The sequence below is a fragment of the Chelonoidis abingdonii genome, chromosome 5 (assembly GCF_003597395.2).
Source record: "Chelonoidis abingdonii isolate Lonesome George chromosome 5, CheloAbing_2.0, whole genome shotgun sequence".
NCBI lineage: Eukaryota > Metazoa > Chordata > Testudines > Testudinidae > Chelonoidis > Chelonoidis abingdonii.
In genome coordinates, this window is record NC_133773.1 from 29132367 (window position 1) to 29238988 (window position 106622).

At 42.2% G+C, this 106622-nt stretch overlaps 2 protein-coding genes across 9 annotated transcripts; one reads left to right on the plus strand and one right to left on the minus strand.

The window, feature by feature from the left end:
* Window positions 1-4105: 4105 nt before the first annotated feature.
* Window positions 4106-84652, minus strand: ALPK1 (alpha kinase 1). 7 transcript variants are annotated; one of them, XM_032769718.2, is made up of 15 exons: window positions 84570-84652; window positions 47916-48095; window positions 42360-42514; window positions 28699-28897; window positions 25777-25836; window positions 23594-23680; window positions 22729-22805; window positions 20272-20367; window positions 19284-19388; window positions 16736-18929; window positions 14935-15088; window positions 13196-13358; window positions 10034-10220; window positions 9007-9230; window positions 4106-4734 (listed from the first exon to the last, which is right to left on the minus strand). In XM_032769718.2, the coding sequence occupies exons 2-14, from the start codon at window positions 48034-48036 to the stop codon at window positions 9031-9033; spliced, it is 3798 nt and encodes a 1265-aa protein (XP_032625609.1). In that variant the 5' UTR covers window positions 48037-48095; window positions 84570-84652; the 3' UTR covers window positions 4106-4734; window positions 9007-9030. The 7 variants fall into 7 exon arrangements, with proteins under 7 accessions (XP_032625609.1, XP_032625610.1, XP_032625608.1 ...); XM_032769719.2 differs by lacking the exon at window positions 4106-4734 and adding an exon at window positions 55367-55521 and having other exon boundaries at window positions 8449-9230; XM_032769717.2 differs by lacking the exon at window positions 4106-4734 and having other exon boundaries at window positions 8449-9230.
* Window positions 84653-84719: 67 nt separating this feature from the next.
* TIFA (TRAF interacting protein with forkhead associated domain) lies at window positions 84720-91329 on the plus strand. Of its 2 annotated transcripts, none has more exons than XR_012655930.1 (2): window positions 84720-84834; window positions 86763-88146. XR_012655930.1 is itself a non-coding variant. In XM_075066197.1 (2 exons), exon 2 carries the CDS (start codon window positions 89257-89259, stop codon window positions 89815-89817), a length of 561 nt encoding a protein of 186 aa, XP_074922298.1. In that variant the 5' UTR covers window positions 84720-84834; window positions 89237-89256; the 3' UTR covers window positions 89818-91329. The 2 variants fall into 2 exon arrangements, 1 of the variants encoding a protein (XP_074922298.1); XM_075066197.1 differs by lacking the exon at window positions 86763-88146 and adding an exon at window positions 89237-91329.
* The last annotated feature ends 15293 nt before the right edge of the window (window positions 91330-106622 follow it).

Below are 106622 nucleotides of genomic sequence, written 5' to 3' on the forward strand. Positions count from 1 at the left end.
AGGCAATTTATCATTCCATTAATAGGTAAGAAAATAATTGAGACTCAGGTTAAGTGATTTTCCCAAGGTGTCGTAAGTCAATAGCAGAACTGGGATTTTTGGTCACTAGGTCCAAACTAAATCTGTAACCTAGAAATGAAATGCTCTATAGCCAGCACCCACCCATGAGTCATCCAATCCCTGTCAACTCTATAAATAAATAAAATGGATAGTTGCAGTTTCCTGTAATTCAAGTTGCTGCCTGCTGCCGTTCTGAGCCTAATTCTGATGACACCCTGATTTTACACTGTTATATCTCAATTGCTTTACCTGGAGTTACTTCTGATTTACACTGGTGTGAGATCAGAATCAAGCCCTAGGCCATAGTGGCTTTGAACAGTGAAGCCTTGCAAGGAGAGCTCCCAATAAAGGAAAATCCACCTGGAGGTGGTTTCAGTAGCACAAGGCACCCATAACCCCCACACTGGTGGGGCAGGAGGAGGGGCCCTGCAGATGGCCAATGCAGCCTCAGAAATGGACAGCATTATGCTATTCAGTAGGCCTGGCCAGGGCTCCTAGGATTCAGCACATAACCAGGGAGCCTCCACCAGGAGGGCCCCTTTGGAGCCCTGGTCACAGGTTATAATGTCCCCGCCCAGGGGTGAATCCTCCTGGGTTTAGGTGGTGTAGTTTGTACCCCCTTGTGCTAACAGCAGTGACTTGATTTCCGATGGGATATTTGTTATTTGTAACTAGTCACTGGACTACATTACAAGGGAAGCAGCAAAACTGACCAGGCACAAAGTGCTGTGCAATGCCCAAAGGAACCCAACTAACACAACTGAGCAGCACTTGGCAATCCAGGTGATTTGCCATTGTTTAGGCTGCCAGTAACCCTTGTAGCTTGTCTGGCAGGTGGTCATTGCCACTAGCTACAGAGTGACACACTAGCTGCTTCTCATTAAAGGGCTGTAGTAACTGTAGTAATTGATGCTTATCCGTGACTCCTGTAATCCTGAGTTCCCTGACTCAGAAGTCTTGCACCAAAATAAACAACAGACAGACCATTACAATGTGTCCTTATTGCAAACAACCACTGTCAGGAAGATGTGCTGAAAGAGCAGGCTGCTGAGGCTACCTTTCTTAAAGCCAGCTCACTGACAGCTGAGTCAGGCTGCTTTGTTACTGCTAACTCAAAGGCAACCATCAGCTAGAAACCCACTCAGGGTTAACCAGGGCAAAGAGAAAGCCCATTTTCGAACACTCAGGGAACCACAGGAAGAAAACTACAAACTTTGGTTTTGACCTCACCCACCGGATACTTGTTGAAAATGGATATAAAATGTTGGATCATCTCCTTGTGGGCCAGGTTCTGATTTCTTCCTCAGCACGTAGCATCTCAGTATTCTACTCCTCAAAGCGATAACACTGAAGTAATTGGGGCTACGCATGGAGCGATGGACTATTCAGAGTTAATAATGGGATCAGACTCCGGCTTTGTGTGGTTTAGGTTACACAGCATCTCAGACAAAACTGGGACCCAGTTAAAGGGCCTGATCCAAAGCCTTCTGGAGCCAACAGAGAGAGACACATGAAAATACAACCTTCTATAATGATGTGATGGGCATTCCATCTTTTATAGTGCACTGGGAAAACTCAGTAAAATGGTGTCATGCACATTTGTTTTCCTAATGATTTATGACAAACACTGGCATATGTGGGCCTTTTTATGGTGAAAAGATACAGGTATAATAAGGGTTTGTAATGTTAGAATAAAGAGATACTGCTAACTTGCTTAAGATTTACAATTTAGATTTTTGTTAAGAAAAAAGCTTTTTATAAATCTCATAAATAGCAAAAAATCATTTTGTAAAAATGTAAATGAAAAGATTTATTTGTTTTTGGTTTCTCTGTAACAGCCCCTCGGAGCAGAAATGTGAGTAAATGGTTATGGTGAAATTCCTTCCTCCATCACAGGCTTCCTTTGGAAGTCCTTGTGAGAATCACTGCAGACAATTATCCGCAGGGATAATTATACTTGCCCCCATCACAGGGGTATTTTGAGGATAAACACATTAACGACTGTCAGGTGCCCAGATACTAATCTAATGGGGGCCATATAATTACATGAGATGGATAGACTGTGAAAGAAAACAATTCCATTGTTTTAATACATGACAAGCAAAAGTGAAACTGACTAAACATAGTGAAAATGATCAGTTTAATTTTACTGTCTACCAGAGTGAAATCAAAAAGTAAAACAAATAATATAACAAGTAAATTAGCTATTTAAAATGCTGTCAGGTTTAATTATTAAAAATGTTATTAGTGCTGATAGTTACTAGGCATGACAGTGTTAGTTGCTTATAATTTATTAGGACCCTTCAACCAATCTGAGAAAATTAAAAAAACACCCTATAGAGTTATGCAAAAAGGCTTTAATGTAACATTTTTGCAGCCTATTAATTCCTGAAACCTTACTAGCTTTTTTTCCTTCAAATTCTATAGCTGTATTTTCCAGAAGCACTAACTCGTGTGCACACAACTTTTGTCACTAGGTTAAATCCAGCATTTTACTGTTGCAGACAATCCTCTTCTTTATTGGCTGTGGTACAAGCTAACTGACTTAATCTTCCCAGTAACACGTGAGTTTTCATGTATAATTTTAATCTGTGAAACACTGGAGCTGAGTGTACTGTCACATGCCGATTTTACTTTTCTATGAGAAAGTGACTCCCGGGCTCAATGATGGATTGTTTGCTCTTTTTTAACAACAGGCAAGACGGTGAATGCCCTGGGGTGATAGACAGTGTGCAGTGGGAATGAGAGCAAATCTGATGGCCCAGTTCAAGTTCACCTGACAAAGCTGGAGCAGTCTGCAAGCAGCATTCTAGAAAGGATTATTCACACTAGCATTATATTTTTGAATGCATTTTTTCCCTGCGCAGCTGCACAGCTCCCCAACACTGAAGGTTTATGCACCATAATAAAGAGATTTAATTTTTTTCTCTTGCTTCCACTCCCTACAACTACTTTTCCTTGCTCTGTGCAATTATAGGGCATCTGTATATCCAAACAACTCAGTACAAACATCATCTTGAAAACAATAGAACTAAACAACAGTAACAAAAAGCCTGAACTCTCTACTGGCTGGAGAAACAAAAGCTGATGGTTTTGTTAAGCCTAGCTGTGTACTGGGTGTCTGATATTTTTATGGACCTTTAGTACCCAGTTTCCTTCCCCCTCAAGATGGGAGGGGGGGAACCCTAAACAATATGAACCAGATGCCTTTCTGGGACAGGATATTGGAACTTTAAGACATATTTTGGCTTGTAAAATATTGTATTTTAGCTAAAGAAAGTCTTGAACTATAGATTTAGCAGGAAAATCAAACACCTTTTATTCATGTTTTCACATTTTGCAAAGTCAGAGGTGTTTGATTTTAGCTGGTGGGGCAACTCCCTGAGAAGCAACAAATGTTGCCCCCCATCCAAGAGGTTGTTCCACATGGGTGAACCCCCCAAACCTGCACAGAGCCCCACTGAATTTGATGAGGTGCCACATGGAGACAGGGCCGAACTGCATGGAACTATACGCAGGATCAAGGCCTTTAGCTGGTTCATAGATACGACTATTTAGCACTTACTAGACATCTCATTGGCATCTTCAAAGCACTATATGAACAGTAATAAATTAATCCTCACCAAGCCTGCGTAGCAGGTATTCTCCTCATTATGCAGATGTGGAAACAGAGCCATGAAGAGGTTAATTGACTTGAGTAAGGCCATACAGCAAGTCAGTGGAAGAACCAGGAATAAAACTCAAGAGTGTCTGAATCCTGCATTGCAGCCACGAGTAAGTGAAGGACCCACAGAAGAGCTCACAGAAGAGTTTGGCCAATGATCTGAATGCAGGGCCGGCGCTTCCATTTAGGCGACCTAGGCGGTTGCCTAGGGCACCAGGATTTGGGAGGGCGGCAATTCGGCGGCGGGGGGTCCTTCCACGCTCTGGGTCATCATCGGCAATTCTGCGGCGGGTCCTTCACTTGCTCTGGGACCCGCCCCCAAAGTGACCCGAAGACCAGGAGCGCGGAAGGACCCCCCCGCCACAGAATTGCCGTCAACGACCGGGAGCGCAGAAGGACCCCCGCCTAGGGCGCCAAAAAGCCTGGCGCCGCTTCTGCCTGAATGCATTGAACACAGTTTGTCTGGCTACTTCACAGACAGAAGAGGCTTTAAGCGCTTTCTACGAGGTCAATCACATCACCAGCAAAGGAGCACTAAGGGTGAGTCTTCACAGCACCATTAGCTCAAGCTATGATCTGAGTGTTAATACTCAATCAATTCCTGCCCCCACACAAATATCTTTAGCTCAATTGAGACATACCCTCAAGGAGGGTGTGTTGAAGCTGGAGGGATAATGCCGCTATATACACAGTGGGGAATGTAACAGCTCGAGTTACAACTCATCAGTCTGTGCTGCTAATCCAACCACTCTGTGCAGCTCCAGTGTTGTTCTGAAGGCTAGCTTGAGTGTAGTAACTTGAGTGTACTAACTCGAGCTATCTGTTGCAGTGAAGACAAGCCCTACAAGAAAACTAATGCAGATAAAGCCTGACATTTTCTGCCCCTTGAATACATCCCCGACGAGTTTCTGAGAAGGGAATGACATAACTGCATTTGCTACTTTCCAATTCTCCAGGTGGTAGCTCACAAAAGTCCAAGAAGGTCACATCCATGAATTACAAGTATTGGTCTAAAAAAAAAAACCCAACAAAAGATTGTTTCATAAAAAGTAAAAAGCGGCAGCTGCCTCCACCCAGGGTAAGCACTATTGAAGCCTGCGGACAGCACGCATACCACAGGACATTCAAAGACTGCGGAGTGTTAAAAATCAGGGGTTCTTGGAGTATATTATAGAACCATGAACAATTACAAAAGTGAAGATAAAAATGAATGAAATAAAGAGGAAATGTTCAAAGCAGCAGCTGCATGTACATGCAATACTAAAACATGTCCCCAGCACAGCCAGCAAACATGTGAAAGCTCCAAAAAACGTCTTTGGGGTGTGGGTTGAATTAAATTGAGTATTCTTGGGGGCAGAACAGTAGGGTAAGTGACACTGGCTGTTGAGGGGGTTACTGTGAAATTACATTTCCTGAACCCCAGAATATCACCAGACATTTCTGCTTCAGTCGCATAATTTATGTTGACAGAAGAAACCCCAAAATGCTAAGGCATCAAACCCACTCTGTGGGAAAATACAGTTTTATATTACTGTCTGTGAGCCAGGGTCACAAAATCAGGGACATGAAACTATCGTCAGTCGACAACAGAGCTCCCACTGATGATAATGATCGTACAAAGGGTGAACTAGGAATATGTCCACATCATAATTAAACTTCCAGAGACCAAGACAACTCTTTAGAATCAATGCAAATTTTTCCATTCACATTAATGGGAGATAGCTCAAACACGTAGCTAGTAAAATTGCTAGTGCATTCAGCATCAGTCAGTAGGAAAATTCTGCAGGATACTTTTAGGACTGTCTCTATGTCTGCCATTTATTTATTTAATTGTTTGTACGTGCAATTACCTAATTTGCATGCATGACTGCAGAAGATATATGTGCAAATTATGTGTGCAATTGCAAGCCTAAATTATCCACCGATGTGTTTCTTCCTGCCTCATTACGCTTCAGAGTTATCATTATACTGCTCTGAATTAGGGCAGTTCATAACTTTCTTAGAGTTGGTGTTTCAGGTTTATCTAGGCTAGTGCACAGGGTCACTGTACATTGGAAAGTCTATTTTCACAACCAGGAGAAGCAGAATCTTAATTTTTATACGATATTCTTATATTCTGCAGAAATCCTAATACATCATGGTGTGGATAGATATATTAAGCATGTAGGGAGTTTGACATCTTCATTCTTTATAGAGTTAAATCAAGAGTCATGTTAGAAATGAAAGCAGAGGAAAAAGGGAAGTTAGAGCTGTAGACAAGGGAGAGAAGATATTCTTTCAGGGTGGATCTGAAAACAGCTAGGAGTTAAGTAGAGATTTCAGGAAGGCACTTCCAGATGACATGAGCTACAGATGACAGATTCTTACACCATCAGTGACAAGAGAGTGCAAAGTATCACAGAAGTTAGTGTTAGATGAGCACATGGGTATAGAATGTGACTTTAGGCCAGGGGCGGCTCTAGCTTTTAGCTGCCCCAAGAACAGCAGAACGGATTCAGCGGCTTGCCTGTGGGAGGTCTGCTGGTCCCACAGCTTCGGCGTACCCACTGCCGAATTGCCACTGAATCTGCAGGACCAGTGGACCTCATGCAGGTATGCCACCAAAGGCTGCCTGACTGCCGCCCTTGCAGGGACCGGCAGGGTGCCCCCTGTGGCTTGCCGCCCCAGGCACGCGCTTGGAGCGCTGGTGCCTGGAGCCGCCGCTGCTTTAGGCACTGCCCTGAAAATTGCGTAAGCTGCAGTCCCCAGGAGACATTGTGACTCTGTGGCTACGTCCACACTATGAGCTAGGTCGGTGATGCCCAGCTCACATATGCATATGAGTGCTAGCTCTCATCTGAGCTAGGACACTAAAAACAGTAGTGTAGCCGCAACACTTTCAACAAAAATAAATTCAACATTTCAACAAAATTCAACAAAGACAAATGTAAGGTGCTAGGGAAGAGAAAACAAATGCACAAACACAGAATGGGGGATAACTAGCTTGACAGCAGCACTGCTGAGAAGGATCTGAGAGTTGAGGTGGATCACAACCTCAACATGGGTCAACAATGAAATGCTGTTGCGAAAAAAGCAAATGCAATTTTGGGCTGCATTAACAGAGGCATAGCATGCAAGTCACAGTACCACTCTACTCAGTGTTAGTTACACCTAAGCTGGAGTGCTGTGTCCAGTTTTGGTCACCGCTGTATAGAAAGGATGTAGAGAAACTGGGAAGGATCCAGAGGCAAGCGACAAAGATGATTAAAGGAATGGGCTGCCAACCATATGAGCAAAGGCTGAAGGAACTGGGTAAGTTTAATTTGGAAAAGAGGAGATTAAAGTGGGGGGGGCTGATAGCAGTCTTCAAATACTTGAAAGGCTGCCATAAAAAGATGGAGAAAAATTGTTGTCTCTTGCCAGAAAGGGCAGGGCAAGAGGCAATGGGCTCAAACTATAGCATGGCAGATTTAGAATAAATCTCAGGAAAAACTTCCTAACTGTAAGAACAGTAGACAAAGGAACAGACTGCCTAGGGAGGCTGTGGAAGCTCCTTCACTGGAGGTTTTCAAGAAGAGGCTGGAGAGCCACTGAGTCTTGGATGGTTTAGACACAAGTCCTGCATCTTGGCAGGGGGGTTAGACTAGATGACCCTTGCAGTCCTGTCTATCCCTATGGCTCTGTGATTCTATGAAGAGCATAGGCAGTAGCAGTGCTGCACTAGCTGCCCTGAGTACAAACCCAGCTGAAACCTGTGGGTATGTATATGGGGCTGTGAACACGTGCTGCTGCTGCCTGTGCTATGGCAGCAAACTACTATGTTTAGAATGGCAGCTCAGATGAAAGCTAGTGTGAGTACATCCCCATGGGCTTGGAATCACATCCCTAGCTCACAGCGTAGACCCAGCCAGAGACACCCCTCCGAGAAACAATTTCTCCCGTGTCCTCCTTGGTACCAGCAGCAAATTTAATCCACCTCTGCCAGCTCAGCCACCTTCCACCACCAGCTCCAAGGAGCAGTCGCACCATGTAAAGCTAGTGTAAGTTGGATCAAAATGAGCCCCCACATGTTTAGGACAGCAGGGAATGCCCTAAACCCACCCACATCTACTTGGCAGACAAAAATAGCAAAAACAATTTTCTTACAGAGCAACTCGCCATCACTTATGGCTTGTCTCTCTGAAGAGTTAATGTGCAGCAACCTAGGTAGTAAATCTACAGCACAACTAGCCTGCAATGCACTGACTGACTGCGTGGATCCTACTACAACATGCTATGATTTCAGTACAAGTTTCACAGCAACGATTGCAGGATCCATGCAGTCAGTCGGCTGGTGCATCACAGATGTACATTCCAGCTTGCTACATGCTAATTCTCTGCATAGACAATCCTTTACTATATAACTATACTTGAGTTTACTTGATAAAGGCAAATAGCTCCCTTCACACTTCAGCGAGACTACTTGTGTGAATAAAGGTTACAAGACTGGCCTTTAGATTTGTGGCAGCCACAGTTCCATGAGAGGCTGTTTTGTTTTTAAGACAGAACTATCAGGCCGGTAGGAAAGTCTCCTGTGAGCACATTAACACAGATGTGAGCTCAGTCCAGCCATCCTTCCTCGGGCAAGGCTTCCTTTGGCTTCAGCAGCAGTTCTGCCTGTATAAGGGCTGCAAGGTTTGCTCTGTGGCTAGCACAGTTGAAACTGCCATTTTACAATGTAAGCAAGAAAATACACAGCTCAGGTCTGAGAGAAAGAAGCTATGTTTTTATCACTTTTTGTTTCAGTAACACAGCATGTCAACACTGAAAAAAGTTTCTGAAAATCATAAATACAAGTAAACCCAAATACCTGAAATAACTATACCAGATCCTGACTACACCCTCTTCCTTAGAATACTATCTCCTAATAGCAGCTAGGATTACAAATCCCACTGTCCTTTCTCAGTCAAAACCCCACATTGAAGTAAAGCTCTGAGTAAAGGCTGTACTATCTTGTCTCCTTCCGGTGCTGCGATTTCTAGATGAGACTGATCATTGTAAGGACAAAGTTCTAGTGTTAGCTCATAATTTTCCTGGCCCTTGTGGGTTTGTTATACCCTTTATGTTCCTTGAATATATTTTTATGTGGTTTTGTTAATTTCCACAACAAGCTGTATTCAGAAACACGTGTTACCAACCTGGAACATGACCCAGATCCTTCCAACACTTAGGAATAGAAGTAATTTTACTTCTATGGCTCTGCTCTTGCAAGCAGAGTTATTTATGTGTATAAACGTGTGAGGGATCAGGTCCCATGTCAGCACCTGTCAGGCTGTCTTTGCATGAGGCTAGTTAGGTTCTGCTACCGAAGGCCTCGTTAAAGAAAGATGATGGCAGATTTCATTGCATTCCACATGTTGATTATTGAAGAAATAATAAATTCCTTTCTCCCCAAAGTTGGTGGAGTGTGAGACATCTTTCCCATTAAGAGAATGAATTTGGGGGTCTGTGAGGTAGATGAGGCCTTTTCCATTACCAGTCACCCAACCTGTAGAATAAAAAATACATCTGATATAAAATGACATACAATAGTCCCTTCACTTCATTGTGTTCTGTAATTAAGCCCCACACACCCAAAGTCTGATCAGTTTTACAGAGGTGGAATTCTGCTGACATCAGTGGAGTTACTCCTGATTTAGCCCAGGGTAAGCAAGAGCGGAATCAGGCTCTTAACATCGGTACTGATATGCAGGTAAGAAAACAATCACAAGATGACATCAGGTCCCAATAGCATCTTGGTTTTGGCTTTACTCTGTTAAGGAAGGAGGGTACTTGACTCAACAATTTTCAAGGTCAGGTCCTCAGCTCTAACCAAGGAGAGCCTGTGAAGCTAAAGAGGGGGTCTATGCACAAAGGTAGCTTTCAGCCATTTGGGGGCTTGCCACTCACAGGGAAGGAGAAGGGTGGCATGGGAACTGCTACACTGTCTCGGTGTCATCTGAGGAGCCCCCTTTGCAGAGAAGCCCCTCAGGGGCCCATTTCTCTTCACTTTAGTTTAACTTTCACATGGGTGAAGTAACATAAGGTTGCATCACATTAGGATCTGGCCCAGGAACATGATCACAGTTTCTCTCACATCAAGAAGAGAGAGGGGTTCTCCTTGAGCCGCCAGGTGTCATTTATTTCACATGCCAAAAATTATGGCCTGTTTTCTTACGCAACGTGAGTCTGAGTCCTCTCTATGCCTCCCCTTGCCTTAGTGACATTGTAAATGGTTTTGTTTTCTGTAGAGCATGCACTGCTGGAAAATGGGAAGGACACACAACAAACAGAACCAGTCGTCATACACACCTTGCAAATCGACAACCACATCTGTGCCATGGGAAAACTCATAGGAGAAATGGCCAAAGGCCAAGCCATACTCTGTGGCTTTGTACTCTGTCTTTACTACTTTTGTATTATTAGATAGTTTCACAAATTCTCCCAGAATATAGGGCTCCACGCTCACACATCCTTTTATAGATTTGCCTTCTAATATCTGAAAGAAAACAAAATGTTAAAGGGTTAAAATAATCCCAGTTGAGATGAGAAGTCCCATAGCTCAGCTATCTGAATTCTTATTTGCATTATTACTTTTCCCCACTGCACTAAACGGAAACTAGATGTAAAGAGTTCCCACACCGTGCCACCCATTTGTTTGTTCCCATCACAACACATCTGGAAGCAGAGCTCTCATCTAGCTAGAGAGAAGGAAGTGTCAGCACTGGAAATGTCAATTCAGCTTGGTGAGACCAGACACGGTGATCAACAAGTTCTATAGGTATCTTGCTTGTAAAGCAAATGAAAAATATATTGCAAGGAAGTCAGTATAAAAAGTGGGCTAAGGAGCTGAGAAGATGGTAGACCAGCAGCTGTTCATCTTTTGCATTGGCTGTGGTTGGTTTATGTAGTTATATCTATATATTCAAGAGCTTGAATGTCTTAGTGCTAAAACTGCATTAGGACTTGCTAACCAGTGCTCCAGTGCAAAGCAGCACCAACGACAGCATGATTAGCAAAAGCAGCAAAGCAAAGCTCTTTCATCCAAGGTCATTTGCATATTGCATTATAGTGTATACGTGAACAACAGAGCAGTAATTTATATTCCACACATGCAAGGACAAACAAATAGGACATTGATACTGTATATAATGGTCTACTTGGCTATTTGTATTTGAAATGCAAAAGCCTAATAGAATGTAGTTAAATATATAAACTAGATTTATAAAAGAGAGAGGGAAAGATGGTGGCTAATGCTCTGGCCTGGTGCGCCACTCAGGTGATGCAAGAGGGCCAGAAAGCCACTGTCTCAGAGTAGCTGCAGATTTCCCTGGAACAGAGGACTCTCCACATGGCATGTAGCCAGCTATGTTGGCTCTACGTCATTCCCTCCCATCCCATTTGGTATGAACGGTGTGTTGGGGGCAAGTCTGGATGTGCTGCAATCTGATGATCCCCATCCGCTCCTTGGGTGCCATTAAAAATCAGTGCAAATTAGTGTAACTCTCAGGCTGCACTGAATGGGGACTAGCTGGACACAAGGATCTGGTCCATATTATTTTAACCATTATTTCCTGCACCATCGTTATTATTAATAACTATTATTATTGTTTTAAACGTTTTTTAATGATCAAATGAAAAAACAAGTTCCGGCCCCAAGGAATTGACAATCTAAGGGCCACACACTGCTTGCCTGGCTCATCTGAGTAGCAAGGGCACTGGAACCTTTGTAGAAGTGGGTGGGCCAAGGACAAAGTGGCAGAGGAATTAAAATACAACTTAAATATCCAGCAGAGTACAACCGTAACATAAATAACCAGAATACAAAATGTATCCACATTATAATATTTAAGGTTTAATGTTAGTACAAACAAGCAGACAACTTTAGTTCTAAACATGGGGACTGCATTTTTTCCCCACAGCGCATGTTTCTTTTGTTAAAAAGCGCAGGGCATGGCCCTTTTATAAGTGGGAGGGCCATGGCTCCGTCTCTCCCCCCACCCCATTCTGGCACCAGTGCTGAGCAGTCCCACTTAAATCAATGGGCTAATTTAAGTGAATAAATTGAGCAGAATTGTACCCTAATTCTAGTATTTCTGAGAGCACCATTATAACTATAGGCTAAATTTTAAAGAAGCATGCTAACGGTGCAGCTACTAAAACAGCATGTGCACCTGCAGGCAAATAGGAGCCCTCATATTTCTGTGCACAAACTGGTTAGGTGCTAACACAAGTTGGGCAACTCTACCTGCCAGCTGGCTAACTGAGCCCTTTCCTGCCCAAGGTACACATGTAAAGGTATGGGTTTGGTAAGCCTGGTAGGATGTAGATACTTTTACAGGTGCACCTATTGTACCCTCTGGTGGCAATCTCTGCTTGTATGTTAGATGTTTTTTCATCTTTAAATAATCAACTTTGTTTACCAGGTAATGGCATTTACCTCTTAGGGGATCTCTATCCACCATTTCGGAGTGAGAATGAGCGAACCTCCCTTTGTCGACAGACTTGGTCTAGCAAGACCAAGCTGGATATGAGTCAGCAGTGTGCCCTTGTTGCCAAGAAGGCCAATGGGATATTGGGCTGTATTAGTAGGAGCATTGCCAGCTGATCGAGGGAAGTGATTGTTTCCCTCTATTTAGCACTAGTGAGGCCACACCTGGAGTATTGCGTCCAGTTTTGGTCCCCCCACTACAGAAGGGATGTGGACAAATTGGAGAGAGTCCAGCAGAGGGCAAAGAAAATGACGAGGGGGCTGGGGCACATGACTTATGAGGAGAGGCTGAGGGAACTGGGGTTATTTAGTCTGCAGAAGAGAAGAGTGAGGGGAGATTTGATAGCAGACTTCAACTACCTGAAAGGGGGTTCCAAAGAGGCTGGATCTAGGTTGTTCTCAGTGGTAGCAGATGAAAGAACAAGAAGCAATGGTCTCAAGTTGCAGTGGGGAGGTCAAAGATAGAAATAAGGAAAAACTATTTCACTAGGAGGGTGGTGAAGCACTGGAATGGGTTACCTAGGGAGGTGGTGGAATCTCCTTCCTTAGAGGTTTTTCAGGCCTGGCTTGACAAAGTTCTTGCTGGGATGATTTACTTGGTGTTGGTCCTGCTTTGACTATATGACTTCTGAGGTCTTTTCCAAACCTAATATTCTGTGATTCTAAGGCTCAGACTGGTGTTCTAAAAACAGCTGTGTAGACAGTGCTTTGACGTTACGGCTTGAGCTCAGACTCTGAAACCTATGGAGAGGCTATTTATCCTTAGCCACGAGGCTCACTCCCGCTTGCTCCAAAATGCTGTGTTTACATATCCACTGTGTATGGGACACAAGTGGTTTAATACAAACATTATTGTTCTCCAGAGATCTTGTAACTTTCCTCATTTTATCCCCATTATTCTACAGGAGAAACATTCTCTGATCATTTCCTGCTGGCTTCTGTAAATTCCCTGCTTCAGTTGATTTCAGTTCAGGACTTCTTACCAGGAGTATTGCAGAGGGGATGTAAAAGATTTGTGTAGGGATCTTTTGCTCATACAGCCTTTTGTTGAATTCTGTCACGTAGTACTGGGCAGTCATTTGTCGCTCCACATCAATGAAATGGTTAAGAAGCCCCTTTTCTTCTTTATACTCTTTCCCAACATACCTATATGGTAAAAAACAAACACACAGACTAGCCAATTCCTCAGGCAGATAGCAGTAAGGGAAATCCTCATTGGGATGCAAATCATCATCACAAATCCACTTTGTTCTTCAAGGGCAAAGCTATTTATTGGTAACTTATTTACAATGACAACAAGTGAAATCTGGTCTTGTACCTCTTGATGGAATAAGAGAAGTTAGCTCTGAAAGATCTTAGTCTTAGGGTGAGAATTTCAAAAGCGTGTAAATGAATTAGACATCTGGGGAATAGGCATCTAATAACCCATACATCACATTTATTCATGGTCCAAAATCCACATTTCCCTCTCCCAAGCAGCAAGCACTGCCTCTAGGTGCTGAGGCCTAGGTGAATTGAGCTGGTGGACTTATTCCAGTTCTTAGGGGCAGAGGTGTCCATTTCTCAAAGCCACTACACAGAATAAAATGTTATCCATCTCTCAGACATGCTACGTTCTGCACGCCTACCTCTCTCCTTATTCTCTTGAGAACAAGACAGCTAGGCCCAGATTTTTAAAGCCATTTAGATGTTGCTGCGCTCAGCATTGCAATGCCTAACTGATTTAGGAGCATAATCTTACTTTCAAAAGTGATTTAGACATTTAGGAGCCAAAATCTCTGACTGCAAATGGGATTTAGGCTCCCACGTGTCTAAATCATTTTTGAAAAAAATCAGACTTAGGCATTGCAACACTGAGCAGAGCAAGGCCTAAATACTTTAAAAAATCTGGACTGTAGTGCACAAGGAGTTTCAGATCTCTACTTCAGGCAGAAGTCAATACTGGTAGTTAATATTGTGCCCATGAGCAACCTCTACTCACATTTGTATTAAAACACAACAATATTGCATGCTCTACTGTGTGCCTGGTTTACATACAAGCTTGCACTGAAATCACTAAATTGGTTTTAATTTGACTATTTTCCTCTTTTATGCAAATCTGTGTGTGGATACTCTCATTTCAGATTAAGATTGTTGTATCTGGAATATATTTAAATCAGAAATAGGAAAGCCTTAATCCACAAGGAGAGAATCTGAAACAACAAAAGGTATGAAATAAAATCCATTTACTGACTCCTGTGCAGGTTTGCGCATAGCCAAGTCCAAGGGCATAATAGGAAAATGGACAGTAAATGAAATACAGTGTCAGATAACACAGAAAACAGTAATGAAACAATTGGTTCTTTTTAAATACCTGTCCCTATGGAAAGGCCGTAACTTCAGAATCAAACTGGGTAACAAGAATATCCAGAGTTATAATAGTAAGGATCAAATAGCCAGGAGCTTTGGAAGGGCTATAAAACCCTTTTGCTTCAGGATATTTGCCAGCTCTTAACTAATGGAGATTAGGAAGAAACTTTCCCTGGGAGCAGGTTATCTCATAACGTCCCTATAACAGTGGGGTTTCTTGCACCTTTTTCTGAAGCACCTGGCACTGTTAGAGACAGGACACTGGACTAGCTGGATCTTGGGTCTGATCCAGTATGGCAATTGCTATGTTCCTATGTGTGCAGAATTAGCCCTGATTAAAATTTCACTTCAGCAATTTGTGCTTGATCAATACCTTCCCAAAGTTTCTTCTTGATGCAAAAAGTGTATCCAAAATGCATTCCTTTGTTTGCCTTCCTTCGCCACGCTCAGGTAGTCTCCAATATACACAGCTGTTTCCTGGCCTGTCCACAGCCCAGATTTCTTAGAGTATTTCAGAAGAAGAGCAGCTACCAAAAGAAAACCCCCACAAATGAAACCGACAGCTTCTTTAGCAAGGTTGTTCCATACCAGTAACCAAAGATGAAACCTAAGAGCTACCAGTTTTTTCTGTTGGGATTGATGTCCATGCCCAGACAAAGTTTCAAAGCTCTGCTATCTTGTCACACTCAACTATTACAGTGCAGTATTGAAACAGCATCTTTTGAAGAAGCTCATCTGTAAGTGGAAATGTATCAGATAGCTAGGTAAAATGCATTGCTTTGGCAGGAAACACTGTAGGGCTACTTTGGGGTAGCAGAGCTTTCCTGCACCTGTCTTGTACACTAATAAAAGTTTAAATGATAAGGGCATCCTGCAGAAAAACTAACAGCGAGTAGAGAACACAAAATATCTATAGGAAGAATCAAATGCATTTTACTCCTGCTCTGTAATGCCCCTGCTATGAGCCAGTCACAAGCCTCTAGCACATATATAAACTTGAATACCACTAAATTGTGTGGCACTGGACATTTATACTGATAAGACTATCTAGACTTAGACGAGTTAATGCTAACACAAATTTGGAAGGGATATAAAACCTTCAGGGTTAAAACCGATCTACTGCTAGGCTTAGGAGGAGACCTTCATGTGGAGGCAGATTATCCCACATTTGCCCACTGCAGGGTTCTTACACCTTCCTCTGAAGCAGCTGGGGCCGGCACTGTCAGAGAGTGAATACTGTACTAGATAGACCATGGCACTTAGGGCTGGGCAGGAAATGATTCTTTAAGAATTTTCAAGATTTCAAATAATTTTCCCGTCACAAATTGAAATAAACAACTTTCACAAACTGAACTTCTGAATTTTTTTTTTTTTCAGATCAGGTCAATCAAAATGTTTCATCAAAACCTACCCTCTTCAGATTAGAGCCACATCCGCGTCAGTTGTGCTTGTTTATTAACTTTGTGAGGTAGCAGACAGAGCGTCTAGACTCACAGATTGAGAACAGAGTTTTATTGAAATTAACAAAATATAAAACTCACAAGGACCTTAAGACAATTTAAAAATAATTGAGAGATTTTGGCAGCAGGTGCAGTCTGACTTCGTTTGGTTAACGGATGAAAGGAAAAAACTGGATGTGATATTAAGCAAAATAGCAAACTAAGCCACAATGTTGTTCCGCCCTGGCTTGGTTCTTTTTTCATTTAAATCTAAATATTTTGAAAAATGAAGAGGGCCTAAAAATATCCAGACCCTTGAGATCTGTATGGTCCTAGTAAGTAGTACAGACCTGATTCTGCAGCCTTTACTCATACATAGTTTCATAGATGTTTAAGATCAGAAAGGACCAGTCCCTACTCTCCTCTAAATTATTGGCATAAGACAAAATGAGAATCAAACATGTGACCCTCAGTTTACAAGGGCAATGCTCTAACCTCTGAATTATATGGCCAATGCACAAACACATATGAATAAGAATTGCAAGATCAGACCCTAGATTTCTATCTGCTGCTTCTATCTATCTTTGAGGGGTTTATACCTTGTTCATCATCATAGTAAGAGTGCTGGCCTGCATGTAGTACAAAATCCTTCAAAGGTTAGCTCTTACCTCCGTATAGCTATGTTTGGGACCACGATGGCACAGAACATACACACACAGAGGAGATGTTACTTACAGTACGCTTTGTGGAGTTGTCTAGCCTTAAATATTCCAGTAGTCTCCAGTCTCTGCACTAGCCAGCTATGCTTAACACCTGACAAGAGCTTCTCATAATCAGCATCCTCTAGAAAGCGAGCTTTTAGGATTTGTTCTTTGGTTCTCCCAGGCACAAAGACAAGAGAGCTCCCACTGGAGTTCAGAAAAGATGGACTCTTTAGTTCAGAGAAACTGCTGGACAACTGAGCTGATTTGTACCATGATTTCAGAGAGGAGCTTGAGTTGTGGGTGCTGTTCGGAATGTTCCTGTACTTTTCCGCTTCATCTTCCTCTGTGGTAGCACAGTCATTGAAGTCGTCAGCTTCTGGCTTCTTCCTCCCTGATGGTGAAACTCTGATCTCAACCCTGTGGCTAAGTTGAGGCCTTGGAGCATTCATGGCAGGAGAGTTGTTTACTGAGCTCCTGCTATTGCTGAAAGCAAACTCCCATTCATCTTCTGTATCTGCCTGGGTGTCGACTTCAGGCATTTCAAAAGACTCATTTCCAGCCATTTCAGCAGAAGATTTACTAATCCAGTTAAATACAAAGGAATCACTTGCTATTTTTGGCTTGTTGCTTACAGATGTAGTAGTTGCTACCTTACCTATAGGTACATGAGGCTCAACTGACAGATCCTCTGTATTGTCTACAGTATCTCCTTCTGGGTCAATCCACACATAATTATTTCTAGATAATGGCTCTGTGACTTTTTTATACCTTTCAGCATCTATTATTTCAGCATTTCCTTCCACTATACTGTGCTGAGGAGGACTGTGAATAACATTGAAGTCTCTATTGCTGTCCTTAGTTCTGGACTCAATCATTTCAAAGGATTCTAATTCTGCCAGGGAAGAGGAAATCTTCTCTCTCCTGGGTCTGTTGGGACCAGAACAATGGGCATCCTTTAACTCCATGAAGGAAATAGCATTGTTCCTGAAGTCTATACTATTGGCATCCCCTGCATTCTGTTCTGAGGCATCCCTTTCAGGTTCTGTCCCCTGCAAGAGCCCTTCCCTGGAAGCTGAGGATGCATCTACTAATCTATTAGCAAAGAGCATATTATTCTTTAATGAATGCCGAGAAGGACCTGAACAGCCACTCTGTGACTCCTGAAGAGAGAGATGATGAGTTTGGAAGGACAATGAGTGCAGGCTGCCAGCTTGAACATTTTCCTCAGTAGATTCGGTTGAGGCTGTGCAACACTGCTCATCCACTGAGCCCTCTTCCCTTGGTTGCCAATCTCTGGGCATCTTATTGCTAGCATTACAGTCTAGCTCCTCCCAGCTAGCAGAGGAACTTGATTTTGACAACTTGCTCCAAGACTTCAAAGAACTAGTGGTTTGACTCCTGCTTTGCAAACTGCTGAAAATGCCATCTTCATCATTGGTAACTTTGTCTGATGTCTTTCTCTCCATTTCTTCTTCAAGGGAGACGTTCATTACATTAGAACTAATCCATCTCCTTTGGCCACTGAGTCTCTCACGGCTTCTTCTTGAGTTTTGTGAATCAGAGATTTTGGCACTGTACTTGCCACAGTGTAATTTTTCTTCGGTGGTACACATGGTGTCTACATTTTTAGTTTCAGTTTTTAAGGCAGTGATGCAAGCTCCCATTTTGGCTTCTCTGTGCCTGGTTTCCTGGCTCCTGCAAGTACTTTCAAACACTTCACTTACTGACCTATGGTGCTGCGAATGCATTTCAAGGATTTTCTCAAAATTCACCTCACCACACAAGATAGGCTTTTCCACTCCACCTTTGTAACTATCAGGAACATAAGACCTGGCATCTGAATTAGGGAAGCTTTGTACTTCTAAATGCCCCTTGACAGACATGATCAAAGACATGATCTCTTTGGCAAGTGTTTCTTTGTCTTGATCCTCTGTAAAAGGTGAAGTGCTGTAAGAGTACAGTTTCTCCATGGCTTCACTACATAGCTGTCTCACCTCACAGAGTTTCTTGCTCTCCCCGTAGAGTTGCCGATGAACTGTTGTAAGGCAGAAAGCTGCTTTAATAAAACTATGAAGCTCCTGCCTGCTAGTGACAGGGTCATTTTCTTTCTTGGTGAGAAGACCAATTTCAAAGGATTCCTTAGCTTCAGACAAATAGAACTCTCTTTTCTCTGGAGGACATTCTGTGGAGTAACTATAGGACAATAAGCATGTGCCACGGATATTCTGAAAAGGAAAAAGGATGAGAAGTCAATGAATTAGAAATCTGGAATTCTGTTCCAAATAAAAAGAAAAAAGTGCTATTTCTTCATGCATTTCAAGGCACAGATACCAGCTCTTACAGCTTGTTTCTGCATTTCTAGGAAATGAGGTAAGGATTGTCTCATCTCTTTGATTATGCTGCTTTATTCTAAATTTGCTTAGAGTTGCAGGAGGGTGAGGTATTAACTAGCAAAGCATCATCACTCTGGGGGATCTATCTCACCACCTGTCTTTCTCTCTCCGTAGTTTTAGATAGGAGTTCTGGGAGGGGTGCACCATCCTACCCAAGTCCCAGATGTGAACTGAAATCATACTCACCACCGCTGTGAGCACAAAAAGCGGGGTGTACTGGCTGAAGGCTGCTGCCAGCTTGCAGGCTTCAGCAGCTGACAGTAAGCGATGGTCAAACTCTTGGAGAAGGCTCTGTTAAAATAGCAAGATAAAAATTCCTTTATACACTACGTCATCTTTGTAATGTCACATTCTTGGTGGTGGAAAAAGGCAAGTAACAGTTATAGGGTATGTCAACACTGCAATGTAAGTCCAAGGTTAGTAGATCTTGAGTTAGCAGAGCCTGGATTTGTTAACACAGAGCTTGAGTCTCTACACTCATTTATAACCCTAGGTCAGGAATTGTAGAACCCTGGGTCCCAACCTGAGGCCGGAGCATCTACACTGCATTGTGCTAGCCTGAGTCCAACCACCCATATCCCAGATTTCCTAGCACCCTCCCAAAATGTGGCCGCTCCAGCCTTTTATTCCTGTTGCAGTGTGGAAAAACTTGACTGTCCAGACGACAAAGAAAGTCAGCTCATGGGATACTTTTGCCACTGATTTCAATGAAGATCAGGACTCAGTCAGGACAGAGCATGGACCTTAGAATTTGATTAGCTGAATCCACTGGATTTTGCAGATGCTCTACACCTCTCAGGTTTTGAGTCCATAAAAGGCTTTTACTATAATGAGTCTTGGGCTACTGCCGGAGCAAGATACTAGATCATCTACACCAATGGTGTGATCTGTACCAATTCCGGTGTCCCAGAGACTCTCCCCATTCACCCTTCCCATCACATTGGAAGTTTTAACATGCATCTAATTTTGGTCTTAACAATGTTCACAGTGTTAATTCAATTTGTCCTGGAGGGAAATGACACCCACTTTGTGTTTAGGTGAGATAACAAACTCTTTGGCTGACGTTGTGGAGCTTCCCCAAGCACTCAGTGCAAGGACAAGAGTAGGAAGTTTGGTTGCACTTGGTGCAACTAAATAAGGATCAGCAAGAGACTGTTAATACACGAATATTTACCAGGTCAACTTGAGAGTTGTTTTTAAAACTATTATAATCTTTCTCACTCATGGAAACAAAGATGTCAGCCAAAATACCCAGTGATGTAGCAATTCCCTGGAAAAAAAAAAAAAGTGTTTTTTCCATTTTATTTTCTATTTTTGCTGGTGCTGTGCAAGACACAAAGATAAAGACAGTGCCTTGCCATCTACAAGACACACAGAGAAGAGAGGACACGTGGAAATCTAGAGCAGGAAACAAGTTAGCTGGATTTTGTTTCTTGGATTATTATAAATGTGTAGGCATTGAGGAAAGAATTAGGGCTGGTGTAAGTCTGTATGGCTCCACTAAACTGAATCCATTTACACCAACTACAGATTTAGCTCTGTATTTTAGGAGGGATGAATGAGGATTGGAATTTTGTTACATTCTTCCTTCCTATTTCCTCCAACCTGCAGCTTTTAAGGTGTGACAAATACAGCACAGCATCATGTGATATAAGAATATCTTCAGATTAAATGCTACATTAAATCCTGACTAAACAGATTTTGGAAAACAGGTTCTTAATCTATTTAGGCTCAGTTTTAACACTCTACTACCTTTTTCTGCACACCAATAATTTAGAACTGATCAGTATCTCTCAAACTCTTTGTGAGGCACGAGGTAAAATTGTCTAGACAAGCACCACATCAAATGCAATCAACATACAGTTCTTCTGATAGAGCACCAAGGCACTGATGAGGTAATGTTGCCCTGAACTATTTTATGAAGCACTTAAAAAGGCAGATGCTCCAGTTAATGACGATTTTAAATCTGGGGGTTGGAATGTACAATTTTAAATAGGGATCAGTGAATCACAAGAATTTGTAATGTCATGAAGATAGATGCATTTGCCTTTTGTGTCCTTCCAAAACAGGACAATTGTTCACTATTCCCAAACAGTATGCCAAACAACAGATTACCTTAAAATGCAGTTAGTACAGCTAAATCATTCTATTACATGATGCCCCTTTGCCTTCTTAAATATCTGCACAATTCCCTGCACACCTCTGCTTTCATATAAATATTTCTGAGTAAGGTTCAAGCTGCAAAACTTTGGTCCAGAGTTTTAACCAAGTTTAGGGAGTTTGGGATCTGGAATTTTGGTGAGGTCCATTATAAAGATAGGACTGGTCTACACAATTCAGATCCAGATTCCAAACATCCTGAAGCATGGAGGTGTTATAAAGATCTGGGCTATTTGCAGAGTTAATAACAAAGTATATGAAGGATGGTCATAGGACCTATGATGGTTAGGACACTAACATAAGACTGAGTAGACCAAGCTTCAATTCTCTGGTCTGCCACAGACTTCCTGTACGACTCTGTGCAAGTCACTTACCCCCTCTGTGCCTTAGTTCCCCATCTGTAAAATGGGAATAATAGCATTTCTCTACCTCATGGAGGTGTTATGAGAATGAATATATTAAACACTGTAAGCCGCTCAGATACTCTGATGATGGGGACTATGTAACTACCAAGATAGATAGATATTCAGATCCTGGTTTGAACACACCTGATGCTCAGGAATGTTTGGTTCCAATGAAATGGTTAAGGCCCCTCCCTAAAAATATAATAATGGCTGCATCTTGGTATTAGCCTGTCACTCAGTCAGAGAACTACATTGCATCATCTCATTTGATCATTTACTTCTGATGACGGTAATGAATGAAAATGATCACTTTATTTCTTTGCAGAAAACAAAACAAAGCTCAGGACATGCTGGTTTAGAAATAAGTGCGAACACATGCATGCAGGGCCGGTGCAAGGAAGTTTTGCGCCCTAGGTGAAACTTCCACCTTGCACCCCCCACCCAGCTAACCCCGCCCCTCCCCATGGCAGCTAACTCAGCATCCGACCCAGGGAGCACCCCCCAGGGAGACTCCCCACCCGCCATGGCAGCTAACCCTGCCTGGGGATCCCACCCCAGCTCACCTCAGCTCCGCCTCCTCCACTGAACACGCTGGCGCTGCTCTAATTCTCCTCCTGGCCCAGGCTTGCGGCGCTGATTGGAGGAGATTTAAGAACTGGGCTGTGTGCTCAGCGGAGAAGGCAGAGTGGAGGTGAGCTGGGGAGGGGAGCTGTTGCCCTGTGCGCGCCCTCCCCCGTTACTGCGGACAGCCCTCCCTGCACACCCCCCCATCCAGCTCACCTCCACTCCACCTACTCGCCTGAGGGGACTTTTAGGCGCCCCCAACCCTGGGCGCCCTAGGCGGCCGCCTAGTTTGCCTAAATGGTTGCACCGGCCCTGTATGCATGTAAAAATAAATCAAGTATAGTGTAACGTTCAGCTAGAACATTTGCCCCACGTATTAACCTTGACTGAAATTGATTACATCCAGAAAGAATAAAACCAGAACATATGACTGAGGGAAACACAATGGATTCTGGACTCAATGTGGAATTAGTAAGAGTATTCAGGGTGAAAAAAACACTAACCTTTTTATCCGGCTGAGGCAGTTTGAAATAGCCTACAATTGAAGCCCAAATCAGCTCCGCTGCCTCATACCACATTCCTGAAATAAAGCAGAGAAATGATCAATAAGCAGACTGCTTCTTTAAGTTACAACATTGCTCTATATTGTTTTAAAGCAGATGAATTTATTTCACCTATCCTGAGCTGGGAGATTTCAAGATTGTATGAAACCATTCTATGACACTTTTCCAACTTAGTTACAGCATTACATTTATTAATCTCATATTGGTTTGGTTTATTCATAAATGTAAATGTTATGCTTGTGAAAGATCCTAGATTAGCACTCATGAAAATGGAAATCCACTCAGAAGGCACAGCATGGCATTAGGCTGGCTATGCTATCATCCAACTAAGAGCAGAGCTTCCATATAGCAGCTCTTTGCACCACCAACCTGGGGACTTCTTGCCTCTGCCCAGGGAATTTTTCAGGACAGCTCTGTGGGGGTAAGCTACTGGCTGGTTTCATTCAGGAAAGAATGTTGAAAAAGGAGGAATAGTTTGAATATTAAAACTAACAAAAGAAACTGCACTGGTGAGTGCTTATCTTCTGGTTGTCTCAGCAACAGACTGACGATTTGTAAATTACATTTGTTTGATAAACCGGCTCTTGCTAGCTGTAAGTGTTTTCTGTCTCAGCCAGTGGTGAGTAGAGCTAATTTTCTGTGGCTTTCTCTGTCAGAGAAACCAGGGGAACATTTTAGATAAGCCAAGTCTTTACTTAAGACAGGAATTTCTTTTTAGTAATTTGTGAACATGGGAAATGACTTAAACGCTTAAATGGTGAAATCACTGCATGGAAAAGTGTCTGGCTCTAGAGTGTGATCTTACCAAGCTTTTGCAGAATCTGTCCTCTGATCTGTATACAGACTGACTGAACAAGAATCCTATCACTTTCCTTGTCATACAGCCACACACCTGAAACGAGAGTTTAAAAATTCACTGGAATGTGACACAGCTGTTGGTGGTTCCTGAGTCCTTAAAATCTGATCGAAATCTCAATGAAATCAACTGGAGTCTTTCTAATAACTTCAATGGGCTTTGAATTAGGGCTTTAGATACCTTGTAGGCACGCAGATACAAAGGTGATGGAACAGTAAAAGAACTCAGAGAGATAAACATCAGTATAAAGCTTTTATACCAATTGTTTTTAGATACACCCTAGAACAGCAGCAATAAATTGTTATTAATAATAATCATAATAATAATAATAATAATAATAATAATAATAATAATAATATTTGGCACTTTATGGAATACCCTTCTAAAGATTTCAGAGGTTTGCAAGGGTGGCTAAATATTAATACATAATATTTAAATATCACAAATATTAACTGAAGTGATTACTTAAATTAATTAATATATTTGTGGTAATGTATAAATGGCAGCATAACACACTCTTTTAGCCTGTGCCAAAAAATGCTTTCTCATCACACATCAATATATTATGCATCTTAAAACAAGAGTGCTCATAATTTCATCAAATAATGATTAGGCATCTAAATTCTTATTTTTGTCTGATATTTATATGGCATCATTCATACATACTGAACGTTCACACCCAAAACTTTATTAACTTATAAGTACGTTTGCTAAGCATAATTAAAGATAAGACATACATTTACACACATCACTAAAAATAATTGAAGAATGAATATCACAAACTATGGTTAGATAAAACCATTAGTCTCACTGAACAGCATGCAAATAACCTTATCTGAGAGGTTTGCATTGTTTTAAAACTGGCAATGTTGTTCATATTCAGCACTGTCAACTCACACTAAGCCTTGTGATATTTGGTATATCTCTTCAACCCCTCCTGGACTTGTGTGGATGTTTAAGAGACTTATTTTTCATTTAAAAAAAGGAAGTTTCTAGCCCTCGTTGTGGAGAAAAGCTTGAAAACATGACCCAAGTGAATCATAAAGGCTCAGAAACCAAAAGGCAAAGAAAAAGCACCTAAAATGTATAATTAAAAATTCTCTCATGATTTTTGGGGCCTGACTATGATTATTGAGCACCTGGTGTTGGCAATACTGCACATTCTTCCACCTGTAAAGCAAGCTCTGACTCCAACTGTACAGTCCTCTGAGAGTAATGATAACAAATAAGTATTTATAAAAATTCTAACAGTGTTTAAAATAGCACAAGAATATTATGACCTTTAAGTCCAATATTTCCAACCTTTCCAAGGCTAGAAACAAGTGCTGTGAAAGCTGGAACTCTCTTTTCCCCATTGGTACAAATCCTGCATTTTTAGCTCTGATGGTCACTATACAGTGAAATTATTGTTGGCACAGGACACAATATTCCTCATTTTGTACATAAAACTCAAGTGATTTTGGGAGGAAAGAGAAACATTTCTCTGACAATCTGATTAAAAAAATATAAAATCAGTCAATTGTCTGAAACTGGTCAGAGGTTTAGAATGTTAGAAAACTCCCATGGGAGAGAAATTAGCAGGGAGGGTGTCAGTGATGCAGGCAAAGGTGCAGGATACTTCTTGACCTAACTAAAGATTCGCAGAATCTGGGCTCCCTGAATGAACTAGGGAACTGTGAAAAAAGAGAAAGCTTCATTGTTCACATATCTCTTTCTCATGGTAAAAAGCAGAGAGAAAGGAAATATGTAATTTGCGTACCACATTTTTGGGCATTAAAATAAAAATTAAAAAGGAAATAAATACGAACAACAAAGGGGCTTTTGTGGGAGTTTTTGGTGCACAAGGAATGCATGATCAAGCCGTGAGAGAACATCGCAATTTAAGATCCGATCCTGCAGGCACATATTAGTTATCAGTATTATTTCTTATCAGGCTATTACTGTTAGCAGCACCACTGAATTCTGGCTAATATTGGTAGGAAGCATTATGCCTCGTGTAAGTCATTGCAAAATCAGAAGTTTATTGAGGTTTGTGCAGTGAATGACAATATTTAAACTTTGTGTGAGTGTGGCAAGTTATACAATTAGCTAAAAAATGTATAAACTTGCAAAAAATGATGACTTAGACATACCTGTTGCTCCATTGTCATTTATAAGGCTGCTTAGGATATACTCAGCTTTTAAAAGTTTTCCTGAAAAAAGAACCCAAAAAGATAGATGAATATAAAAATGCATTATGTAATACAGATGGGATTGAATTATTCATGAATAAAAGTCTGTCTATTCTAGTTAGTCTCCATCTTTCTAATGCATTCACTGTTCACGTTTAAGTGTTTTTAATTCTACATTACTGAAATTAGGACTGCTGTTAAACACTCACAACTAGACTTAAATAGTGGTCAAGAAATCAAGGACACCTGTATGTATACTGAACGCCACATGCACTTTTGCATGCACAGAAACACAGAAGAAATGGTAAAGTAGGATACTTTATAGCTAGGATACTTACACTATTTTGTACTTAGAAAATCCTGTATGCCAAGTTAACATGTATTACTTTACAGCAGCGGTTGTCAAACTTCATTGCACCGTGACCTTCTTCTGATAACAAAAATTACTACACAGGTTGGACCAAAGCCTGAGCCCACTCGAACCCCACTGCCCTAGTTCGGGGAGTGCTGAAGCCCAAGAGCTTCAGCACTGGGCAGGGGGCCCAGTAACCTCAGTCCTGCTGCCCAGGGCTGAAGCCAAAGCCTGAGCCCCACCACTCAGGGGTGAAACCCTTGGGCTTCGGCCCTGGGCCCCAGCAAGTCTAACGCCAGCCGTGGCAACCCCATTAAAACAGGATTGTGACCTACTTTGGGGTCTTGACCCACAGTCTGAGAATTCCTGTTCTACAACTCCTTCTTGCCAACACTTGACTGCAGAACTACTGCTGCGAATAGTCCCATTGTATTCATGTGATATGCTCAGTAAAATGTGTTTGTAGAATTGGGCTAATAAAAAAATATTTGTTAACAGAAACAACAACCCCTAGCAGAGTTATGGGCCTTGCCTCATTCCTTCCAGTACCCTAGATATTACAATCATGTAGGTCTGGCCCCTACACAGCCACCCAGCTGTGGGGAGGGAGAAATGCACCTTATACAGAGCTGCTTCTGAGACACTCCCTACAGGGGGCCGGGACCTAAAGGAGGGCCAGGAGTAGGCAGGTGCCATGGCTGTACCCTTCTCATGGGCCACTCGGCTGGGCTGGCTGGTCATAATGAGGGTACTATGCTGAACTTGTTAAAAAGCCTCAGCTTGCCTGTGGTGCTCCATCCTTCCCATAAAGTAGGGCTGTGCTGAACAGACTGAGCTCTCCACTGTGCCATCCACGCTGCCTCTGCCCCCACCCTGAGGTGGCATCCTCTGAGAACAGGAATCAGTGGCAGATAGTGGAGGAAAGGAGAAGACTGTCCTCCAGCAGCTATGGTTCCCTGAGCCCCTCTACCCCTCGTCAAGGAATAGGGAGATGCTCCCGGGGATTGATCACAAGCACAGAGAAGTGGTTTCGGACCGAGGAGGGGTGAGGAGGTTAGGCTGCTACATCATTCACAGAAGAGGAGAGAGGAACAGTGAGGGAACAGGCCCTGAGCTGCTGGTCTCTTCGCAGGCTAAGTGGCTCCATGCCCTTCTACACTTTCTCTTGCAAAAAATGTAGATATCCCACCTGCTCTCTGGGCTCCTCCTCTGTTCCTTAGAGGGGAGGCCTAGAGAGGAGCAGGGGCTGCAGCTATGGTGTGCTGCAGAGAGGTAGGGCAATAGGACAGATTTAATTTTAGGGGTGGTGGGAGGAGGTGAGGAAAACTAAACTGGGGAAATGCATGGTCTGGCCTGAATTGTACTGGGGGCAGCCTGGCCAGGGACCATCCCTTCTCCCTAAATCCCTCTCCCCTTGATGCCCCCAACAAACCCAGGCAGGCGCCCTCTTCCCAAACCCACCAGTCCCCTGAGCAACCTTGGATAACTATCCCACCTCAGTAACAGATTTAAGAACTGGGTAGGTGGGTATCTTCATGCAGCAAGGACACATCCTAAACACAGGCTTTACAGGGGGAAAAAAAACAGTAAAAGCTGCCAATGACAGCACAGCGTTCAACAAAACACAAGTTTTCCACATCTCAGGACCCATTTCAATGGCCTGGCTCACACAATGGCAGGTTTGAATGCTGAGAGAGATGCTGTGAGGCCTTGTTTTGCCTTATCACGTTGAGGCAGCTTTGGCTCCACAAACAGTCCAACCGAAGTCAAGAGAACTGCTCATGTGACTAGAGTTATGTGTCTGCAGCACCAGCCCGAAGTATGAATATTCTGGTGCTTAGACACCACAGCAAGGGGAGCATTAGAAACACATAGAGAGAGATAAGGTGAATTATAATTTCTTTTGTCATTATTTTACAAAAAAAAAAAATCACGTAATTTAAATAGAGTTGTTAAAATCAGGCTAGATTCAGTCAGCTTCTCCTTTTACCTTGGGTCCTGAAATAATGGGAAGGTACTTTAAAAGCCATTCAGGTACCATCCACGCTCCAAGAATGATGGGAAAAGAAGTACCAATTTACATTAGTCAGCTGCATTGTTTGTATAGTCAAGTGGCCCTACTGAAAAAGAGGCTGGGACTGTGCAGAGAAAATGCCAGTATTCTAATCTACTTTTTAAAGGCTCTTGGTCAAAAGTATAGCAATTCAGATACCCCTGTTTGAAACCAGCAGGCCAGATTTGTTAAGGAACAAAAGCTCCAATTAGTATTTTCCACACCCTTTCACAATTTTCTCTACTGCTTTTGGCTCTGAAACCCTTTATGCCAGGCCCTTTGTGCTGGCAAGAGGAGGTGGGAGGGGGGGCAGGGGAGGTGGGATCTAGCTTTGAAAAGGTGGCACTGGGATCATAGGAATGTCATCCCCAGAATAGGACAAAGTATCCTCTTGAAAGTCAAGTAGCTCCTAATTGGAACTGAGCTGAGAAAATGGAGAGAGAGAGAGAGAGAGCGAGCTTAACAAGAGTTTTGTTACCTGAATTTACAGAGATGCGAGCCAGGCGAATAACCACCTGAGGGGCTATTGGTGTGGCTGGCTGCAACTTGTGCAGGCCTTTGGCAATTCGAAGAAGTTTGCTGGAGGCATCCACCCAATATAGGAATCGGTCAATCAGGAACACAATAGCAGCTGCTGTTGCACAGTCCTTGACCATGATGGAGGCTTTCAAATAAACCTGAAAAGAACACCAAAAACAGGAGACAGCTAGGCAGAAACAGGAGAGGTAAAAGAAGTTCAGTTAAGTGTTTATAGAAAATACTCAGGCTTAATAACTCTTTGTGGAATAGTGCTGCTTACATAACACTATGCACTAGACCACATTTTCAGTCAAATTGTCTTCCTTATTTGCTATCAGACAGTCACACTGTTTTACAGAGATTGAAGAAATAGACATTAGGAAAAACAAATATCTGCTGGTTGATAAAATACTGTATGCATTTCTCAACCTGCTTGCAATTATTTTGTTCCTGGGCTTTTGGTAAGGGTGATAGTGATTAAATAAAGTTTATTAGTATTATAAATATTATTTCTGTTTATTTTGTGAGTTATTTATTTTTTTAGCATGGAAACTTCTGGTTGGGTAGTTTGTTTTGTGGGTTTGTAATGTGGATTTTGTCCCTATTTTGTCTTTTTTATTGTTATACTGCTCCTAGAATGGCAGTTAAGTGCTTTGTAAATAAATTTAAATGAACAACAAATCAATTAATAGTCATAATGGTAGTGTCTAGCTTTTACACTGCTTGACCTGGAGAAGTACCGAGCACCCTCCCAATTTTGATCTGATGTCACTGAGAGCTGCAAGAGCTCCACATCTAGTTTGTGCAGCAGTTGTTATCCATAAATCTTCAAGGAATTTACATAGGTGGGTAATTACCATTAGTCCTATTTTGCAATTGGGAAACTGAGGCACAGAGAGGTGAAGATGAAAACCAAGTGCCTTGAGTGCCTCAGGCTACTTATTTACATATGTGTAAATATTTAAATATTATCCAAATGAGTGGCCTGATTTTCAGTGTTGCTGAGCTGCTGGAGTTCCCATTAGCTTAAATGGGAGCTGTGAATGTTACCTCCAGAGTTTTCTTTTCCTTTTTTTCCTAAAAGTCCCGCAGAAAATTATGGCCTCTCAGGAGGCAATCAGCTCTCTGCGGGATCAGCCTTAAATATAAATAACTGGCATTAATGCAAATTAAGATTGCAAGATCAAACACTCCTTTATACATCACAAAGAAGCAAACAGGGCAGAAGTCCAATGTTTTTTCCTTTGCAGGTCACCTTTAATGATTTTTAAAGCAGTATTAAAGCAGTCCCCTCTGCGGCTGATCCTTCTCACTGGCATGAGGAATCAGCCAGGGTTCCTGAAGGAGCCTGCTGTTAGGGAGAAGGGAGGCCAGCAGAGTAGCAGTGTGGATGCACAGAGCCTCTGTGGGTGTCTAGAGAGCCATGCAGATCTTGGGACATCTGCCAGTCTAGGCCCAAACACTTTGCCCTTTCCAGGAGAGTTGGAGGATCAGTCCTCGCCCCCCTCTCCCTTTCCCTCCAGTGGGGCAATGAGGAAAAGAGCTCCACAAGCTCAAATTAGGAATTTCATACCTCCTTTGAGGGTTTCTCTTATGATGGGGAGAGTAGCAGCCAATGCTCATTTCACTGAAACATGTACATTATGTGATTATTGTTATCTGAGAAGCAGGGCAGAGTGAAGGACTAGTAAACCATGGTAGAAGCCTCTTTTCCTATTTCAAAAAATCACTTTGGGAGCACAGGTTGCAGGAGGAATGTAAAGGAGTGTGAAGTTGTTGTCCTTTCCTGTCTCTTGGTCTTAAGCAAAAGAAAAGTGAAAAGAGTTGTCTTCACAGAGGGAGGAAGAGGGAGCGCAGGTCGCTTCAGGAAGTGAGAAGAGACTCTTGCAATATGGTATAGTCAGGGAACCCATCCCTCCTGTGCTTCCACAGACACAGAATATGCTTTCCAGACAAGTCTTTGGCCCACAACCTCCCTGTAACCGTCAATTACCCTGCTTTGTAAAAATGAGGCAAGTAATGCTCCTTACCCAACTTTGTCAGGTACTTTGAGATGCCTGGATGTAACGGGCTCTCAATACAGTGAAAAGTGCAGAGCCAGGAGTGTTTGAAAAATCTAGTATGTCAAGCTCTTTCCCCAAAAGGGCCTGACTCTCCTCTCCCTCACACCAGTGTAAATCAGGAGTAACTCCACTGAAATCAATGGCATTAAAACTGGTGAGTGAGAGCAGAATCAGTCCTCAAAGCCCTATCAGATACTGCACGACTGAAGAGAGAACTTTATCTGAGTCACCAGCAAAATTTCAAATAAAAAGGTGAGGCAGCTAGCTCAATGTTTGTACTCGGCTTATAACATTTCCCTCTCTCATTAGCTCTCCTTGCAGGCACACAGGCCCAAATCTTCAAAGGTATTTAGGCACCCAACTCAGTGGCTATGTCTACACTTATAACAATGCGTAAAGGAGAAGACCATACCTGTAGCTATCTGCCACAGTGAAAGGCTGACTGCATTGACACTTGTCACTCTGGTGCATAGCTGTACCCCACAATGAGAGGCTCTAGAGCAGGGAAAAGTCCAGCAGCTCCCCAGCAAGAACAGGCTGTTGCAGGGAGTCAGCCGGGCAGGGGTGGGGGGGAGAGGGGAGAAGGCTCTGGTAGAGAAAAGCTCCAGCAGGGAAAGGCCCCCCTGCCAGAGCCTTTCCTCACTGCTGGAGCCTTTCACCGTGGCTCTGGCAGTATGGAGGCAGTGGGACACTACACTACTAAAAATACACTGTAGACATGAGAGGCACTGCTTGGGTGTGCAGAGAGCTGTGTAGGGAATACACTCTAAGGTTCCTGCATGTAGGGCATGCTACTCTACTCGCCAAAGCTCTCTCTCCGCATTTACATTGCTATTTATATCTGCGCTAGCTGGCTGGGCAGTGCCTGTCTGCTACATGCTACCATAAGTGTACATGTACCTAATGAGAGTTAGGCACCTAACTACCTTTGAGAATCTGGGCCACTGAGCCTGATTTTCCTTTCATATGGGTTTTTATACCATGACATCAATAGAGTTACTTTTGATTTATACTGATGCAACTGAGATCAGGCTCAGGCTCAGAGAGGGAATCTTACTATTCTGTCCAGTTTTTAAATGCACAGCTTGCTATGTAACTCTCAGGTGATGAAGAAAGCAAGGCAGGGATGGTTTGGATAGGATTTGATAGGATAATGGTACCAATCAATAGCAGCATATTTGCTATCTCCCAGCTTTTCCACGCTTCAAGAAAGTGTTCTGGTTTTTTTTGTTTAACTTTTTCCTGATTCAGAGAGTGGTGTTTGCTGAAAGGATGGCACTTGAAAGGGATTCCCCACTCCCTGTGTGCACATGCTCTACTTCTGCCTGTCCACAACGGAGGAATCCCTCTCCGTAAGCACCTGTAAACTGACCCTGCAAACTACCCATTCTAAATGCTCATGAACACACCATACATTTAAGCACGGAGCATTGCCTAATCTATTTTTTCTCCCCTTCTTCCCTTAATAGATTGGAGTACAAAAGCCTGAGAGAGGGTGACCTACCAAACAAAAGGGCCTTTGAGTTCCTAGGAAAAGTAGACTTGGAGGAGGATGGAAGGAATCCAAGTGGCCCTATTATTTCCACTTGCACTAATTAGACATTTTTCTGTCAGCTATTGAGCACTGCTGAGAGGCCAAACTCACTGAATTCATTTCTAAAGTGTTTACAGAAGTTTGCATCTGTTTGTGTCTCTTCAGGAGGAAAATAAGCACTTCAATAGCATTGTGGAAAATCTAAACGAAGCATCCTATTCTGGAGGGCCTGGCAGCCTTGCAGCTGCATAATTTAGCTCTCTGCTCAAAGCTGAAGGCTCTTGTGTCTCTCTCCAAAACCAAGTGGACTCAAAATGTAGAAAAGTCAAGCCTGGGGGAGAATCTCCGCAATTTTTTTTTAAAAAGGAACGGTTGCATGCTGTGTGGCACATAGTAATGTAGTTTGCTGTCAGTCCTTATAATTAAGTTCCTGTGTTTCTACCAGTACACTGAGAAATTAATACTCACTTCTTTCATTTGTTGCCAAATAGCATGGCTTTAAAATTCCTTAGCATCCAAAGATAGTGCTGGATAATTGACATGCTGGGTATGTACACAAAAACATGCATAAAGAAACTCTCAAAACAACTTTTAAACAAACTGAGACAGAGGACTCAATTCTGCTCTCCATAGCACCATTATAAACCCAGAGTAACTCCACTGACTTCAAAGTGTAACTGCCTAACTGAGAGCAATCAGAAATTCAGATCTGCTGCTCATACATGGACAATTAAGCCCCTTTGTCCTTCATTGGGAGCTCTCTCATTTACTATATTTCCTATTGTTATCATTTTAGAGAGTGTCTGTATGTGTCTAGATCTAGGGGGAGAAAGGGAGAGAGAAATAAATACACACTTTGTTTCAACATCTGTTTCCATGCGGTGAAATGCATATGTCTAATTGAGTTTATGATACAAAGAGGAACCTCATGGCTGGGAAGCGGAGTCAGGTGGTGACAGAATTAAGTTTGCATGAGATTTCTATACATGGTTGATTGGGGAAAATGTAAAAGAGCCTTTACTGAAAGTGAAGGGCTTTTGCTTAACAGCAGTGAGTGGACGTGTGTGCTGTTTTCATGGTTTCTTGCATTAATGCTACAGCTCTGCCCCACATAGAGCTTCAAGTTTGGGTCCCAGCTTTGGGTTCAAAGCCATGACACCTTCTTTGCACTGACACTGGCAGCTGTTCCCAAGACAGGACACAAACTCAGACCCAGAGCCATCTGGCACTAGACCTGGCAGGAACTGTGTCAAATGGATATTACTGATGTAGTAATGAATGAGGAGGAGGTGGTGAAGAAGACTGGGAAACCCTTAATGTGACTACTGATTTAACAGGAATTAAAAGCACAAATAAATGAAATACTTCACGCCTATCTGTCTATTTATAAAGTGATGAACACATAGGTAAGCATTCCATGAAATGAGTGTCTGTCTGCAGACTCAGAAAAGTTCACATTGGGTAAGATGCCTTTGCAACTAAAAGGGGTAGAAACGTAGGCAGCTAATAAACAGCTTAATTTTCAAAGATACTGAGCACCATTAACTCATCCTGCATTCATCTAGGTGCCTAATTAGGGTACTATGTGCCTAATTGTAGGCACTCATGTTTGAACACTTCAGCTTTCATTTATTTTGCCAGTGAAAATTTAAATTCTTCAAACAGATCCCAAATACACGCATCAGGAAGGAATTTTCATGGTGTATATTTCCAATGGCTTCACTTATATCTCCTAGATCTTTTCCTAAATTGACACACAATTTACATCTCATCTATGTATACAAATCCTAAGAAATTGCCTATTACTTGTTTGTATTTCTTCCATCCATCTATATCAGCTGTGGGCCAATCAATCAACGAAGGGCCAAAGCATTGAAGGATATGGCATTGAAGGACTTGATTAATGCACTGTTAGCAAAGCCCATCTTCTCCAGTGGAGACTGGATCTGCTGGGAATTGTTAACCCAGTGGGACTGCACTGGGCTTCTCTGTCAAGCTCTGTTAACAATCTAACTGTAGAATAATATAGTTTGCATTTCTGTATAGTTCCTTTATCTGCCAATCTTATAGCCCTCTACAAACGCTAATGAATTAAACCTCACAGCATCTCTGTGAGGTTGCTATGTTCTCTAACACCCATTTTACACATGGGTAAACTGAAGCAAAGAATGCTTAAATGACTTGCCCTAGTCATATAGCAAATCAGTGGCAGAGTCTGGAATAGAGCACACGATTGTGGACATCTAGTTCCCGGATCAAACCGGTAGACACCACTACCTCACTTCTTATGTAACTTCTGGGTCTGCTGATACAAGCCCTAACCAACTCCCTTCTGAGGTCATTGAGAGTTTTTCCATTAATTGATTGGGCCTCTTATTAGTAGCTCCAGATACAAAGAAATTTAAAAGCCCTGAAACAGCTTTATTTTTTGAGTAAATGTCTTCCTTCACCATATGAGAACTAAGTTCTGGAACAGTTATAGCTTTCAATAATCAAAAACTCACTCTCTCTTTTCAGCTTAATTCCCTGGCAATTATATTTACTATATATTTTTCATTTCCTGCTCTACGCTTTAAAAGCACATAGACTTCATACACATGACAACCCAGGGATAAATATTCACTCGTGAATCTCTGAGGCTATGTTGCCATTGAGGAATTCTGAGGATGTCAGAATCAGGAAAACAAAGCTTGAGTCCCTTTGGGCATTCACCATAACCCTGGGAAGATTGGTTACTAAGTACAGGGAACACTTGGAAAATGTAAACTGCTATGCAAGTGCTACGTTTCTGCCTGCTAGGAGAGGTAAGATAGTCCAGTGGTTAGGGCACTAGCCTGGGACAAAGGAGAGCCAAGTTTGATTTCCTACTCTGCCACAGACTGCTGGCGTGACCTTGGGCAGGTCACTTAGGTCTAGATCCTCAAAGATATTTGGTCACCTAACTCCAATTTAAATCAATGGGAAATAGGCACCTCAATATCTTTGAGGATCTGGGCCATAGTCTCTCTGTCCCACAATTCCCCACCTGTAAAATGGGGACAATACTACTTCCCTATCTCAGAGGGCAGTTGTGAGAATAAATCCAGTAAAGGAGCATTTAAATATATAAGATAAATGCCCACTGAAATCACTGGCAAAGCAACTATTTACTTCAATGGTGCTTTATGATCAGAATTTATAATTCCTTCCTCCTCCTCGTCTACCTGATCTAACAATTCTCAAGATATGAGCCACTAAAATCCAGTCTGATTTGAAGGTGGGGCAAAATGCATTCTGGTACTCAGAATAATGTGATTTTAAGATGTAATGTTTTGTGATACACCAGTGCTTGAAGACATTTCCATGCTATCGTTTGAAAACTGGCAATTAACAGGGTTAATATATATCTCTCTAGGTAAACAAGATATCATACCCTTAAAATGTTTCCTACAGTGTGGTTGTAGCCATGTTGGCTCCAGGATATTATTAGATAGAAGGTGTGTGAAGTAATAGCTTTTATTAGACCAACTTCAGTTGGTGAAAGAGACTAGTTTTTGAGCTCCACAGAGCTTTTTTTCAGATCTGTGTAGCTGAAAAGCTTGTCTCTTTCACCTGAAGTTGGTCCAATAAAAGATATTACTTCACCCACCTTGTCTCTCTTTAAATACTTTAAAATGGTCATTGGTCACTCAGACTAATAGATAGATATACTGTAGCAATTTACCAGACAGGGCTAGATGTTTTCAGCATTATCACAAGTACCCTTGGCTAATTTACTAATACGTAAACTGTTCTTTGATCCAGCAGGTCAGATGGGAAGTTTTGGTTTTGTACACATTTCAGTTTCCTGAGCACTGCGAATCCTGGATTAGAATTAGAGAGCTGGCATTCTCTGATGTTCGAAAAGCTGTTCTGTGATATTTCGCAATTAAAAAAAAAGACCTGGGATGCTAGGGATGTAGGCATCCCTAGAAATGAAAGGGAGCCTGTGATGGCATGAATTCCTTCTTGTGCTCTGCTCAGCACCAGACAGAAGCAAAACTACAGTTCTCAGTTACCTGACTTTCCCTTTCACTTGGCTCAGCTGAGGGAGCTCTTATAACATAAGTCAGGTAGCAAAAGGTCAGCGTGGACAGCTAAAGGCCCAGGGCCAAGAGTTAGGGCTTTAGATTATGCTCTTAGTTACCTCACCAATAGGTACAAAAAGGAGAAAGCTAAATACTCAGCTCCCCCTCTTTCCTGCTGTTTCAAAGGTTCCCATCTCTAAAGTGTCAAGCACACCTGTGACATCTTAATCAGGACTGTTTTTCTAATGTTAGCCTCTAAACATTTCATTAGGTCAAGTCATTAGGAAAGCTTATTCAGTCCTCATTAAGGAACAATTCCCAATGACTTGAATATTCCCATTAACTTCATGGAATTTTGCCCACGAAAGGGCTGAATAAGCTTTCCTGAAGTTAAGGTTCAACTAGTTCCCATTTCAATAGCTTATCTTAGACTCCCTCCCCCCAGTCTCTCAATAACTTTGCCTTGGAAAATTGTTTTGGTCTGAAAATTGCTGCATTTACTGTGAGGACATAGAAATAAATTAACATTTTCTTCAAACCTGGTAGAATATTCTTCTATTAAATATTCTTTCACATGGTTCACTCTGCTTGTGGGTTATACCACTTGCCCTCACCCTGTGTTTCTCCTGGCTAGTTAACCTGCAAGCTCTTTGAGGCAGGGACTGTCTACTTGTGTGTACAGGACCTAGCACCTTGTGTGGACCCAATCTTGGCTGATCCCTTGATTCTATGAGTCTATAATAGGAAAGAATGATCATTACTTGAAACTGACTTCTGTTTAACGCTGGTCTCCCTCTAGTCAAAACTGGCTTGCTCTTACCCCTTCCAGCTTTCCATGTAGTTAAATCTCCTTGAAACCTCATACGCTGGCTACATTTGAAAAAGAAAACAGATTTTCAATAAGCAAAGTTATTAATGATTCTTGTGGATGGTTTAGAGAAACTCTTCTTTGCCCTGATGCCTACAAAAAACTTGTCAATGGCTAGGCTGCTGCTGAGACCACTGCCCATTATGCTGACTGGTATTGTCTCATTATTTCCTTGTCTATCTGTACCCATTTGCCCTCTTGCTCTTTGGGGGCAGTGACTATCTTTTTGTTCTGTCTTTGGACAGCATCCAGAACAATAGGATCCTGGTCCATGATAATTACAAATATTTAATATAATAAATACAACAATTAATGTAACAGGGTGCAATCCTGCTCCCATTAATCTCATGGCATATTTTTGTCATTTACTTCAGTAAACGCAGAGTATGGCCCTAATCCAGGAAATCATTAAATCACATGAGTAGTCTCACAAGATGACTGCTCATGAGCATAAAGTTGTCCCACATGAGCATAAAGTTGTCCCACAATGAAACTACTCACATGAGCGCCTGTGTGTGGGCATGTTGCCCTCTATAGGCTGGAAGCAGAACATAGGGACATTTTGATAGCTTACAGCTAACAGAGATGGTGCAGGGTGCTAATATAAGCAGCAGAAGCCTCAGGTTTTGGAATTGAAGGGCCAGCAGTCCTGTCTTAGTCCCGCAGGTATATGTGGCTTTCTTATGGAGAGGGCATAATCCTTCCAGATTTAAGGTTGCTACCATGGTCTGACAAGGGAAAACAAAAGCAGTCTTATGAGTAAAACAAAAATCCTGATGCTTCCAAATGTTTGGGGTTTGGAAGCATTAGGATCTCACTGACAACTGGAACATTTTTTTGGCTTTAGATATAGAGAGCTCCATCCTGAAGTCTCTACTCAGCTCAAATATCCCCTTCATGGGAATTTTGGCTAAAGAAGCCTACAGAATGAGGTCCATTGTAGCTAGCTGGGTGATATGCACACTATTAGCTGACCACGCCTTTAAAAACCTGTTTGTCTGTTTAAAAAATATGATAAATATTTTGTTGAGCCAATTAAATTGGGATGGTCATTTGGATATGCCTGGGAATTTTCATCACAAGACATTTCTAAGAGATGCAGGGGAGATTCCCATTGAATTTGGCCTAAATAGGATGTTAAAAAAAAAAAAACACGGGGGAGGAAAATAATCTTTTAGTCATATTAGAAAAGCAAAAATTCTGAAACAAATATGAAGCGGAGCAGTTTAAAAGGATGATATAAGCCTCCTGCAGATGTAGCAGCCAGGAACTGATACACCAGTTTTAAAAATGTGAGAACAAGCCAAATGCTGAGGACCAAATTCCAATACACTTACCCCCTTTGGGTAGAACCAAGAAATCAACAAACTATTCACCAAGTCAGTCATTACACAACATGAGTAAAGGTAGCAAAATCTGGCACTTCATAATAGCAACAAAGCTCTATGGTAATAATGCACTTTTCATTCAAGATCTCAAAGTACTTTACAAACCTTAGTTCGTTAAATTTAAGAATTTCTTCTAAACGTAATAATTTAGAATAAATGCAGATGAAAATTGTGAAAAGGTTTTCCTCAATATCTACAAAGGCTTATTTTTCTTTCAGAGAATTTAATTATCTTTTTGTCCTCCACATTAAAAAAAAAAAAAGTTGTTCAGACTTTTATCTTTCCTCATCAAACTGTAAACATTCCTTTTCAGCCTCATTTTCCCCCCAGCCTTTGATTCAAAGAACTGAAGGAGCTCTTGCTCTGCCTTGAAATTTTATTTAAAATTAAAAAAAAGGGGAGGGAGGAGAAGGAGAAAAAAAAATCCCTTTTCCTGACTAATACTAATAATACAGGTCAAAATGTCAGTCAATCTACAATTAAATGGAAAACAAAAAAGGTTTTCCCTTTTTTCCCCACAGTACAATAGCACTGGAATATAAATTACCGATGAAGATGAAATAATACTTCAAAGCACACGGGGAAGGGCAGCACAGTGTTTACAAAGTATTTTCAATGGCATGATGAAACATTGAAGAAGACGGTAACCCATGGATTTCAGGGGGTATTGGTGAATGGTTTAAAACTAGCATGCGGTAGGATTTTAGGTCCCTATAGTCTATGACCCCATGATATGCTTTGTTTAACAAGGGCAGCTGCAGTTATCAACAGATGTTTCGGCAATAAATAATTGGTATCATCTCGGAAAAGACCCATCTACCTGGGGAGTGGGCATAATGCTGAAAACACTGCTCCGCTATTACAGCCACATTAATCTCCTATCTATCCAGGTTTCTCGGGGAGTTTACTGCAGGTGTTTATCCTGGGAGAGAGCAGACAAATGCTCCAAAGTTAGAAAGCTTTGTCAGGATTGTAAAGGAGGTCGACCTCTGCCATAAATTTCTGTCTAGGGCCACACACACCAAGAGAAAAAAGAAAATACCAAAATAAATTGAGAATTACAATAAAATCCTCCTTATCAGTGGAGCATACGAAAGGAAACACTCCCCACTTACTAGTAACAAGTATGGGGTTCAAGTCAAGCTTCCAATTTTCTTTTTTTAAAGCTACTTGTGCTGATGTGTAAAAAATATGATTGAAGCTCCTGGATCCAAAACTTGTTGGCTCAGGCCTGACTCCCAGTGAAGTATACAAGATCAAGAATGGAATCCTGGCCTAAGTGAAGTCAAGAAGAGTTTTGCCATTCATGTCAGTGGGGTCAGGATTTCTGCCCAGGTCTCTGGGGCCTGACTCCCCTTTCACTTGCATCAGTGTAACTCTGCTCACTACTCCTCATATACACCTCACTATAAGTGAGAGAAAACTGGAGTTCCCTCATCTTTAGTTTAACTCTGTTTTTAAATAGGCACCGTGAACCTAAATATCACACTTGACTTTAAAATAAACAAATAAGCAACACTTAATATTTCTATAACTGGAAAAGGCTGGAGAAAAAGTGGGTTTTTTTAATCCAGTTTGTTTAGCTTGAACTCATTACCTTCCAGGCTTGAGTCTTTAGGCACCAGATATTGATTGTTTAGGACTCAATCCCACAAACTCTTTCTTGGGTGAGTAATCCTTACTCTTGTGAAAAGCCCCATTAAAATCAAAGGGGTTTCCTGCATGATGCAGAAACACATTTTTGCACGTTTCTGTTGTGGAGTTTCGTCCCAAAACTGAGGGCCCAATCTCACATGACCTCACTCATGTGAGGAGTCCTTACTCTGCGCTATCAGCCCCATTGAACTACATTTTAAAATCAGGTTTTACAAAATATTATATAAATATATATTTCAGGATTTTACTTTAAATGTCAGTGTAAAGTTTTCTGGGAGGATTTAAACATTCTCCTCTGTTGCTGGAAACATGAATGCAACAGCATGACAGTAGTGCAAGATCACTGGAATGTTAAAGGAGCTAATAAAGTGAAAGTGACTAATCTATTATTATTAATTCATTGTTTGTATTACTAGAGCAACTAGGAGCCCCAGTCATGGATCAGGACCCCATTGCGCAAGGTGAAAACAGAACAAAGGCCGTCCCTGCCCCAAATGCATCAAGTGCAAAGATTAGTAAACAGCATAAATGAAGTAAAGTTATTTTTATATTTTTCTTTGTATTAATGAACAAATCATTCCATGTAGGCACATTCCTGCCGATTTATATAATTAGTTCTGCCAGAGGGAATACTATCAAAGTCCTTTTAGATAATTTCTTTCCTGTACCATTATACAGTAGCAAAATATTTGTACACATGGAGATGTCACTGCTTTCACCCACTGGAGCCTTTCTGGGTATGTCTACACTGCAATTAGACACTCATGGCTGGCCCATGCCAGCTGACTTTGGCTGGAGGGGCTTGAGTGAAGGGGATGTTTAACTGCAGTATAGATGATCAGGCTTGGGCTGCACCCAAGCTTTGGATCCCTTCCATGTCGCAGGGTCCTAGAGCCCAGGCTCCGAACTTCTACACTGCAATTAATCAGTTCCTTAGCCAGAGCCCGTCACCATCCCGAGTCAGCTGGCATGGGCCAGCCATGGGTTTTTAATTACAGCATATACGTACCCTCTGATGCCAACCTCCTCCATTGTCCACTGGGACTCATTTCCCCACTATGTGCTGTGCTCTGAAGCCTGGTCTACACTGGTGGTGGTGGTGGTGGGATGTCAATCTAAGTTACACAACTTCAGCTACATGAATAACGTAGCTGAAGACAACGTACTTAGACCTACTCATCACAGCGTCTTCACTACGGTGAATCGATTGCTGCTGCTCCCCCGTCGACTCTGCCTGCACCTCTTGCAGCGATGGAGTACAGGAGTCGATGGGAGAGTGCTCGGGGATCAATTTATCGCATCTAGACTAGACTCGACAATTATATAAATGGGCATCTAGACTAGACGCGACAAAATGACCCCCGCTGGATCAATCGCTGCCTGCCGATCCGGCGGACAGTGCAGACATACCCTGAGTTAGGCTATTTTGCCCCACTATCAGGCACAGCAAGAGAGTCTCTTAACAATCAACTTACAGGCTGTCATTGGGTTGCCAGCTGGGAATGGGGGTGAACATCATCTTAGATTTCAAGTTCAAGTCTGAGTGTCAGCTAGCCCACAGCCCAGAAATCTAACAGAAAGGCCTGATTTTGCTCACACTGACATCAATGGAAGAACTCCTATTAATTTCAATGGGAGCAGGACTGGGCTCCCAGTTTCTGAACAGCAATACTATCTTTAGCCTTCCACCTTTCATTATGTCTAGCCTATCCAGAGATTAGGTACTCCATGAAGAGTGATGTCACAAAGTCACTGTCTCCAGGATATGGATTCATTAAAATCACAACAGGAATGATTCTAAGCTGTTCATATTAGTCAGAACCCCATCTCATCTGGGGAATTTAACGAGGGAAGCAATGGAAGTCCCATATCTAGTCTGCGTGTGATTGGCCCTTTTCTGATAGCTGCTTCGTCTGATCAGTTCATTAACAAAAAGTCATTGTCTGCTAAATTACAGTGAGGAATGGAATCATCTGTGTAGCAGTAAATATAGAGGACTAGGGCACTATACACTCAAGAATTGCATTTGTAGATTTTAAAGGAACAGGTGTGTTGAACTTCATACCAGTAATTCATGCAGCCTTGCACTGATCATATCTTGCAGGTTTGTTTTGTCTTCTGGGCCTATGGCTTGTTTGTATTGCCACTTCTCTGGCACGAAGGGCCACTTCATTTCCTTTGCCTCTTCAATAAGGGTCCTTAGATCATCAGGGAGCGAAGCTGAAAAGGTCAAAGTGCAGCTAAGGAAATTGCAGATGATTCAGCCTCTGGTGTTATGATGTAGCATCTAACCTGCAAAAAGCATTCCCTTGCCTGCACCTTTTCTCAGCCACGACAAGCTGTTGGTTTTTGTCACAAGAGTAATAATGAGAGGGGTGCGTCTCATCAGTTGCTCTGCTGTGCCCTGCAGGTAAATTGGGGCTGCCAGCCATTAAAAAGGTTTTTAGCAGGAAGTAAAACACTTTGGTGGCCGTCTATGCGTGAAGAACTAGAGAAAGAAATGTAGGAAACATTTTCCCCAAAGAAAAGGGTTTTTGGCTGAATGAATTAATCTAACAGCATGGTAAACCTATCCCCTTTGCTAAAGACTATTAGAAATCTGCTAATGACTAAAAAGGACTAAGATAATTAGAAGGCTTGGAAAGTTTGTTAATTCTTCAATATCCACATTTGCCACAAAGGTCATTGGCAATGAATTATTCAAGCTGCAGTAGTAGAAATAATTGTGGATCACTCCCCCCCCCCACATACTCCCAGTACCACAGTGAAAAGAGTAATAAAACTCAGTTATGTAGGAAAACGAAGAAGAAATTATTCAGTCCATTTGAATGGCTGATGTATGGCACAGGGAATTAATTCTCTACAAATGCCCTGTATTTACCAGCTGAAACTGCATCACCCATACAGAAAATCTATGGACCAAATCTTCATCTGCTATACAGTAGGGTAGTTCCTTTGAAATCCATGGAGCGACATGGATTTACACTAGCTGAGGATCTGGCAAAATGTTCCTGTACCGTTATGCTTCATTTTCAGTTTATGTTAGAAGCAATAATACTCCATAACGTATAGGGTAGAATTTTCAGAAGTGTTCTGCATAGATTAACTCTGCTCCTGCTGGATCAATGGACCACTGACTTCAGTGGAAGCAGAATTAGGCCAATTTTACATTTTTGAATTCCCCATTGGCAGTGCCTTACATCTGAGGATCTCTAAGTCCTATTTAAAATGGGTATTGTACAGATGGGGAAACTGAGGCACAGTGAGGTTAAAGACCTGATTTTCAGAGGTGAAGAGCACCCAGCACTACCATTGACTTCAAGTGGTATGTCGCATGCTCAGCCCCTCAGTGATTTGCCAAAGATCACACAGTGAGTGAGTGGCAGAGTTAGGAATAGAATAGACGAGGCATGAATGCACGTCTCATGACTCTCAGACCCCTGTGCTAACTACCACAACTTTATGACTCCCACTGCTAATAAAAGTGGATTAGCCAGGGATTATTGACCAGCTGGGGTTAATGGCAGTCATCAGCTGTGTATCTAGCCCCAGCTGGTCATTAATCTCCAGGAAAAACCCTGTTCTGAGATCATCATTACTTAATGAGATAATGAGCTAAATGTACTTCTACATTTCAACAAAATCATGATATCTTAGAGATAATAAATTAAAACGTACATTTCTTATCCTTACTAAAGCCCACTTACTGACAGTGAGATCTATTGGGCTGTAGAATAGTTTTCCTTGGAAAATGATGGAAGCCCTGACATTCAGGGCCAAATTTTCAAAAGTTGCTTTTAAAATTATGCCCACATTCTCGCACATATTCTCTCACTCAAGTGACATTGCACTGCAGTTATATGTTGCTAATGCCTCTCAAGCAGCTAGGATTCCCCAGTGTTCTGAAGCACTGTCCGGGCATTGACTGTATCATTCCCACGGCTCCACAGCCTGGCGGAGAGTGAAGGCACGGAAAGGTGGAGCAATGGAATGGACAGAGGGGATGACAGCTATGCAGCTTACTCACCTCTTCCCAGTGTCAACAGCAACTCTCTGATAACAATTGTGGTAACACATAAATAGGATTGAGGGAAACTTGGCTGACGACAAAGAGAACAGAACTAAGATCCTGCCTTTTTATGTACAGTAGCCTTAATAAATGAAGAGGAAGTTTCCCCTGGCCGAGGAGCATGCTGGAGCCTGCTTGGAGACAGAGTCCCAGAAGGTGCCACTCTAGTGTGCTCCTGGGCTGTCCCATGTGGCTGACAACTCCAGCAGAGGAGCTTCTCCCAGCTTCCCCTTCAGCCCAGAGCAGCAACAGCAGCAGAAGAAGAAAGAGGTCAGGCAGGCAACCAAGCAATACCTGCAGAGATGCCAGAGTCAACTTTTCCGCCAGAGTGACTTCTTTGACTGTCTACACTTGGGGGAGGGGGCAATCTAAGATACACAACTGCAGCTATGAGAATAGCATAGCTGAAGTCGACGTATCTTAGATTTACTTAGAATCTCTTACTTTGCATCCTCGTGGCACGGGATCGACGGCCGCCACTCCCCTGTCGACTCCGCTTCCGCCTCTCACCCTGGTGGATTTCCGGAGTCAACGGGGAGCGCATTCGGGGATCGATGTATCGCGTCTAGATGAGATGCGATACATCAATCCCTGATAGATCAATCGCTACCCGCCGATCCGGCGGGTAGTGTAGACATACCCTCAGACATTTGCCGTTAATGGATTTAACAGTTGCTGATATTGACTTGTTGCACGCCACCGCTTGCAACTTCCCAACATTGCCATTCTCTCCCTTTCTTCTTTCTCATCTCTCCCCTCCCCAATTAAAAAAAAGCACACTGAATTAAATAATACCGACATTTAGTGGACAGTAACAGCATCAAGCATTACAAAAGTAACAAGTAATGTGGTTTGGGACACTCACAGGCAGGCTCCCTAAGACCATAACTGTATTACTGTTACCCTCAACTCCAATGAAATTTAAATTTGCATTCAACATTTTATTTCAATTAGGCCCCGATCCCGCAGGTGGACTCTGTTCCCATTTGGATGCAACAAAAAGCAAAGGATAGAATATGGCCTAATTCTTTCCTATTATTCTTAACCAAATGTCCTTAATGCTGCATTAGTTAAAAAAGAATTTAGGATAAAATTTCCAAAAGCACTTAAGTCACTTTAATGTCATGAGCACTTAGGCCAAGATCTTTAAAGGTACGTAGGTGCCTTACTCCCATTGAAATCAATGGGAATTTTCAATGGGAGTAAGGGGCCTAAGTACCTTGAGAATCTGGGCCTTATGAACCTGTCTCATTGAAAGTCAATGAGTCTTTTAGGTTGTCTTTGGGAGCAGGTCTTCTTAAGCATTTGTAATGTGCCTAGTACAATGGGGCCTCCCATCCTTACTGGAGCCTCTGAATGTGACAGCAATAAATACAATTATTTTATTGTGTTGCATTGTATCATCATCTATGGAATCACAAAATATTGCAGTGGCAACTATAAATAATTCTGCACTCTTCAGCCAAAATCCAAGCACCAGAGATTTTATGGCATGGCTGTGTTATCATTGTAAGCAATGTAAATTCATGGCTAATTAGGGGGGCTGAAGAAAGAGATGAAACTACACTGAAGCTGATTTGTAGGATTTATAAACAAAACAAAAAACCTTAAGTAAGGTATGGTGAGGATTCTTTTTCTCCCCGATTTGTGTATGTTTGGTTTTCAGTTGTTCCTGTGTTTGGTTTGAAAAACCAGTTTGACAAAGGCAACGTCTGGGGGAGGGGAGAGAATAAAAACCCTCAGCGTTTGTGTTCAGAGAATCCCCTTGGCTCAAACTGCTGCCATAAGTGACCCTGTACTAATGCCATTCTGTTGGAAGCACATGTGGGCTGGATGAATCAGTTATATCACAATCTGATTGTTACTGCTGTTTAAAAGCCACCTGCCATAAGAAAGGGGATCTGTAGCCTGAGATCATCCAGCCAACCTGCAGTCCGTGCCCTCCAGTAGAATACACACACAGACAGCAACTATGATTAGGTATTAATATTATTATCACTGCCCCATTGCAAGTGGATTTTCTTCTTTTAGCCAGCCCATGGAAGCCGTTCCTAAGAAAAGCCTGAGCCTCACTTCAGTCTCTGATCACTCACTTCCTGAAGCAGTTTACCTGAAGGGCCATGTCTAATTTAGTAACTATAAGGGCACTGATTTACCTTATCTGGAACTAAGCTGATTATTTCTCATGCTTTGTGGCATTTAATAGGAGAAAAGAAGAAGAGAAGGATGAAGAAGAAAGCGCTACCTGATTAGGAGTTCAAGAGCCCATTCTAAAGAGTGATAAAGCTTAAAGGAATTTGTGATGAGAAAACAAAGTACCCTTTGTAGAAACAGAAAAATCTTTCCGTATCTATAACAGAAACCTATCCACCACCCTCAAACACAATCATGCTCAGAAACTAACTAAGGTGCTTGATAGCCAGCTGACCTCCCAGTAAGATCATGGGTTTGCAAATCTGTTCCAAGCAGACTAGAATACCAAATGGGTCAAGAATGGACTAAATATTATGATGACTGAATCACTCGTGCAAAGTGGGGAGAATGCACTGACAGCATATAGTACCAACTACAGACAAGTGAATTAGTTGGCAAGAAGCACATGCACTCTTCTATTTAAAAAAAATGTTTTTGATGTTTTTTAAAAATCTCAGATTCAACTGTCAATATTTTCCTTTATATTCACGGCATAAGTGATTTTTCTGTGTGGCAAAACAGAATAGGCATACTATCCAGCTGGTGATAGAAAGAAAGACACAGAAAACAAATTCAGTAATGAAAACTCAAAAGATTTCTTTATGTGCAAAATAAAAGGTTGGGTAGCCCCTTAGAAAGCTTATTACAGAGTGAACAGAACTAACAGTAACGTTTGGCAGGTTCTCGTGTCTAATGCAAATTTAAATTTCACTGGAATTGAAATAATTCAGAACATCAACCATCACACAATGCTGAAATAAATGCTAGCTTCCCCATAGCACAGGCAATGTAAAACTCTTCCATCTTAGCGCTCATTTTGTATGTATTTATTCCAAATATTAAATGACAGAGGTTATTCTTGCAATATGGATATTGCAAGTGTTTTTCTTGGAACACCACTTGTAGAGGGGTTGCATGTTTTACAAGAAAGAGATTCAAATGGTGAGATTTTTTATGAGGAGAAACTGTTAAATACATAAGCAACAGACAAATTCCTAGTGAAAGGAAAGTAAATAAGTGCCAGCATTCAGAAGTTGCATCTTTTTTTTTTAATAATTGAAATTTATGTGCATCAGCAAACTTTTGGGCATTGTTCTTCCCAAAATAAACTGTTCCTTATAGGCTCATGTTTACTGAAGCCTAAAATTGGAACTGACAGCAATTCACTGCAACAAAGTGGGCTTCTTTCCGTGCCTGCCTGTAGCCCACATCCCATTCATGCCCTAGAAATCCAGTCATCTCCTGACACTCATCTGCTGGGAGAAGAAAAATAGGACAGAAATGGGGATGTGTCACTGTGGCAAGGAAGTTCATAGCAATCTGCTGGCTTGTTCCTGGGGCCTCTCGTTGAGACCTCACCTTTGCACTGCTGGTACTCTCTCTTGTCTTCCTCCGATGCATCAGAAATCTTGGGTGAGAGCACATCCAGAGCTTGCTTGCACTCCTGAAGCAGCGCAGCCACGACTTTTTGATTATTCATGATGCCTGCTCCCACTCTGCTGGGAATCGGGCGTCCCTGGGTGAGCAGTGATCAATTACCTAGGAAAAGACACAAATTCTAAATGAAAAGGCTCCCTTCAAGGCTGAGGTACCTGGTGAACAAAAGAGAGGGAAGATGATTAACTAAAGCATCATCAATTATCTGTGAGACTCAAGCAGGGAGAGATAATAGGGGAAATACATGACAGCCACGGAAGACTTTATTAGAAGAGTATGTGAAATAACTGCAGGGTCTCTGTGACAAACTGTGCAAGGCAAACATCTCTGAGGTACCAGAGAGCAGAGAGAAAGGGCTTGCTTTTCAATGGAGCCATAAAATCACAAGCAGTGAAGTGACTAGCTGGGGTGCACTGAATCCCTTTTCACTTAGGAGACTCACGCAGTCAAGTGCTTTTAGTTTGAACTGAGTTGCAGACCTTTTAATACAGAATTACAGTGAAGCGCCACATTTTCAAACACTTGCTGGGTGACATGGCATATGCTTACTGGAGCCTGCAGGGAATAGTTAGGTTGCATAATTTTTACTCATGGGCATCCTAGCATGCAGCTCTTTCTTATGCATCCTCCCTGCAACTTGTCTAATCAACACAACACACTGCTAATCCCCCAATACAATATTTTCTCTAAATAATATCTTGAGAGGAATCTTTCCCGGTATTCAAGATTTCAGAATCTATATCTAGAGATACTAGTGTTTGCTTCAATGGCTGTCACCACAGTGTGACACAGACAAACTATACACAAAATATCTAGTTTGAAATTACAGAAAACTATGGAATTAGTTCAGCTACAACAGCCACCTTAGAACATAAAGGGGGAAGAGGTTTTTTATATTATAGGAGGGGCTGGTAGCACTGCCTATTATTAGGATTGCCTGACATTTCCCATTATAAGATCCCATTTTCAGTTGCTTATAACTTTGCCAAATGTAAACCATTTTGGCTGAAATTTTCCATGCCGGCAGTCTGCCTCAGACTGAACTTTTTTAGAAAAATTTCAGCTGAAATGGTTTGGCCATTTCCAAGAATCAGATCAGAGAAAGATACATTGTTTTGCCCCTGTTAAATTTTGGTGACCTTCCCTTTGAGAACTTCTAGTGCCCCCCATTTTGGAGCAGGGACTTGAAGTTTGGCATGGGGTGGCCTTTGTGTCAGGGATGAGCCTTTTGATGACCCTATGAAAATATTCCAAACTTTGGCCAAGTTATAAGCCTTTGAGAAATTGAAGTTGACTCCTGCTCAGAAGAGATTTTGATTTTGGCAGTGAAATTCCCCAAAGATTCCAATTGCACCAGGCCTGCTCCAATTCGAGACTGAGCAGGGCTTTCCCTGAATTGCATCTCAGGGCTGCTACAGGCCGGGCCTGTCAATGACGCCCCCGTTAGGCCCAGGCAGTTTGGAAGACAAAGCTGTTTGATTCGAATACAGAGGGGACAAGAGCTGGACCTGCAAGGGGAGTGAGGGATAGATTGGCATAAGGAACCTGGGCAGAAACTGGGACAAAGAGCTGAGGGGCAAACACTGAGATTGGACAAGGAGCCTGAAAAGGAAAATTGAGACTGGAAAACATGGGGAAGGGGCAACTGGAGGACAGATTGGGGGAGGGAGACAGATTGGATGAGCTAGAAGGAAAGGTACTGGGACTTGCTGGTCAATGGGACTGGTCAAAAAGATGGGGTGACTGGAAATGGCTGGATAAAGAGAAGCGTGGAGACAGGGATGGGAAGTCCAAAGCGATGTTGTCTGATCTATTAATTGCATGTTGATTATATTACTAATTTATTTCCTTAATTAGCACTCTGAAGTTTGGTAGGTTCTTGTATCAAGATCAGGCCCAGTATTATCAGAACTACTGTTGCAACCATGCACACTGAGGGGTCCTAATGTAACATGCACACTCTGGTTTATAACAGTTTTATTAATACAGTTAGCAAATTCTCAAACACTCCAACCCAGCAAAGCAGGCAGAAAGAAGATAAAATGAGTGGAGCATCCACATACAGGGCTGGCTCTAGCCATTTCGCCGCCCCAAGCACGGTGGCACGCAGCGGGAGGAGCTCTGCCGCTCGCCGGTCCCGCGGCTCCAGTGGACCTCCTGCAGGTGTGCCTGCGGGAGCTCCACTGGAGCTGCGGGACCAGCAGACCCTCCATAGGGATGCCTGCGGGAGGTCCACTGGAGCTGCCTGCCATCCTTCCGGCAACAGGCAGAGCGCTCCCCGCGGCATACTGCCCCAAGCACGCACTTGGCGTGCTGGGGCCTGGAGCCGGCGCTATCCATATACTTATCCCCATCCCTTGCAAAACAATCTGAAGTGTTAGTTGCCTTCTTCCTCACCATCTCCAGTGGTCATCATCCTGGTATCTCCCAAGAGCTACGTCTCTCCCTCTCAAAGCACACAGGCTGTGATACAACTTTCATAATGCGTTATGCTGATACCACTATGCCTAATGCATATTCAGTAGGGGTTTCAGCCTCTTTTCCTTATTTATAGCTCCTCATGGTGCTATGTTGGGGTACCGGTCTCCCAAAGGTTACTAATCCTTATCCCACATGCTTATTAGCATGTGTGTCAATTAGTTTACCATGGCATTCTTGTGATCAGAGATCAGCTGATGTCCCTAACTAAAATATCCTAAAAAAAAATTCCATCTTGTGATTATTTATCAGCAGTTTAGTTATTACAGCGTTCTATCTTGTGATTCTTATCCTCTAGCTTACTCTTGGTTGGCTACTTACGCCAAGGATTTTTGGGCCTTATGCCTTAATTAGTTTGGCTAATTAACTACTGTTGTGTAGGCTCGTTGCATTACTCCTTTCACTTATACCCAGGCTTCCCCTAGCATATACCTACACCTATAGGCTACAGTGACAGACCTAGGACTTTCTGGGAAAGTAGACTGGGACTGGTATGAAAACCCTGAGGAGTGGAGGCTGGGACTGGCTAGGTGAGGAGAATGGGATTGGGACAAGGAGAAAGGAGTGAGGAAGAGACAGGATTAGGGCAGGGCCACATTGGAAAGGATGGGGCAGAAATGATCACATTTTGGGGGGCAGAGCAGAAAAGTCTGTGCCTACTGGAGCACACTCCCCTACAGAGCCTGGAATGGAACCCAAGATCTCCGAGTCTCCCCACTTCTCAGCAGTCAGCAAATATTCGTGAAACTCTGGCAACCTCTCTCATTCTGCGCCAACGCTGGTCCACATACAGGATGACAACCTGCTACCGCTATCCTTTATTCCCTTAGCTCCATTGGCAAAGGTCAGTATAGTGGCTCTAAAAGTTCCAGTTCTGCTGATGACCCATGTGGATGCCAGTATCATGCCATCTGATGAAATTTCTGTTTTTTTTTTCAGTTTGGAATTTACACACAATAAATTATGTGAATTAAACATTATTAAGGTTGCAAAGTCGAGAACTCAAAAATCAGGAAATACCAGAATAAAGTTGCCTGTGCAATCTTTTATCTGCATTTGTTGCAGAAGCTGGAAGATGAGTAGTGAATGAGGCAAAGGATTACAGGTAGAGAAAGGATGGTCTTGTGGTGAAGGCACTTAAATGCTGCAAAATACAAGCACAAGCCTTTAAATCACTTCCACATTACTCAGGGTTTCATTGATTTATGAAGCATGTTCTTTTTGCAGTTACAGTTCAGGACAGAAACAGGTGGCAGATTCTCAGTTTTAAGTCCTATACCTCTAGAACAGTCTCCTGTCACCAGTCTTCTTTATGTTAACAGGAGTTTTGTTCACTTCACATGCACCCACTGGAAGGAATTACGACTTCAGTAAATTCATTGTAACAGATAATGCTTGAAAGTGAGTCAGTGGAGGATGAGATGCTCACAAATTTGGTGGCTGTCCATGAACAGGGATGGGTTTTTCACAGCAAGTCTATAGAAGATTGCCTCACTCCACCAGTGCTGTCTTCTCCATAGTGTTCATCAGTGATGGTAGCAATAGAAATGGCCTGATCCAGTGCTCCGCATTCTCCCAAGCATGCAGAAGAGTCGGCAGAGCTCCACTGCCAGCAGAGGATGGGGGAATGGCAAGGAACTACTTTCTGGTCATGTGATCTCCTTAGCTCCCCAGGCAGAGGGACTGCCGGCTGCTCTTTGGAGACAATGGAAGAGGGAGCGCTAATGCTCCCTGAGACTGTGGTCCGTCTAGGGTCTGCATCACCCCACAACACAGGGCTACACTAAATGACGCAGTCTAGCTTGAAGGCCTGATCTTCACTACAAAATATTATCGTGAAGACTCCAATTAACTTATAGAATACTGACCACAACTGTGCATCCAGCATAGATACGGCACAAAGCCTGGTCAGCATCATGTCAGCTAGTCATGTTTAAACCCTAATTTAGCTATTTATGACTTAAAAACAAACAACAACAATCATCCTGAGGTTAAAACCTACCCCCTCTTCTCCGCCCCCTCCAAAAAAAAATAAAAATTCAATTCTAAATGACAAGTGAAATTGTAGGCCAAACTGTTTGTCAAGATCATTGGAAAAGGCTCATCACAACTTTGCTTCACAGAGATCTCTTTTCCTAAGCATCCTTTGTACAGAGGTAAGTAGTGAGAACTTCAGTTTGCTAAACCTGGTAGCATTGCTGGAAAAGTACATCCTTATAATATCAAAGCACTCTCCTCCTTATCCCATTAGGGCTAAAGAAATTGATCCAGTTACAGGCTACCTTTCAATCAAGGTAAAAACAAACCAGCTCTCAACTCAAGCTACTCTAAAACACCAGAGCTACATTTACCATTAGGCACACTGACATCCAATTGATTTATCTGACTGAACAATCCTGTTAGAGAAGGGGTGCATGTGACAGTGTCATGAGTACGTCTCAGGTTAAGATGAATCATTCCTGCCATGTGGCCCTAGCTCTATTCCTGCATGTAAATAGATTTTCTTAAAAAAAACTTGCTTTTCTGGGGAGCACTTTATTACCATACATATATGTATTAGTTTACATACACACTCTCTCTCTCTCACTACAGAATATGTGTATATGGAAAAGAGAGAGAAGGAGACCCCACCAACTCTGGAAATAGCATGCATTAGCAGCTGGTTGGAGAAGAAATGTTTTGAGCCACATCATCCCAACTTCAGAAAAAAAAAATCTCTGCTAAAAATGCACTAGAGCAAGAAAGAACACAGAGCTGGTCTTAAACACAGTGCTCAAGGAACAGGGGAGTCAAAGGGAGCTTTGCAAACATGGTCTGACTTGTGCTGCATACATTGCAGTTGGACCCCGGAATCTAGCCCATTATTCCTTAAGTGAGACTTTAGAAACGTGTATATGGTTTTCCCCAGCTAACACTGTGATTTTTCAGCAGTTTTGAGATATTTTTGTCTACTGACCACAAATATACATGAAAACACTTTTTCCCCTTGGAATTCAATCACCTCTTCCAGGGTGTCCACTTCCAAGTTGCCCCCAAGGTGAATGATGGGTTAAAAAAAATTCAAATTCCCTACTTCGCCACTTCAGAAATAGTTTCTCGTAAAAGATCTACACCTCTCGAGTAACTGGAGAGTGTAGTCAGAAAGAATAAGTTCTCTTCAAGTTATTGAGCACCACAGTGTAGATTTTGATCCACAAGTCCTAAAACTTTTATTGGGAAACAATTTGGCTAATCAGTTCCCAGGAAAACGACAACCAATCTATTTTTCTTCACATTTCCCACTTGCTGCTGTGCAGGACTGCTAACTATAGCATCAGGATATTTTTTATCTGGTAAACTATCGGCCTGCAAACCCACTTCTCTCCCAGTAAGTATGTTTAATGTTCCTGCAGGCCATTGGGAACAAGGATGGAAACATTGACATTTTAGATCCTATCCAGTTTGGGCTGAGCATCCTACAACAAACCGTTCTCCCACTCCATATTGGACTATTGCTGAGACGTTGATACAGTGACCTGGTACAGTCTTTGCTGACTTGGCCTTTGTAGATTTTTTGCCCCTTTATTCCTCCCCTGTCCCATGCAAAATACAGTCAGTGTAGATTGGTGGCCAATAATCTGGGCCTGTCGTACCATGCCATCAAGAAGGAGCGGCACAGTAGCTAGAAAGAAAGGCAAGAAAGAAAAAACCCACCACCATTTTTTTTGGTGGATGTCACGACAAAGTTACTCTACATGCTGTACAATAATGAAATATTTGTAAGATTTGTTGGTATATCATGAGCTTCCATGTGTGTTGATGAATGACAGAAGGGCCCCTGGGTTGAAAGCAGCCATGTGTTCATTCTGGTGCTCTCTTTTGCCATTTCTTACATAGCTTAATAAAAAATAAAATAAGTGCTAATAGTATTAGAGTGCTAAATACTTCTTCACCTCCAATAAAAAAGGACTCCTAGCTTGCACGTTATGTATACAACACTCTAAACTCCAGTACATGACCAAACATTATCGTGAGCAGATGGAAGGGGGCTTAGGGCACCAGAGCGGAACAACTGAGAGACTCCAATAGGATTATGAATGCACATTTCACTGGTATACAACTTTTCAATTGCATTTATTAAATTTTATAAACATAGGCCTCTTTCCTGGCTTGGTCCTGCACCACCTTGAAGTCAGTTGCAAAGTTTCCATTGGCTTCAATATTTCAGGATTGGTCCCTATATCAGGGTCCAAGAGTTAGACCAGCAGCTCTATAACTATGGTTCCAAGACTGCCTGCAGATTGCAGAGAAACCTGGCAGATCAAAAGGTGCTGGCTTCTCCTCCAAGATCCTGGAAGCAGCTGAACACAAAAAGGAGGAGCCAGCACTATGGCCTACCTAGGAGGCCTACCTAGGAGGAGGAGGAGAAACAGAAGCCAATCCCAGAGGCTGGACCCATCAGGTGGACGGGAGCTGTCAGCTACAAGCAGGAGCAACATCTGGGAACAGAATTAAGAACCTCCAACAAGAATGCCCATGGGAGAAGTTACCAAGGGGCTCAGCAGCATTTTCAGGGGAGCAAGCTACAGGGAGGAAAGGGCATCAGAATGCTGGGTTAGCATTGGCAAGAAAACAGAGACGAAAGTGATTAGGCAGAAAAGCAATGTAGCCAAGGAGCAAAGGAGAAGAGAATCAGGGGGTTGCACAATATGTGCTGAAGAAAGGAAGATCTGACAGCAGGGAAACATGCAAGAGGAAAAGACGATCAGGTCCCAGGGAAAGCTGGGGGTAGGCGAATAAAGAATATGGAGAAGGAGATGAACTGAACAGCAAAAGAAGACAGTATAATTAATTTTTTCCCAAGGAGGAAAAAACCTTTATTGTATTAAAAACACCAGAAAATACCTAGTACTTACAAATGCTGTAGTTGCCACACAATGGGAGTGAGAGTAGGAGGCTGGAGTGCAGGGAGGGGCGGGAGGGCAGCAGCACCATTAGATGATCTCTTTAGCAAGGTGTGGACCATACTGTGACAAAGTTTCAGAACCCCTGAGCTAGAACATCACAAAATCTGCCAAAAGAAAGGAATTTTAAGTTATATTGTGGGTAGGAGGAAATTTGGGGCTTCGCCTAACTGGACTGCAATCAGTTTTGAAAAGCAATCAACAGACACTCCAAAAATGGAGCAAACATAATAATCATTTGAGAAGCTGCAAACAATATTTAGGAAATGTTCACACTGTTACGGTCCTGAAATCCCAATTAGAGTTTCGCAGCCTTTTGTCTCTGAAAATATATTATCCTAATTTTAATCTTATTGAGGCCATGCTACAATTCCAGGGAGACCAATGAAGGGGAAGCAAAGACCTGATGATTTCCATGTGGAGGCTGCATTTATGGATTAATCCCAACAGGGAGCAACTAAACCTCATCCCAGGGGCATTTCAGTTGGGATGCCGCACAGTCAATTGAGAAATGGGGTAGTTATTTATGACTGGGACTGTTTTGACTTTCAAATAAACATTTTAATTATTTTAAGTGCTACACTGAAACTCAAAAATCAAACACTGTTTTAATTTTTATGTCAGCTGTGCCTCCTTCTCCTCCCACCCTGCACCCCGCCTTACTGATGGAAAATTCAAGCTGGGTTTAAATGCCACAGTGTACATGATACTGATCTTCATGTCAATCACATCAGAAAGTGTGTCCCCAGAGCAAAATCCACTGCTGAGACACATTGCTGAGAGCCCTTTCTACACCAAGCAGATTTAGAGTCTGATTCTAGAGTAACTCCAATGAAGTCAGTGGGGCTGCATTTGTCTAACCTGATATACATGAAAGGCGCACCCTCAACTTTCATTGATTTAACTAGAGCAAGATGTACTCAACTTCTCTAAAAATCAGGCTCTCAGTGACTGGCTCAGACACCCTGACACATCTCACTGTAGCAAAACATTCTCACCTTTTTTTCCCTGTATATTCATGATCTAGGTGATATTTTTTTCTCAACTGCTCGAACAACTTTAAAAAAAAACTGATCCTTTATTTTTATATGAAAACAGTTATTTTTAATATATTTCCATTAAAATTAAATGTAAATTCCATTTAGTAGAATGCAACCTTTTAACTTTTCTCTCCCTTCTAATTGAAAGATTCTTTCCTTCCTTTGCATGTTGCCTTGTGCAGCTTGGCAATTCTGATGTATGTTGAGCTATGGAATACTTCATAGAATATCAGGGTTGGAACCTCCTGCTCAAAGCAGGACCAATTCTCCAGACCCCTAAATAGCCCCCTCAAGGATTGAGCTCACAACCCTAGGTTTAGCGGGCCAATGCTCAAACCACTGAGCTATCCCTCCCTCCTTCTATTTTCTGCTATGCCAGTAGAAATCATTCCTCTTGTTCTAATCAAATTAACTGAATATATAAAACTGCCCATTGTGAAGATTACATATGACAACAGATGATAGGCCCGATCCTCAGCTGATATAACTTGGCATAGCTGCATGTAGCTTCATTGTGATCAATGGAGCTGCACTGATTTACACCAGCTGAGGATCTGGATCCAAGTCCCTTGACTAAATGGGAGCAGTAGTGAAATCATGACCCTCTGGAGCTACTATAAAGCTACTCTAGCTGCATACCTGCATCCATTAAATCTAAGGAGCCTCATCCAGTCCCCTTTAGAAGGAACTAGCAGAACTCCTATTGACTTCCATCAAGAGCAGGACTGGGCCCCACACCTGTGAAATTTAGAAGTCTAGATGTTGTGTTTTTACTTCCACAGCAGTCTGTTTTTCTTTCCAGATCCAAATGGTCAGGGCCACATTTTTATGCAATGTCTGTCTCCCAGTTCCTATTTAAAAACCAATTTAATAAAATGAGATTATTAAAAAAAAAAGTAGAAAAGGCATACTACTAGTTCTGCGCATTTATGTACTTGTCACACAACACTTTGGGGCCAAATCCCTAGTTCATGCAAATAGTGTTGCTCCATTAATTTCAATGGAGCTATGCTGATTTACAGCAGCTGAGGATTTGGTCTCATGTCCCAGAATTTTTCTACATGTGGAAAAAGCAACACGCTAGCAACCAAAGACTAAACAAAAATATCACCAGTGAGCATTTCAGCTCATCATTATTACTATCATCCCCAGCAGCAGGCAAGTTCAGTTTCTGAATATTCTGACAATCACTTGCGTTTCACTAGAGTATTATTTTTTTTTCTGGTGCATAGAAGCTTTGCTTTGTCAGAGATAATGAAAGAGACATGGCAAAGCTATTTGCTAGGGGCTTTTTATTTTTTTACTTCTCTGGTTTAAAGATTAAATGTTTTCTTTTTGTAAAGCTGGGTATACCAACTGGCATTGGCTGTATTAAAATAAGGAAGAACCTCAATCAAAAAAACCTCTCCAAAGGCAAGCTTTCTTGTTAATATGCACAAACATGAAAGGCTTTCTTTTCATCCTATACAACTACAGTGTGTGTAAATTGCAGGGGGCTCATTGGCATAAATCTCGGCTGTGACCTCTGAGGTAAACTGGATTTACATTACTTTCTGACAAGAATTAAATGAAGGCCTTGTGGATATACGAACAGCCTTCTAGACTGCAACAGATGGGCATGAATGTGCTCCCTAGGCAAACTATCAGTGACATCTGTGTCCTCCAAATTCTGGTGGTCTCAGCCAATTAACAGGCAAAAGGAGAGAAGGGGGAAAAAAAAAAAGCCGCCCTCTGCACAGCCACCCCCAGTCAAAACTGAAGCAGAAGTGCTTGTGTTTAGAAATGGGATCAGGAACAGCCCACAGCAGTGAGGGGATTGTTATTAGGCTCTACAGAGATAAGCATTACAGAAAAAGCTAATGTGGATAGATTAGACATTATTAAAACTGAACAAATTCTGCCCCTCAGTTAAACCAGTGTAAACCTAGAGTAATATCCTTATTGAGATAGATTTGCTCTGGTGTAATGGAAAGCAGAATTTGGTCTAATGCTTGCTTATAAGCAGAGATGGGCCCAAAACAAAGCACTTCATCTAACCTCACTAACCCATGCTTTGGGAAAGCTTAGATCCAGGTCTGGAGCCAAACTTGATATCTGCTTCCTATCTCTGTAGTGGGGTGAATCAGAAACTGGATCCAAACATCCCTAATTCAGATCTGGCCTTTTCACCTTTTTTGGTGAGGCATATAGACCCCTGAGAAAAAGTGCTCAAGTGACTAATGTAATAAAGATTGGAGACAGAATCTCTGTTATCCACCTTGGCCATTATTGAACAACAGAGCTTTGGGGATGGATTGTAAATATAGCCACTGGACATTTAGGGATCCTTCATATGGTTCTTCAGAGAACTTCAGATATTTTTCAGTGTGGCATAGATACTGAGTAAAACATCAAGAATGTTCTGTATTAGTAAAACAAAAAAAGTCTCAAGTGATTTATTTCAAAACTGTTTTAGCTTTTAAGGGAATAAAGTCTTTAAGGGAAATGATCTATTCAGAATGAAACATTTGAGATTATGCTTTTGAATTTTAGGGAACATCCATGAAATTTAAAAACAATAGACATTTACATAAAACTTTGATCCTGATTATGAGTGCAAGGGACTAGAGTAGATGACCTCTCAAGGTCCCTTTCAGTTCTATGATTCTATATGAGAAAACCAGACATCACCACTCTAATAGGCCCCTAAGAAAGAAAACTTCCAACAGGTGAAGTTTCACACAGCACTTTGATTTAGGTCTTAAAAAGAAAAGTGGTCAGTAAAAATTTTGGATTTCATTGCTCTCCAGAATGTATCCTCATTAAACATTTCCCTTGAGAGTTAGCCTTTTTAAGATAGGTGGGGATTTAAAATAATCACCCTCGATTCTCCATGTCTATGTAAGACTTGTCCTTCTTGCAGTTGCATGTAAATATTCCCTTTTCCATTAGTTCACCCATAGCTATATCCACAAAACAAGACACATGAGGGAAGAAGTGACTGACTCAGAAATACTGAGCGCCACAACTTTCACTGAATTTAATGAGAGATGCTTAACTTTAAGCATGTGCTTAAGTATTTTCCTCAATAGCAGTTCTTTCCTGAATTTGGCCATATATGCACAATTTCTCTATGGTAAAGACACTTCACAACTTGCACTAATTTATTTCACTCTTTGACATAGTCACTTGCATTGTCCATAGGAACCAAAAAAGGCTGCCTGCAAGAATATTTGCATGAGCAGCATTATTCTGGAGAACATAAAATTATCACCTCGATCTATAAACCAATAATGCAGAGCAACTGGCCACTTTATGTACTAGGGGATGTAAGGGAAGGAAATTCTGGGCAGAAACATCCCTAAACTGTTCAAACTTCGTTTACTTTATTAACCAGAAATGTTAAAACAAAGAAGCAAGCAAACCCAACCTGAGTCTACTGCCCCTTTTGGACTATCCTCTGTGTCTCAGGTGTCTATTTTCAACAGACTGTGCGGTACACTGCTCTATATTCACACCACATTCATAGACCATTTGTTCTTGCTGCTCGATAAAAGCGGCTGATTGGTGGATATGAAATGTGTACTGTAAGCTTTTCCTCATGAAACATAAGTTTAAAAATATTTCCATTACTTCCCTTAAGAACAGTGCAAAAGTCCCAACTTTTTACCTCCTCCACCCCTAATTGATACCTCTAGTATAACACAGGGTGATAACAGCAGAAGGGATATTGGGCTAAATGCAGAATTGTGATAGTGTCCGTACTTGGTGTACAAAAGCACCTGTTGTTTTGCTCTTGTAGTGACTTTAAAAGGGCCAATTCTAGCTCTCCTCCCTCTCCCAAAACTACCATTTCACACACCATTATTGGATGCAAAAGAGGGAATAACTGAGAGACAGATCAATAAATTTAAAAGATCTTTAAAAAAAAGAAAATGAATTTGGTACAGCACATATTTTTAGATCAAAGATGCCTTTGAAGTGACAAACCCCTAATCCATAAACTACTGAAGCACTTCCTTTCTGTTCCAAACTACTTGTTGTCAAATAAAATGGAAGTTAAGGAAATTATCTTTATCTGAAAATGGCCAAAAGAAGCCATCACCTAATGACAGCCTTGTCACAAATGACAATTGGGGAAATTGTTAGGAAGGCGAGGCCTAACGACTTGAGAAATAAGCTTGCTGTTTGCACTAATCTGGTCATGCAGCCCCCCACACACAATTCCAGTCAGCTTGTTGTGTGAAACAGCTAAGTCTTTGTCACTGTTAACAGCGGCTGGAAAGACTTCTCTTTCATGAATATGTATCACCAGCCCTCCGTGTCTACAGAGACAAACCCTTCAAAACTGCAATATAAAAAATAAAAACACCCTCCCCCACCAAAACAACCAACCAACAAAAAACAAAATCTAAACTACTGAGCTGAGCAGAGAGAAATACTAGTAACTAATGAAAGCTCACGCTTTGGTAATCAAGCCAGAGGAACCCTCTGCTCAAAGCCTTTCCTAGGACTTTTATTTCCCAGCAAATTGAGATGAAGCCTATAGAGCACTTCACATCTTCATGTGTAAATGTGCAAAACCTAAATGACCCCATAGGGGTCTATTATGCATCTTTCTCTATATTTATACTAAATATTTGACCAAATGTGTTGCACGGGTATGAAAAAAAACCCTGGCTGTATATACAAAACTGTGGACCTGATCAACTCAAACTCACGTGAGCCCATGCTTACTCATGTGAGTAGTCAAGTTGATTTCGAGGGGATTACTCATGTAAATACAGACTACCTGCAACTGTAACTGTTCCAAGGCTTCACATCTCTTCGGGTGTGAAACTTACAAATACATTAAAAATAATATGCATTAAATCAGATTAAAATGTTTAACATTTTTAAAATATGTATCTTAATATACTATTTTCTACTATAGGAATGGGTTCCATTTAAAAAAAAAAAACAATTTGGCCAAGAATTTCAAAAGCAACTAGTGATTTTTGGGTGCCCAACAACACAAAAGGGCCCGATTTTCAGAAGGCAGGTGCTCAGCACTTTCTAAGAATCAGATCTCTTTAAACATCTCCAGCTGGACAACCAGAATCACGAGAAATTTTTGAAACTCTTGGGCTTTATTTTTTATGGGATTTTTTTACCAACTATTCACAAAATGCTCCACAGAGAGAAGTATAATAGAAACATAGTGCCCGATTTTACTGTCAGTAACACCGATTAAATCCAGAACAACTCAGATGATGTCAGTGGAGTTACATTGGTATAAAACTGGAAAATGTGAGAAGGGACTCAAACCCACAGCACTTTACAAAACTGTGCACTGAGGTTCATATACAGGCAAAAGGGAGGAAATGGCTTATAAGGATGCAGTAGAGTAGATATATATGACAATTATTTTGCATCTGCAGAACTGATCCTGAATTTCCTGCATACCATAATCTGCTAGTAAAACCAGTGGGAGGTACAGAAATTTGTGTGTATGTGTGTGTGTGTGGGGGGGTTCTCTTAGGAATGCTGTATATTAAAATAGTCAATATTGTTCATAAAGTTACCTTACGATATTTACTACTGCTGTTTGAACTTTGGTGAGCTAATCAGGTAACAAAATGAATCTTAATTTACTAAAAAGAAATGTTTTTGTAACATCACATATTTTAATTTTTTCTCCCAGTAACAAAAGGAAGAAATTGGACTTCCAGTGGCGATATCAAGACACTAAGCTCAATTTTGAGACTCTACGATATTATGCAATGTTTGCTGTAGACATTTCCATTCATTAGCATATTCTATTTTACATGAAATCCAGTGATGAATGCTCCCCCTGATCTAAGGCTAATCCTCTTTAAAGAGCTACAGGCTATATTACATGTGGCCACAGCCGCAGTTATGCCATGGCTGAATCACTTTGAAGCCTATTGAACAGTGTTCCCTTGTGAGACTTTGCACAAATCCATAAACCAGTGCTCTCTGTGTTGTGAAATCCTAATGTTTTCATCACGAAGAGTTTTTATAAAGGGACAGAACCTTTCTCCCTCCAGTTAAGGTCACACTGCACATGAGATGCTAGGTTGTCGTCACTATTTCTAACTGCCAATCTATAACTGCAGCATACAAGATTAAAGTAAAATGTTGGCCTGGTCTTTCAACAGCAAGCAATTATTCAGAAGACATGGCTGTTGGAACAACAATTTACAATATATAAAGGTGAACTGAGAACCAGCCTTCCGGGGGAGATTGCCTTAGCACATTTTTCTGTGGGCTACTTAAAATTTACCAAATTTTGATGGCCACCTTCTAAATTGTGATGGCCAATATAATCAGAAAGTGATGTGGGATACTATTGTAACCTGGAAATGTTTTCTGAACCATGCTTCTCTCCATTTCTCTATTCCATCCCCCTGCTTCCCTCTCTCTTTTTTACATCCATTTCATTCGTATGCATTTTCTTCATCCACATTCTTTTTCTTTCTTTTCCTATATCCCTTTCTGTGGACCTGATCCAGAGTCAAATGAAATCAGTAGAGAGACTCCCATTTACTGCAGTGGGTTTTAGATCAGGTCCTGGCTGTGTGCGCACGCATATTTGTTTCTCTTATTTTCAGGGTGGCAGCTGAAAACAAGAGAAAAGAGTCCAGCAGATGCCTCACTGATTCACCAGAAAGCTTTATGATCAATGCTTGCTGCTGAGTGAAACTGTCAATATTGCATCATCCCAGGAAGCTTTGTCACCTAGTACCCACCCTAGGTAAAGCACTTCTGGTCAGCACCAACCGGCTATTTTTCTGCTGGCTATTCCACAGATGTCCATTAAGGAAATAAAATAATTAAACTCTGGGGCAAGATGCATCTCACTTAGGTAGATGACTAATGCACACCACCTAACCCCTTTACAATTTGAGTAGTGGACTAGAATATACATTGTCACACAATACAGTGCACAAGGTACCTTATTTATGTGAGCATTGCAAGACACAGTACAATCAAATTAGAAAGAAAATCATGGTATTTATGGGGCCTGTCCCAAAGCCTACTGAAGCCAGTGAATTTCTTCAGGCCCTTAAAAACTGCAAACACTTATCTTTATACATAACTAATTTGCTTCAGAGTAGCCAAACAGGGTTTTTTTAAGTGATAAAAATAATATCTTACATTTACACAGCAACTTTCATTAATAAGGACCCTGGTATGATATTCAAAGTAAGCACTTCTAGACAAAACTATACACAATGATCACTTCATATGCCTTTGAAATGCAGCCACCTTTGAGGTGGAATGTGGCAGCTGTACACAACAGCACCACACCTTAGAATAGGAACTACAGAAGAATACTATATCCATTTGAAGGTGCAGATAGAATGTAGCTAGGCAGAACACATTTCTTAAATTGCAATCTGACCAGGACACCAGGACTAATACTCTGGCTCTTGCAAGGAGTGCCATAGGGTCTTTAATGATCACAACAAGTCAGTAGGGTTACAAAGGTTAATACCCTGTCACATGATGGGTCATAATCCACTGACTCCAGTGGTTTCTGGTATAGTCAATTTTATGTCTCATTTGAAAGATGAAACCTTTCAAATGAGACATAAAAGTAGCCCAGAGCCCCCTACATTCTGTACCTACTCAGGGAAAAAATACCATCTACTCTACTGAATTCCAATATCACTTCCTACAGTTTAAAGGGATTCTCTTGGGCATCTCCCAGCCAAGTACTGACCAGGTCCTATTTTGTTTAGCTCACGATATTGGACAAGACTGTAGTCTGAGGTGGTATAAAGAATATCAAGGTCTACGTGCAAAATGTTCAAATTCTGTCATTCTGCAAGGAAAACGGTCCAAACCATCCTTGAAGTAGGTGATAACTCATATAAATACCTCTGAATGAACTTAAAAGACATACAGCCCCTCCCACCTCAATTTCCCTCTCTCAGAGTCTCCTTTTCCCAAGGGCTGATCTCCTGCCTGCGTTATTCTACCATATATGATAAGATGGCCCCTTCCTGAGTCACCCTCAAGGCAGGCCATGGCTGACAGATGCTCCTGCCTCAGTTTCCCCTTTCTTCTGGAGCTCAGTAACTCCATGCAATAAATAGCCCTTTTCACAGTTAATTTATTACCAGAGGTCCCAGAACCATAATTCAGATTTCCCCAGCACAGTCTGAACGGTACATTCACTCTTTCAAGTCCCAAAAGTCCATCCACACCAAGTACAGCTCTGGTGTCTCTCACTGTGCTCCAGCTCCCCCGTATGCCTCCTCACTATGCCTCACCCCAGCCCCTCTAGCTGAGGTGTTTGTTCTGCTTCCTTCCCAGTTCTTGCCTGGAGACATCAGCGGGTTCACCCCTCTGTCATTCCCAGCCTTCAGCCCTCTCTGGCTTTAGTTCTACAGCTCAGAGAGCTGGCAACCATCGCCCTTTGCTATTCTCAGCCTTCCGCCCTCTCTGGCCATGGCTCTCTGGTCTAGGAAGTCTGTAGGTGATCCTCTGACTACTTTCTCACCTTCTGCTTTCACCAGCCTGATCTGGCACCACTGCTGAACCACAGCATTTTCACTGCTTCCTCCTTCAGGAGCAGCATCCTCATCCTGAAGCTCTCAACCCAGCTCTGCTCTTCCTCTGAGCTCTTTCTATTCAGGACTCTGGCCTCACCCCCTTCGTGGACAATGGGTTCTGAATTCTTTCTCTGGGTTCTGAAGTCATACCTGCCTTTGGGGTGTCTCTCATTTCTAACCCCAAGGGCAGTCCTGCCCTCCTCATTACACCAGACAAGGGCACACCTGGAGAAGAACAAGAGAGCTGGGTCCCATTCCATTAAGGGATCAGCAACCCTGTTAGAAGCCCTTCTTAGAAGATATTCATTTAATTTGCCTCATCCTGTATAAATGAAAATGTCTCCGATATTTCAGTCACTAGAATTCAAGCACAACCAAGGAGAAAACCTTAAATATATGATCAGTGATCTCTTAAGTTTGAGGAAACCTCCATAAAATTAGAACTTAAGTCAACACACGTTTAGTCACAGAATACATAATCTCCCTAAAAACATGGTGTAGGATCCTCAGCTGGAGTAAATGAGCGTAACTTCACTCATGTTTACTGTGTAGGCCAGATCCTCAGTTGATATAAATCAGCATAGCTCCACTGGGGCCAGACACCAATAAAACCTGCTTTTTTGATCAATGAATTTGATGTTTTACAGAAAAAATGCAAGGGGCTCCCTTTCTATATAGCGGTGAGGGAGGGAGCACAATTATGCAAGGAATTAGGTGCACAATTACTAATCACAATAGTGCTGCCCTAGAAGTAATATTAGTGATTTCTACCTTCCAACTCTACTAAATCCACTAGAAATTCCTCTTCAAAAACATGCCCCACCCCGCAATCCGAGGCTCCAAGCGGTTTTGGTGCCTGACTGCAAAAAGGCAAAGAGGGAAGTTCCGAGAATATCTCCCATAGATCAGTCGGATGATTTAGGCTTCCTTTAATGATGACATTATTTTTAAAATCTTGGCTCTTCCCTCATTCACTTCCCTTTGCTACTCTTGAAACCCTGCACCACAGTGAGCCTCTCCCATTCTGAGGGCTGCATGAGGCTTCCTCCAAAGTCAGTCAATGCCACTCTAATTAGCAAGAGCCACGTGAAAGTGCCTCCTTGCCCCCTTTTCCCTGTGACTGAGCATAATGCTCCTGCTGCACTCTCATATCTGTTTCTTTCTGGTTCTGCACTTCTATGCTATGATTAATTTACAATCATATTACACGGCTACTTTACCAGGAATTGATTCTACAATGTTTCAACAAGAACCATGATCCACTGGAGAAAGGGAAGAATGGGAGGATGATGCACCAGGAGAAGCTGCAGGAGTAATCTTTTCCTCATTTATCAAACCTTCAGAATCTCAGATTTCATCTAGGCTAGAGTAATTTACTGTGCTAAAATTTGTTCCCCTGGCATGGCTGTAAAACACCCTGTATTCACCTATAATCTTCTCAGTTGTATATCCAACATACTGTGCTATTTAGACTATGATTTTTCAACATTTAATTCCAATTGAGTCTGGATCATTCTAGGCCAAATTCTTAGCATGCCTGTCAGGATAGAGGGGCTAGCGTAAATGGTGCCAGTGGTCTTTCCACCACAAGATATGTGTATCAGGAACCAGGCTATTCCAGCAACTGCATCAGCTTGTGAACCCGAGAGTTCTGACTCCATCTTTGCTAAGGGCAAACTATGGCTTCAGTCCCTTTGAGAACACTGAGTGATTGCAGCCATTTTGAAAGAGGGGCATTTCTCTGAAGAACATTGTTCCTCAGATACGTCTTCACTTATGAAGAACATTGGAAGAGGACTATTAATTCTAAACATTTAAAAAAAAAACCCTACCCATTGTACTAAATTTACTCAAGAGTCACCTCTCTGCCTATTTTGGTGCAGACAGACAATGCCTGAACTGAGATAATTTGGGACACAAAAAACAAAAACAGAACAATTAAGTACATTTCTTAAAGGACCCACTTAAAATTAATATTAACCCATACATTAACCAACCAATTTACTTGTAAATTCTTAGAAAATTCATTCTGTGCCCAAAGAGCAAATGCTGTAATTTTGGAGAGGATACAATATATTCTTCCAGTGTTGCCAATTCTTATCTGAACTCTAGATGCAGGATAATTGGTGTTTATTTTAGAGCTCCAGCTCCTGGAGTTGACTGAGTATGTGAGAATCTCAGTTTTCATTTTAAAAGAAAAATTAAATTATTAACCCTCACGATTGTTGAGAAAAGCCTAAAAATGTAAACCACAAAGGCCCCAATCAAAAAGCGAATTAAAAAAATCCTTTAAATTGACTATTTCTTAAAAATCTCATGAATTTTAAGCCAGTCTCCTAATTTTGCGGGGCTTAACTCATGATTTTGAAAACTTCGGGCTGGCAATACCACTCTTCATATTTAACCTGAACCTTTGCTTTAAGTGCAAAACTCAACTCATTGTTTACTATGGAGCTGCAACTACTGTACCATAATGAAGAATCTGCTCTGCTCTAGAATTCTATCAGTTGGTTTAAAACTCTACAGAAAACTCTACCATTCTCTATTTAATTCCAAAGGAAGGTTCTGCTGCTACAATAATTGTCTTACACAGCAAATGCTGAGCTTGTAAAATGGCACTCATTGGACACTGCTCCGCTTTTGGAGGCCTTGTGCATTTGTAGATCTGAGCTTCTGATGAGGTGGAAAGTGGCAGAGTGTTCTAGATAAATGTGTGATGTATAATGTATTTAACATTTATTATTTAAAGAACACCCTCACCATTGGGACTTACTGGCAGTAGCAACAGAGAGGCTAAAGACTGACTAAGGAACTACTGCTGCCTCCAGGTCACAGTGATGCTATGGCCCTTTTTCCGTAGCAGAACCCCACTACAGAACCCTTCCTGATGCTGACTGCCATAGTTCTCTGAATAGAAGTTGGCTTTCCTCTCCGTTAAAGTGGGAAGCAGAATGCCTGAGCAGCTCCCACAATGTAGCCAAATCAGGGGAGAGATCAAAGGTTTGGGGAAGAGTTCACTACTGGGTAGAAGTCTATGGTAGCAGGGTCAGCTCATACCCTATACAACCTAACAGATATCTGCTCCTTCTAGCTCACAGCCTCCCTGCAAGTGTCTTGCTGTCCCAGACCTGTGTGACTGAGCTTGTCACATAAGGCACCCTAACATTTGTTCTTTTTAGGGAGAGAGGACAGAGGAGAATCAGGAATGAAGAGCAGAAAGTGAGAAGGAAGAGATGTGGGATGAGCTGGAGGAGGAGAAAAGGAAGAGAACAGTGAGGGGGAAAGGATGAGGGGAAGGTAACACGGCTAGGAGAACTGGTGAGACAGTGAGAGGAAGCAGAGAATGGCAGGTGAGGGAGACAGGGCAAGTAAGAGGAGAAAGGGGGAAAGACAAAAAGGAAATGAGAGAAAAGAGAAGACAGGGAGGGAAGGACAGATGAGAAACAAGACAGGCCTGGAGCAGGAATGGAGGCAGAACACAAGAGAGAAAGAAAACAAGAGAAGACAGGGGGATCGAGAGAGACGGGGAAAACCCATCTTGCAAGAAACAGCTCTCCTCGTCAGTCATGCACACAAGCTCAAGAAGACTGATTCAGGCACCAGCCAGTGCAGGAGAGGGAACAATCCTACCCTCAGTAAAGGCAGGAGGACTGAAGAGGGAAGTAAAACAAAGAGAGAGTCACATTTTGTTCTTGCACTGAAATGCCTCCCTAATACTTCAGGTTTTAGAGCTGTTCTGGAGACTCACGTCACCTAGAATTGGGATTCAAAACTTTCAGCAAATTCATCTCCTTCCTATGCATCTCTTCTTCCTTCCTCCCCACTTCCCTCTCCTCTTCCATTTAGAATCAGCTGTGTGTCTTGTCTGATATTTGGATCATATGCTCTTTGGGGGTGGGGATCAAGTCTTACTAGCACACTTTGGATGCTGCAAAATAAATAAATAACGGATATGCAGTACTGTACTAGTGTTTGGCTGTAAATTATTATTATGGCTTTGCTGCCTTCCCCAGTGAGCTCTAAGCAATCTTCAGTCCACTACCATCACCCCTAGACACTCACTTAAAATATTTCAAAAGGGAGATTTACAGCTCTTGTAATTCCAAAATTCTAATTCATACACTCCAGAAATTATAGCTACCCCACTATCCGGCTTGAGGCACAGCGGCAGGGCAATGCTAGGGGAAGGCATAATATTTGCTCTTGCTGCTGCTTCTGTCTTTGGATACACAGAGGAGTTTGGAGGAAACTGTAGAGGACAAAGAAGAGTTAAGCAACTAACTCCCTTATATACCTTTGGAAACCTCATCCTCAGTCTCCAAGGTTGCCCAGCACTTTAGACCCTGATCCTGCAAACACACACGAGTAGTCTCACTGAACTCAATGGGACTACTCCAGTGCATAAAGTTACTCATGTGTGTAACTGTTTTCAGGATCAAGTGTTCACAAGACCTTAACGAGCACTAAAAGTCTTTTAAAAGAACAAAAACCAAAGGCTTGATTTACACTACAACTCTGGTAACATAACCCAACATTGCCACCTGCTGGCTGTAATATCTTAACCTGCCTGAACACAGCTGTGTGAACATACCCGAGCGATTAAAGTGGAAATACATCTGGAATCAGTAAAGTTGCATACAATTTGTTTTCAGCTGACTTCCTATACCAGAAGCAATAAAGACTAGAATTAGATCAAGTAGTAGAAAGCGAGATAATTCTGGGCAGGTATCTTCTTTTGTAAGAAGATAAGAAAATTGTAATTCAATGTATAGTACATTATATTCACAGATGTAGGCTGTCTATGATTCCTTGGTATCATCTAGCCACCAGTATACAGATATTCACAAGTCTGGCTATTGTGCCCCAAAAGCTTCCAGTTACTCTTTATCTCATCATTGTTATCACCCCATCTTCAGTGGATTCTTGTGGAATTCATGGCAATGAGAGTTATTGAAGAAATTCAGCTACAAGGTTCCCCAACAGACAATAATAATCCCTTATTAAAGAAAAGGATGCAATGCAATAGTACTCAAAGATACTGTTAGCAGGGGACTACAGGCCTAGTCTGTCTCTAATAATTATAGAAGCGTATGGATGGATGGGACCGTTAAAAGTCGTCAAGTCCAGCCCTCTGTGCTGAGGTGGTTATGATTCTGTATTCCACTCTTTATGGTTATTTAATTAATGGCACAGAAAAATCATCTAATTTGGGGTTATTACTCAAGCAATTTTAAGGCTAATCAAACAAAGGATGATGTCAAGGAGTTTAAGACCAAAGGGTGATGTATGTTCAAATTTTTATATAGTATCACAATGACTATGGTATTATACAGATAGTACATTGCTACTTGAAATGCAATCCACCACACTATATATTAGTTTTCTACCTAATATTAAAGTAATAATATTCTTTAATAAAAGGAATTCTATTTTTAAGACATGAAAATAAGCTCACTCAGTGGGTCGGGGTGGCTATCTAGGGGCTTGATCCTGCAAACACAAGCACATGTCTAACTTTAATCAGGTGAGTACTCCTAACAGAAGCTAATGGGTCTTCTCATATAAGTAAAGTTAGTATGTATGTGTGTTTGTAGGACAGGCTCTACAGATGCAAGGGGAGAAAAATTTAAGGTGTTCTCAGTCTCCTACTCCCAGATGTTCTATATGAAGGGGAATAATGTAGAACATGCGTCTTTGAGGATTGGAGGAAGTGAAAGGGAGTGAAGGAATACTTGGCCTCTGAAATACCAGAGTAGAGCCAACCCCTTAGGGGAAAAAGCTCACATACTGATCATATTTTTCATAGGTTTTCTGCAAAAGTCTAGCTAGTCTTTATTTTATATATCTAAGGCACATAATGTTAAGTCCTTTAATGTTTCATTTCTGTCCCCTTGTGGTGAGAGCTCAGCTTTGCAGAATAATGGCATCTCTTTACATTTACCCTTTTTACATGGCACTTAAATCTTGTGTGGACATTTTACAAGGTGCATTTTGAGTAAAAGAAGTCACTACAGTCAATTATTCTAAATTAGTACTTAAATGGTCAGACCACCTACAAGTTAATGGCTATTTTAATAGTGGCCAGAAAGCTAACACACACATTCAAAGTGGTCACCTAAATAGTGCCTGCAAAATCAGTGTGTACAGGGGTGGCTCCAGGCCCCAGCATGCCAAGTGCGTGCTTGGGACGGCATGCCGTGGGGGGTGCTCTGCCAGTCGCCAGAAGGGCAGCAGGCAGGCAGCATTCGGCGGCATGGCTGTGGAGGTCCACTGAAGCCACAGGACCGATAACCGGCAGAGCACCCCATGTGGCATGCCACCGTGCTTGGGGCGGCGAAATGTCTAGAGCCGCCCTGAGTGCGTATATGCACAGTTACTCATTTGTGCAGGGAAACACCCACTCTGTCCACATCACAGCTGTGCCTGTAAATTCTGCATTTGCAGTTTAGATAGCCAGGTCTGAAAGTTAGCCCCTTGGGAATCAAACAAAGGAAGAAGACACACAATGAAATCCTGGCTCCATCGAAGGCAATGGGAATTTCACTGCTGGCTTCAATGGGGCCAAGATTTCACCCCAAATGTTAATTTATTTAAATAACTGAGGAATATAGGAATTGCTCTTTTGGCCCAGACTAGTGGTCCATCTAGGCTAGTATCTTGTTTCTGACAGTGACCAGAACCAGCTGCTCCAAAGGAAAAGTCAAGAACACAAAGTAAGAAATTATGGAATAACCTACTGTGACAAACCCAGACCAATGGGGTACAGGAGTCTGGTAGAGGGCAAATATACTGGTAATTGGATGAGTAGTTTTCTGTTCCCTGAGTGACCAGAGCAGGGACTGCACCAGAGTAATCAGGAACCTGCTAGAACCAATTAAGGCAGACAGGCTAATCAGGGCACCTGGGTTTAAAAGGGAGCTCTCTCCAGTCAGGTGAGGAGGACCCAGAGGAAAGGAAATGTGTGTGAGGAGCTGGGAGCAAGATGCACAAGGAGTTGAGAGTGAGAGGATGTGCTGCCGGAGGACAAAGGAGTACAAGCATTATCAGACACCAGGAGGAAGGTCCTGTGGTGAGGATAAAGAAGGTGTTTGGAGGAGGCCATGGGGAAGTAGCCTAGGGAGTTGTAGCTGTCATGCAGCTGTTACAAGAGGCACTATAGACAGCTGCAATCCACAGGGCCCTGGGCCGGAACGCAGAGTAGAGGGTAGGCCTGGGTTCCCCTCAAACCTCCCAACTCCTGATCAGACACAGGAGTCGATCCAGACTGTGGGGAAGATCACTGAGGTGAGCAAATCTGCCAATAAGCGCAGGACCCACCAAGGTAGAGGAGGAACTTTGTCACACTACCCAAAGTGGTAGATTCTTCCTAAATCCTATCAGTATGTTAAATTTACATAATCAGGTTTAAGTGTTGTCTAATTCAATTTCTTTATTCAGCAAACAGGCTTCAAAACAAAACTCTACATCTAAGTGCTCTTCAAAATCATTTAATGTGATCTATGATTTCTTTCTCCACCAGAGACAAAGCAAATTTATTGCATTTACATCTTATTCTGCATGAAAGTAAATTGATTTTAGGAATATTTAAAAACTTACCTATCTTCTATGAGGTTCAAAAGTTTATGCTGGAGAACGTCCCTGGCCAAAAAAAAAAAAAAAAAGCTTATGCTAATTATTTAATGTTTCTGTCTAGAAAGAAACAACTATAAAAATTCTTGCTTGCACAGTGTGCATTTTTTAACAGATCATCTAAAGGCCAACCTTATTCACGGGAATAGCTTCCCTGAATCAAATAGGTACCACATATATGAGCAAGATGAGGAAGTTCAGGTCTTTAACAGTAGTAAATAATAATACTTGGCTATAAATTACTAAGGGTGGGATCCCCAAGGGACTTAGGGGTTGCAACACAACACCTAACTTTTAAGCGCCTACAAAAATCACAGGAACCACATTGTGATCCACAAAGTCAAGTTGGGAACCTGGGCTCCATAGACAATGACTGGGGAGAAACAGGTGCCTATAAATAGCATCCACAAAAGTCGGTATGCTAGGCAGCTTCCCATCTAAGCTAGCCAATGGGAGATGCTGACCAGAGGCGTGTGTGCTAAGCCCCACTCATCTCTCAGAGGTAGGCACCCAAGTCCAGGAGACAGAAAAGTGCCTATTATCAACCTAGTGATCCACAAATGGGAACCTGCCACCTGGAGTGAGGAGGCTTAGGCACCGATGCTGTTTTTGGAGAAGATGAGTTAGTGTCAGGATCCTGGCTGCAAGATGTGAGTCAAGGCTAGAAATTGCAGTCTGTGCTTGTGTCAAGCCAAAGGGCCAGGCGATAGTCAGTAATCCTAGGAATACTCCATTGTGGGATTTTGTGAACCTTCTTGTGAAGCATCAGGAGCTGACCATTGTCAGGATACTGTAACAGCCCAATAGCCTGATCTGGTATGGCAATACTTTTATACCTAAAAAACAATTTAAATGAATACATGGGCTACACAAGGGAAGCAGTGACAGCTAAAGCCACCAAGTAAAATAGGATTGTCTAATATTTGATTAAATGAATCCTTCCTTGACTTCCAGGTGGTGTTTTACGAAAAGAAAGTTATAGTGTGTGCCTGGTAAACAGTGAGATATAGAAGGAGATAGCAGCCAATAGTGATGTAATAGGAAAAAGAGTGATTACACTGTCTTTCATTATTTGCTTTTAAGACAGCAGCTTAAGTTATTTCATGGGAATATTTAAACTGCCTCAACTTCAGATAGCTCTTTTTTTTTTTTTAAAACAAAAATGATGTTTAGAAATCTCCATGCCATACATGGCAGTAAATATTTCCCACAAAAGCTGGAATTTTCTATGGGAAACTCCCCCAAATCTAGTTACGATGAAGGACCCATGAGACAGTCCCAGCCCCATTCCCTTAAGCCAAAAATCCTTCTTCATGCAAAATTAAGGTTGAGAATATAAATATTGAAAAGTCAGGAGAGAGGAGAGTTTCACTTCTGGATGTAACACCAATCTTAACCTGCCCCTTTCTGACTTCTGCGGAGTCGGAGTCTCGTTTATCAGTGTGACTGAGGAATACGCCCTGTTATTAATGCTCAGCTAAGACAATAGTTTCATACATCTCAAAGCCAACCCAGTTTATTAAATCTCTCAAAGAGATATTATCAGTTATGAGCGTACATGGTACTGGGCAAACAGGAAAGAAAACTCAGTCCTTACTCAAGCAGTCGAACCAGCTAAATCCAAACCCTTGTTTTCTTAGGCACATTAATTACACTTCAGGGGTTGTGCTTCACCTCTAGTTCATGCATACTTTCACCTTTCCATGTTCTCTGTATGTATAAATATCTCCTGTCTCTGTGTTCCATTCTATGCATCTGAAGAAGTGAGCTGTAGCCCATGAAAGCTTATGCTGAAATAAATTTGTTAGTCTCTAAGGTGCCACAAGTACTCCTGTTCTTTTTGCGGATACAGACTAACACAACTGCTACTCTGAAACCTCAAGTTCAGTTGCTCTCAGTTCACCACACAAACATGGTTGCTGATGCAGCCAGTATTCTTTTGCAGGAGTATAATGGCCATTTTAAAAATGTATGAACTTTGCACCCACTGGCTGAACTAAGTGAAATCTGAAAGGGAACTGGAGATTTCGTGCTCAGTGGCTCAGGGGTGTCAGGTCTGAGGTGGACGCATGCTTACCTATCTGCCAGCAGAAATTTGGGCAGTCAGGGGACTTTACCTGTGAAAACACGGGCATCTTGGGAGGTTAGGCACCTATAGAGTTACACAGCAGCCGCTCGGGGGTTTTGAGACTACACTGCCTAACTGCCAGTTGGGCACCCAAGTCCCCATTTCTATCCAGAGAAGCCAATAGACGTGACTTGTTGCAATTATAATTATTGTAAGCGAGTATTACAAAATCTTGATGTTCGAGAAGGGAAGTTCCTCTTTTGAAATTACATTACTTATCCTAGTAATTTTTCTGTTTAGCAAAAGCATATCACTATTAGTGCCCTCACTTTAAAACGGTATCATGGACACAGAAAGGGTTCAAAGAAATGCAAACAGACTGAATAAGGGATTTGAAAATAAGATCACGAGGAAAAGTTAAGGAAGCTTATTTCGCTTAGTCTCAAGAGAACGTGTGGGTGTGGACACAACAGGGAAGATGTAGGGATGCCATGTTCAGGGGCTTCATCTTTAGCAGCCTACAGGAAAGATGGCTGCACCATGTACACAAGCAATACGCACTAGAAAGATGTGAATTTTAATACGCACTAATGTATTGTGGACACAATGGCCCATGCAGATCTTATTGGCACGCACTAAAAGTCCCTTAGTGCATGCAGCAGGTTCATCATGGGCTGTTAGTGTGCAATACATTGGTGTGCTTTAGAATTCACACCCTTGTAGTGCACACCGCTGCATCATTTAGGCAAGCCTGTAGGAATCTGATAAATGTGAGTCTCCCTTCCTGCCTGATTTGAGTGGTGAAAGCGAGAAGCAGTGTTCTCTCCTGATTATCCTCTTCCATGCTAGACCTTCTTGCTGCTGCGAGAAGGTGATATGTCTTCTAGTCCTTTCCTAAACTCCTAAACCCTGCATGTACCTTGATTATAATTATATATCTCTACACTGGATTTATCTCCCATTAAGGATGTCATAAATAGATAGCTAAGGGTTAATGTTTCTTTCACCTGTAAAGGGTTAACAAAGGGAACCAAACATCTGACCAGAGGACCAATCAGGAAACTGGATTTTTTCAAAACTCAGGGAGGGAATGTTGGGTCTGTGTCTTTTGTCTGTCTCTTGGCTATGAGAAGGTTTCTTTCTATCTCAAGCTTCTAATCTTCAGTTTCAAACTTGTGATACAAAGGTAGCAAAACCAATAGGCTTTTATATGTTTTGTTTTGTAGTTACATGTGGTGTTGCTGGAATGGTTAAATTGTATCTCTTTTGAATGTCTGTTATTCATTTTCTTTAAGTAATAGCCCTGTGTATTATCAACTTAATGCAGAGATCATATTTCATGTGTTTTCTTTTTTATATAAAGCTTCTTTTAAGACTTGTTGAGTTTTTCTCTCTGGGTAGCTAAGGAACGAGGGGAGGGGAATTCTCTTGTGTTGTCTACGGAGGGTAAGCTCTGCAGCACCAGGAATTGTGGGAGGTGGAAGAGAGAGAGAATAATTTTTTTCCTTGTATTGAGTTTGTCTCTTTGTGGAATGAGGAGACATGCTTCTTGGTATTTGTATGTAAGAGATTGCATCAGTACTCTCCGGTTAGCCCAGAGAGGAAAGTCTGGGTGGGAGAGAGAGGGGGAAAGGAGTGGGGTTATTTCCCTTTGCGTAAGACTCAGGCTTTTGAGTCTGGGGTTCCCCATGGAAGGGGTTTTGGGGAGACCAGAGGGAGCCAAAACCCCGGAATTTTTGGATGCTGGCAGCGAGATCAAATCTGAGCTGGTAATTAAGCTTAGAGGGGTTCATGCAGGCACCCAGATTTCTGGACGCTAAGGTCCAGATTTGGAAAAGATGCTTATGATAAAGGAAAACACATTTTCAGACCTAAACAAGTTGACAGTGACTGTTCAACATCTGTGGTACCAAAACTGTGACTATGACTACACTCGGGAGCTTATAGGGGTGCAGCTGCGCTGTAGCAGTTGTGCCACTGTAAGTTTTCTACTGTAGATGCTCTAAGCCAAAGAGCGAGAGCTCCCCCATTGACTTAATTAATCCACGCAGGTGTGGCTCTAGCTTTAATGTCATCCCAAGCATGGCAGTCAGGCTAGCCTGCAGGAGGTCTGCCGGTCCCACGGCTTCGGCATACTCACTGCCAAATTACCACTGAATCCACGGGACCAGCGGACCTCCTGCAGGCAAGCTGCCGAAGGCTGCCTGACTGCCGCCCTTGCAGGGACCAGCAGGGTGGCCCCCGTGGCTTGCCACCACTGAATCCACCCCCCAACAAGCAGAGGTAAAGAGCTTCTCCTGCTGACCTAGCACTGTCCCCACTGGTGCTTAGGTCAGTGTGATGTCACTTGGGGTGGTCGCAAGCGACAGTTATACCAATGTAAGTAGTAGTGTAGACATAGCCTGTGTTTTTTTCCAATGTAGTTGGAGGTTCTGTGGCAAAGCACGTTTTGTTGATCTGAATAAACAAGGCTGAATAGTCACCTAATACCTGCTTTTGAGCAACGGGCTATGCCCAAATAACGAATGAACATTCTGTATATATAACCTGTGCCCAATACGAATACTTACTTGTGCAGATATTTATTCAGATTTTATATAAATAAATGCAGATTTATTATTTCTAAGAATAAAAGTTAACAGGACAGTAGAGGTGACAATTGTGAGTGGGGGCACAAGATAGTGGGTTGGGGGCACAATTTTTAACCCATTCCCTGCAAAGAAAATTACATAAACCGTGACAGAAATCTGCAGGGCACGTGACTCTGTGTGACCCCCCTTATGTATCACCTTCCAAGTTACTTTGTGCAGTGATATTCGCAATACTGTCCTCAGAGCAAATGATCAGGCACGTCCCAGAACTTCTCTCTAATGAGGGCCTTTTTCTACCATTGACCTCAGTGATTTGCAAATAGCTTCAAAATTTGCCCTTGACTTCAATGGGTGCAGGACTGAGGTCCTAGAGCATCCTAAGATGCTAAATTCCTGACAGAATAGTTCTGGTCACTGCTTAATTTCTGTCAGGCTGAGTCCTGCCACCTCTAGGCTTGGCAGTTCATAGCCCCACCACTTCTAGGCTTGTCACATCAATTATGAATGTAAAAAAAATTGCTTGAGCACCAGCAGTCTTTTCATTACAAATTATGCACTGGTTCAGTAATGTGTTCTTTGAACCCAGAAGATTACTGGCAAGGATCACAGAAAACCTATGTGAGGTCCCACTATTTTAATAAGACAGTTCAAGGATAATTAACAGAAGATATCATTAATTTATATCTTCATTCTGCAATGCCCAATGTCTGAATCAAATAAACACTGTCTTTGGTCCATTACTCAAAATTACTTTTCTGATCTAACGTGCTCCTGTTTTCATCCATATCCAGCACAGAACAAATCTTGAGTGTTTGCTTCCCTTCAGAGTTCCTACTTTTAGGATATTTTGTATCGGTAGCACCTTATGGCTCCAACTAAGATCAGGGTCCCACAGTGTGAGGCCCCGTTCAAACACATATTAAGAAAGAGTCCCTGTCCCAACACCTTAGTCTACATAGACAAGGCAGACAGAAGGAGTGTGGGGAAACACAAGCACAGAAGGTGAAGTGACTTGTCCAAGGTCACACAGCTGGTCAGTGGCCATGCTGGTCAGATCATCTGACTCCCAGTCCAGTACCCTATCCACTAGGCTACAGTGTCCAGCTTTCCAAAATTTTGCCATTCAGCATTTATTTGCAGTCCCACTTTTCAGCTAAGAAAGTCTGAAGTTACAGCGATCCAACAGCAAAGTTAATATGCGAAAGAAATGCACTCTAACAATCCAAGCAACTGTATTATTGCAAGTATCAGAGGGGTAGCCGTGTTAGCCTGGATTTATAAAAAGTGACAAAGAGTCCTGTGGCACCTTATAGACTAACAGACGTATTGGAGCATGAGCTTTCGTGAGTGAATCCCCACTTCGTCAGACGCAGTGAATATTCACGTCTGACGAAGTGAGTATTCGCCCATGAAAATTTATACTCCAATACATCCATTAGTCTATAAGGTGCCACAGGACTCTTCATTGTATATTGACACTATCCTAAAAGCATGTTGCTATTCTCTAAGGAATGGGTTCCACACACACTTTAAAAGCCACAATCTGGTCAATAAAGATTCTTTAACCTCACATTAACTACACTTTCCTAGAAAAATCCTCCTACACCTAAGTGCTTATCAAATAATAAACAGATGAATGATGGGAAGATAAAACAGGTTACCAGACTGATACTCACCTGACTATAGATACCAGTATCTTAATGATAGCACATAATCTGATTCAAGAAGAGGATCATTCCTTATTATTATCAAACACTAGAGTTCTTGTAAGTTATTTCTGTTTCAGGAAATGAGAGGCAGGCAAGAGACATGAAAAAACAGCACAGACGATAATAGCACACATAAAAGTTGCACAACTGTGGGGTTTTCCAACCACAGCAGCCTCAGCGTCAATCTGTAACAAGATACCTTTTGAAAGAAGAACACACCCATATAAGACTGCTGCACTAAAAAGGCATTCTGGGCTATGTATGACTGAGAGATGATTTCTTTTCACTTTGTTTCCAGTATATCCTTTTCAGGATTATCACATTAAAAGCAACAGCACTAAGATCTAAAATTCTCTCTGAAGAAAGGCTTTTAAAAAAACACAAACAAAAAACTGCACACAGCAAATAGTTACATCACAAGAATCATTTTAAATGAGCACAAGTTGCATATCTAGCCAAATGTACCTAAAGCAATGAAACACTTCTGTACACCGAAGGAAGTAATATATTGTATTGTTTAACCATCCATGGTATGGAATTTGTTTATTTATATTAATCTAAGTATATGTTTTATAATATTGTAGTATTTATTCACATGGAGTCAAATCCTGCAAAGTTTACTCAGGCATAACACCCATTGATTTCAACAGGAATATTACAAAGGTAAAGATTACAAGATTTGGCACACAGATATCATATTGTCACATACATAGTATGGGAGATGCAGGGTTGTCTAGTAGTTAAGGCTGGAATTTAAAAGACCTGGAATTTATTCCCTACTCTGCCACTCACTCACTGTGTGATCTTGTGAAAGTAACTTACAGTAACCAAGGTACAGAGAAGTATCTGTAATTAATACCTACTCATTTTTGTAATGAGCTTGGAAACCACTGGATGAAAGATGCTATAACTGAACTTTTATTATGCAAGTAAGTTTGCATCAGGACTCAAAATAAAATATTCTTTTCAGCTGAACTTGAATTGCCAGCCAAGAAAGGATTTTTCTTCTCTAACAGTCAGCGAAATTTGATCAAACTCAGCATTTGCTTCTTAAAATATAAGAAAAATTATTTTTATTCTCTGTTGGCAAATAACTTAATTATGCTGTAAGTATAAAACCAAAAAAACCCAACCAGCCAAACAAACCTAAATGTTTCCCTAACAAGCAGAATCGTTACAATATAAACATCCTGAAGGGTGGCGGATCTTTCTGTATAGAAGAATTACAATACAAATATGTTTTCCTTGACGTAATAACTTTACGATGGAGCATTTCTCTGTGTGCAAATCATTGCAGAGGTGACACTGGAGTGTCACCAAAGAACAGTCCAGTTCTGAATACTTTTGACAGTAGGGATTCAATACTGGGCATGTGGGTCATTGACTAGGGTACACTGTTAGGAGCGCAGTTGAAGGTGACCTGAGCACAAGAAGACTGGGCTTAGTCTTTGGCTCATAGATTGAACTCTAAAGGACAGCAATACGTTCTGGATCTTGTCTGGAACCTCAATGAAGTGAAAGCACATTGGAGGAAACCTCATGTGAAGGTCTGAGCATGGTGTGATTGCTGAAAGTTGCACATAATTAAGGACACAAATATCTATTTGTAAGCTAAGAACTGAAGAGAGTTTCCCTTTTCTGTGTTAGATCATATTAGGGTAACATTTACAAATTTTATTTATCACATTAATTCATATGATTCTAATATGTATTGGTATAAATACATCTACTTTATGTTTTACACCAAGCGTAGGCAACCTATAGCACGTGTGCCGAAGGCGGCACGCGAGCTGATTTTCCGTGGCACTCACACTGCCTGGGTCCTGGCCACCAGTCTGGGGGGCTCTGCATTTTAATTTAATTTTAAAATGAAGCTTCTAAACATTTTTAAAACCTTATTTACTTTACATACAATAGTTTAGTTATATATTATAGACTTATAGAAAGAGACCTTCTAAAAATGTTAAAATATGTTACTGGCACCGAAACCTTAAATTAGAGTGAATAAATGAAGACTTGGCACATCACTTCTGAAAGGTTGCCAACCCCTGTTTTACACAATCAGCTGGGAATATTGCTTGCATAGTCCAATTTTGTCTGTCTTTGAGACAAGCTATTAAAGAAAGAGATACAACTGAAAAATTCAGTGCCCTAAGCAGACAACCAAAGTAGTTGTCAGTTATGGTAAAACAATAAATTGAATGTAGAAATCCTTCTAACCTCATGAATTATGGACAAATCCAGTCCTTGAGGGAGAAGTTTGAGACAATCCTACAAATACATATAAAGAAAACTGGATAAGACTCTATACATATTTCAGGTTCCAAGCTCAAATCTGGTGGTTACCAGGGTTCCAGCAGAACTGCTTGCTAGTATTATGAATGAAGAGACACTAAGCACCTGTAAATGAAAACGCTTTAGAAAAATTGCCATTTGAAATTAATTTCTGCACACTCACTTCCAGTCCCAAAGTGGGTTGTTTCCCCCACCCACTGTAAAGTTTAGTACAATTTTGTTTTGTCTGTTTTTGAATTATCCCAGGATTTTAAGATGTGATTTCCACATTTTTAAAGACTTGTTCGGTAATTCCTTTGTGACTGGAGATCTCAACATTAGTTTTGTTTTAAACTTGAAATGGATGTAGTCCAAAGTAGCTTGTGTGCTTTACTAAGTGTGATATTGATTGAAGACTAGGTACTACAAATGAATGTGGGAAGATGGAAAACTGTACAGAGGGCCTAATTCTGCATTCATCATGCGCCCTACACTCAGACATATGCACGTGTGTGTTTACAGATGCTCTCTTTTTTTTTTAACTCCCACTCCCACAGTGTCTTAAAGTCAGAACAGTGTTTAATGCAACAGTAGACTGAGATTCTGAACCTACAGATGTCAAGGAATTCGGATATTTGTTACAATAAATGTTATTCAGTCATGCTGAACATGTAGTATTTACTATAAAATCAAAGCTACCACCATAATGAGTAATACAAAAGACTTCACTTATGAAAGAGGACATGCAATGATTGTTGTGGAAATATAATTTTGGTTTTTACTGAATTTTATGGGTGTGATGGGTTCCCCTTGGGTGCCACCTGGAACTGGGGTGCCACTGAGCCCTCTGACCCACCAGCTTGGGCTTCTTCTCATGCTGTGCCGCTGTGACAAGCTGCAGACCTGCTCCCGGGCTTATACTTCCACCAGCATTCACAAGCAGGGACACACCCAACCGCAGTTACCTGCAGGCTCTGACCAGCTACTGCATGAACCAACAGTAGAGAGGCTACAGCCAAAATAACCGGTTTCCCAGCCTAAGTCCCCAGAGCTGTACCGTCCTGCCCTGGTCTAAACCCCAACCAGTATGAATTTATTATCCAGTTTGCCTTCCCCTCAATATGCGGAGGAAATTCAACAGCCCCTCTGAGCTAGGATTCCTGAGCACTTCACTGCAAACATACTCGTTTAGATTAAAACATAAAATAAATGTATTAACTACAAAATATAGATTTTAAGTGATTATAAGTGGTAGCAAACAGATCAAAGCAGATTACTTAGTAAGTAAACAAAAATGCAAACTAAGCTGATCATACTAGATAAACTGCTAATTCATATCCAGTCTCTCACCCTGAGAGATGGTACAAGCAGAAAACAGATTCTTGAGGGACAAGCTACACTTGCTTTACAGCTTGGAATCCCCAGGTCTTTCATACACAAGCTAGAAATCCCTTTAGCCTGGGTCCAGCACTTCCCTCAGTTCAGTTTTTGTTCCTTAGATGTTTCCAGGAATCTTCTTGTGTTGGGAGTGAAGACCAACAGATGATGTCATTCTCTGCCTTAGATAGCTTTAGCATACGGAGGGAAAAGGATTCCCTCCGTATGCGAAACTCAGCTTATGGAAAAACACCGACATCCCAAGATGGATCATATGGCCTGGTTACATGCCTTTGCATATCTTGCTGAGTCCATGGCAGCCATTACTTACAGACTGTCTGGAGCGTTCACAGGATGGCTCACCAGGTGATGGATAAGCTTCTCCTGAGGCCTCCTGTTTTCCCTAATGGATTATTACCCTGAACAGGCCCTTCCCCACCCACTATCTAGACTGAAGGCATCTTGCCTAGTGGCATCACTCAGGTATAACTACATTTGAAATACAGATACATAGCCAATGTTCACAACATCAGATACAAAAATGATACAAGCATACATATAGGATAATCATATTCAGCAGACCATAACTTTTCCAGTGACATCTTAGATTACCCATCTTGCATAAAATACATCATTATACTATAGTCATATCATAGTAATATCACTATGAAGAATAAGGGGTGCAGTGTCACAATGGGTTTATGATCTTAACCATAAAGTTTCATTAACAAAGATTCCTCCTTCTCCTCCTCCTCAGTGAACAGTCCTATGGAGCAGTGTCCAGTCTCACATTGCATTGCTAAATGTACAGGTCTTTGGTTAATTTAGTTGGGTAGTTCATTTGAAGTAACCTGCCCAGTTTTCAATTTACTTCCGATTTTAAAACGTAAATGGATAGCTTATTAACACTGACATTTATTCTGCATACCACATTATATGTAGATATTTTGTTTGTTTCCAAATAAAGTCTAGTGGTGAAGGGTGGTTAATAACTGGGGAAAAATACACTTGAGAACTAGCGAAGTGTCTTTAAGCCATGCAAAATGGTTTTCAAAAGCAATTAACTGATCATTTGACTCAGTCTATTTTGCTATTAGAAATACAACTTTAAAATTTTTTTGTATCTAAGAAATGTTTCTTTAGAATGGACTACTGAGAGCTGCTTACACAAAACTCCCATTGATCACAATTAACTTCGGTGACGGCTGCGTGACAGTAAAGTGAGCAAGATTTTGCTCAAAATAAATAATCAGTGGCAGAGAAATCTGATCATGATAGTGTTGAGAACTTTTTTTTTTTTACACGATAGAATGCAAACAACTTGTACGATACACATAAATAAACCCTGTCCCTCATAGATCCTGTACAAGAACCCAGATAGAAACAAACTGCCCAAAAGAGCTCAGAATGTCTTGCAGATTATTGTTCTAGCTCCCTCCAATGGATCCTCAACACTTCCTTCTTTGACTTTAATTAATAAATGCCAGGTATGTTGACACCTTCTACAAGATGGATCAATTTTAATTACTATGATTATATGGTCATTGCCAATGTGGGAATGTAGTCTCAGGCACTATACCTGCCCTGACTCCTCCTTGGCAGTTTCTGGGAGCTTTTCACTCATTTTCGTTTGTATTAAAATGTTTCTCAGTCCGTTGCTGTGTGAAAGGTCACAACCCCAGCAAAGGAAACTGACCGACTGTACGAGTGGACAAAGCAAACGGCAGAGTCAGCCACACACAAATGCTAAATGCGCAAAGAAAACACAGTGACAGGGAAATACATTGGTGTAATGCCTTTCAGAGCCGGCCATCAACAGGCGTTATTCACAGCGATCAGAGGGTCAGACCGTAGCCTGTTTTAAAGTTGCTGCCTTCCCGCCCTTTAATTATCCGAATTGCTGACCGCTGGGCTGGGCACTTACATTATACTCGCCGAAGAGAAGCCGTCGGTCCGGGGTTGTGCTGGTGGCTGCTCCAAGTGAAGCAGGAAGCTCTGGTGCTGTGAACTACAAGTCCCATGGTGCAGCTGCCTCCCTCCCCCAGCAATGGGAGGCGACTGCGGGGAAAATCCTCGCCCGTGGCAGCTCCGCACTAAAAGACTCGAGTGCTTGCGCCGAGCAAGCTCCGGGCGCGGGCTCTCGTTTAGCTCCCCCGACACCGCGCTGCGCTCTGGGTCCCCCGGCAGAGGTGAGCGCACCGAGCTGGCGGATGCCTATTGCCGCTAGCTCTTTCCCGGGGGCAGTTTGAGCAGGGTGGCTGGGAGCGGTGGGGATACGGGGACAGACCGCGGCGGGGGCTGCACCACAAGCGGTGTGTGTGTGTGTCTGGGGGCGGGGAGAATCAGTGGGGATGGGCTGGTTTGGGGGTGCAAAGGGGGCGTGCAATGACCTGCGCCCGTGGAAGGCAGCGGGAGTTGCCGCTGCTCCTTGGAGCGGGGCGGGGGGCAGCTGGTAACACGGCGCGGCAGGGGACTTCCACTGGCAGCACAGGACCCCGCTGCGCTGTGCAAACCAGACGCGCAAGCGGCAAAGCCAGGCGGAGGCGCGTTTACATTTGGATCAGCTGTGAGCAGCAGCTCGTGGGCGAACGAAATCGGCGTCTTGGGGGCGGGTTTTCCAGCTGCAAGGAGAAAAATTTCCCACTGGCAGGTGGCAGCCAAGGGGCCGGGCCGAGAGCACTTTTTCCCTGCCATTGCCGCTGAGGGGCACTTTCTTGTTCACAGACAGAGATTGGCGTGGGACTGTGCATTGACCTGCTGCCCTCATCCCGTTAGTACAGCTTCCTTTTTGCTCGGGTGAAAGGATACCTCCTCCCGCGAAAGATCCGTGCGAACCGATCTGCGGTGGGATGGAGCTTGGAGGGGCGCCTCTGCTGCGATTTTAGGGCGTGTGCCTGCTGCTGTTGGAGGCAGTGGAAGTTTTGCTGTTGTCTTCAATAGGAGCAGGATCAAGCTCTTAATTGTCAGGACCCTGGATGTCTGTTCTGGATCTAGCTGCACTGTCAACTCTCAGTAAATTTGCTCTTATAAAAAAAACCCTACAAAGGAATAAACATACCAAGATATGTTGGGGAAGATGTTTACTTTACTCTGGTCAATTCCCAGGCATTATGGGAAATTCTGCTCTTGGACCTGGTGACAGGTGTTCAGCTCACCACTGCAGCAACCCCGGCTGGCCATCCTGGAAATTAGTTCAGGGTTGCCAGTGTGCCCTTTTCAGGTGGTGTCCCACCCATCCTCACTCCTGTCTCTGCATTCAGGAACTGCGTCGCTCCCTGGGCCCTGTCATCCTTTTCTGGACACAGGCCTCCAGCTGTGCCCCACTCAGTTCTTTCCCCCCTTCCAGGGGGCCAACAGTCCTCAGTCCAGCCACTTGCCTCACTGGCAGACTGCACTCCAGGTTTTAGCTGCTCCTCTCAGTAGCAAACTTCACTCCATACAGTGGCCATGCCCCTCAGTGGCAAATGGAGACAAAAGGAGGGAGAGAGACGATCCAGACCTGCCTGGACAAACATTTATTATGGCCTCTATTAGGAATTTATATCTTGTAAGAGGGGTGGGGGGTGGATGGTAGACCTGATGATTTAACCAGTTTGTTCCCTTTCTAAGTTTTGTGAGATTTAATGGAGTCAGAATTGCTTTCAAAACAGTTGTATCATTAGTGTTTTCACTGCTTGATGCTTGTTTTATTTGTCAATAGAAAAAGTTTGACTATCAGAGAAAAATTTGTTCTTAGAAATTTTGTTTTGTGGGATGGGTGTATGGGCAGCCTAACCCTTTAGTAAAAGACTCACAAATTCCCATGCCTGGTGATGTTAACAATCAGTGCCCCAAGAAAGTTGTGTGGATTTTTTGCTGATGGCTTTGTGCGGAATGTAAGGGGAAGTGAGACAAGTATGCACATTCCAAATGTGAAAATGACACCAAGGGTTCAACACTGTAGTCCTATGTATGTAAAACTCTTGCTAAAGGCTAGGGTTTTCTTGCTTCCATCAGAACTTGGCCCCAACTGGGCAAGAGTTTACGTGCATATTTCCATGCAAAATTTAGAATCCATATCTTTAAAAAAATTACTGAATATCGTGACACCATGGAAAAAAGTTTGCTCCCCTTGCAGCCCTGTCTAATCTACATACAACATTTTGAACAAAACACGCAGGCCTGCATTGGCATGTCACAGTCATGTCTGCAAATTCTTCTGAATACACTCCTCCGCTCGAAAGACAGTGAGTATTACTGATGCACCTCCAATTGAGTTAGGAGCAGACTGATGCAATGTAGAGTTTTCCACTTGTAAGTTACAGGTTCAGATCTGTTTCAAAGTCAGGCACGACTGAAAGTTGCTTTTCATAAGCACTAAAATCACCTTGGAAAGAATTATAATTGCATATTGCAGTTTTATAATTTTACCCAAATCAACTATATTGTTTTCAACATAGGCTGGGGGAAAGCATAATTATTTACAGGAGTTATAAACAGCCTAGCAATCAGAATTAACTTGAAATTAATTTTTCTTAACATTTAGGCTTTGCTTACAATGGCCAGGACAGCCATATCAGCACCACTCTAGCAAGTAATGTTTAAGTAGTGTTCACTAATGTGATTTCCCTGGCCAGATTTATCCAGCACTGAAATGGGAGATGTTTTGTGTCTGAGCTGTTGCTTTGTAAGAAAAAGCGTTGTGCCTTGTTCTGAATATCAATTAAGGAAGGAAAATAAGGAAAATAATTCCAGAGGTCTTGAGATATTTATATGGTATCCTCCAAATACTGGCATCACAGAAAGGTGTCATTGTACCAGTAATCCATTCTTTATGTGTTTAGAGATTAAAGTTGTGCAATCTTATGCTTGGAAAGGTAATCATATGTCAGAGTCCATATCACAATGATGCTTCACATAGCAATAAAATGCAATAGACTGAACTGTAAACTGCTTTTAGTAATGAGGACTCAGATGCAATGAATAACACTGATTATGCACCTCATAGTGAAATGTACGTATCAGTTAATTGATGAACTTATTTGGATAGAGAAGGAAATACCATTTCACACAGTGTTCAATTAACTTGTAGTACTTTTTGCCACAAAATATGTGGCCAAGAGTTAAATATGATATTTAAGTGGACAAGAACATCCAGAATTACAGTAGGACATTAAAAACTAGAACAAGGAGTTTTGAAAGGGATATACCCAACCCTGTATTTCCAGGCATGAGCCACCTACTAATTAATAGGGTTGAGAAAGAAACTCTCTCTCTGGACAGACTTCCATAACTGCAGTTTTTCTTGCATCTTCCTCTAATGAAACTAGTGTTGGCCACTGTTAGAGACAGGATACTGGGCTAGATGAACCACAAGTCTGATTCAGTATGGCAAATCCTGTACCCCATTTTTGTTGGAGAAAACAGGGGAATTTTCATGCCCACTTTAAATTCATTTTTGATATTTGTAACGTATTATATACAGCAGCTATTCCTTAATGAGATTTCAAAAAGTAAAGTTTGTGTCAGTGAGTAGTTCTGAAAATGCTAATGTTCTTCTGAGCTCCTACTTGACTGTTCTACCATGAATAAATACTGAAGTAGTCATTCGGCCAGAGAGAGGGAGACTGACTCTATAGTCCAGGGGTTAGGGAACCCACCTGGGAAGTGCAAGACCGAGGGACGTGTCCAATTACACTTTCATTATTTAGCTGGTGTGCCACTGCTTCAAAACAGGAGACCAAGGAAACCCTACAGCAGAATCTCCCACAGCATAGTGATTAGAGAGCTCTGAGACCTCTGTTCAAATCCTCTCCCCACCCTCTGGAAAAGGGAATTGAACCTGAGTTTCTCACATCTCAGGCAAAGGGTACTTGTCGCATTTCATATCGTCAAAGAAGTATAATAGTGATATAATATCCAGAGTTATTAACAAATACTATGTAATAGTTCCAATATGGGTCTTTGAGGTCTACAAAACAAGTGTTCAGGTTTCCAATGGTGTATCACCAAAATGTTTCTTCAAAGGTGAACTCATTTAGTAAGATACTTATAATAGGGGCAGAACTAGTTAATATATTTGCATAGTTTCATGCAAAGATCTCAAAAAAAATTAAAAATATTAAGGAAGTTTCTTAACAGCCAGTACTTATGGTTGTATGCTGTGTTGTAGACATGTCCATACTAGGATGTTAGCGAGACAAGGTGGGTGAGGTGATATCTTTTATCAGACCAACTTCTGTTTGTGAGAGAGACAAACTTCTTTGCTTTTACACAGAACTTGGACTGATAAAAGATATTGCCTCACTCACCTTGTCTCTGTACTTATCCTCATTTTACAGATGGGAGACCAAAGCACATAGAGACTTTGGATCTGTCCAGAGCTGCAAGTCAATGGCAAAACTGGAAATAGAACTATTGTGATCAAGCTGGAGTTCTTCACTCCCAGTCCTGTGCCCAAGATGCTAGACTATGTTTACCACCCATGGTTCTCTATAAAACAAGTACAGATTAATTAATCAATCAATAGTATGTAAAGTTCTTTAAATGATGCCAGTTCCAAGTGGATTTTTTTGGCATTGCAATAATTCCATGTTTCTTTCATTCTTGTAGTTCTGAGAAGGATCATCATCATGAGCTCCATGGAAGAAGTGGAAACTGAAGAGACAGTAACTTGTCTCCATATAACTTTGTACCATCCTTGCCAAGAAGAAAAGCAGGTGTTTCGCAGCTTAAAATTCCACAAGCGAGAACGGCGCAGGGTAGATGACATGGCAAAGTTTGGCCGAGATTCTAACATCTGCCATTATAATTTAATGGATACCCGTGTTTCCCGGGTTCAGTTTACCCTGCAGTTTTTCAGGCAACTCAACAGCTCAGAACTTGGTTTTGAGATAAAGAACATGAGCAAAAAGACCAAGCTAATTGTGGACAATGTGGAACTGGACTACCTAAACAAAATTGACCTGCCATGGAAATGCATCATTCGCTTTGGAGACTACCAACTCTTAATGCAAAGACAAGATGGGGAATCACTGGATTATTTTGAGACTTGCTTTGAGTTGGCCCAGGCTTCACTTTTGCAAGGGAGACACCTGCCTTTACTGCAGCCCATACCGGAATGTGGCATTTCTCCTTCTTTGGTCTATTCCTGGGGAGTAAGACCAGTAGAGATGGATGAAAATGATTTGTGATAGAAGAGAGAAGGTTGCTTTCAACAGTGCGCAATACCTAATTCAGCATAACTTCAGGGGACCAAATCTTATCTCCTCAGTACACTGCATTTATTTTGCTTTCCATAGTTGCCACTGCTGTGTTATGTATTCTTCCTCTTGCACACTGTTTAAACATATCAGAACTTACTCATTTACAAATGTCATTAGACCTGCATCATCTTTATTTAGTGTCCATCCTGTCTCCTCCCCTCCACTGTCTTATCACCTTCTATGTTTGTCTGTGGTAAACCCCAATCAGAGTTAGTGGATCTTTGCATGAACCTAAAGGCTCATGGTAGCAGATCCAACTGTAGGACTGGGGCCATAGAGCATAAGCTCTTTCAGACAGGGTCTACCTGCCCTATAGTGCTACTATTTGGCCAGCTGTCCTGTCAGTGCTCCCTGCCTCACTTTCCCCAAGTGGGCTATCAGTAAGTTAAGAGGCGTTATTTAGGGAATAGCATCCATCTGAGGGGTCTAGTTTATTAACCAGAGCCTCAATGAGAATGCATCCAAAACTTCACTCCAGTGTCTTAGCTGGGAGACAGTCAATCTTAATTTATCCATACCACCTGAGTCCACCGGTCCACTCCAGCAGCTCTCTTGGTCCAGGCTTCTTGCCACTATCTGGTAAGCATTCTTTCCCCAGACTCAGATCTGTCACCTGTAGCTCTTCTCTGTAGCAGCATGTAGTTTCTGACAGATACAGGGAATGGCCAGGCTAAGAGTGCACCTTCTAGGCTCCTGGCTCTGGTAAAGTCTCCTCAGGGGGCTTCCTGTCTCCAGGAACCCTTCCTGGACTTGTTGCTCTGGTGAACTTCCTGGCTCTAGAAACCACCTCAGCTGAGGACTGGTGACCCTTTGGCAGGGTCATTAGCTAATCAGTTGTCAACGGTGCATAGAGATTTCATTACCTCCAGGTGGCTTTGAGTTGGCTTGTTCTCCCTTTCAGGAGCTTGTCCCAGGTAGGCTGGTCTCTGACTCTCCTGAAAGGGCCAGCCCCAGTAACACAGGGTGGGTGGGTCAGTGTCTCTCTCTCGTGTGTGTGTGTGTGTGTGTGTGTGTATGTGTATATATATATATATATATATATATATATATAATATGTGTGTGTGTGTATATGTTTAATTATCTCTGTCAAACATGATGCAAAATCCTGGCTTTATAAATAAACCACAAGTGGCCAGGATTAATATACAAATTTGTTATATTGCATTATTAACTTTGATACTGAAGTGCAATCTGTATTCAGACTGAGATCCATTTTCAACCCTAACTTTGATGTTAGGGTTGAAAATGAAACTCAAACTTTTTTTATTCATATTTTGTGAAAATGGAGCTATTTAGTTGGTATATTTAACCACAAACAATTTTCTTCTAATCCTAAAGTGCTATAATAAAAATGCTGTTATCTTCAAAGATGTGAGTGTAAATAAAACAAACAATGTGAATGTCCAGTTGAGATTGTATTAAAAATGTTTGCATGCCTTATTTTGTCCTCGTGTGTGGTTATGGCTTGTAAGCACAGCTATATGAGGGAATATTATTCTGAGATCTCAAGCTTTATTGCCAATTGTTCAGCATCAAAAGAACTGTTTTACACTTGGTGATGAGCATTGTTTCAAGATCGTGCTATCAGAGAAATAGAGTACCTGCAATAATTCCATCTGGAGACCTGCAACAACATTAGCCACATCGATACGCATTTTTAAATTTTAATTCACGCAGAGTGTGTAATCCCCTGCGCAACAGCTGCTTATCCCACAAACTTCAGGGCTCTGGCTCTACTTATTTCAATTCAGTTCTGGCCCTGAGGGCTGCCTCAAGTTGCTCCCCTGCTGTCACAAACTCTGGGTCTCCTTAGGAGCACAGAACTGCCAAAGCACAGGTCTCCCCCAGCCACATCCCAGTCCCCTCCCTCTGTATCCTCAGCATATCCTCTGTGCCTAGGGATCCTCTGGAGGGCATATAGAAGCTCCCTGCATTGGGTGGCTTTCATGCCTATCCTGTCCTCCTTCTATACCAGCTTAGCTGGCACAACGGGACTGCAGGGTAATGTTGAATAGGGCCCAGATAGTTGAGCACTGAATAAAATGAGGAGTGGGTTTATCTAAGAGTGCATGCTCTTGCTTCAGATGGAAATTTCAGGCAAAAGAATGTTTGGGGAAACAGCAAAGGAAATGCTTAAACGATTACAAATTTGCACTATAGATCATTGTGGCAAAGAGTTTCTAGCTGTGATTTCCAAGCAGGTACATGTTGATTTCAAACCTGCTCTTTTGCCTACACAGTGCGACCACAGAGCATGCAATGTCTATGCTAGAAATTGAGCCGTGTTTGAAACTTGGGGCCAAACTCTATACTTCCACCTCATAGAATCTCATTTGGACCTCAGTATCTAACATGGCTCCTCCAGGATTTACCATCAAATATGGTTGTCTGCTAAGGTGGAGAGGGTCAGACTGCTCCATTTTTGTTAGAACTGAGCCTCGACCACCATCTTGATTCCATTTTTACTCAATTATGGATAATGTTGAAATACATTCCTAAATTTTAAAGGGATTAAATGAACCCTCTAAAAGGATTTAGGTAGAGAGGATGCTGGAAGTCATAGCAATGCTAACTATGTTACAAGAAAAGCTCAGAGATGCTTTTAAGATTACACTGGATTGGGTGGGTGGGGAGTATCACGCAACACTAAGCTGAAGATAAAGAGACACCTAACAGCTTTGTTTCAGTTTTTTTAAAAGTCTCTGTGTGACACACAAGGGCATTGTAATTTAGTAGAGGGACTTATTAAACCATAAACATTTGGTTTTGAAAATTTTATATACACTGCTACCTCAATATAACACACCTGATAGAACATGAATTCGGATATAATGAGGTAAAGCAGTGCTCGGGGTGGGGGGGGCTGTGCACTCTGGTGGATCAAAGCAAGTTCAATATAACATGGTAAGATTTGTTGGTCACCAAGGACAGCGTTATATCAAGGTAGAGGTGTATAATCTACCTGGATATAAATTTGCCTTTACAGCTGTTATACAGATACTGTCTACAGTACTAGAGGAAATTTACTCTTCATATCAGGAGAAGAGTGGGATGTAGCTTTAGATGCACATTAAGGGGCAGAATTTTAAAACCTGAACCCTGATTTAAAAAAATGGGTGCCAACAGTTCGGCTCCTAAAACCATCTACAGCCATCTAAATAAGTCACCTGATTTCCATCTGTACTGATCACCTAGCAACTTCCATAAATATGGATTTCTGAGCCTAACTGCAGGATCTCACCTTTGAAAATTATGGCACAAATCTTGCTTTATTTGTCCTTATCTTGTAGGAACAACTGCTATCAGTTTAAACATCTAAGTATTTTATATATGGGAACAGTCATGCAACACAGACATCCAAATGCACTTGCAAATAACTACACAGGTATTTGTACTTGGGTGCAAAAAGGGAGAGTAGTGAAGCTCCTGTCCCTTAGTAAATCATGTGTATTTTATGACTAGATCTATGTTTATTTGCTGGCTTGCTGCCTGAAAGTGTTGTTTTGTACTTACCCACATAAAGTAATTGTATTCCTATTAGTTTTTTCTACAAATTTATTACAGCTATAATTTACAATATTGACACTTGTTTGGTGCTATCTTAGACTTAACTTCAAAACAGGTTGCCAAAATTTGCATTGTACAATGATATTACTTTCTTCACTATTTACTGGTCCTGTCACATAGAAAGCTACAACTCCGTTGCATTGTTCCTGACCATTTATTACATTTCCAAGTTAATATTCTCAACAAAATGGCTGTGGTAAACGTCTGTCCCAAATCTGGACTTTAGCGTACAAAATCTGGGTGCTTACTGTGAACCTTCCCAAGCTTATACCCAGCTTGGATCTTATTTCGCTGCCACCAGCTGAAGTTTTCCAGGGTTTCGGCCCCCTCGGGTTCCCCAAACCTTTCCTTGGGGGACCCCTCCAAGACCCAGAGCCCCTGGGTCTCCTCTATCTCATCCCCCAGCTTCCCCCCCTTTCCTGGGTTAGCCGGTGCGATGCTGTCCTATTCCCTTTGAATACAACCAGAGAGGCAATCTAGCTTCCCCGAGGCTATGCATTCAAACCTAGTCAGCTCACACAAGAGATTCACCCCTCCCTTTGTCCCGTAGCCTTTTCCCGCCCTGGGACAATAGGAAAGTAAGACACAGAGCTTGGGCTTTTCCCTCCCCCCCTAGCCTGTCACAGATGTAACAGAGCTCCGGGCACAGAAATTCCTCTCCCCTCTGCCTCACTAGGAAAAGAAACTCCCACAAGTTTTAAAAAGAAACTTTATATAAAAAGAAAGAAAATACAGAACAATAATACTGCATTAAGAAACTCAATACAGGAATATAGCTTATAAGAAAATAGGAATAAACAGTCTGATTTAAAAGATAGCCCAATTAAACCAGTCCAGCAAATCAACACCCATGTAAATACAAATCAAAGCACATCACAGCCGATTACTTTGGTTCCTTTGTACTTACACTTGATAGTGGAATATTTGAAAGAAGATGGAGTTAGAAGAAAAGCTTGTTTACTCACAGCCGAGGAAAACAAAAAAGACACCGAGTTTCCAGTTCCCTCCCAGACTCTAAAAAAAAATCCAGGTCTCTGATTGGTCCTCTGGTAAGGTGTTTGGTTCCCCCTTTGTCACCCTTTACAGGTAAAAGAAAATTAACCCTTACCTATCTATTTATGACAATGGCAGTTCTATTCTGGTCTCTACCATTCAAACAGATTATATAAGGAGAAAAGAGTGGCCCCCTCCTCCACAAAAAAACCTGCTGATTCAATAAAAATTCTCCTTTCCAATCCACACAGCAGACGGACAGCACAGAGCTTCATTGGATATTCTACACTCATTCTGCAACGGAAGTCCCATTGATTTCTGTGGAATAGAGGCAAAATATTCAATAGAGATCCAGTTCTATTGACTAGTACAGGGGTGGGCAAACTTTTTGGCCTGCGAGCCACTTCGGGGTTCTGAAACTGTATGGAGGGCTGGGTAGGGAAGGCTGTGCCTCCCCAAACAGCTTGGCCTATGCCCCCATCCGCCTCCTCCCACTTCCCACCCCCTAACTGCCCCCCTCAGAATCCCTGACCCATCCAAGCCCCCCTGCTCCCTGTCCCCTGACTGGCCCGACCCCTATCCACACCCTCGCCCCCTGACAGGCCCCCTAGGACTCCCACGTCAGTCCAAGCGCCCCCCTGCTTCCTGTCCCGGGCCCCCTGCCTCTTATCCAACTCCTCTACCATGTCACTCAGAGCACCAGGACTGGCAGCCATGCCACCTGGCCGGAGCCAGCCACACCACCATGCAGTCTAGAGCACCGGGGCAGGCCGGCAGCTCTTGCAGCCGCATTGCCCAGCAGGAGCTCACAGCCCTGCCACCCAGAGCGCCAGCAGCACGGAGAGCTGAGGCTGCAGGGGACAGTGGGGGAGGGGCCAGGGGCTGGCCTCTGCGGCCAGGAGCTCAAGGGCCATGCAGAACAGTCCTGCGGGCCGGATGTGGACTACGGGCCATAGTTTACCCACTTCTGGACTAGTAGGAGAATTCAGCCTTGGAAATAGGCAAAACAGTTAAAAGAATTCCCAAATCCGAATAATTTGTAAGGTTTTGGTTAGTTCAGACTCAACAGACACGCATCCCTTCATGGCTGCATTTGGTCAGTGCTATCTGTGTCTTGACTCAAAATGGAAAGATGTCCTAAATATCAATTGACTTTTTCACTAGAAAAATTTTCCATTTAAAGATCACTTTGTGGCCAGTGAAGACTCCTTTCAAAGAGGATGCCAATAAATTTAAAAATACAGGTGCTGTGTAAATATTGAAGCACAAACATTCCAAAGTTATATTTACTTATGACAATTCAATTTAAAAGCTTCCGTGCCAAGGAATGTACAGTGAAACCCCGGGTGCTGTGCAAAGATTGCTTAAAGCCATCTTTTTGCTCCTTTGATCATATGCCAGTTCTGTTCCAGTCCAGTGCTCTGGCATAAATTAGAGAACAGCCTGAGGTTTATGCTAATTTACACTGGTTGCCATTGTAGCTCTGCTACTGTAGAATCTTTCTGTACCAGGGTGATCCATTTGTGATTGGCTACCCTGCACCACTGCTGAAGAGTACGGATAAAATATCTTAGAGCTTGATCCTAGGTCAATAGAAAGACTCCCATAGACTGCCTTTTGATCAGGCCTTTAATGAAAATATAGGAAAATAAACAGGGGTCCGAACCTCTCTCTTACATCCACTGGTGTAGGTCTGCAGTGGACTTCATCAGTCTCATTCTAGCCTCATGTCAGCATCAGTGAGAGCAGAATTTGGTTCAGTAGTTATCTAACTGTAAAATCTAAAGGGCATTCAAATTAAAAAACATTAGAGGTCACAAAAGTCATCATTCTTTCTTATCTACTTTCAACTGTTTGGGTGCCCCTTTGAGCTACTCTGTTGAAAGCTAGCATACTTGGTCATAATGGGACTGCAGATCATAGGGGAAAATGACATTTTCTATTTCTATTTTGGGTCACCAAAGAATCTAAGAATTATATGCACTTCTGTGAGGCAAACCTGATGGACGTGAAGCCCCCAATGTAGAGAAATTGCAGTAATCGAAGATCATCAGTTCTATCTAACAGATTTTAGCCAAGAAAATTTCAAACAGGAGGAAGTGCAGCTCAGGCAACCAACACTGACAGTTACATCTACAGATTACTAGTTGACAACTGTCAGCTAATACACACAAAATCTGTGGCATACCCTAACTAGAGCCAGGCACTTTTCATTAACAATCCTCAATGATCATAGACTTCATTATGAGCTATGTGGAAAAAGCCAAAGATATGATGTGAACAGATTTTGAGAGATATAGAAGAGTGAAAGAGAGAGAGTTCTATCAGGGAAAATGTCCTTTCTTCTTTGTCTTAGGTTCTGATGTCCTTTCCTCAGTGCACAATATTCGCATGCTGTTTCTGTGAATTTTCAAAGTCTGCCCACATTAAAGGTAAGCAAACCACTTCAGATAACATAAATATTCAGTGGAGAAGATTCATTTATGTGGTCTGGGAAATGTTTGAGCTAGTTTGAATTACTGTGCAAGATCTGAGAAAAGACATGATTTTTATTTTAAGTCTAGGTTTATGACATTTGTTTTACATAACTTATCCAGTTCAATAAAAGTTTTCCGTGGTGCATGAGAAAGATTGTAAATCACCCTAGCACGTTTTGCATGAAACTTACTGCAAGAAAAGACTACATGAACGAATTGGATGAAAAATGCCAGCAAGAAAACAAATGGCTGCACTTTGATAGTTTAGCTATAGCCTGGAGATAAATCATGAAATATCATAAACAAACTTGTCTATTCATTAGCAGAATACAAAATGATATGCGTAACATGGAACCATTTTGAAAGTGAGCAGGTTTTAGAACATGACTTAGCTTCAACAATAAGGCACATACTTAGAAAATAGCTGATTTTTGCACTGCCAAATGAATAAGAAAAAAGTTATTTACCTGTAATTCTTCACCAAGGTTCACAGCAGTATCCACATTCTTGGGTGCATACAGTGTATGTAGGTGCAGAAATTCTCATAGTGAAATCCAGGATCACCTCTGGCATGTTCCTTTGCCTGCTAGATGCCCTAGTGATCTTTAATATCATTACTAGTTTTCTAATAGCTGAAGATGTAAAACATAAGTCGATATCCTCCATCTCTATAGGTAAGATGGGTGCCCAGCAGAGTGTGGATGTTTAGCAAGTACTCTGTCTTAGGGTATGTCTACACTGCAGCTGGGAGCGAGCTTCTCAGCCTGGGTAGAAAAACTCATGCTAGCTCGACTTGAGCTAATGCTCTAACTACAACAGAGTAGATGTTGTTGCTTGGGCTGCATCTCAGGCTCTCATGCCCTCTAAGCTCCCTGCATCTGCGAAAGCTACTGTCAGCTTGGGTACCCCAAGCTACCCCACAACTTCCACGCTGCTATTTTTAGTGTGCTAGCTTGAGCTGAGCTAGCATGAATCTATCTCACTGAATTGGGAGGCTCACTCCCAACTGAAGTGGAGACATACCCATAAGGTTAGATCCAGAGACTCTGGCCTGGTCTACACTACACGTTTAAATCGATTTAAACAGCGTTAAATCGATTTAACGCTGTACCCGTCCACACTACAACGTTCTTTATATTGATATAAAGGGCTCTTTAAATCGATTTCTGTACTCTTCCTCGACGAGAGGAGTAGCGCTAAAATCGATATAAACATGTCGGATTAGGGTTAGTGTGGCCGCAAATTGATGTTATTGGCCTCCGGGTGGTATCCCACAGTGCACCACTGACCGCTCTGGACAGCAATTTGAACTCAGATGCAGTGGGCAGGTAAACAGGAAAAGCCCCGCGAACTTTTGAATTATATTTCCTGTTTGCCCAGCATGGAGCTCTGATCAGCATGGGTGGTGATGCAGTCTCAGTTGCCAAAAAGAGCGCCAGCATGGACAGTACGGGAGAACTGGATCTGTTGCTGTATGGGGAGCAACTCTGTTCTATCAGAGCTCCGTTACAGAAGACGAAATGCCAATCAGCCCCCTCCCTTTCATGTGTAAAGAAAAGATTCTGTACTGCCGGACATCATAGCAGTGGATCTGGGCTCCTCTCCCCACACGCTTAATGTCCTGCCTGGACTATCATAGCACCGGAGCTGCCTCCCCGATCATTATGTCACTAAAACTCAGTGTTTCTTATTCCTGCATTCTTTATTACTTCATGACACAAATGGACGGGACACTGCCACGGTAGCCAGGAGGTTGGGGAGGAGGGAACAACGGGTGGCTGTTGCAGGGCACCCTGTGAATGCTGACATGGAGCAGCTGTGCTTCTGATCACTGGTCCTCTATTACACTTGCCCCTATTCTAGGCAGGACTGACTCTTTTTAGAAACCATAAAGGAGGGATTGACTCAGGGATCATTTCAGTTTTGCTTTTGCGCCCCGCGAGTCTCAGCCAGAGGCACTTCATGATAGCAGTAGCAGTTAAGAGGGGAAGATACTGTCATCTCATTGCCAGTTTATTCCGGCAGTAGACAGTACAGACAACTGGTAACCATCTCTGCTATCATGCAAAAGCAAATGAATAGTGCTGTTAGCGCTGTTGTATCGCCTCTTGTCCGCGGCGTCCAGTACACATACGGTGACTGTAAAAAAAAAAAAAGCTGACAGGCTCATGGTTGCCGTGCCTATGGCGTCTGCCAGGGCAATCCAGGAAAAAGGGCGCAAAAGATTGTCTGCTGTTGTTTTCCCGGAGGAAGAATCTGACGACATTTACCCGAACACCCGCGACAATGATTCAACCCAGAATTCCAAGGGGCGGGGAGACTGCGGGAACGATGGATAGCTAGAATAGCTACCCACAATGCAATGCTCCAGAAATCGATGCTAGCCTCGGACCATGGATGCACACCGCCGAATTACTGTGCCTAGTGTGGCCGCGTGAAATCGAATTTATAATATCTGTTTTATAAAACTGGTTTAATGTAATTCGGAATTATCCCGTAGTGTAGACGTACCCTCCGAGTCTTTCCTTTGACTTCATTTGTTCTTGGATCAGGATATTAAAGAACAAGAATTAGCTGAAAGTAATTTTCTTATTGGGTGTCATGGCAAAACCCTGTAGAGATCAAGGCTCTGATTCTTCTTGGACACTAGCATAACTCTATTGACTTCGATAGAGTTACACCTGAGTTTCACCAATTTAAGTAAGGAAAACCAGAGCCATGGTCAAAACACCTGCACAAATGTCTCTAGATCATTCCAAAATGGTTTGTTCTTAACTTGAGTTAACTAAGCCAAATTCACTAGAATCTTAACTCAAAGAAGGATCATCCAGCAGTTAGATCGCTAGCCTGAGGCACTGAATAATTGTGTTCAATTCCCTGTTCTACAACAGGTCTACAGCGTGACCTTAGGCAAGTCACTTCGTCTCTCTGTGCCCCTCTGTTCCACAGAGTTTAAGGCCAGAAGAGACCACTAAATCTAGTCTGACCTCCTGTATGGCACAGGCCACCAACACCACCCAGCACCCACACACTAATCCAACACCTGAAATGAGACCAAAGTACTACAACCCACAGGAGACTAGACTTATGTGCCACAGGCAAAGAAAAAAAAGATTACATATCTTTTCATAACTGTTGTTCTCTGAGATGTGTTGCATACATCCATTCCACTGTAGGCGTGAGCACACCTCATGCACAGTTGTCGGAGAACTTTTTTTCTTCAGTGGTACCCATCGGGGCAGCTTGAGCACTGGCACACTGCCATGCACCGTTGTGTGCCAGTGCAAGAAGGTGGAGCCACTCCCGAACCTTCTCAGTTCCTTCTTACCAGATAGACTCTGATGGAGAGGGGAAAGAGGGAAGGTCGTGGAATGGACACATGCAACATCTTTCAAACAACAGTTCCAGAAAGGTAGGTAACTGCGATTGCACATGTCCAATCCACTGAGGGTGACTCACAAGCAGAGTAACATGGAGGTGTGCTCTGAATCTGATTTTTATGGCATCACAGAGTGCTCTAATAAACTATTCTTTGCACAGGTTTTAGAATTGATTTATCTAGATTGACAAAAGCCCCAGTGCACTGAAGATGGATTGAATGACAGCCATGCTGGACAGCACTTGAAACTGAGACTGGCCTCTCACCAGCTAGTTGTCCTGACTTCACTGTTGCCCTGGAATCTTTCAGGCTATGCAGCCTATCATGTGTCTTTTCCAATGGGACCCTCAAATGGCAAATCCTGAAGGGTCTGCTGTACTTCAGGAGGAAGATGCAGCCATGAATACCTCCCTCAGAGACACAGCAGATGCCATGGCTCAAACTTCTGAGTCTGCTGCATCCAAGCTGCCCTGAAGAGTTGTCCTTGCCACCAGCTTGCCTTCCTCTACCACGAGAGCAAACTCCTGTCTGGAGTCCTCTAGTAGCCTGTCTTTAAACGTCATAATGTTTTCCCAGAGGATGAAGACGTAGCAATTTAGGAGAGCTTGCTGGGTAGCAATTCTTAGCTGTAGGCCACCGGTCAAATCTGCAGCCAAACAAGTTGAACCTCTTTGGTTCTTTACTCTTTGGCATCAATGTTTAATGTCCCTGCCTCTTTTGCTCATTAGCTGCTGCCAACACCAAAGAGCCTGGAGGTGGGTGAAGCCCTTAGAAGGGACATAGTATCGTGCCTCTGCCCATTTAACTGTAGGCAGGAGGGAAGAAGGAGTCTACCATAGTGTTTTAAGTTGGCTCCAGAATTGATTTGTTAATTGGAAGTGCCCCTCTGGAGGGACCAGCAGATGCTAAAATGTCAACTAGCTTGTGGGATTTCTTGCAGATCTCTTCTGCTTGAATGTCTAAAAGCAAGGCCACCCTTTCAGCCAGTTCTTGGTGAATCTTGTAATCCTCTGGTGATGGAGAATCTCCAAAGCGTTATCTGGTGATGAGGAAGATGCACTAGGACACTGAAGCAATGACTGGTCTGCCTCTTGCTCTGGAAAAGCTCTCTGGACAACTTCCAGTTGCTTAGTCCTGATCACCGAAGAACATTGTGTGCAGTGCCAATGATCTCAGTATGCCGTCGAGGAGGTCAGCTCAGGCATTTGAGGTATCCTGGCTGGGGGAGGGACACCCCACACTGACCAGAAAAGCCACTGGTGTGGTGATGGGCCCATTGCCCTTTCCAATGTGCCCAATACTGTGACACCCATGGACCGCACAGCTCTGATGGAGGATAAGCTTCCTATCTGGTATAGGTCACAAAGACCACTCTTTAAAATCCCTGTAGATGACAGAGTCCTGCGATAGTGGTGGAGCAGAACCCAAGTGAATGGAGATAGGTAAGGCAAACCCAGAGAGAGTAGTACCTGGGATATTCATGGTGGCTTGCACCTGGAACATACTGGCCTCCTATGTACTGCAAGCTGCATTGGTACTGCATGCTCTTGCGGATCTGCAACAGGGACCACAGTTGCCAGCACCAGTTGTGACCCTTCCTGCATCACCTGGGACACCAGTATCAAGAGGTTAAGCAATTCTCTGGCATCAGAGTACACGCCTGATGGTGTCGGTCCCAGAATTGAGTCTTGGGTATCGGAACTTCAGGGGTGAGCCTCAACAGACCTACCACAGGTTCTGGAGTTGATGACCCCTCCCCCTTTGTAACAAGAGAGCACTCTGGAGAATGCTTGCCCTCAGAGATCTTGCTTTTAGCAGGCCTGGATACTGAAGATCTTGCTGGAAGATGTACTGTGTCCTTGGTAAAGTTGCATCTCTTCTTTGGTATCAGAGAGACAGAAATTGGAGCCAAAGACAATCTTGGGAAATGTACCCTGTACCAATGATGCCACACTTGGAGTAAACTCTGAACCTGACAGCTCCTATGGAAGTTGATGTACCACTTCCATAAGGAAACACTGAAGTCTCGCTGCTCTATCCATTTTAGAGCGTCTTAAACCTTCTACAAATGTGACATGTCTCTGATGTGGAACTCACACAAACATTTTGGGCAGCTGGAGTGTGGATCACTGATTGGCATCAGTGTGGCCCACAACTGACAAGATTTGAACCCCAGAGAGAAAGGCATGGCTCTGGTCCTTGTCCAAAGAATCAAATATGGCCCAAATGGGACTTAAAACCTAACACTAATTATACACTGTATCTAACAATTAAATGAGAAACAGACTATACACAAAGAGTGAGGGAAATAAACTTGTGACAGCAAGACTGAAAGCGCTCCAACACTGTCACTGGTGGTAAGAAGAACTAACAGGGGAGGTGGGAAGGGCAAGAATGGGTCCACCCTCTAAAACCAGCACACAATTATGCATGGCAACAGAAGATGCTTGAGCTGCCAACAGATACTGCAGAGGGGAAAAAGTTCTCCAACAAGTGTGCATGAGGCATACATGCCCCTACAGTGGAACGGACATGTGCAATCACTCAAAGAATAGGAGGGATCAGGGTGCATCAGTGCCTGAGGCCCCAACAAGAGCAGGGAAATGATCAAGTGGGATATACCCAGATAATCCTGACAAGTGACTTTGCACCCACATGTTACAGAGGAAGGCAAAAAACCTCTGTGGTCACTGGCAATCTGAATCAGAAGAAAATTCCTTCCTGATCCCACATATAATCATCAGTTAGCTCTTGAGCACATGAGCAAGAACCAGTCAGCCAAGCACCTGAGAGAGAACGCTCAGTGTCACCTCAGAGCCCTGGCCCGCCGCCACAATGTTCCTCTAGCAATCCCACCTCCAGCCATGAGCATCTCCTGATGCTTCAGATTAAAAACAAAACAAAACAAAATGTTAAAATACTCCCAGAATACACTGGGGGGAGGGGAGGATTTCCTTCCTGACTCCTGCCAGTGGCTGGCTGAAACCCTAAAGCAAGAGCTTTCAGAACAGGGCATAAACTAGGTATCAGCCCCAGGTGTATTGTGCTTTGCCCCCTACCATCACAAACAACTCAGTCATACAACAGCACTCAAAAATTTGTCCAGCTTCTGCTTAAAACTAATTGTTTATCCCCACAATTCCTACTGGGAGGCTGTTCCGGAACTGTATTCATCCCTCGGAAGATGTTGCACTCCCTGTCAGTACCCAGCCCAGGCAGCTAATGATCCAACAAGTGGATCAAATTCGGTGAGGAATCCTGGTCATGTGCCACCTGAGCAATGTTGCACATACGCTAAGACTCATCCCTCTGATGGTTAGAAACAGTTTTCTAATTTCCAGCCTGAATTTGTTCATGGTCAGTTAATGTCCCTTTGTTCTTGTGCCAACACTGTCTGAGTTTAAATTGCTCTTCACTCTGCCCAGTATTTACTCTCTCCCCCACCCCAAGTTTTTCTAAAGAGCAATTGTCTCTCCCGTCAGCCTTCTTTTTGCTAGACTAAACAAGCTAAGCCACGGTCGGCAACCTTTCAGAAGTGCTGTGCCGAGTTTTCATTTATTCATTCTAATTTAAGGTTTGGTGTGCCAGGAATACATTCTCTTTCTATAGTGTAATATATAACTAAACTATTGGTATATGTAAAGTAAATAAGGTTTTTAAAATGTTTAAGAAGCTTCATTTAAAATTAAATTAAAATGCAGAGCCACCCGGACTGGTGGCCAGGACCTGGCCACTGAAAATCAGCTCGCATGCCGCCTTCAGCATGCATGCCATAGGTTGGCTACTCCTGAGCTAAGCTTTTCCTGTCTCCTCTCATAAGATAGGCCCTCCATTCTGCTGGTCATCCTAGTAGTTCTTCTCTGCACCAGTTCCAGTTTAAATTCACGGTGTCCATCTGTCAAGAGAGCATCACTACCTTCATTTACCTCATAAGGGTCTTGTGAAGATAAATACTTTAAAGATTGTGACAGGGCCTGTCATAAATAGATAGCTAAGGGTTAATGTTTCTTTCACCTGTAAAGGGTTAACAAAGAGAACCAAACACCTGACCAGAGGACCAATCAGGAAACCGGATTTTTCAAAGCTCAGGGGAGGGAATTTTTGGGGGCTTTTGCCTTAGTCTGGCTCTCAGCTATGAGAGGAGATTTTTCTTTCTTTCTATCTTCAAGCTTCTAATCTTCAGTTTCAAAGTTGTAAGTACAAAGGTAGAAAAAACAATAGGCTGTTATTGTTTTTTTTTTATTATTTATATGTGTGTAGTTTGCTGGAATGTTTAAATTGTATCTCTTTTTGAATAAGGCTGTTTATTCATATTTTTCTTTTAAGTAATAGCCCTGTGTATTGTCACCTTAATGCAGAGATCATATGTTCATGTGTTTTTTTTCTTTCTTTTTTATATAAAGCTTTCTTTTTAAGACTTGTTTGAGTTTTTTTCTCTGGGTAGGCTAAGGAACGAAGGGGAGGGGAATTCTCTTTGTGTTAGATCTACGGAGGGTAAAGCTCTGCAGCACCAGGGAATTGGTGGGAGGGGGAAGAGAGATAGAATCATTTCTGTTTCCTTGTATTTGGGGTTTGTCTCTTTGTGGAATAGAGGAGACATGCTTCTTGGTATTGTGATGTAAAGAGATTGCATCAGTAACTCTCAGGTTAGCCCAGAGAGGAAAGTCTGGGTGGGAGAGAGAGGGGGAAGGGAAGTGGGTTATTTCCCTTTGTGGTAAGACTCAGGGCTTCTGAGTCTTGGGGTTCCCCAGGGAAGGGTTTGGGGAGACCAGAGGGAGCCAAAACCCTGGAATTTTTGGCTGGTGGCAGCGAGATCAAATCTGAGCTGGTAATTAAGCTTAGAGGGGTTCATGCAAGCACCCAGATTTCTGGACGCTAAGGTCCAGATTTGGGAAAGATGCTTATGATAGGGCCTATAAAAGTACCTTAACTACGGTTAAGAGCAAAAACAGGGATTAAAGCAAGAAAAGATATTGAGGCTAAGGGACCAAGAAAGCATACAGTTAACAGGTTCTATCTTTTCTTTTCTCCCAAGGATCTTTGCAATCGTCTGTCCTGGAGGAGTAGGTGTGGCTGTTTTAAAGATACTCGTCTATTATTTTAGAAATATACTAAGTTTTTTTTTTCCTACAGAGCAAAATAGTGAAAGTAAAACATTAACAATGGACATTACAAAAGCTTTGTTAGAGATCTGAAAGACTAATGGAACCTCCCTCTCCTTGTCCCTAAAGACTGCTATAAACCCCTCGAAAAAAAGCTTTACCCTAAATTTTTCATTTAGTTATGCATAAACATAGGGGGCCCAGAAGACAGTTTCTTCAGTCTTGTCATGGTTTGGCTACACTGGTGATTGCAACATTAATACCACCAATACTGAACACTTTTGAGTGCTTAGCAGCCTTTTAAAAATCACTTCATCAAACAACTTTGCTCACATGAAGTTTGTTGACAGTGCTGAATATGTCCCACCCACATGACAAGTGGTTTAATGGTATCTGTGGGATTTTATTAAAGCACATAGCACAAACCTTCTGAACAGAAACTGTTTGGTTTACTGGTGGAATTGCTTGCATCATTCTGTGCAGTAACTTGACCACAAAGTAACAACTGATCCTCTGCCCTGATGAGGCTGCCTGAGTGGTTCTACAGTAAAAAGCTACCACCTTTGAACCACCAGCTAAAAATTACCTTCAAAAGATGGTGGTGATCATTTGCAATCACCTCTCCCCTAATAACTTATTGAAAACAAAACTCCTCCAACTAAAACACTAATCTCCAACATAAATTCTCTAAAGCAGACACCCACGTCAGTGAACCCGATATCCTACGGAGGAAAAACGTAAGGACAATGTAACATTTGCATCATGAGATCAGGATTATCCACACATTTTGGTTACTTAGTTAAATTGGAAAAGATGGGGATCAATATGAAAATTGAAAGGTGGATAATGAATTGGTTAAAGGGGAGACTACAATGGGTCGTACTGAAAGATAAACTGTCAGGAGGTTACTATTGGAGTTCCTCAAGGATAGGTTTTGGGACTAATCTTATTTAATCTTTTTATTACTGACCTTGGCACAAAAATTGGGAATGTGCTAATAAAGTTTGCAGATGACACAAAGCTGTGAAGTATTGCTAACACAAAGAAAGGCCGGGATATCATACGTACCGGGATCTGGATGACCTTGTAAACAGGAGTAATAGTAATAGGATGAAATTTAATAGTGAAAAGTGCAAGGTCATGCATTTAGGGATTAATAACAAGAATTTTAGTTATAAATTGGGGACACATCAGTTGGAAGTAACAGAGGAGAAG

Bases quoted from the DNA above. Each gene is read 5' to 3' on its own strand.
- ALPK1 (XM_032769718.2), bottom strand. From the start codon at position 48,036: ATGAATAATCAAAAAGTCGTGGCTGCGCTGCTTCAGGAGTGCAAGCAA. The intron at 23,681-25,776 runs GTATGTCTAAGT...CTCTCGTTTCAG, and splicing joins AAATGACAATGGAGCAACAG to GTGTGTGGCTGTATGACAAG. The intron at 18,930-19,283 runs GTGAGTATGATT...TTTCCTTTTCAG, and splicing joins TTTTTGTGCTCACAGCGGTG to AATATCCGTGGCACATGCTT.
- TIFA (XM_075066197.1), top strand. From the start codon at position 89,257: ATGAGCTCCATGGAAGAAGTGGAAACTGAAGAGACAGTAACTTGTCTC.